General features: G+C 39.8%; 1 protein-coding gene across 2 annotated transcripts; it reads left to right on the top strand.

Moving 5' to 3' along the window:
• The first annotated feature begins 27,134 nt into the window (after positions 1–27,134).
• On the top strand, positions 27,135–118,530 carry Plod2 (procollagen-lysine,2-oxoglutarate 5-dioxygenase 2). 2 transcript variants are annotated; one of them, XM_045136433.1, is made up of 21 exons: positions 27,295–27,390; positions 32,105–32,205; positions 70,381–70,472; positions 76,208–76,344; positions 87,471–87,634; positions 90,640–90,752; positions 92,827–92,890; positions 94,206–94,303; positions 98,664–98,765; positions 102,278–102,403; positions 104,555–104,676; positions 106,586–106,690; positions 108,413–108,538; positions 110,314–110,455; positions 111,546–111,608; positions 112,538–112,651; positions 114,564–114,629; positions 115,363–115,467; positions 116,597–116,743; positions 116,832–116,957; positions 117,118–118,530. In XM_045136433.1, the coding sequence occupies exons 2-21, from the start codon at positions 32,181–32,183 to the stop codon at positions 117,271–117,273; spliced, it is 2,193 nt and encodes a 730-aa protein (XP_044992368.1). In that variant the 5' UTR covers positions 27,295–27,390; positions 32,105–32,180; the 3' UTR covers positions 117,274–118,530. The 2 variants fall into 2 exon arrangements, with proteins under 2 accessions (XP_044992369.1, XP_044992368.1); XM_045136434.1 differs by lacking the exon at positions 32,105–32,205 and having other exon boundaries at positions 27,135–27,390.
• Positions 118,531–144,179: the final 25,649 nt, after the last annotated feature.

Here is a 144,179-nt window from a genome sequence, read left to right as displayed (position 1 = left end):
TCCTATGTATCACTTCCATTGCTCTGTCCAGCTCCCTTTTCACCTCATTTTCTGATTTTCTTGATGATTCTTGGAAATCATCCTTGCATTTCTCTATGATTTCATTTAGTGTGGCCAGCTGATTTTTAAGGTCCTCTTTTTTTTCACTCTCCCTTAACTCTCTTAGCTCTCTTTGAATTCCTTCCAGTGTCTTATCATATTGCTCTCGCTTGGTGAGGGTAGCATTCACACGATTATCTGTCCTTTGTAGCTTTCCTGCAAGTTCTAGCAGTAGGTTGGTCAGGGTTGCATTGCTCATAGCTTCCACTTCATGTTCTGATCCTAAACACTCTTCTATGTTTTAGTTAGATGTAATCCTTGTTGGACTGGGTGATCTGTCTGGATTTTCTTGCATTTTATTTTTCATGTTATTTCTTTTACGCTGTAGTCTACCCATGTCAGTGTATGGGCAGGTAGGTGGGTGGTGCAGCCTGGGATCTAGCTCAATGATAATCCAAGGCAGCCTGGGGCAGTTGCAAGAAGCCTGGATTTTTGCTCTCTCTTGCCAAAGCCGCCTATCTATTGCCTGACAGGGACACCAAAGTTGCCTAAATTCTCACCCAGAAATGCACCAAAGCTGCCTGAATTTGAGTTTGAAAGGGGACTGAGGTAGCAAGCCCTGAAGCTACCCAAACTCTGGCTGTGTCCACTGGGACCTGCAAGCAGTTTGCGCTCTCCTGCCTCAGGGGAGTGGGGGATGAGTGGCAATGGACAGGAAGGGGATGACACCTGAGCTGGCACTCGTGACTCATTGTGGACTTGTGTGGCCCTTGCTGTGGACTGGGCACAATGCACATGCAATTGTAGTGCAGAGGCAGCTGATGCTGGCATGGGATCAGGACCCAGCAGAGGCTGGCCGGCTGGCAAGCAATCAGAGAATAGCAGCAGGGGGTCTGGCAGCCGCCTAATCATGGCAGAGGTGGCCCCTATGGGAGTGCGAACCAAGCACACCGTGGCTGACCAACACACATGATCAGAGAACAGAGGCAGAGCTGTCAGCGGCGGGCTGGCAGGCTCGCGATAGGCTGGTGGGCACTCGATCAGAGCACAGCTGCGGGCAGCGGCTGTATGTTTTGGGTTAGACTACCCACCCGAGGGGGGATGCATGCTTCCCTATTTTGCCCCACTCTGTGCACTCCCACTGGCAAGAAGACCCTGATAACCCTTAATTTCTTGCCTTTCTTTCCCAGGTATCTGCAGCGCACCTACGTGGTCACCATCTTGGCCACGAACCCACTCTGAGAGTCTTAAGAGCTACACCTAACACTTTAAGATCCTACCCTGAAAATATATAACATCAAATCAATTGATACATCTAAGAATACCCAGCTAGCTAGAAATCCAAGCATTAACTTATTCCAAGATGCAAAAATATATACATTATAACACAAGAAACACTAAAAAGCAAGATGATATAAATCCACCTAAAAGTATTAATGCATCAGAAATGACCTCCAGTGAGAACGAGTTAGAGGAAATGCCTCAGAAGGATTTCAAAAGAATGATTGTAAATATGTTCAAAGAAGTTAGAGAACAAATCAAAGGAGTCAAAGAGGAACTTAAATAGGGAATCAAAGAAGACGCAGGACACCAATTTCATGAAATAAACAAGGCAATACAAGACATAAATAAGGAAATAGAAATAATAAAGAAAAACCAGTCAGAATTACTAGCAATGAAGAAAGAGTTAATGAAATAAAATTAAAAAAAAAAAAAACTGTGAAGAAAATCTCACCAGTAGAATGGATGAAGGAGAGGACAGAATATCTAAGCTAGAAGACCAGGTGGCAGATCTAATACAGGCCAACAAAGAGAAAGACAAACTTATAGAAAAGTATGAGTGGGAATTTCAGGATATTCAAGACACTATGAAAAGATCAAATATAAGAATTCAGGGCATAGTAGAAGGAGAAGAATTCCCCTCCAAAGGCATAGTAGGTGTCTTCAACAAAATCATAGAAGAAAATTTCCCCCAAATTGGGAAAGAGGTGCCAATACAGATACAGGAAGCCTTTAGAACCCCAGCCAGACAAAACCCAGAAAGAACTTCTCCTAGCCATATTATAATCAAACTTCCAAACACACACACCAAAGAAAAAATATTGAAAGCAGTTAGAGAGAAAAATCAAGTTACCTACAAAAGCAAGCCCATCAGGATTACAGCAGATTATTCAACACAAACTTTTTAAACCAGAATGGCTTGGAGTGATATATTCCAAGTTCTGAAAGATAACAACTATCAACCAAGTTATTTTATCCTGCAAAGCTATGCATTCAAATAGATGGAGAAATAAGGACATTCCATGACAAAAGCAGGTTAAAGGAGTATTTGAAGACAAAACCAGCTCTACAGAAAATACTCGATAGAATCCTCCATGCTGAAGAAAAGGTAAAGCACACATATAAGGAACCTAGAAAAAACTAGCAATACTCAAATAGTAGTTAACACAAGACAGCACAGGTAGAACCGGAAGCACAAAGAAAAAATGGCAAACATAAATACAAACCTTTCAATAATATCTCTTAATATCAATGGCCTCATTGCCCCAACGAAAAGACATAGGTTTGCAGACTGGGTTAAAAAGCAGGACCTTACAATTTGTTGTCTCCAAGAAACTCACCTTTCTACAAAGGATAGACATTATCTTAGGGTGAAAGGTTGGAAGACGGTGTTTCAAGCAAATGGGCCTAGAAAACAAGCAGGTGTTGCTATACTAATAACTGACAAGGTAGACTTCAGTCCAGCATTGGTCAAGAAAGATGAGGATGGTCACTTTATATTAATTAAAGGCACACTCCAGCAGGAGGACATTACAATCCTAAACATATATGCACCTAACATAGGGCTCCCAAATTCATCAAACAAACACTTTATAACTAAGGTAGCAGATAACACCAAACACAGAGATAATGGGTGACTTCAACACTCCATTCTCATTAATTGACAGGTCATCCCAGGAAAAAATAAGCAGAGGGGCATCTGGACTAAATGAGGTCATAAGGGGACTGGACCTTACAGATATATACAGGATATTTCATCCAAATACTGCAGAATATACATTCTTTTCAGCAGAACATGGAACGTTCTCTAAACAAGATCATATATTAGGACACAAAGCAAATGTTAACAAATTCAGGAAAATTGAAATAATTCCTTGCATTCTATCTGACCACAATGGAATTAAACTACATATCAGTAGCAAGAAAGGCTAGAGAGAATATACAAAATCATGGAAACTAAACAATACACTACTAAATCATGAATGGGTCAATGAAGAAATCAAGAAGGAAGTCAAAAAATTTATAGAGTCAAACGATAATGAGAACACAACATATCAAAATCTCTGGGACACAATGAAGGCAGTTCTAAGAGGTAAATTTATAGCCTTAAGTGCCTATATTAAGAAATTAGAAAGGTCGCAAGTAAATGACCTAATGCTTCACCTTAAAGCCTTGGAAAAACAAGAAAAAGGCAAACCAAAAATCAGTAGATGGGAAGAAATAATAAAGATTAGGCAGAAATTAATGAAATAGAAACAAACAAACAAAAAAAAAGCAATCCAAAGAATTAATGAAACAAAGAGTTGGTTCTCTGAAAGGATAAACAAGATTGATAAACACTTAGCAAATCAGACCAAAAGAAAGAGAGAAGACACACAAATTAATAAAACAGAGATGAAAAAGGTAACATCACAACAGATTCCAGAGAAATTAAAAAAATCATAGGGACATACTATAAAAGCATATACTCCACAAAGTATGAAAATCTGAAAGAAATGGATGATTTCCTTGATTTATATGGCCTACTTAATTAAATCAAAATGAGATTAATCACTTAAATAGACCTATAACAAACATGGAGATCTGAACAGTTATCAATAATCTCCCAACTTAAAAAAGCCCAGGCCCAGATGGATTCACTGCTGAATTTTACCAGACCTTTAAGGAAGAGCTAACACCATTGCTTTTTAAGCTTTTCCAGGAAATAGAAAAGGAAGGAATTCTACCAAACTCCTTCTATGAGGCCAGCATCACACTGATACCAAAACCAGGCAAAGATAGAAAAAAAAAAGAAAATTACAGACCAATCTCCCCCATGAACATATGCAAAAATTCTCAACAAAATATTGGCAAACAGAATACAAGAGTATATCAAAAAGATCATTCAACCTGACCAAGTAGCCTTTATCCCAGAGATGCAGGGATGGTTCAATATACGCAAATCTATAAATGTAATACATTATATAAACAGGTTGAAGGACAAAAAACACATGATCATCTCATTAGATGCAGAGAAGCATTTGACAAAATCCAACATCCCTTCATGATAAATGTCCTACAGAGACTGGGAATAGAAGGAACATATCTCAATATAATAAAAGCTATTTATGACAAGCCTACAGCCAACATATTACTACATGGGGAAATACTGGAAGCTTTTCCACTAAAATCAGGAACAAGACAAGGGTGTCCACTGTCCCCACTTTTATTTAGTATAGTTTTGGAAGTCTTAGCCATAGCAATAAGGCAAGAGACACACATAAAAGGGATACAAACTTGAAAGGAAGAGATCAAGTTATCATTATTTACAGATGACATGATACTATCCAAAAAGGACCCTAAAAACTCTACTAGCAAACGGTTAGAGCTGATCAAAACCTACAGCCATGTAACAGGATACAAAATAAATACACAGAAATCAGTAGCCTTCATATATGCTAACAACAAACACACAGAGGATGAAATCAGAGAATCACTCCCATTCACAATTGCATCAAAAAAAATAAAGTACCTTGGAATAAACCTAACCAAGGAAGTAAAGAATCTCTACCATGAGAACTTTAAAACACTCAAGCTAGAAATTGCAGAGGACACTAGAAAGTGGAGAAACATCCCTTGTGCCTGGATTGAAAGAATCAATATTTTGAAAATGGCAATCTTACAAAAGCAATCTACACATTTAATGCAATCCCTATCAAAATTCCAAAGGCATTCTTCATGGAAATAGAAAAAACAATCCAAAAATTCATTTGGAATCACAAAAAACATTGAATATCTAAAATAATACTGAGCAACAAAAATGAGGCTGGTGGTATTACCATACCTGATTTTGACCTATACTAGAGAGCCATAGTAACAAACAGCGTGGTAATGGCACAAAAACAGATGTGTAGATCAGTGGAACAGAACAGAGGACCCAGATGTAAGTCCAGGTAGCTACAGCCACCTGATATTCGATAAAAATGCCAAAAATAGGGCTGGAGAGATGGCTTAGCGGTTAAATGCTTGCCTGTGAAGCCTAAGGACCCCGGTTCGAGGCTCGGTTCCCCAGGTCCCACGTTAGCCAGATGCACAAGGGGGCGCACGCATCTGGAGTTCATTTACAGTGGCTGGAAGCCCTGGCGTGCCCATTCTCTCTCTCTCCTTCTATCTGTCCTTCTCTCTGTGTCTGTCGCTCTCAAATAAATAAATAAATAAATAAATAAATGCCAAAAATACTCATGTGAGAAAAGACAGCCTCTTCAGCACATGGTGTTGGGAAAACTGGATATATATCTGCAGAAGGATGAAAATAGATTCTTCTCTCTCTCCATGTACAAGAATTAAGTCCAAATGGATTAAAGACCTTAACATCAGACCAGAAACTCTGAAAATGCTTGTGGAAAAAGCAGGTGAAACCCTTCAACATATTGGTCTTGGCAAAGTCTTTCTGAATACAACCCCAATTTCTCAGGCAATAAAACCACAGATTAATCACTGGGACCTCATGAAATTACAAAGATTTTGCACTGCAAAGGACACAGTGAAAAAAGCAAAGAGGCAATCTACAGAATGGGAAAAAATCTTCACCAGCTATATATCTGATAGAGGATTAATATCTAGGATATTCAAAGAACTCAAAAAGTTCAATAACAAGGAATCAAACAAGTCAATCAAAAAATGGGCTATGGAGCTAAATAGAGCATTCTCAAAGGAAGAAATACAAATGGCATATAAGCATCTAAAAAAATGATCTACGTCACTAGTCATCAGGGAAATGCAGATTAAAACTACATTGAGATTCCATCTCACGCCTGTCAGATTGGCCACCTTTATGAAAACTAATGATCATAAATGTTGGTGGGGATGTGGAAAAAGAGGAACCCTTCTACACTGCTTGTGGGAATACAATGTGGTCCAGCCATTGTGGAAATCAGTGTGGAGGTTCCTAAAATAGCTAAAGATTGATCTACCATATGACCCAGCTATAGCACTCCTAGGCATATATCCAAAGGACTCATCTCATTTCCTTAGAAGTACGTGCTCAACCATGTTTATTGCTGCTCAATTTATAATAGCTGGGCAATGGAACCAGCCTAGATGTCCCTCAACTGATGAGTGGTTAATGAAGATGTGGCACATTTATACAATGGAGTTCTACTCAGTGGTAAAGAAAAATGAAGTTATGAAATTTGCAGAAAAATGGATGGACCTGGAAAGGATTATACTAAGTGAGGTAACCCAGGCCCAGAAAGCCAAGCGCCACATGTTCTCTCTCATATGTGGATCCTAGCTACAGATAACTGGGCTTCTGTGTGAGAATGAAAATACTTAATAGCAGAGGCCAGTAAGTTAAAAAAGGAGACATAAAGGGCAGAGAAAGGAAGGGAGGAGGGTAATTAATAGGCTGATATTATATATATGTAAGTACAATGATTGTGATGGGGAGGTAATATGATGGAGAATGGAATTTCAAAGGGGAAAGTGTGGTGGGGAGGGAGGGAATTAACATGGGATTTTTTTTATAATCATGGAAAATGCTAATGAAAATTTTAAAAAATAAAAGAAGAATATACTTTAATCCTACACATCATCTATGCCGAATGGTGCGACAATAAATGTGGATAAGCAAAAGTCTTTCATTTGCTTATATCATTTCTTTTGAGCATATATCCAGAAGTGAAAAATGGGTTGCTAAAAGTTTGATCAGAATGTGGAACAGTGATTAATGAGAGAAAGGGAAAGTAGAGAGAGGTTGCCTAACTGGTAACCAATTAGTACTTGGATAGAAGTAATAAGTTATAGTACTCTGTAGCACAATTTAGGAATGGTAGTTCACAAAAATGTATGAATTTTTAATAACTAGGAGAGAGAAGTCAATGGACCAAAACTTAGTAATGTAAGAAATGGAAAGATTGATGACTCTTATTAGTAAATATATATTGTAAACATATTTATGAATATCACAGTATACCTCATAAGCAGATAAAATTTATTAATCAAAAATTTTTAAAGTAAAAAAGCAAAGTTTTTTAGGTAGGCATAGTGGTGCACACCTGTAATCCCTGCACTCAGGAGGCAGAGATAGGAGGATCACCATGAGTTTGAGGCCACCCAGAAACTATGGAAGGTATTCCAGGTCAACCTGAACTAGAGTAAGACCCTACCTCAGAGAACAAAACAAAACAAAAAAATTTAAGCATCAATGGGGATGGTAATGTTAGCCACCTCAATATATCCATCATGCTTTGTATATATATATCTAGTTAACACTCTGTACCTACCAAATTGGTACAATTAGAATAATAATGAAAAATTATTTCCACTCTTCCAAAGCCATTTTTCCTTATCATCATAAATATAATCTGTTTGTTTACAAAAGTTCTTAAAGAATAAAAATTTTACCTGTCATAGTTACATGATTTCTTCACTACCTATATAGACTGATAGGAACAAAATTAATTGTTGAATAAATGCTATTATCAATACAATAAAACTATGGTATTTATTACGATAATTTCAGTAGAGGAGCTTAACAGACATGGATGTGGATGGCATTATTAATAATTGTGTTTCTAACATGATCATGACTTTGAAGAACCACTGCCTTTTGGAAACATCATTATTTGGTTGAATATGCAACACCTTCTTCAGCTCATGCCCTCCTACAGTCTTTAAGCCATTGAGCAAGAAGCAATCCATCTATAGTTTTGTCCCTAGACACAAAACTGGAAAAAGTTCTTCTAAGCACGTTCCTCTGCAAAACTTTTCTGCATCTGAAGGCTGTGGTAGAGTTAGGTATACCAAAGGAGTTCAGAAGGAATCCAAGGAGAGACTGACTGGTCACTTTTCTCTTAGAACAATTGGTTGTTGATAGACAAACCTACTGCTTGTGAAGATAGGAATATATCCTAATGTTTTGGGTATTTGTTCCCAGTAGAAAACCAGAGGAGACCTTAGGATGCAAACTGGGGCCATTTCAATTGTTTCTGTGAAGGATTAGTAATGGTGGTCAATAGTGAGTTTTTCTTGTTTCTGCTGCTGCTGCTGCCTCTGGAATGGTGATTTGGTGGACTATAGCAGGTTCTGGTTTATAAGGTGGGGTTTTGTATGGGAGCCTTTGGCCCTTAAATTTATGGATAGAAATAATCAAGAACCTTGTTCTTTTTAACTTTGTGTGTCTTGTCCAAATGTGTAAATACTTTTTGAAAAGCAGCAATAACAAAAGTGGCAGGTTGCCTACACCAGACAGAAGAATGTAGGTAGAAGCTAACTGTAGCAGGAGTAAGCTGGCTCTTTAGTGAATGAAGCTGAATGCAGCTCTCTTCCACGTGGAAGGCCCATGGCAAGCAAACTAATTCCAGAGTTCAGAAGTAGGTCATAAAACTGGCTACATGGTATGATGACAATGATGCACATGCTCACACATGCATGTGCATACTACATGTAAGAGTCATGAATACCACTCACATGTGTGCAGACTTAACACTAAAACAAACACATCAAAATGTTAACTCTGTGTATTTAAGGGTAGTTGGATTTTGAGTACTTTATTTCCTTATTTATGCTATATTTTCTCATTTTCATTGCCAGCTTTTCTCACTCAATGTTTTCATAACTATCTTTGTGACCAAAAGAAGTTCAATTCAGCCAAGACCAGTGTCCAACTTTTACCTCTGAATCCCTAGGCTGAAGCCTCTTGTTTCTTGTCCTTTTTGTTTTATGCCCCTGGATCCAAGCTGATAGGATTACATTGTTTCTAAGCTTCCAAAGAATAGTTTCCTTATCTGAAACATGGCCACAAAACTGATGGTTCAATCAGAGGTGGGTCTTTATTTTCTCCCCTTGAAAATGATCACTCTGTGATTGTGGCTTGTTTCACACAGCTGAGTAATGGAAGAGACGAGTAGAATTGTGAGGCTCATGTCTCTAAGATATGAAAGGCAATGAAGCTTCTAGCTTGCTTTGTGGACTTGTATGCTTGGTGGGATAAGCTTCAAGCTTTTATGTTGTGACTTAGCTCAAGCCCACATGGAGATGATGTGTTGGCATGGAGCTCTGCAATGAGCATGAGTGAGCCTTCTGTTGACCTGCTCTGTTGGATTTCTCTCAGCCTTGCAGTCTTCCTGTCCTGTCTTAGAGAAGCCCAGTCAAAATGTTTGAACACCACATCTGACTTTCTAATGTCCAAATTTGTAAGCTAAATAAAATGGCTGTGGTCAGCTGGGTCAGTAACGTTGAGGGTATTTGCTACACAGCCATAGTAACTAAAAAGGGAAAACCAAATGCAACTTAAGCCAGAATTCATACAACAGGCTGGAGTTAACTATGTCACATGGCTCAGTATCCAAAGACAACCACCATTTTCCAAGGCTAATACAGTCATCCATCGCCATGGCCAACTTTGTGTGTAATATACTTCCTGTTACAGAGATGGGCAAGAAGCTGAGGGAATAGGAATTAATCTTATCTCATCCTTCCTTTAATAAGTCAAATCTTTTTATTTCCTTATTTTGACTAAAACATTTGAATTCCTGGGATTAAAAGAATCATTTACTTTTCCTCTCCAATTCTACAACCTTTCTTTCTTCCTGGATACTATAAATTAGCATATCTTCTGGTACTCTGATGGAGAATTAGTTGTAGTTGCCACCCTAACATTTCCTTCAGTTAGGAACCAAAGCCACAACTGTTCTGAATTTCAGAAGTAGAAGAGATGAGGCATATTAAGAACAGAGACATAGATAAAAATTAAAAGCACAGGAGAAAATTAAGAAAATAATATTAAGAACAATATGTATTGTTGACCATTCTGTGTGCTAGCATGGGACAGGTGTCATGTATTTAAAATGCCACAATAGCCATACTGTTGCATGTATTTTATTACATTCATGTGCTATTCAGCATACAGTCTAGCATACTACCTCTATGGGCTGTATCTGAGGTCCACCCTCCAAATCTATAAACCAAGTGGGTCTTCCCCTTACATATCTGAATCTGATAAAATAATACATTTTCTTTTCTTTTCTTTATTATTATTATTATTATTAGTAGTAGTAGTAGTAGTAGTAGTAGTAGTATTTCTAGGTAGGGTCTCACTCTAGCTCATGCTGACCTGGAATTCATTATATAGTCTCAGCGAGGCCTTAAACTCCTAGTGGTGATCCTCTACCTCTGCCTCCTGAGTGCTGGGATTAAAGGCGTGTGCCACCACAACTGGCAAGAATACATTTTCTATATTATAAAGTCTGTGGCCTTCTTCCTGTTATTGTCCATGCCTGCTGCCCTTTGCTCTGGCCACAGGGGTATACATGAGTCTGGCTTCTCCCCCCTGCCCCCAGCTAGGCTGGATGGAGGGGAGAGCATAATACTGTTTCTTGGTTTGGGGAAATTTTTCTGCTTGTCTCTGCTTTTTAGTTAGTGTTAACTTCACACTTTAACTACACATATGATTTTCCTCTGGTCTCTGAATCTAGTACATATGTATTTCTCTTACACACCAGATCTACCACATGGATGCTTTCACTAATCCTAGGCCTATTACACAAAACTTGGGGTAGCCATGGATACAACTCTCATTAGTACTCATTTCTTATCTGAATTTCTTTGTCTCTGCTTTGATATTTTCCCTCTGCTATTCTTCCTTAAGCCCCTACCATTTGCTCTCTTAACTTCCTTACATAGGGAAGCACAAGGTGAATGTTATGTGTATTTCTTATGAATCTCCCTACATCTGCACCTAAGTTCTATCTTCTGCATGCTTGTGGCTCTACTCCAGTCTTTCCCTGACAGCCTCAATTTCTCTTAAATGAGTGTTATGAACTACCCTCCACATGCTTGTGGCTCCACTCTCGTCTTTTCTCAAAAACTTCAATTTCTTTTAAATGAACCTCATGAGCTATGCATATTATGTACCTGAGTGCATGTCTCCCACTTTCCACATACTCATGGATCTATTCTAGCATTCTTCCTAGATTCTGTTTTTTCTTAACAACACAATTTATAGTTTCTCTTTAAATAAACTTAATAATTCATAATTTTTCCTTCTTAAGATAATTTTTATCAATTATTTGTTAAAAGTAGAACAGGACCCAAAATTGGATTTTGTAAACTTGGGGGAACCCCTCCTGAACACCCAAATCCTACATCAGTAGGATTTTCCACTGCATATTTGAAAGATCTGAATAATTCAGGGAGCTGATTTAATTCCAAAGTTGCACAAATCTTAAATGGGAAAAAAATTTCAAGAGCCAAAGAAATGAGTGATTTCATTGTAGCAGCATACTAATTGTACATGGACATGGTTTCATGAGCACATCACATCTATCCATCAAGAAAGACCTTAGTCTGAATTATGGTGTGTCACTAGAGAAAGTATCCATAATTTCCTGACAGAGATATTAAAATAATCCTTCTTCTGTTATGTATTTCCAAGAGTCTAGATTTTCTTCACATAGTTTTACTGAAAGGCAAAATCATGCTAATAGACTGAATGCAGAAGATGTATGTATAGCTAAATATTAAGTTCTACTAAGCCAAATATCAATGAATTTAAGGAAAATATAGTTATCATAAGATATATCATTTATGTTAAATAGTAACATCACTATTACATTTTCATGTTTCTTGTTATTGTTATTTTATACAAGGTGAAACTCTAGATCCTTCACTCCTTTTTTCCTGCATTCCCATTCTCCTTTCCCTGAGGGCCTTCCTCCAAGAGGTTATTATTATTCACTGTAGGGCCATGAAGGCCTCATTCTATGTAGAGTACTATGCTTCAGGATATTCCTAACCATTCTGTGGCTCTTATAATCTTTCTGCCTCCTCTTCAGCAATGTTTCCTAAGCCATGGTGGGCCTGTTCGCAGCCTGATTTAGTGTTGAGTTTTCTGTGGCCTTTGGGTTTACACGTTATGGACTTTGATGGTTGTCAAGCTAGTAGTGAGATCTGTATTCCTGTTGCTGTTTCTTCTGAAGTATGTCCCAAACCTTTATAACATTACTCTTTTTCAATATTTTATTTATTTATTTACTTATTTATTTACTTGAGAAAGAGAGAGAGAGGGAGAGAGAATGGGCACACCAAGTTCTCTAGCCACTGAAAACATATTCTAGATACATGTGCCACTTTGTACATCTGGCTTACATGGGTGCTGAGGAACTGAGTAAACCTGGGTCCCTAGGTTCCACAGGCAAGTGTCCTAACTATTCAGCCATCTCTCTTGCCCATATCACTTTTTTAAAACTATGCAGTTATTTTATTTTGTTAGTCTAGAGATCAAACCCAATACCTCAGTCAGTCACGCTAAGCCGTGTTCCACCTCAGAGCTGCATCTCTACCCCCCAAATACAAGTTTTTAGTGTGTGATCAGGCAAAGGAGAATTATTTGACGGGAGGAGTAGAAAAGACCCAAAGTACCAGGGCAAGTATGCTCATGATCTCAGTGAGCAGTCAAAGAAAAGAAAGATTGGGAGTGGGGGAGCAGGAGAGGGAAGTTTCACTTTTTTAGTTACAACTCAGAGAAGTGGAAGGTTCAACACTGAGAGTCTGAGAGCAAATATTAAGATCACTGTTATACACTTAAAATAAGTATATATGAATGTAGCCCACATAAGTATAGCATCTGGGGCCTTTAGTACTTTTTAAAAAGTTTTATTGGGGATTTTATTATATAAACACTGCAATTTGGTTGTATTCCCACCAGGTTATCTTCTTTTGTCCCCTCTCCCCTCCCCTATTCCACTGAGGACCCTTCTCTTTCCTCTGTTTTGTCGCCTTCTTCCTTTTGTCCTCCTCAGTCCTCTACGCCAAGTTATGGGTTTCCTAAGACAAAAGTTTAACAATTTCTGGCCTAGGTGTTATTTAGATAGATACCTAAAGATAAGGCCTAAGAAACAGGCATTTACTTTTATTATAACACCATCTATAATGTATTTCATTTCTTTTCAAAAAGTTCCAAAAGGGAGGGGTAGTGAGGCACAAGAAGAGAGCCATTGGTGGAGGAGGAGTTGGGACTGCATGTGAAGGTGGAGGCAGAGGTCGGTGAGGACTTCCTGGGGGAGTCTGTGAAGAAGGTGCAGACATCACTGTCACAGCAGCACTGGTGAAGTAGACCAGGAAGGGAGCTTAGCACTTCTGTGTTGATGACTTCCACCTCTTCTATTAAGTAGAAAACAAAGAGGAAGAGAGGGAGAGAGATTATAGATTAGATTTTGAGAATAAGACTGTTTCCCAGTAGTACATAGTCATATTTTAGCAAATGATTTTTTTAAAAATTCCTTTACCATTTTATAGAAATAGCGAAGGATTTTCAGAATCCTGGGAAGGGATTAGATGTTTATGAAGATGCAAGTAGATATGATTACAGAAGCCCTTCACAGTTTCCAGGTTTTTCATGGGTCTGGGGAGCCAAACTCAGGTACGCTGGCTTGAGCTGCAAGTGCTTATCCACTGGGCTATCTCCCCAACCCTGAATCTTACTATGAACAGCAAAGTGTCCTTGTTTAAATTCTGGGAGTACCACATTCACGTTCTTTGCATGTACAGAGTAAAAATCAGCATTGTACTTCCTAACCTAGTATGTGGCCTTAAAGTTTAGAAAGAGTTAGATAGTTGAAAGGCTGAAACTCACACTTGGTGAAAAGCTACTTCATCTGACATAGAGTGAAAGACTGTGCTGGGCCCATCTTGCTTCTCTCTCCTCAAAGATGTGCCATACGTTCAAGCAGTTCTGTGAAAATACCAAATCATAACACAGTAACATGATGCATGGTCCATCTTGATTACAAATTTTTGCCTGGGGGAATTCAGTCAGGAGCCTTTCAAACTAAAAGTCAGTGGAAGGCCTGGGTGTGGCTCTGCATGCGCCATAGTTCAAGGGCACAGGGCTTCAGAGAAACCTGTATCTGATGAGAGTTCTCTGTACCAGTTGAATATCTTAAGGCATAGAAGGTGGCTTTATACATTATTATAAAGTCATTGTACGTTGCACAAACGGTGACATCAGAGAGGCTGTTTGATCTTGGAATGCTCAGTAAATGATGGCACTGTTAGTGCTGACAGAGACTCATGATAATTCTGGGAAGGGCAAAGTCTGTGCTTGATGCTCTATGCTGACCTCTTCACACCATCATGAGCCCAAATAAGACTCTTCAATCTAGTGAGCAAAAGTCACTTTAGATTTCTTTTATAGACACATAAGTGAAAGACTCAGCAATACATCGGAGAAGGAAACCACATTGACGTGTGTGTGTGTGTGTGTGTGTGTGTGTGTGTGAGAGAGAGAGAGAGAGAGAGAGAGAGAGAGAGAGAGAGAGAGAGAGAGAGAGAAAGTTCATGTATGTGAGTACAGGCATGGCAAATTGTGGGAGTTGGTCCTTACCTTCCTCCTTGTTCTCTTGCCAGACCACCTGGTTGATTCAGATGTCCCTCATAAACTGATACGTTCTGAATGTTTGATCCCCGGATAATTACAATTTTGGAGTGAGTTGGACACTTGTTGGAGGAGGTGTGTTCTTGGGGGTGGGTTATGGGTGCTAGAGCCAGCTTCCCCTTGCCAGGTTTGGCATACTCTCCTGTTGCTATTGTCCACCTGATATTGGCCATAAGGTGGTGTCCACCCTCTGCTCATGCCATGGTTTTGTAACAGAGTGCTAGGGGGCCAGGAAACTCCTTGAACCCTAAACCCTAGATTCATAAGATTTATAACCTTATGGTGGTGGGCAGTCTTCCAACTCAGGTGAACCAGAGGGCTAGCTGGTTGGTTGGGGCTAGGGACTGTCTCAGGAAGAGGCTAGCCCTGACACCAAGTTCTGTGAGCTGAACTTGACCAACCACAATGTTTAAATCCTATGGAAGACCTCCCTTCCAGGAGGGGTCCTGATTGTAAGAAAACAGGTCTAGGAAACTAAACAGGAGATAAGAAGTCAGATCATCTTGGATTTCTAGCAAGTGTAAACTTTCTTCCATGCTTTGCCTTCAGAGGTCCAGTCACCCTAACTGTATCCCCCTCTCAATTTTCCCTGCCATCAGGGAGTTTCTTCTTCAGTCTGTAAGCCAAAATAAACCCTTTCCTCCCACAAGCTGCTCTTGGTCAGGTGCTTTATGTCCACCATGCAAAGGGAGCTATAAGACTGGTCTAAAAGCTTTTAGAATTTCTCCCCTCTCCACTTCCATCTTCCTGTAGGAGTGCTGGGATTACAGAAACCCTTCACAGTTTCCAGATTTTTCATGGAGTCTGGGAAGCCAAACTCAGCTACACTGGCTTGAACAGCAAGCACTTTATTTACTGGGTCACATCCCCAACCCTGACTTAGATCACCTTGATGGCGACTCTATGAGGCAAGTGCCTACTTCTCAGCATTGTGTTAGTCTGATATTTCAGATCATCCATAGGTTTATTTCTTAATTGGAACATGTATCTTGATTTCTTAGATAAGTTTGAAACCTAGACAATTTATAATGTTTGTATGTCAGTACAGGTCCATGCATGTCACAGCACATATGTAGAGTTCAGAGTTCAACTTTTGGGTTGGCCCTCAACTTTCCACCTCCTTTGAGTCAAAGTTTCTCCCTCTGTATTCACACAGGTCTGCTCTTCACCATGATCACTGTGAGCTTCTGGGGCATTCTCCTGATGCTGCTTCCCATCTCTCATCATATTCAAATACTGGGGTTACAGAAGTATACTATACTTTCAGGGATTTTATGTGAGGTCTGGGGATTGAACTCTGATACTCCAGCTTGAGTGGTGATCACTGTAACCACTGAACCATCTCCACAGCTCCACAACAAGTTAGTTTAAAAATACCAGGAAGAGTGTTAGATTAAAAATTCCCTTAGAATACTTCTTGTTCTGTCAAGGTTCACTCAGCATACTGTATACATTTAATTATTATTTTTTTAGTTAGTTATTTTTTTAGTTAGTTAGTTAGTTAGTTTAGTTAGTTTCTAGCAAAATCACAGTTATGATTGCCAGAGTCACAAAAGTCTACCTGTCTATGCAGGAGAAAACCCATCTATGTTTAAGTAAATTTTAGAAGTATGCTGACTCCATTTTTATTAATTTTTAAGAAAACACAACTTGTAAAAAAAAAGCCTCACAACTCGAACTTCTGAAACACAAGTCAAATATTTTGTAGTAAGAAGCTTATAAGAGGAAACCATTATGACACCAGGTTATTAATGATATACACAGACAACTGACTGGCTTTCAAAAAATGTTGGTATGTCTTTTAATAAAATCAGAAAGCAAATCATTTTATAAACTTGTTATTATTTCAAAACTGCACAATTTCATAGTCACTATAAAACAACTGTCTGAAAAACAATGCTTTTTGTTTCCTATCAACTTTTATTATCATATGAGGGAGGTGCCCCAGTAGAAAACATTTTGGTAGCACATTATCATATTTATGTTTAAATAATTATTTTATTATTGATTTGGATAAGATTCACAAGCCACAATGTTTAAGTGCAAAAGAACATATTTTTTCTCTTATACCTAAGATTTAGAATGTTTTAGAAAAACAAAGATTTGGTTCAGCTGAACATGCTTCACAGTCATGCAAATGCACAAATTCCAATTGTCTCTACAAGACAGTGCAGATGGTGAATGAGATTTTATTGTTGGCTGAACTTGAGCTTCCTAGCATTGGAACCGAAAAGAAGTGGAGATCTGGAGACTCTTATACAATGATACAAAAGAGAGAAGCTTATAACAACTTGTAGATTGGGGACTAGAATTGAGAAGTAGGCAGCCAAATCCTATTTTTAAGTCACCACATAGTAAGAAAAAGAAATACATCAATTACTGAAAGGCTGGTTAGAAAAGGTAACCAATGAATTGAGTCTTTGAATCTGTAAGGTTGGGGGTGGGGGAAGTAAATGTATTCAGTCATTCATCAGGTAGTTATAGCATGCCTGAAATTTCAAGGCAATGTGCCATGCATAGTCAGGCAGGCCCCTCATAGGAAAATATACATATGTTGTGAGGAACTTTAAAAAGTCCCATTCCTCCTGTATGTTGAGTTTTTTATTTTTATTTTTTTATTTTAAGTACCACAGGCTGTGTGTTTTGGAGGATTAAATAGTGATTTTCAGCTTGTAGAACTTATTTAAACATTTGCCTATTTTTCTCTGTGTAACTCTTGTGTGCCTCTGGCAGTCATGATTCAGTTGATGTCATAAAGGCTTGCATGTATGGAGCTAGAACCATTTACAAAGTACAGTACAGTGGATACAGATGCCAGGCTGGGCTAGGCAGAGGAAGGGCTCTTTCCTAAGTCTGCAGATCTGGAAAGACCTTTAGTTAATACAAGCAATAACTGTTCTGTCTCTCATGGGGTTATGACACCACCAAAGTCATCATTTAGTTCACATTTCATATAGGTCTTGTTTTATTTTTGTTGTTGGTTGTATTTTAGTTAAAGTAGAATTAATGAATTTATTTGGTTTGGGGTCAAAGGTAAAATGTTACATAGGAAAAACAACTTAACAGGCCAGATATGGTAGTATTATTCTCTTGTAGCCCTAGCTACTCAGAAGACTAAGGCAGGAAGCCAATTTGAGCTGACAGGGTTCTAGGCCACCTGGGCAACATGGTGAAATCTTCACTAAAAAAAAAAAAAAAAAAAAAAAAAAAAAAGAATGGGGTAGAAAAGAAGACTCTGTGGTAAAGCATATTGGACTCAAAATATGAGGGCCTGAGAGGGTCTAGAGCCACTTGAGTTTGATTTCCCAATGCCCATGTAAATAGCTAAGTATAGCCACACACATCTGTAACCCCAATTCTGCAGGAAGGGGTGGGAGTAGAAAGAGGAGTAAGAGAAGGAGGATAGAGCACAGAGAATCCCTGGAGCATGCTAAGAGAAAAAAAGAAAATGGTAGCTATGGGTCATGTGAGACATTCCATCTCAAGGAAACAGGCAGATGAAAGAAAGAGAAGGAATATATCAACATTATCTGGCCTTCACACACATCTGCACGCACGCACATGCGTACACACACACACGCCAAAATAAAAAAGAACAAACACCCACTGTAGTTCATTATGAAACAAACAAACAAACAAATAAAAATAACCATAACCTATGAATTTGTCTCTGTGTTCTACTTAAGAATGGTTAAATTAACCTGAACATATGGCTCTGTTAAATAATGTATGTGACAAAGTTTACATGAACATGAGAATTCCTCAATTACAATGGAAAGGGAATGGGGAAATAGATCAACAGAAGAATATGGGAGGAAATTATGATCAAAATGCATTATGTATACTTATAAAACTTGTAAATAAAAATAGAGCCTAGCCTAGTTACTTAAAGTTCTTGGTTCCTTGATATTCAGACCTCTCTGTTAACCAAGGTCCTCTTCTGGGCATGTGTGGTTACCTTTCTTGCCCCAACAGGACAGCATCCCATGCTTCATTCCCTATGAGCACCATGAGGCCAGAGCTTGCATCCCTCTTATACCTGGATTTTCCTGATTTGTCTCCTCTTGTAGTTGCCTATGACCAGAGGAAAAAGACAGATTTTGTCTGGGATATTTGGAGGGTGGTCACAATGATAGTGTGTGCAATCAAATACATAAGGACACAGGGGCTGGCCATCAGCAGGTGGCTGTGGATTGACAACTTAGAGTTTGCTGTGAGTATTAGTTCTGACTCTGTCAGGAAATGGCATTATCAGGGCTGAACCAGGAAGAGACTGGACCATGGGCTAGCTGAGGAGTTCCAGACAACAGACCTACAAAGGATGCTTAGAGCTGGCTCTGATACAGGTGATAATAAATGTGTTTAAGAGCTGAAGAGACTGCTTAGTGATTCAGGCACTTTGCCTGTAAAGCTAACAACCTGGGTGGCCCAGGTTTGATTCCCCACTACCCATATAAATACAGATGGTCAAAGTGGTGCATGCATTTGGAATTTGGTTTGCAGTGTCTGGAGGCCCTAATTGCTCTCTCTCTCTCTCTCTCTCTCTCTCTCTCTCTCTCTCCGTCTTTCTCTGTCTCCCTTTTCTCTGTCTCTTTGATTGCAAATAAATATAAAATTTTTTAAATAAAATAATGTGTTTAATATGTTGGTCACTCAGATGCTAGTCAGAGGATTCAGAAAAGTAAACCTTGGTTGCCTATGGATGAAAACTCCAATGTGACACAAAGAAATTCTAGCAAGGAAAGTATCCATAATTTGGGGCTATCAAATAGTTTGGAATGAAGTTGTGTGATTGAGATACAAGTAAAAAGTTTGCTTTATACTTTTCACAAGATATGAGCCTCGGGTTCCCTGTCTGCTTGTCATGGAAGGAAACTAGCACTTCATTGAATCATTCCCAGTAGCATGGAGATTTTACTCTCTTAGACTGTGTGGGAAAGCCATGGACTAGAGCACTCACATAGGACCAGTATAACATAGAACAACACATCCAAACATGACAGTTAAATAACCATCTATATACTGAATGTTAGATACCCAGGTCTTTCCTTCCCTCTTTAGGAAATAGACAATAATAGCCAGGTTTAAAAGCTATAATAGAACCCCATGCTGAAAAGCTATGCCACTCTTATATTCAAATGCTTGGAGGTCTTGCCTGAAGAAAAGTTGCATCAAAAGAAAAGAACCACCTTTACAATTGAAGCTGTCCCCAAACACAATTCCTAGTCTCCTCCTTTGATCCCATCACCTTAAAAGAGTCAACACAGTGGCAGACCCCCAACTATGCCAACACAGCATTGTGGTCTTGTCAATATCTCTCACACACACATCAGACACTTGAGGTGAGCCTCCACATAAATATAGTGCCTAAAAACAAAGAGACCTAGAGATAATAGGGTACAGGCATGAAATAGAAAAGTGCCCATGCACAAGCAGTGTATTTAAGTAATGAAAAAAAAATAAGAATTGAATATTACTCAAAGATGAACCTTCTAAAAACAGTTTCTAAAACTTGAATCATGAAACCAAGATTTTGAGAGTGAAAGATCTAATTCACCTGAGAATCTGAGTGTCTGAATGAAGTGACAGCATGGTGACTGCTCATTGCACAAATGCATGAATAAACATGGATGGAATAAAGAAAGAGATTTTCCATTTCTGTGATTGATTTTGGGTAAATGGATGATTTTGGGTACTATGGAAACTGCCAGTAAGCTCTTTGTTTTTGGGTTAGGGACAAATGTTTGTTACTGAAATGCTAAACTCAATGAAGCTATGAAAGCAATTGATTTCATAATATTTGCTTTTTACAGAATTTTTGTAATTAAGAAAAAGTATATTTCAAAACTTGTACTTTCAAAGATTACTTGCCTTTATAGCCTATACCTATATACTTTTGGTAGATTTGATTATCCTTTGAACATAGTGCTTTTACTTTGGGATAAAATTCGTGTTAATTATCTCTAAATTGTGATAGTTAACAATCATATTAATGTCTAGGGAAAAAATAAGAGGGCCCATACATAGCCAGGTAATGCTGCAGTAGTTACCTAGCAAAGCACTGTGATTAAGTGGAAGATAAATTAGAGGGCAGTTACCATGTGGCTGCCTTTTGATAGCAGAGTGCTGATAAAGTCAGAGTCTTACAAAGTGGATGCCTGCAGGGTGCTTATGATGAACCTTCATGTGCAGTGAGCAAAAAGGCTGTGTAATTATCATGGTGAAGTTCAAATCATATCAAATGGTAGGAGCTTTGTCAGTTCTGTCTATAATGTAGGAAATTATAACCAACGCAAAGCATGGCTTTGGAAACCTGTAATGGAAAGTACTGTCAAGGACCCAACGTGGTCTTCTGGGGTAGAACTTGCATACTCTGCCTGGCACTGCATAGCTCACTGGTCAGTGCCAGAATCTCCTCAATTGGCACACCCCTCAAGTCAATGTGCCTTTTTTTCACTTCTGCAAAGGATTTTCCTACAGCAGTTTATAAAGAACACATATGCCAGATTTTAGGAATCATAGACTAGGGATAATATCAGCTCTTTCCAGCCCCTATCTAAATCATGCTCATTTCCTGAAGCACACCACTTTCTGACTGTGATGGTTTGAATAGATGGCCCCCAATATATTCAGTTTTTTTTTTTATTCGTTTGTAGTTTGCATGTGCAGCCACCTGGCTAGAGGCAGTGTCACTGGCTGGATCTTAAGGTGTGGTGGTGGGTTTCAGATTTCAATCTAAAGATATGCAAAGTGTGCCTCACTGGAGTTCCTAAAGTGTGTTATGTGGCTTTTGCCTTTTTGACTTGGGCTTCTCTCTCTCTGCTTGGTCCTGTGAAGGCAGGCCAGTTTCTTCTGCCATCATGGAACTTCCCCTGGATCTGTAAGCTTCAATAAATATCCCTTTCTCCATAACTGTGTCTGGTCTGAAAGTTCATCTCAGTGAAGCTGTCTGCTACACTAACTTTCTGTTACTTTATCCTGCTTGTTCTTTTCATGACCTTTAACATAGTTATTTACCTTTGTTTTTATTAAATGGTGGCTTTCTGGGTGCTTGGTTAGCCTGTGCTTCATTCATTTCAAGTTGGCTCCTTTGGAGATTTCACCAAGCGACATCATTTTCTAACTCTAACTCAAACTGCTCTGGTTGAATCAAACACTTTAATCAAGGTATGTTAAGGTCAGGTCTGCAAGAACCAGCTTTGTCAGAGTAAAGGTTTGCAGAACCAGTGTAACATCAGCAGCAGTGGGTATGAAAGGAATGACCCCATAGGAGCAGGTACAGTAGCTGGTAATGCAATGAAGTGGGGGAAGTGGTAGGATTCCATCCTGTGGGAAGATATGAGTTGGAGGAGATTTTAGCTGAGATTATTCAGGCAGGAGTATTGACAAGTTTTTCAAGCTGAAGTGTATAAGAAAGTGCTTAGGCACAGTCAAGTAAAACAATTTCTTTATGGGAACACAATACAGGATCTAGTCTGAGCTGAGCCACACTGGACTCAGCCTCCTCGCTGGCCTCTTCAGCAGTTACTGACAGACTGGTTCTAGATTGTAGGGACCATATCACATAAGAAACCAATCAAAATTTTGTAGGGCTCTAAAATATTTTAGAAGTATTTTCAAAACAGGGTTATAAAAATTACAAACACGGTGAAGAAGTTGTGTTGGACCATTTATCACCAGGACTGAGAAGGTATCAGCAGTCAATGAATCCACTCATTAAAACAGAGCAGAAAAAACCAACCAAACAACATCAAAAACAACAAAACAACAACAACAACAACAACAAGGTTTATTTAGCATACCACCAGGGCAGTAGTAGCAAGAGTAGCCATCCACAGTATAAAGCATGAGGTTGTGGGATCTCAGTTTGAAGAAGCACCTGTTTGACTCAGGTGAACTGCTTTGTGTACAGTTTCCCAGCATGCATTTCCCACCATGTGAATGGGGAAAGCCAGGACTGCCAGGAATACCATCCTCTATCTTGGTGGTTAGCCTAAGCCACTTGGAAATCTCATGACTGTTATGTAAATAAGGAAAACCTGGAATGATCAGTGTTCAGGACCTGACAGAAGTGTGCAGTGCTCTCTAGGTAGGGGTGAGATTGAAAGTGTGGCCTTTCTATTGGGATTTCTTGTCCAAATCTGTGAAAATTTCCTAAAGAGTCTCCATGTTCCATTGTTCTGGTCTTCTCTCCACAGAAGTGAGTACTTTATCAGGATGGCAGGTGGAAACCAAACACGTCACAGGATCTGAGGAACCCATGCCCTTGTTCCTAATGTCCCTATTGCAGTTGCTAAAAAATGCTTTCTTTCTGATTCTTTCAGATTCAAAGCTCAAATCCCTCCCAACCCAGCGCACACTGCCACTCCCAACCTCTCCCTACAGTCAGTGGGATGTCACTCACACGGAGCTTCCCCAGTTTAAGGGCAGTGTGCCTCTGAGCAATACTGAAGCAAGAAAACAAGAAGAAATCATTAGCAACTACTGTTGAGCAAGAAAATGTGGCAGTTCCCTGTGTTTAATCCTAATTAGTGATGTTCGGGTGTTACCAGTGGGACATGAGTGGAGCAGACTAACTGCAGACACCACACAGCCAGCAGCTGGCCTTTTGAGGTGACTCACAGCCCAGACAGCTCTGTCCCCATCACATCAACTAGTCACAAAACATCTGCTCAAATCATCTTCAGAGCACTGGTGTTCTATCTGGCACTCTGTGATCCTGGCCTGGTTTTGATATTTGAACTTGGCTGAGTTAGTTTTATATCTGACATCATTTTCCAAGGTACAAGGATTTCACAACTTGTATCTACCTAGGGATTATTCCATATAAGCCTGCTAAGATGACTAAAACACATAGTCAAGTTTAAAAATGACATGTATTCTGGAAGTCTTGAATGAGAACTAGGACTTTATATGTAAAAAAGGTATTTTTATCTCTCCTGCAATAACAAATAAATGAATGTTAAAAACAAAGTCAGAAGTCATGTTGCTTGTGATTAAGTAATTGGTCTTGTTGCTGAGAAAACATAATTTGTTGACCATTTGTTAAACAGATCACTTAATTTCATCATAATGGCTTCTTTTGAAAGGACATTCAATCTCCAGAACTCACCTGGTATACTACTGTACTGAGATTACAGCTTAAAGACTTGTAATGTCAAATCACTTGGGTCCCTGGAGTATGTTTCAGCCTCTTTTACTTGAAGACAGGGTCACCTTGGTGGCAATTTGGTCATCCTAAAATGGGAAAAGCCCCACCAGACATGCTCCTGGGGACTTGTTGTAGACAGGGCCTGAGCAGGAAGGCTCCTCTCTCTCCACACCACTGTGTCTTCTGTCCTCACTGTTGTTTTTGCTTTCATCTAAAATTTTGGCTTTTATTTTGGTTTCCAAATGGTAAAAATCAATGGCCTCCCTTGCCTCTGAGGCCTCTCCTCTGTGGATCCTTTTCCTGTTTGTTTGACTTTTTTGTGTTCCTTACTGACTCCTCATTGCTTCTTCTCAGAAAGGGTCTGCTTTGCGTCATTTCACTTCTTGGCTGTCTGGTTCTTTTTCCTTCTCAGTTAACTTTCACTTACTATGTGTCTTCTCAGAGAATTACCTCTTATTCACTCAACAAATATTCATTAAATAAATATTCTTGACTTTTTTCTTTTACACCCATATTTAGAACCATAATATTTGTTGGCTGTACATCAAAACCTGTCTAGAAACTGGCTTTTTTTTTTTTTACTTCTTTTTTGAATATTTATTTATTTCAGAGTGAAAGAAAGAAGGAGGCAGAGAGAGGCTTCCAGTGACTGCAAATGAACTCCAGATGCATGTGCTACCTTGTGCATTTGACTTACATGGATTCTAGAGAAATTGAACCTGGGTCTTTTGGCCATCTCTTCATCCCCCACTCTCCCCCCTTTTTATGTCTAATGCAGTCGAAGCCACCTCACACACTTTGTGAAACCTTAGCCTTCAACTTGCTCTCTCACTACTGATTTTCATTTTTCATACCTTCTGTGGAGTTCTTGTTCTTGTAACCTGGTGTCTGGGCTAATTCTTTTCACAGTCTATCTCAAAGCATGCACATGGCATTTTTCATTCCTTCAGAGCAAGTGATAAAACACATACCTCTGTGATAGTTTGAATATCTGCCCCCAATATACTCAGTGTTTTACTAGCTTGTAGCTTGGATCTGCAGCGACCTGTCTGGAGGCAGTGTCCCACAAGCTGCTCTTGGTTGGGTGATTTCTACCAGTATTGTGAACTTGATTGCAGCAGGTGGGGTATTCCAAAAGGGCATCTCTGAGGAGGCAGCACTTAAGCTGGATAGTGTATTGAAGAGAGGAATCAAATGTGTTTATGCCCCTTCATATAAAGGAGTCAACGTGAACAAAGATTGAGGCTCATTGGTGCTGGCACAGATTGGCTTCTCTCATATCCATGGCTTGCTGTGCTCAGAGATATAGATAGCGGCCCTACAATTGAACTCTGGCTCACGTTTGGTCTGTAGGGCATACCAAAAGAAGGCAATGATTCCTACTAAAAGTAAGTGACAAAAGCATTTAGTCTGCTTTGGGAAATACTAAAGTCAGGTAGATTGGTTAGAAATGGGATATAGAAAGAGGTAATTTAATTTCATAGTGAAATAACTTGATTTCAAGGTTAAAGGATTGAGGGAAAGCTATCTGAAGCAATGTGAGTTAAGAGTAACAGCATCATTAAAAGAGATGAAGAAACTGAGTGGGATTCAGACTTGATGAGTTTCAGACATGCTGAAATTTTGCCCATGGAACATCCAAATAGAAATATCCAGCAGACGGCTGGGCTGGGAATCTAAGAAGTCGGGAAAGATTTGGTTTCAGAATGAGTACTCTCAGACTGTGATTGAAGTGTCTGGCTATTTTGAAAATCCCAGAGACACTCGCTTTACACTAGCCTTTGAGTACCCACTTTGAAACAACAGAGGAAAAAGAATGACATAGTAACTGACAATTAGTGGTGGAGGCTACAGTTGAAAAGTACACACTTGTGATGTGGAGGGCCATAAGTATTCATATGATAGAAAACAGGGACATGAGATGGCAGAAATTCAGGTTCTATCCAGTCAAGATTTTGTACACACTCGAAGACCAGAGAATCAAAAAGTCACCTTCAAGAAACTTGGCAGAGACAGGCATGGGTTTGTGGAAAACCTGCTCCAAAAGACCATCGGTTCCTGAAAACCACTGATCTCAGGGCTAGGCAAGGCTGCTGGCTTCTGGCTTTATGGCCATGCATGTACCACCCACCGGCTGAGGGCTGCTGCTAAGGAACCCAGCCATTAGCTTTCTGTTTTTCAGATGAAGTAAGGTTCTGTGGTTCTTTTCATAGGTCATAGTTTCCGTTTCTCTATGTCTCCCCTTCTCTGAATCTCTCCAATTTTCATTTACTTTAAAAAAAAAAAAAAGCTAAAAACCAAAACCAAAACCGAGCCAGTCCTTCCTAACACAGTAACAGCCGGCTTATTGCTGGGCTCAGTAATTCCCCTCCCCCTCAAACTTTAGGGGACATTTCTTTACAGGTTTTCCCACCTGGTACTTACGGTTGGGCTTATCTAGATGTCGTATTAACTTTACATATTGTGATCATAACGTTTTTAAATAATTTTGTTTTAATTTCCAGGCTCAAGTGGAAGATTCCAGAATGCTGCAGTATGATGTTTCCATTCTCCCTCCACAATTCTAGGTTAAACCTGGGTTGAACTGCGGGAGTCCAGGGGAGGAAGGAGCGCAGACATGAATCAAGTCAGTAGCCAGAGATGGCTCCGCTGCATCTTCCGGAGTCCTTTCCCAGTGAACAGCCCGGAGACCGTGTTAGGACCGGCCTCAGGTTACAGAGCTGGGCTCGGACTCCGCGGGTTTACAAGCCTCGTTGCTGGAAAGCATCGGCAGCTCTCCTGGCCTGAGCAGCAAGCTAGAAGTGTTTCCCGGGACAATAAAACTTGCTGCTGGCGGAGTAAAATGAAAACACGACCTTCCTCTCAAAGGGTGAAGGAAGGGGCGCTCCCAGAAACGCAGCTGGGGGCTCCGTGCCCTGGGCCCACCAGCGACTCCCCGGGGCAGCGGGCGTGCAGCACCGCGGGGGCGGGCAGCGGGTCCTCGCGCGCCCTGGGGCTTCCGGAGCGCGGGGAGCGGCGCGGCGGAGGGGAGCGCGCCCACCCGGCTCCCCCCGCCGTCCGGCGGCAGGCGGGGCGCGCGTGAGGCTGCACACGTAGCGCCGGCGGCGGGAGGGTCGGGCCAGGAGGAGCCAGCAGCCCCGGCAGGGGCCTCGGGGCGCTCGGAGGGCGGTGGCCGTGGCCTGCGGCGCCCCGCCCCGCCGGCCTGCCCCGCCCGCCGAGTGCTTAAGCGCGGCGCCCGCTGCTGCACCCCGGCTCCGTCCGCCCCGCGCCCGGTCTATCCTGGTCCAGCGCCTCCGGCCGACCCCGCGCCTCCGTCTCCGTCCCCAGCCCCCGGTGTGCGCATCTCGCGGGAAGGTTGTAGCTGGACGCCAGAGCGCACGGAGGCTCGAGGGGCCAAACATGGGGGGCTCCGGAAGGTCCCCGCTGCTGCTGCTAGCTTTCCTACTGCGCGCCTGGACGTCGTGCCTCGGCGAGCCCACGGAGAAGCCTGCAAGCCTGCCTGCAGGTGAGCCCACTGCGCTGAGCCGCGACCCCTGGCTTGGCTGTTTCCTCATTATTGCGCTGGTCATCAATTACAGGGCCCAGAGGTGAAGGAGGCCTGTCCATACATAGGACCGCTGGGTGAGCTGGATTGACCGGCCCCTTGGGAACATACTAGTTTCCAGGTGCTCTCCTAGGTCCCCAGCACTTCTCTCCCCTCTGGTCTTATCCCCACAGCTTTGCCATAGACCCCTCCCCCCCAGCATTTCCCTAGTCCCTCAGTATAACCCTAGCTCCCCAGCACTGCCCTAGACCCCCAGCACTGCCCTAGACCCCCAGCACTGCCCTAGACCCCCAGTACTGCCCTAGACCCCCAGTACTGCCCTAGACCCTCAGCACTGCCCTAGACCCTCAGCACTGCCCTAGACCCCCAACACTGCCCTAGACCCCCAGCACTGCCCTAGACCCCCCAGCACTGCCCTAGCCCCCCAGCACTGCCCTAGACCCCCCAGCACTGCCCAAGACCCCCCAGCACTGCCCAAGACCCCCCAGCACTGCCCTAGACCCCCAGCACTGCCCTAGACCCTCAGCACTGCCCTAGACCCTCAGCACTGCCCTAGACCCTCAGCACTGCCCTAGACCCTCAGCATTCCCCCAGACCCTCAGCACTGCCCTAGACCCCCAGCACTGCCCTAGACCCCCAGCACTGCCCTAGACCCCCCAGCACTGCCCTAGACCCCCAGCACTGCCCTAGACCCCCCAGCACTGCCCTAGACCCCCAGCACTGCCCTAGATCCTCAGCACTGCCCTAGCCCCTCAGCACTGCCCTAGATCCTCAGCACTGCCCTAGACCCCCAGCACTGCCCTAGACCCTCAGCACTGCCCTAGACCCTCAGCACTGCCCTAGCCCCCCAGCACTGCCCTAGACCCTCAGCACTGCCCTAGACTCCCAGCACTGCCCTAGCCCCCCAGCACTGCCCTAGACCCTCAGCACTGCCCTAGACCCCCCAGCACTGCCCTAGCCCCCCAGCACTGCCCTAGACCCCCCAGCACTGTCCAAGACCCCCCAGCACTGCCCTAGACCCTCAGCACTGCCCTAGACCCTCAGCACTGCCCTAGACCCTCAGCATTCCCCCAGACCCTCAGCACTGCCCTAGACCCCCAGCACTGCCCTAGACCCTCAGCACTGCCCTAGACCCCCAGCACTGCCCTAGCCCCTCAGCACTGCCCTAGACCCCCCAGCACTGCCCTAGACCCCCCAGCACTGCCCTAGACCCCCAGCACTGCCCTAGACCCTCAGCACTGCCCTAGACCCTCAGCACTGCCCTAGAACCTCAGCACTGCCCTAGACCCTCAGCACTGCCCTAGACCCCCCAGCACTGCCCTAGCCCCTCAGCACTGCCCTAGACCCCCAGCACTGCCCTAGACCCTCAGCACTGCCCTAGACCCTCAGCACTGCCCTAGACCCCCAGCACTGCCCTAGACCCCCCCAGCACTGCCCTAGACCCCCAGCACTGCCCTAGACCCTCAGCACTGCCCTAGACCCTCAGCACTGCCCTAGACCCCCAGCACTGCCCTAGACCCCCCAGCACTGCCCTAGACCCCCAGCACTGCCCTAGCCCCCCAGCACTGCCCTAGCCCCTCAGCACTGCCCTAGAACCTCAGCACTGCCCTAGACCCTCAGCACTGCCCTAGACCCTCAGCACTGCCCTAGAACCTCAGCACTGCCCTAGACCCCCAGCACTGCCCTAGACCCTCAGCACTGCCCTAGACCCCCCAGCACTGCCCTAGCCCCTCAGCACTGCCCTAGACCCCCAGCACTGCCCTAGACCCTCAGCACTGCCCTAGACCCCCAGCACTGCCCTAGACCCCCCAGCACTGCCCTAGACCCTCAGCACTGCCCTAGACCCTCAGCACTGCCCTAGACCCTCAGCACTGCCCTAGACCCCCAGCACTGCCCTAGACCCCCAGCACTGTCCTAGACCCCCAGCACTGCCCTAGACCCCCAGCACTGCCCTAGACCCCCCAGCACTGCCCTAGACCCCCCAGCACTGCCCTAGACCCTCAGCACTGCCCTAGACCCCCCAGCACTGCCCTAGACCCCCCAGCACTGCCCTAGATCCTCAGCACTGCCCTAGATCCTCAGCACTGCCCTAGACCCTCAGCACTGCCCTAGACCCCCAGCACTGTCCTAGACCCCCAGCACTGCCCTAGACCCCCAGCACTGCCCTAGACCCCCCAGCACTGCCCTAGACCCCCAGCACTGCCTTAGACCCCCCAGCACTGCCCTAGACCCTCAGCACTGCCCTAGACCCTCAGCACTGCCCTAGACTCAGCACTGCCCTAGACCCCCAGCACTGCCCTAGCCCCTCAGCACTGCCCTAGCCCCCCAGCACTGCCCTAGACCCTCAGCACTGCCCTAGACCCTCAGCACTGCCCTAGACCCCCAGCACTGCCCTAGACCCCCAGCACTGCCCTAGCCCCCCAGCACTGCCCTAGACCCCCAGCACTGCCCTAGACCCCCAGCACTGCCCTAGACCCCCAGCACTGCCCTAGCCCCTCAGCACTGCCCTAGCCCCTCAGCACTGCCCTAGACCCCCAGCACTGCCCTAGACCCCCCCAGCACTGTCCTAGACCCTCAGCACTGCCCTAGACCCCCAGCACTGCCCTAGCCCCCCAGCACTGCCCTAGACCCTCAGCACTGCCCTAGACCCTCAGCACTGCCCTAGCCCCCCAGCACTGCCCTAGACCCCCAGCACTGCCCTAGCCCCCCAGCACTACCCTAGACCCCCAGCACTGCCCTAGACCCCCAGCACTGCCCTAGACCCCCAGCACTGCCCTAGCCCCTCAGCACTGCCCTAGCCCCTCAGCACTGCCCTAGACCCCCAGCACTGCCCTAGACCCCCCCAGCACTGTCCTAGACCCCCAGCACTGCCCTAGACCCCCAGCACTGCCCTAGACCCCCAGCACTGCCCTAGACCCCCCAGCACTGCCCTAGACCCCCAGCACTGCCCTAGACCCTCAGCACTGCCCTAGACCCTCAGCACTGCCCTAGATCCTCAGCACTGCCCTAGACCCTCAGCACTGTCCTAGACCCCCAGCACTGCCCTAGACCCCCAGCACTGCCCTAGACCCCCCAGCACTGCCCTAGACCCTCAGCACTGCCCTAGACCACCCAGCACTGCCTTAGACCCCCCAGCACTGCCCTAGACCCTCAGCACTGCCCTAGACTCAGCACTGCCCTAGACCCCCAGCACTGCCCTAGACCCCCACAGCACTGCCCTAGACCCCCAGCACTGCCCTAGACCCCCAGCACTGCCCTAGCCCCTCAGCACTGCCCTAGCCCCTCAGCACTGCCCTAGACCCTCAGCACTGCCCTAGACCCTCAGCACTGCCCTAGACCCTCAGCACTGTCCTAGACCCCCAGCACTGCCCTAGACCCTCAGCACTGCCCTAGACCCTCAGCACTGCCCTAGACCCCCAGCACTGCCCTAGACCCCCCAGCACTGCCCTAGACCCCCAGCACTGCCCTAGACCCTCAGCACTGCCCTAGACCCCCAGCACTGCCCTAGACCCCCAGCACTGCCCTAGACCCCCAGCACTGCCCTAGACCCCCAGCACTGCCCTAGCCCCTCAGCACTGCCCTAGACCCCCAGCACTGCCCTAGACCCTCAGCACTGCCCTAGACCCCCAGCACTGCCCTAGCCCCCCAGCACTGCCCTAGACCCCCAGCACTGCCCTAGACCCCCAGCACTGCCCTAGACCCTCAGCACTGCCCTAGACCCTCAGCACTGCCCTAGACCCCCAGCACTGCCCTAGACCCCCTGCACTGCCCTAGCCCCCCAGCACTGCCCTAGACCCCCAGCACTGCCCTAGACCCTCAGCACTGCCCTAGACCCCCAGCACTGCCCTAGACCCCCAGCACTGCCCTAGACCCCCAGCACTGCCCTAGCCCCCCAGCACTGCCCTAGCCCCTCAGCACTGCCCTAGACCCCCAGCACTGCCCTAGACCCTCAGCACTGCCCTAGACCCCCAGCACTGCCCTAGCCCCCCAGCACTGCCCTAGACCCCCAGCACTGCCCTAGACCCCCAGCACTGCCCTAGACCCTCAGCACTGCCCTAGACCCTCAGCACTGCCCTAGACCCCCAGCACTGCCCTATACCCCCAGCACTGCCCTAGCCCCTCAGCACTGCCCTAGCCCCTCAGCACTGCCCTAGCCCCTCAGCACTGCCCTAGACCCCCAGCACTGCCCTACACCCCCAGCACTGCCCTACACCCCCAGCACTGCCCTAGACCCTCAGCACTGCCCTAGACCCCCCCAGCACTGCCCTAGACCCTCAGCACTGCCCTAGACCCTCAGCACTGCCCTAGCCCCCCAGCACTGCCCTAGACCCCCAGCACTGCCCTAGACCCCCAGCACTGCCCTAGACCCCCAGCACTGCCCTAGCCCCCCAGCACTGCCCTGGACCCTCAGCACTGCCCTAGCCCCCTCAGCACTGCCCTAGACAGCCCCCGAGTATTTCTCTGGTACCCCAGCACTGTGCTTCTGAGGTGCTGGGGAGTTGGGGAGACTGATTAAGGTCAGCTATTCCTAAAAAATTAGGGTTACCTTCTAGTTTTCCAGGTCACTGGTCACCAATACCTGCCTTCCAAGCCTGTGTTCCCACCATACTTGATCATGTTGGGGGGTGTGTGGCTCAGTGTATTTTCTGACTGATGTGTGACACACTCCGTCTAGCACCCCTAGAAAGCCACCAGGAACCCTACGTTTGCCAAAAACTACACTCAGGAACCTGTTCCATCCAGCGAGGCTGATGGGTTCCCCACTTGCTCCAGGTGGTGAGTTTCCCCTAGTTCACTTAGCTTTTTCCGGAGTCCTGGAGGTTACTGATGTTCCAAGGCCAGAGCTGTGGCCAGCAGTTGTAGGCAAGTGTGAGTGAAACAAAACTTACTAGCTGGGAGGGAGTCCCACCACGTGTTGCCCTCTACAGGCTTGCTACCCTTTACCTAAAGCACATGAGAAACCCTTGGCATTTTCCACTACTGTGCTCTGTGCTGAACTCTTCCAAGCTCAGTTTTGCATGTAACTAAATGGCCAAATGCACTTTTTGGCGAGGTGGTGGTGGGGATCATTTTGGCACCCTCCATAAGTAATTGAGTGCTTTTCTGCTGGAACTTAAGCTGAAAGGCAGGCGTTTCCACCATGGATGTCATTCAGAAAGTGGGATCTGGACGTAGTCACCAGGCCAGATTTTCCGTGAAGCAATAGTATTGTACCTTTAATTTTAACAAACTTGGTAGGGAAAAGGCCATTTGTTCTATTTCTGTGGAACAGTGCTTGCTTTTTTTGCTGCAGAAATTTGTACATTGATGAGTTTCTGTCAGTCAGGGGGGACTTCCCCTTCAGTAAGATACAGCTGGCTGAAAATGAATCAGAGTTTGTGATTCCTCTAAGTTTGAAAGAAAACTGTCCACCTATTAACCCAACACCAACATAAACAAGTAAATGACTCCAGCAAATGAAAATGGAGGCAAAAATCAACAAATAAAAGACTTCTCCAGAAAATTTTCTTTTTGAAATACCCAAGGAAAGTTTTATTGAGAAATGAAATAATGTCTAGGATTTGCTTTTGTCAGAGGTCAGCTTCAGTTTTGGGTATTTTGTCACTTCACTGCAGTGTTCCTTTTACGGAAGACAGTTCTGTGAGTCTGCTGCCTGTCAGTTTATAGTCAACTCCTACCCTGCTCCAGCTTTTAAACTTAATGAGGTTGGACAGTAAACTTTTAGTGGCTTGTAACATCAGAAAACAGGAATTTCAGATATGAATGTTTTCCACATAACATCCACAGTTGACTTCTGGGACTCGGTTACCGTGGTAGGTGGACACAGGGAGTTCAGTTATGGGCTAAATGTGGGAAATATTACTGTGCAGTAGGTGGAGCCAGCAAAAGCCAGTTTGGTTAGGAATTTCTGTACAGGCAGATATTTATACAGGTTATACATAAGTGAATAAATATAGAAGATACATCATTTGGCAATATGGATGTGATTAATTTTATACTTGAACTACTACAACTGAAAGTCACTGTGTAAATGCCAAGGTCTTTAAAGTCTAAGCTGTCTAGATTCATGGAGGGCACCACGAAGACTTCTGATTTTCTCTGACCCCCTTGTCCTCATGTCCCAGACAGTCATATTTAGAAATAAAGTGACCTTGAGCACTTGGTATTTTCAGAGGTCATCTCAGCTTTTGGGTCATTGCCATAGCAACAAAATGAAATAGAAAAGTTTGGTGATCCTGTCTATAATAATAGTGATTGAGTCGTGCTACTTTGCTCTTGGTGGCTGTCCTCTGTATTGTCAGCATCTAGCAGTGTCCCTGGATTTCCCCAGTAGATGCTGTTTGTATCCAGTTGTACATGTGAGAACAAAAAGTGGTCAAGTGTTACAGGTTTGAGGATCATTGGAACCTATGAACCTGTGTAACTTTGAGGCACTGTGACATTATAGTGGTACTAGAAGTATGACCTCTTTCCCTCCTTTCTCCCTCACACCTCCTACTTACTTTAAGATGGTGCTTGCTTTCTTATGTTGCCCAAATGGGTCTAGGCTTCAGTGACCCTCCCTTCTCAGCTTCCAGAGTAGCTTGCAGGTGTTGGCTCCCTTATTGGCAGAAACTCTTCTAAAAGCAAGACTTTATAGTGGATTCTCCATTTTCCCACAGCACCTGTGAATATGCTGTTGGGTTGTCAAATTCACAGGGTTTAGAGTGTTTGCCTCACTGCAGCTTGACACACCAACTGAGTTCTACTGGGCATTCTGTTGATGCTGTTTGGCTGCTCCTGTATCTTTAAAATGGAGAGAATATAAACACAGAGTTCAGTTCAAACAGTGATTTTCTCCTCAGATCATCTATAGGAATTGTGTCTGAAACTTACAAAGTCTCAGAGCTTTGTCAGCCAGGGCTCTTCCAGTCAGTGTCCCTCAGGTCTACAGTTGCCCCTTCTAGAGGAGGGGTGGGGTGGCTATTTTTTTTTAATACTCAAAGAAACTTTATTTTATATTACTTTTTTTTTCAATTTTTATTAACGTCTTCCTTGATTATAACAAATAACCCATGGTAATAACCTCCCTCCCCCTTATTTTCTTGCCAAGCCTTTGCAATCAGGTTTTCCAGCCATGGATCCAAACTTGTGCTATTTAAGACACCTTGACTATTTTATGAACAAAATTGGGCACAAGTGAAGTTTGGGTCAAAGAATGAAGGAAGTGGTTACAGATGTTTCTGCCCAGACTTGTATTTTCCAATGATATTCATTTATAAGCTCTTTAATTTGCTGTGGTGCATTCAGGGAGAAAAGGACAGGCTTGTCCCTATCCACTGATGCAAACCAACAATTTACAGGGTGGAGAACGAAGATGGAGCATTCCCTGGAGAGGCTGCAGGGAGGGGGCATTTGTTTTGTGGGCTTTCTATGTCTGTCTGTCTTAAAATTCTAAAGTCTGGCTCCTAGGGCATTTTTTTTTTTTTTTGTTTTCATCCTGTCTTTTGTTTGACTCTTTCTCTGAAACTTCTCAAGTTGGTTTGTACAAATCAAACCTGTTTTGCATGTTTGTATTTAATATATTCTTTGAAGTGAAGGATTGTGTTTTGTTTATTTTGGGGCTCTTTACAATACTGACCCTGCCACAAAGAGGTTCTCAGATTTATTTTTCTGAGTGTAAGTCTGTGCTAAGAATTATGAGACATAACACTAGCAGTCAGTCATTAAGATGACTAGTCGACCCTTCAGCCTCACCTGACTCTGCCCAACTTCCTTGCCCTCCTCAGGGACCTGCATGAGCAGGACATTGCACCTTAATTATGAAATGTCTGGCAAGGCTTTGGGTTCTAGCTGTGGTTGGCAGTTCTTCACTGCTCAGGTTGCCCCTAACTGCCATATTAGTATTCGCTGTCACTTTCAGACGTGTGTGTGCCATAATTGTAAGACCACATAGCTGGGAAGCAGCAGTAAAAGGGACTTGTTGTTCTCTTTCTTCAGGATGTTTTCCATGCCCTTCCTGGCGTTTTAATTGTACTTTTGGACTTTAGGCTTATGCAAAAGAAAGGCTGGACTTCAGTGACTTAGACACGTTGCTGGAAAGGAAAGCACATACTTTGTAGGTTAATGTACATGGTAATATAGGCACAGGCTGAAGGCCAAGGGAGGCCTAGCTCAGGGGACAAGAGACCTACAGAGCTCACAAAGACTTGGTGCATGTTAGAATGGGTGGAAATATCTCCAGAAAAATAACATGATGTGTGAGAATTGTATGAACTTACAGTGGTATTGGAGCCATGCTCTTCATTGGCTAGAGCCTTGGCTGTGGTGGCTTCACTGGGCCAGGGAGTTATGGTGGTTTCACAGATGGAATCGACTGCTGAGAAGATAGTTACTGTCTTCCCTGATAGAGGGTTCTTGCTAGTGTTTGCCATAGAGATGGCATCTCCACCAGTCTGTCGCTCATGCAGAGCTGCTCTGTTGGGAAGAGCCAAGTTCGGGAGGAGCAGTAGCAGCTGGCTCCCGGCATGCCAGAGGCCTGCTTTTCATTTCACACATTGCCAGCGAGTCTTACGTCTTTTAAACACAATGCTTGGCGCTAACTAGATATGTTCTTCTTGTAAATATTATTCATATCATCAAAAAATGAGCAAACTGCTGGCCAGATGGGAAGGAGTTGGCTTTTTCTTCAGTTTGTGTATATTGTAGTATTTGATTCTAGAAACTTGGTTATTAATGTATGACTTTGTTCCTTGGAAGAATTAGCACATTCATCAAGCCACACTTTGTTCTTCTCTTATAATTGCTATAAATCAAGATGGAGTGAGAAGTTGGCTTTTAGAGTGACATGCACATTTTGGTTTGTATATTGCTGATTTGCATTTGCTGTGAAGTGGTTGGCTCCTTGAAATAAACTTGACAGAAGTCATTTCAAAGCTGTTGAGATCATAGCCAGGTAAACATCATTATTCAGAGTGGTAGAACGTGTAGAAGGGACTGTCCTTTATTAGCCTGAGCTTGTTGAAAGCTCTGTCCTGGTGATGCTGAAGCTGGACAAGGCCATGAGCTGATGACTACTGATTAATGGTGTCACCAAGGAGGCCTTCCTCCATAGAAAAATACTTATCACTGCAAAGTATGATAGCTTCAAATGATTACTATCTGTTTAAAAATACAATAGCTGCATACGTTTTAATATTTTTCACTCAGGATTGAAGGTATGTTATTTTACTGTAAAAGTGGAAGATTTCCATCCCATATTTTTTTGTGTTAAGAGAGAAATCTAAATTTATTTATTGTTTTATAAAATGGATATCCTTATTTTAGAAATTAATTTTGTTTAAAACATTTATTTATTTTTGTTTTTTGAGGTAGGATCTCACTCTAGCCCAGGCTGATCTGGAATTCACTACATATTCTCAGAGTGGCTTTGAACTCATGGTGATCCTCTTGCCTCTGCTTCCCGGGTGCTGGGATTAAAGGCGTGTGCCACCATGCCCAGCTAGAGCATTTATATATTTATTTACTGATTAAATTTTGATTTGTTTTAAGGTATTGTCATTCTCAGTAACGTAACAGTTTTTGGAAAGTAATAATAGTTTATTATTATTATTGACATGGATGTAGCCCCCTACTTTCCTTGAGTTTATTTCTTAAAGGAGATGTGACTGAGTACCAGTGAGTCTTTGGTGAATTATGTTAGCTATGTTTACTGTTTGGTTCTTTTACCAGGAGTTTGGCTTAAAGTTTAGCTTGTAGGTTTAGAATTAAATTCTGGCCCACCAGGGAGAAGTGTGCAGAGATTGGGTGGGCAGTCTCTGCTTTCCATTTCAGAGCTTCTTGATTCTCTTCTCCTGTGTAGGGGTCTGAGAAACAAGGAAGCCTGGGCATTTCAGCAGGGCAAGAGGTCATGGCCAGGAGTAATTGCTCCTTTCAGGCTAAGGGCTTCCATTCTGAAGGACCAGTTTATTTATACTTAGAGACACCATTAGAAATAAAAAATTTACATTTTAATTTGAATGAGTTGCAAAGAATATTATTATTGGTGGAAATATTTCTTACATTTTTTTATTGCAAATGCGTTTTAGTGAACATGCACTAAAATGAAGTGACATGGGGGACCATCAGAAAGAGTGTTTCTAATAAGCTTATGTGAATTTCTTACATACCAGAGTTTAAATTGTACCTTATTTGTTATTTATTGATTTTAATATTGTTTTGGCTTAATTTTAGATGCATAACACAACAATTGCAATTACATTAACTGATTTTTGATTTATTTTCTTTAGGGTCAAAGTCTCAAATCTGTAAGTGGAATTTCCCCATTTGCTTTCTAGTTACTGCTAACCAGTTATAGGGTTCCTTCTAATAGGAGTATGAGAAGACGGTCCTTTGATTTAAATGCTGTGGTTATTCTCCTGTGCTACGAGCAGGTGAAGTGTTTCGTGTGTCTTTTAGTGGAATAAAGAACTTTTATCTTTGTTTTGTTTTTGAGAACGGAGTCTTGATATGTAGCTCAACCTGGCTTTGATAATTCTCCTGAGACTCCCAAGTGCTAGGGTTGTAGTAATTCACATCTACACCAGTCCAACATACACATTTTCTGTTGCTCCCATCACTGTCATTGGTATTAGACATTTGGCTATGCTAGAGAGTTGTTAAATACGCATTATGCTATGGATTGACCTCCCATAGGCATAGCAGCATGTAAAAGAGGTGCAAGAATTCTATGACTCATTAAGTTGCTAATGCTGGAGCAGCTAGTAGCCAGGAGAAGACAAGCCCAGCAGAAACCCTGTCATGGACTTGTAATTGGTTTGGAGCCACAGCTTATATGGGATATTAGGGTGCTAATTACTGATAGTGATTGAATAGAACACTAATAAAGGAGCCAATTACTTTTAGATACATTTTCCTTTACCTTTTTTTTTTTTTTTTAAACCCTGAGAGGTTTCATTTATGTAGCCTAGGCTGGCCTTAAACCAGTATTCCTCCTCCCTCAGCATACTGAGTGCTGGAATTATAGGCCTGTACCACCATGCAAAGTTCCATTCAGGTATTTTAGATTCATTCCCAATAGCTCATTATACATCTAAAACTTTCCTTCCTGGTTCTGTGAGTATACTAAACACCAGCAGCAAGTATAGAATTTAAATGATTTCTTTCAAAAACAAAGGGAAGTAAAGAAAGGAACAGCCAGCCACTGTGCTGAGTGGCTTTGATGGCTGTTGCACAGAGGATGGACTAATTCTTAGGGTTTTTCCAGTCCTGTCCAAGCCAGCTCTGAGGCCCCTGCCATCAGAGGTCCCTGTGCCCACTTTAGCCACATTGGTCATTCCTGGCCTCTAGCCGGCACCAAAACTGTGACCAGAATGCCACCTTCATCCAGGCCTTCGGAATTTCTGTTGACCACGTCTAGGGCAGGACAATTCACTTTTTCTTCTTAGCTTAGTTTAGAAGAGGTTGGAATGTTTTAAACAGTGACTTTACTAGGTAACCAAGGGCAAAACAAAATAAAATCTCCAACTGGAAAATCACCAAAGCAAAGAAATGAACAGACTTACAAAGTAGACAGTCAGTGCTCTCCCTGTTTTCAGACTCTGTCCTTAGATACCCACACTCCTGGCTCAGTTGTGGGTGGATAAAATATTTGCCCAACTTTTCTTTCTTTACTGTATCATCTACTCACTTTTCCGAGTATCTCCTTTTACTTATGCATGGTAGGAGCCTGTGTAACCCGTGGTTGACAAAGACTTACTGGATAGATTGGGTGTATTTGTTGGCTCTTGGAAACCTTACCCATGAAGCACTCCATTTTCTTCAGTGGGTAAAAGTTTTCACATCTTTTGCATAGGGCTCCTCTTGGACTGTTTTAATTCTTGGTTTTGAGTAGTAATTTGCAAATGGTTTTGTGAGTCTGTGTCATCTAATAAATACTGAGTTAGTTAAGCTTTAAAATTTTTCCTAGGTGATAAATATCTTCTGGTGCTACTTAACAGTATTATAACCTTTTAAATACAAATCATTCCCATGTTTAAGACTATGAAGTGTGACAGTTAATTTTTCAAAGTTTATTTGAGTTTTTAATGCCTTTTCTATATCCTGCTACCTTGTATAGAGGGAAAACAAAGTTACACAGAAAATACACGAGATTCAGTTCCTTTTGTACAATGAAACTCCATGTTTTTTAAAAAAAAAATATTTTATTTTTATTATTTATGAGAGAGAGAGAGGATGAATGGACACACCAGGACCTCTAGCCACTGCAAATGACCTCCAGATGCATGTGCCACCATGTTCATCTGGCTTATACCGGTTCTGGGCAATTAAACCTGAGTTGATAGGCTTTGCATGGAAATGCCTTAACCATTAAGCCATCTCTCCAGCCCCTTAAACTCCATGATTTTTAATAGAAAAAGAACATATATGCAAAGCAGAGGAAATCAAAGGGTAAAGGACAGGGAAGAAGAGCACAGGTGTCTGGCATTAGGAAACTGGGGTCTGATGTCTTTTCTCCAATCAGTTGACTTGAAAGAGTCATCTGGCCCCTCCAGAGTTCGCTTTCAATGTGTGATCTTCCCAGCCTTGTTATTTGATGCTTCTTGAATTTTCCATTTTTTGGGGCACATGTTATGTGTGTGATATGCATGCAGAGGCACACATGTATGCGTATGTGTGAAGGCCATAGGTTTGCATGACTGTCGTCTTCCTCTGCTCTCTACTTTATTGACTAAGTCAATCTTTCACTTGCACCTAGTCAACAACTCCACTGGCTTAGCTAGGAGGTTTACTTTGGGGATCTCATCACCACCTTCCAAGTTCTGGGATTACAGGATGCCATTCCTACCTGGCATTTACATGGGTGCTGGAATGAAGGATGAATGGCAAAGACCTTGTACTGAAGGAATTGGAAAAGAGGCCTCAAAAAGACTTAGTATTTGTTTGGCCAACGTGAACAGAGATAAATGGTGCATTTATGTTTTGAATTTGCTTTTGCTTTTAGTTACTGTATCAGGGTTTGGATTTGGGCAGGATCTTATGTGGCTTTTTTTGCTAATTAGCGATTTAGAAATAAGAAAGTAAGCCAACATTAGAAATTAGTATACACTTTAAAGCATCCTGAGTATTTTTATGAGAGAGGGAAAAAGTCTGATGTTTATATGTCTTGTCAGAGGAATCAGAAACTCTAGTACGTTTAAACTTTATAAGCTGTTAAAAACAAATGAATCTTCTCGACTGCTTAAAATGTATAACTTAACAAAAAATTCTAGTAACGTCTCAGGTTAATGATCAACATATATATGTTATATATTACTTAAAAATTAGAGTTCCTCCTTCAGTTTGTTGCTGAAATATTTATCAAATGACTTATAGTCACCTTTTAGATGTATTGAATATCTTTAAGATATGATGGTATTTAGTGACTTAGAACTATAGTAAATAAAGAAATTTACTTTATGGGAGAAAGAGTGCATGTGTATGTGCACACATGTCTTGCTAGCTACAGAGAGAGCTATTAAGCCTTAAGAATGGGATTAAAAAGTAAGAATGCTTTTCATCTGGACTGTTCTTTGATATGTTGATAAGTCATTTTGTTTTTCCTCTGCTTTTGTATCTCTGGAATGGAGTGTTTTCTAATGGCTGGTACAGAGACCTAATCTTTGGAAGGTATTGTTTTGCCCAATGCTTTTTCTCATTTTCAGACTATTTTACTACTGTTTATAAAGGGATTTTAGGTTAAATTAGAGGAAGACAGGCTGAGATCACTCAGTTGGTAAAATGCTTGCTGTACAGGCATGAGGTCTGAGTTTAGGTCTCGGTACAGCAGTATATACTTTTAATCCCAAATGTGCACATTCATACACACACATGTACATGCATACCTACATCTACATGTGCATAAAACACGTTCAGACATTCTGCATAGACATACATCACATACATCTCATACATCACACTCCTACATGCACAAAGGAAAGCAAAACATTCAAATACAGTGATTAGAAAAAAGATTCCAGCTTACATCTGAAATGATAGAAATTACAACTGTATTCAGCTTGAATGTTTTGGGGAATTAATCATGATTTACAGAGCAAGCATGTACATATTAGTTGTTTCTCTGTGTATTAGGTTTTGGTGATTTTCACTAATTATTAAATTTATTAAAATAATAAACTAACCTTGTTACCTTTTAATATCACATATTCAGTAGTATTATTTTCCTGAAACATGAGCATTTTTTTAGGGTATAGGATCCAGACAGCTGGACCCTTCAGTCACAGTTGAATGTTTCTGTTGCACGACTGAAGTAGCTACTTGTGTTATCACCATGTGACTGGGTAAGAAGTGCAAATTGAGGTGAAAGGTAAACTAAGAAGCCTACTTGAAGCCATGCGTACAGGCTAGGAAAGACCATATTGGGGAGTTGAATCTCCCTTTCTATAACTAGGTTTAAATTCTTACTAGGCCTGGGTGAGTAACTCAGTAACAGAGTGATAAGTAACACACATCAGGCCGTAGGTTCAATTCCCAACGTTGAAAATGTAGTAATTAATTCCCTGCATAGATGCAGGGATGGGTTCTTCTATAGAATCATCAGCACGAGGTAGTATTGCATTTGCTTTGTATCATCAGGAACTCAGCTGGCTGCCGTGTGATGAGCAGCGACGTGGAGATGCACGTGGATGTCTGCTACCCTGGGTATCTCTCATCACTTGAGTCTGTTGTGCTTTGAACTATCTGGAGAATGGTATTAACTCCACTTTCATTCTGTTTAAATACTGAAATGAATTTAAGGATGAAATCACTTTACCTTTGAAATATTAGGACCACAGAAGGAATACAGAGAGGTGTGTTTGCTATATGAGTATAGCCAGAGAGGGTGGGGATTTCACTGTATGAAAATGAGACAAAAGACCTTCAACTGTGAATTAAAGTCCCAGTGATCTTGCCTCTGTTATTGGGCTGCATGTTGTATTTTAAGGTAACAAACTGGTTGGTGACCATGCAAGATGAACTATATGTGAGTCAGTATAGGATAATAATGGTTAGGAGGACGAAGTTTTGGAATTCCACAGTCCTACCTTGCTTCTCACCTCCACCACATGCTGGTAGATTATCATTGGAATAAGTTTTCTAACCTCTCCAAATAATCATAATTCTGTAGTAATAACTGCTTCTGGGGCAGTTACTTCAACATTGAATGTGATAATGCCTGTGTTTATCAAAATGTATACAAACAGGGCTGGAGAAATGGCTTAGCGGTTAAGCGCTTGCCTGTGAAGCCTAAGGACCCCGGTTCGAGGCTTGGTTCCCCAGGTCCCATGTTAGCCAGATGCACAAGGGGGTGCACGCGTCTGGAGTTCGTTTGCAGAGGCTGGAAGCCCTGGCGCGCCCATTCTCTCTCTCTCCCTCTATCTGTCTCTCTCTGTGTCTGTCGCTCTCAAATAAATAAATAATTAAAAAAATGAATACAAACAAATTGCTCAATTTATGCTATTTTATCATCATTTTATAACCAATTTAACTCTAATTAGCATTTTAAGGTGTAATTTACAATAAATATAATTAGTTCTTATGTTCAGATAATGGGAAAAATAAAGGCTGTTGATACATTTTAAGAAGTTAAACCATGAAGACAACCTTTTTCTGAGATCTTTTAAATAATTATACACACACACACACACACACACACAAATACACATTATTGATAACTTCCATAGTTACAGACAACAAACCATGGTATTTCCCTCCCCTCCCCTGCTTTCCCCTGTATAACTCTGCTCTCCACCATATCCCCTCCCTCTCTCCATTAGTCTCTCTTTTAATTTGATGTCTTTATCTTTTCCTCATATCATGAGGGTCTTATGTAGGTATTGCTAGGCACTGGGAGGTCTTGGATATCGAGGCCAGTTTCTATCCGGACAGTTGTATGTAAGGAGTAGCATCCTCCCTTTGGCTCTAACGTTCTTTCAGCCACTTCCTCCGCAATGGGACCTGAGCATTAGAGTGTGTGAGAAGACAATCTTTACTGGAGAATACAAAAGAAATAAGTTTTGTGGTACAGTTTCTGTCTCTGATTACTTACATGTTTTAAAAACTAATTTTTCTTCACTACTCTAATTTAATCTTCATTTATCCCCCTAGTTTTGTAAGGCAGGGTGGCAGTCTACCCCAGATTTGTTTTTAACCTGTGACTGTGGCAGTTGTGATTCTAGGCCTTAAGATTCTCCTGTGAGTCCTGGATTCAGAAGATTGTGCTCACCCCTGGCATCTCTCATTTTTTCTTGGGACTCAGATATGTTGCTTTTCTTTTCCTTTTGTTTTCATAGTATCTTTCTCTTTTTTCATCCATATAATAAAAAGTACACATAGTTAAATATCCCATAGTAGTAAACACACAATCTTAACATTGTTAGCACACTTGCCAGAGGTTCATTCCTGTGACCTAACAACTGAATTTACTCTTGCTTCCTTTACTCAGCAGTCCCTTTTCTTGTTAATTTGTTTGATCCATGAACTTGTCCTGCTTAACTTCCCCTCCCCCTCAAACCATGTCTGCCTCACACTGAGCTGTGGGATTCTGGGCCATAGCTGCAGAATCAGAGCTAAGTCTGCTCATTAGTGAATTTTAGAAAACTCAAATTAAGTCAGTTTTTCAGAGTCAGTAATTTTACTGGAAACCTGTTTTTCTTTTTCTGGTGAAAAAATTAAAATTAGGGATAGAGACCCTAGTCTTGCCTTTCCAAAAGGTACTGAGAGAGATGTGCTGAAATGGGCTTCCTCGGGGACACTAGGGCATTCTGGGTCACTCCTGTGATGGGAACACATTACCAGAAGGAATGACCACAATGCTTCTGGAGTCTCTACACCCTGCTCTAGACTGTCAAGCCCAGTGCCCCTTGGGCAGGGATGATGTACTCCAAGGGTATTTGATAGCATTTGTAGATTATTATTATATTATTTCTTAGAAGTAGCAGCAGATAGAGGCATGATGTTACTGAAACAGCCTACAAGGTGCAGAGTGGCCCCAAAGGAAACACGACCTGTCCCAGCGTCAGTCATAGAGTTTGAAACAGTTCCATTCTTACCAGTCTTACAACACAGCCCTGCTTATAGTTCTTTCTTTCTCTGTCTTACTTGATTACAAATGTGCCCTTATTCTCTGATTTGATATTCACACTGGATTCTTCACTGTCTAGCCAAGATACCATGCTTTTGCCTTACCTGTCCCCAGTTTGGTCAGATTTCTAGGTTCCTTGGCATGTAAAATCCTACTTAGCATTTTAAAGGCCTATATTTGTACATTCAGGATACACACACACACACACACACACACACACACACACACATATACACACACATACATGCATATGTATATCCTGAATGTACTAATATATATGTGCGAATATATAACATATATTATGATACAATTAATAATGTAATGGTGTGTACCCATCTTCCTTCCTTCGAACACCCATGGCTGTGACTTACGAGAGGGTTCTTTCTTGGAGCACAGTTGTCTCTCATTACAAGTTACAGTGTTTGTGTGATTTTCAGCTATTTATTTTTTAATTTTGTAGTGTTTCCATTTTATATAGGAGCTTTTGTTAGCTTTTAGTAAGTACTTAGCTGACTAAGGTTACTTTTAGAGGTGAAACAAAGGTTTACTCAAGGCTTCTGGAATTTGAGAAGGTTGAGATAACATAAATTCTGGCTCATTGGAAGGTTTTAATTTGACTCAAGCCCTTAGTTTCATGAAACCACAAGTACAACAGCAAAAAGTGATTATAACCAAGGCTGTACTTTTTAGTTACAGTCTTGATTTTCTTTATTTTTACCTGAAATTTGGTTTTTGCATCATTGCTTTTTTACGTTTTTGGTTCTTTTTTGGACCTAGCAAAACTGTAAATTAAGCTTGTGGATAAAACTGCTGCTGAATGCATTTGCTGGGCAGTACCTTGCATCTGTGAGAATGATGCTTCATGGTATTCAGAGCTCCATTCTGAAGACTTAGTGTTTCTAGGCTTCCCCATCTGCATATTTAAAATTTCATTTTTTTTTGTTTCTTGTTTGTGACAATTTAAAGGGATAATGAGATACCTGTCAGTTTTTAGGTGGATCAACAAGACCTGAGTGGAGTAGATTTTAATACAGACTTGTGTTACATATTGGTTTATTTTTTCATTGCTGAGATAAATACTGACAAGAGCAACTAAAGGGAGGAAGGGCTCATGCAGCTCAGTTTATGGAGCACAATTCATTATGGTGGGAAAGGCATGGCAGCAGGACTGTGAGTGGCTGGTCACGTTGCGTCTGTAATCAGGAAGCAGAAATAAATGGACTCCACATCCTTCTCTCCTTTCTTCACTGCTCCTGTTCCCCACCCCCAGTTTTTTCTTCATAGGGTCTCATTCACTGTAGCCAGGCTGACTTGGAACTTACTCTGTAGTCCCAGGCTGGCCTCTTATTTTTGCCTCCTGAGTTTTGGGATTAAAGGCATGTACTATCTGCTTGCCTTTCTTTTCTTTATTATTTTTATTACTGTTATTACTATTTTTTTTTATTTTGACAGGATCCTATGTATTCCCGTCTAGTCTTTAACTTGCTATGTAGCCTTGGACTTCTGGTCCTCTTGTTATTGCCTCCCAAGTGGTAAGATTATGAATGTGCTTCCATGTTCAGTTTTCTTTCTCTCTCTTTTATTCAGTCACGGAACTCAGCCCAGGGAACAGTGACTTCCTTTCATGGTAGAACTTCCTAATTCAGTCAGACCTCCCTGGAAATACCTCAGGGACATGCCCAGAGTTTTGTTTTCTAGGTTATGCTAAGTCCCATCAAGTGACAAGCAAGTTCCAGCCCTGGGTGTATGGGGAGGGGTGGAGGTATGGAGACAGAAGGATCCTGGCTGGCTAGACTGTGAATCAGGGTGCCAGCTCTAGTGAAAGACCCTGTCCCAAAAATTAAGAAGCAAAGCAATTGAGAAAGACCATCAACATTGACCTCTGGTCAGCGTACCCACACGCCTGCCCACGCATACATCCTCATCCCACACGTACCCATATACACACAGAGTCACGTGAGCACACACACACACGCACACACACACAAAAGATTGACCGTCACAGTTTTTAAAATTACTTTTTATTTGCGAGTATCCATGTCTGTATGGCAAACTGGAGTCTTTTGCCACTACAAATGAAGCCCAGATGCTTGTGCCACTTGTAGCGTTTGACTGTGTGTAGGTGCTTGGGGTATTGAACCTAGGCAGGCAGGCTTTGCAAGCAAGCCCCTTTACCCACTGTGCTCTCCCCTCTCCCCAATGCATAGTTTTATTTTTGTTGTTGTTGTTTGTTTGTTTTTCTAGTTCAGGCTGACCTGGAATTCACTCAGGATGGCCTCGACCTCATGGTGATCCTCCTGCCTCTTCCTCCTGAGTGCTGGGATTAAAGGTGTGCGCCATCACACCCAATGTGTAGTTTTTTTTTTTATTTTTTTATTAATTAGTTTTGTTCTCAGTGAATACAGTCAAGTTGGTACCATTGTTAGGCTTATCCATGTCCTACCCTCTCCCTCTGGCCCCTCCTTGTTGAGGTATATGGGTCATGCATTGTGTAGTTAGCCCACAGTTATGGGCACGAGAAATGTCTCTGCGTATCATGACCCAACGTGTAGCTCTGACATTCTTTCAGCCCCCTCATCTGCAAAATTCTCCTGAACCATGTTGGGTTCATTTTAGGTCTGCTTCAGTGATGAAGTGTTGGGGGCCTCTGGGTCTCTGGATATCTGATTTGGTAGGAGTTGATTGTTCTCTGTGTCGATCTCCTTTACCCTTGTGCTGGTACCTGGTTCACCAAGAAAACAGCACCCTTGCTTGTTTCACCAATTGTTCTTAGTTTCAGCTGGGGCCCTTTTGAGGTATGATGGGGTGGTTCTGTCCTTAGGATCTGTGTCTATCTGAAAAAGAGAAGCAGATTCTCCAATGGAGAGTAAGGTTAGCACCAGACAAATGGGATAACCCTTATTTTTTACAGAGAATTTAATAGGTGAAGGCCCTCTTGTAGCCCACAATTGATGGTAGCTGGATAATGGAGAGAGGGCTCATGTTTGCATATGGTTCTGACTTGTTTCCCAGCTCCAGCTATGAGTCCTGTTCCATTGAGTGGATCACTGAGCCAAATGAAGAGCAGTTGTTTTCCCACCATGGCTGTGTGCCACTATTGTACTTGTGTGGGTATCACAACAGGTTATTTGCTGCTAAGTCGGTTAGACCATGAGTAGCTCGGACAGATATTGGTCATTTTCCCCCTGTCACCCAAGTAGCACCTTCTGGCACTAGATGTACTAACTGTCTGGGGACTGACTCTCTTCCAGCTTCCAGCCATGCCATTCCATTTTACGTGTCAACTGCATATGGTGTCTTCAGCAGTAGGGTCTTACCACTATCTTTGGTGGGTCATCAAGTACTTTGACAGAAATATGTCTTTATTTTAGGAAACTTTGTAGGTCTCTCTGATCAAAAGCTCATTGTGGATGATAGCTACGTGCTGGTACTTGGAGTTACAGGTCAATGCCCACTAAGAAAAAGAAGGAAAAGATAACTAATATAAAAGAGTTAGAGAGAAGAGAGAAGGGAGAAAAGAGAGAGAGAGAGAGAAACTGTAGAAGATTAAGTTCAGTCTTCACCATACCCTCTCCAGTGTCTTGTGACTTAGGTGTTCCCTCTAGGGGCCTGGTGACGGTTCAATTATTTGGTCTGTCTTTTAGGATGTAGAATTTTATGGTACCGTTGCCTTATGGGTCCAGATTTGTGTCTCCTACCCCCTTCCTTGCCCTCCCCTCCCTCCCCAACCACCCTATTGAGCTTTTTGTTTTCAATAACATCAATGCATGCACATATTGCATAATGTTTTATGTCAGCTGGACACATTTTTTTTCACAAACAATTATCACTTATTTATGCTGAAAACTTTGAAAATCTTTCCTTTTAGGTTTTGGAATATACAGGGACTAGTATTACCCATGGTCACTTTCTCAAGCAATGACACCCTGCAGCTGCTTGCGCTTACCTGTGGCTCATCACCCACTGGCCATTTTCCCTGACACTCTCCTCCTATTCTCTCCAGCATCTGTAAAACTGATTATTCAATTTCTGTGAGATCAGTTTGTTTAGATCCTCCTTTATGAGTGAAGTCATGAGGTTTCTGTCTTTCTGTGCCAGCTTGTCTCAAGAGCTTAATCATTTTCATTGTGGTCCATGTTTTTGCAAATGACAGATGTTCATTGTTTACAGTTGAGTAGTATTCTATTATTGATACATTAATAATATAATATAAAATCTTACCTTTTTCTGGTTTTTGAGGTAGGGTCCCACTCTAGCTCAGGCTAACCTGGAATTTACTATGTCATCTCTGGGTGGCCTTGAACTCATGGTGATCCTCCTACCTCTGCCTCCCAAATGCTGGGATTAAAGGCGTGTGCCACCACGCCCGGCTACATATGTTTTTTTATATCACATTTACTTTAGCCACTCAGAGTAGATTAGAGACTTTCATTAAAGGCTTGTCTAGGTTGCATCTGCTGCCATGGAAAGGTTCAGGGTTCTTGTTTTGTTTCTGTGTTTGAAATAACAACTCAAATAATTTTGCTTCTATTTTGATGAAGAAAATAATAAATTTTTGGTGAATGTAGGTTGATTTTAATGCCATGTCCCAGCACAGTGGCATGTATCCAATAATGAAGTTTTTCATGTGTAACTTGTTCTGCAAAAGCTACTAAAAAATGACAAATTTCCTTTAGGAAATATTGGAGCTCTAGTAGGATCCAGTGAGAATTGAAACGTTACGAGTAGTATAGATGATAGAGCGTCCTTGAAAATTATGTTTGTGGTTGCAATGAAATGGATTTCTCTAACTGAAAGTAGTGATAGGAATAAATCAAATTCACCCACGATTTAACTGGCAACTGGTAAGGTAAAACCTTGCAATAGCATTTTTCTATGCATATGTTTTCAAGTAGTTTTATAAAATCAGGATACATCCATGTTGACAGGCATCAAGTGACAACTGTGTAGCACTGCCTTTTAAGCAATTCTCAGAGCTTTTGACACTTTCATGTTAGGATTTTGAATATAACATTTTACTGTCTATCATTCTGTAATTTCCGTACCACTACCTTATGTTGAACACATGAATCCTTTACTATTTTGCACTAATAGAAATGGTAGGAATTTTGTTGGAAATAGATTTAGATTTCATTTTTCCTTATTTGCCTATGACTGGTTAAGGAAAAAGTATTTATGTCAAGGTGTGTGGAGCCTTGTCACTTCTGTTCTGTTGAACAAGGTGATAGTGGAAAGTCAAGCCTCACCCTCTGCAGTCAGTCAGTCACTATTTGGATTCATGGCAGCATTACAGACACACACAGATTTTAGTGTGCAAAATGCCTGTTCCTCTTTCCCTTTCTAATCATGATTTCTTTCTTTACTCTTTACTTGCCAGAACAGAAGATTTCTTTATCCTTTGCCACCGTTGGTGTTTCAGAGTTGCATAGTCATCTCAATATGCAGCTTGGTTGAGTGAGTTAGCACATTAAACAAATGCATCAGCAGAATGTGAATCCAAAGAAGAAAGTTCAATTTTATATATGTATTTATTATTTTTGTGACTAGGAATAAAAGTGGTGGGGTTGAGAATGTCATTTAGCAGTCTCTTTTTCAGGGCTTTGTTCCCTGCTGGTGTGTGTTTGAGCAGATTGAAGGAATGCATTGTTTCTGGGATGGGGAGGCTTACAAGAGCCACAGTTGGACTCCCTAGGATTGCCAGCATCTCGGGCCTGAGTTGGGCAGCCCCAGTTACTAGAGACCAGACCCACAGATCCACAGATGAGAACAAAAGAGAAACCATTAGCATTTTTAAGAAGAAATAAAATGTCTGAGACCTGGCACATGACCTTTTCTGATGGCAGTGTAAAGAAGAAATTGACAAGGGCTAGAGTGTGATTGAGAAGTCTTTCTAAATATAGTTTCTTGAGCTGGAGAGATGGCTTAGCAGTTAAGGCACTTGCCTGTGAAGCCTAAAGACCCAAATTCAGTTCCCCAGTACCCACATAAGGCAGATGCACAAAGTGGCGCTTGTGTCTGGAGTTCCTTTGCAGTGGCTAGAGACCCTGGCACTCCCAGTATGTCTCTGTCTGCCGCTTCTTCCTCTCCCTTTCTCTCTCAAATAAATAAATAAAAAATAACAAAAACAATATAGTTTCTGTAGTCTGGTGCCAAACCCAGGAGAGGTGACCAGGAGAGGTAGTGAAACAATGACTATGTAGGTAGATTGCTGTGGACATGGGAGGAACACAGGGTACGGCTGTCACTATATTTTCCAGCATGTTAAATGTTTAAAGTTACTTTAATCTTAACTGACCAGAAAGACACATGCTCAACCTGTGCTACTTGGCATCCTTACATTTGCATAGACTGGAGCTTTTAGAGCAAACTTGGTGACAATTTTACAGTTACTTTAGTGATACCTACTATTAAAATTTATAGTTTTTCTGTGACTATACTGTTATGTAGTGTTTATTTAGTAGTGTGCTGGGGTTGGAAAACACTCCAGAAAGAAGGGATATGCTAGGGATTTTGGAGTTTACACTCCAGGAAGGCAGCCAGAACAGCTGTGGTGGTTCTCAGAGCTGTGAGTTTAGGAAAACAGCATTCTGAAAAATGTTAGATACAGTGCTGAGAAATCACAGACACCCTTGCAGGTGATTTTTGTTGAGAATTAGTGTGTGTGAGGGGATGCTCTGGCTCCATCACTGCTGCAGTTGCTGAGGCATCCCCACTTGCATTTGCTGGCCAAGCTCCTCCTCACTCATGCCATTTGTGAATTAAAAAGTTTTTATTTTGAATTTAGCTTTTTATTGTTCATTATTGATTATAGATGGTTTATGTTTAAAGATGGCCACTAGATTTATGTGTCTCATTTTATTTAATGGCACGCCCTAGGAGGATTTATGTCCCTGGAAAGTGTTCCGCTTGCACCCCACAGGGATAAATAACTTTGGGAGGGTTGTGCTTGGTAGTCTGTTTCCGGAGAGTTAAAAGTGCACCTATTCTGAGGTTGTAAAAGATGTTTAACGGTAATAATTATATATGCCACCTTTACCTTTTGGAAACAGATACAGGGAGAAGATAAACTTAAGATAGACTGAAAATTAACAGGGAGAGAGGAAAAATTGGTTGTAAGAAGCATCAGGAAGGAACCCAGTTGGACAGTTGAGTTGGGTTCTCAGCATCTTTGCTGACAGTTAGACAAGAAAATTGCATTAAGGAGTTTCCCGTTTGCTGAAAATGAATACTGATTTAGGAAGTATTTTTCTTGGTGACACCAATCCATGTGAAAAACTGTTTCATTTAATAAAAGACATAAATAAAAGTAATAGTAGCTTTAGTCAGGATTTATTTAGGGATGCTTTCAAATGGATTAATATTTTCTTCATGTTTTTCAGATATTATAAATGTTACAACTTTGTAGTTGCTTTTCTAAGAGCAGCATTTAGTCATTGAAACAATAACTGACATGGTTTCAGTTCTTCAATGAGAGAAATAGAACAATCCAGAATATGTGGTGAAGCATGGTGTAACCACAGACATCATTTATTACTGTTTTGCATTCAGTGTCACTTCCTTCCACACACATCTTCACTTGGTGAATGGAACCTTTCCTTCAGGTCTTCCTAACCTTATTTACTACAGCTTTCCTTGGTAAAAATCTCTCACCTCAAGCCTGGGGAGATGGCTCAGAGATTAAAGGCACTTGTTCCACAAGCCCGCAGACCAGTTTGTTCTCTAGCATCCAGGTAAAGCCAGGCACAGAGTGGCACATGCATCTGTCATCCATGTGGCCTGCAGCAGTAGGAGGTAGTGCCAGGAGAATTCCTAAGCTACTGTCCAGCTAGATTGGCCCTCCCAGTTACAACACAAGAGGGACTCTGTCTTCAAGGAGAGGAACAATACCTTGAGCTTATCCTCTGACTTTCACAAATATACTGTGGCAGGAGAACACCCATAGACACACACAAATGAAAAAATAAATAAATTAAAAAAAATCTCTCTTTTCACTATATTGAAAAGATATTTTTAGTTCACACACCACAATTTCTACCCATCCTAACTTTTGTAGGTATTTATTACTGACTGCTATCTCTACTGTGTTCTAAGATACATGAAGGCAGGAGTTGAACCTTTCAAAAATATTTACCCCCACATTCCTTCCAGACAAAGGAAAGTGTCACTATGTGCAAGGTCAGAGCTTGGTTTGTTAGGTGACATTCTTTTTTTAATTTTTAAAATTTTTTTGGTTTTTCGAGGTAGGGTCTCACTCTAGCATAGGCTGACCTGGAATTCACTATAGCGTCTCAGGGTGGCTTTGAATTCACGGCAATCCTCCTACCTCTGCCTCCCGAGTGCTAGGATTAAAGGCGTGTGCCACCATGCCCGGCTTAGGTGACATTCTTGTAAATTCCCATGCTTACTTGGCTTACTGCTGTCTCAGTGACACTGAAGTGGCACCTGCTTCACAGTGAGCATAGGAATTATTTGTTGACAAAATTAAGATGGAATATCAATTGTTACAATTATCAGGTTCCCAGAGCCTGGGACTAACTTGTCCTTGAAAGGAACATACTGTCCCAAGGCTGGAGACTCCTCTCCTTCCCCACAGACGGAGCTTGCCCAGTGTCCCTGCTCCAGTGCTACTTTTGATAAACAGGAGTTTTCTGACTACATTAGTTTTTATTTTCCTTTTCATAAAGATAACTAAAATTGGAGCGTCTAATTATAAGTACACTTGACATTGTCAGTAGGTAGGTCCTCAGATGAACTCTAGGTGCATGTGCCATCTTGCACATCTGGACTAACTAACATAGGTACTGGGAAATTGAACCTGAATTCTTAAGCTTTGCAGGCAACTACCTGTAACCATTGAGCCAACTCTACAGCCCTTCTTTCACTTTTATTACCCTTTTTTTAAATTTTTTAAGTCATTACTGAACAAGTGTTATTAGTGTTATTTGTGTGATTAACCTTGAGAATCCGAGAAGCTCTCTGCCACCCCAAGACAGCCATAGTCACTTCTATCATAGCTTAGTAACTTCATGATGCTGGGTGTCACTCCTCCTCCTGATTCCATGCAGGGGATGCAGTGGTTTAGGGAAGCATGAATCTTACCTTGGGACTCACCAAGGTTGAAAGACTGCATCAGATTGCAATAAGTTTGTTCATTCCATAACCCAGAGGAGGAAAGCTAAGGGTTTGGTATAGTCTCATACGGCAAACACATGTATGATTCAAAGGACTGGTGATTTCACACTTGAGGCCCTTGAATCTTCTTCTGGAGAGCATGCCAGCCCTGTTCTTTACCTGTGGTGTCCTCACTTTCAGGGTTTTCTGTACAGATTCTTTAATCACTCAGTGTCTTGCCTTTCCTTTCTCCCAAAGTCTGTCATTGGAGTTTAGTTTGTTTGGTTGTCATATTCCAGTCTTCCAGCTGGTACCTAAAGCACTCACCAATTAAGAGGCCAAGTGTGCTACTGACTTTGGCATGGCTTAGAAGTCTTGAGATCTACCTAACCCCACACTACCGAGAATGCTGCTAACCATGTACTGTCCAAAGTGTTTTATTATATCTCACAGTTTTCATAGACTTCAGGGAAATGTGTTACTCATTCTAGTACTCTAGGCCTCCATGCCCACTTTAGTTGGATTCCTAATCTTTGAAATTGTCAGTCTGTTCCATTATGTAATAGCATCTCTATATCAGAACTAGTGAAGGCTTTGATTTAGCACAGATTGCTTGGCCATAACCCCAGAGTTTCTCACAGTGTGTAAGGGCAACCACTGGGCATAAATGTCTGACTGGGCTGCTGGGCATCAGCATCATGAGATCCTGCTGGAGCTGATTGTGGATTACATTATATTATGTTCTTGATATGCCAATGAGGATCCATAGTCAAGCAGCTCTGATTCTCACCAGCAGGCCAGTGAAAAGGCTAAATAAACATAGAGATGCAGATTAAGGAGACAGCAAGAGTGATTGGGATTGTTCCATAGAAGAAATACATGTTAGGTGCTTCTCAAAGAAAAAGACTTAGCTGGGCAAAATGAAGATGGTATAATCTTCAGTATTCCAAAAGACAAAAAATGGTTAAGTGCACATTACCACTTAGAACAGACACAGAGACAACAGCTAGAAGCCAAGATGAGGTCGGCCATGGAGGAGGCAGATCTCAGAGAACTCCCAGGCTCTGTGGGGAAAATATACCACGTGAGGTTTTTAAGCAAAGAAAAATATGCTGGAGGTGCCACAATTTCATCCTCTTTAATACGTATTGTTTGCCAGATGCTGTCCTTCAGGCTCAAGATTCTTCAGTGAGTAAAAGGGGAAAAAATGTCTCTGTTGTCACAGAGTCTATATTCTAACTCATGGCATGATGGGGAGCACATGTTAAAATATTCCAGATAACTTTTAGTGATAAGGAAGAGTAGAGGCATACAGAGTCATGACTGCTGTGATTCTGGGTCACATATGAGGCTCTTGGAGAGGGAGGTAGGACACTGAGCCAGGCTGTAAAAATACAGTGGGAAAGTTGTCCACTATGAGGGAACAGTACATACAGGAGTATGATGTTTCTGGACCAGGACTCATGTCTCACAGAAACAGACAGACAAAACAGAGAGCCACATGGGCAGAAGTCACCAAGCAGGAGAACATGAGATTCATACAAAACTCACAGCAAGCCAACTGTGAAGGACCTCACACACCACTGCGAAGACTTCACACTTTATTCGAGATGGATTTTGAAACAGGGACAATAGAGCAGCTCCAAGAGAGACTCTAATGCCTTATAGGTTCTGTTACGAATTCACTAAATGAAAGTACTGAGGCTCTCCTAATTTTACAGTCAATATACTGACCTGAATAAAATATACTATAGGTGGCATGGCTTGGATTTGAACCCAGACAGTCCAGTTCTAGAGACAGTTAACAGCTCTGGAGTACAGCTCTGACAGGAGGTTAATGAGACACTTTTGCTTTCACTGAAAGAAGCAAGAATCAGACAAGGTATCCTGGCTTGGGGAGCATTCATATTAGATATTTCCTTACTACATAGCCCAGGGTGAGTATATATTCTCAGAAATTCTTTCTTGAGCCTTCCAAATACTGGGATTACAGGTCTATGTTATCATGCATGGCTAAAGCCATACTTTCAAAGAAGTGCCTGGACCATTCTCACTGGTAAGTAATATTCTGGACCAAAGATAGTAGTAATATGGACCAAGGAATAGTAGTGATGGAGATAAAAAGTCATTAGTTTGGATATGTCTTTTGCTTTTTTTTGTTGGAGCAAGGTCTTACTCTATCTTAGGCTGGCCTGGAATTTACTTTGTAGCCCAAGTTGGTCTAGAACTCATGGTGATACTCTGACCTCAGCATCCACATGTTTGGGTGGGCATGAGCCACCACAGCACCTTTGGGCATATTTTCAACTAAAGTCAACAAGTTGATGACATATTAAGTGGGGCTTTTGAAAAGCAGGAGTAAGGTCTCCAAATTATTTAAGATGAATATCCTTAAATGGCTAGTGTGCTACATGGATAAAAGAAGAAAATGCATAAATGAAATATTTACAGTGACATTGTAGATTATAAGAAATGAAAATATCATGTTCTCCCTCCTGAAGGCGTAACCCTAATAACTTCTTGTATGGACGTTGTTTGCTCCTGGGAGAGTCATGTGCACAAACTCCCAGCAACCTGCCAGTGCTGCGCCTGTTGTCGTGGTGTGTGCAGGACACAGTGAGCTCCTCCTTACACACAGAGCTGTGCTGCACTGCACAGTATTTCATTCACATTGTTAGTACACTTGAGCAGAAGTAGTGTTGTAGGAGTTTTTATGGTTGCACATTCCTATGCAAATGCATCATTTTACATCATCACTAAGCCATTTGTAACAAGGATTAGAACATGCACAATGAAACATCTTGAGTAAAATATCCTGTTGGCAAAGAGATGGATGGATGACAATCTCTGTGAATCAAAATCTATTTCTCTCTCTCCATGTCCCTCCATTCTTTCTCTGTTCATTAAGCACTAATTTTCCATTAATATCCTAACCACAATGCATTAGAAATAAGTAGCTAGCTACCGAGTTGTTAAAAACTTGTAAGTGAGCCACAAATTGAAGGAAGGCATTAGGTAGGTAGTCATAAGCAAGGCACAGGTTTAAAGCAGATGTTCACAAAATAGCTGTTCTGAGTGTGACCTCAGCACTGTCGTATGAATCTACATGGGGCAGAATGTGCCGGAACAGTGGTCAGGTTTTACTATATCTAATGAGTCATCATCTCCCACAGGAAACTTGTGGAACAGGAAAGAAGGATTCCCTTGTTTAAGAACCGAGCCGAGGTCCTCTGCAGCCAGTTACTAGGAGGAAACCTCTGCAGGCCAAGCTTTTACAACATGTACTACCTCTACAGTCAGGCTTTCCACTGCTGCAGAGGCTCATGATACTGCTCAGCAGCATCAACAGTCAAAATGTTCTCAGCATTGAGGAACTCTCTTAGTATTTCTCATGTGCCATTAATTCCAGGATTTCTCAAAGTATGAGGAAACATATAATCTATTTTTAAATACATAGGTCAAGCAGTCTAAAATAAACTATGCTGTGTGTCTCTTTTTGGAGAAATATACAATCTTGCTGTAAACAAGAATAAAAATGTTTCTCAAATTCACAAATCACTGTGCATTTTTAGATTCAGCAACATTCTCACTACTTAGCAAAATTCATTCTATATTAGGCAAAACTAATCCATCAGATATCTCTTCTGGGGGTCTTGTGATTATTTCTTTCTCTTTTTTAAATCACTATATGTTTTACTTATTATTTGCAAGGAGAGAGAGAGAGAGAGAGAGAGAGAGACAGACAGACAGACAGACAGAGAGAATAGGCCCACCAGTACCTCTTGTCACTACAAATGAACTCCAGGTGCGTGTGTCACTGTGTGCATCTGGCTTTACATGGGAAATCAAACCTAAGCTGTCAGGTTTTGCAAGCAAGTGCCTTTAACCACAGAGCCATCTTTTCAACCTATTGTGATCATTTCTTATTGTATTCCCCAGTGATAGAGAACTCATCTAATTCTACATAGTTCCTCCTCATATAATAAAAAGCTCCAGATATGTATGTTTAACTTTAATATAACTTTGGGACCTCTCTTTCTCTTTTTCTCCCAGTGGTGGTTCAAAGAATTGAACTCAGAGCCCTGCACGTACTATGCAAATGCTCTACCACTGAACTACATCCCTAATCCTAGGCATAGGCCTTTAAATTTTAGGTCCCCATTTTAATGACTGTCTTTTAACTACTCAGAAGAAACAGTTACTGACCCTTAAGATTTTTACAATTTATTGCATACTGAGAAGCAAGAAGTTCATTTAATCATACTCTACATAAGTCAGCAAATGCCTTTCCTATCTCTTAACATGATATTAAAAAGAGATGAATGTTTACTTAGGGCCAGAAAATACAGTTAAAATATTAAAATGGATGTATCCCATACATTTTCACCAGTAGTAACTGATTAGTATCATAAAATTCTTCACAATTATTATTCTGTAGCTTGCTCCAACTGTGTATACCTCCTCAGATGCAGTTTGTACTACATATTTAATAGCAGAGAGGCTCTTGTTTTTACTAAAAGAAAGGACAAGATGACCTAACACACATTCAGACAAAAAAAATGAAAAATACATCATGTCCCTGGTATCTGGTGAAAAACAGTATGGCTGTGTTAACTATTGGAATGGCATGGAAAAAATCCCAAACTCCTAGAGAAACACAAGCACACACATCCTCAACCACTATAGATTCCTTTACCAAAGCAAAACAAGTAGTAGCAGAAGAAAGTTCACATGAATCCCCCACACTTGCCATCCTATAGGATGGAATTTTAAATATGTATACATGGCTCAGAAATCTAAAATAAATTCTCTCTGTCTCATAAATAAATAAGTGAAAGAAGCTACTATGGAAAATTGAGATAAGACAAAAGCAGGAAGGAAAATCATACACTGAAAAACATATAGTGCTAAGAGAGTTTCCATGAGTACAAGAGGGAAAGCTTTTTACCCCTAAAGTACTTTTATAAAGGTAATTAGAAACAAAACAACCTGTAGAGCTAGATTATCTTCTGTTGTTTTTTTTCAAATGTATATATTTGAAGGCATACCATTTGCTAATTCTATTTATTTAAAATGTAAGTCAATGCGAAATCACAGAAGAAACAAAAATTTTCATTAAGACATTAATGTACTAACTCATCATAGGTTTAGTAATACAGAATGGTACCTAAGGGTTCCCTGTGTGGCGTGTCATCTGTGCAGCATCAGCGTTAGATGTCCTTGCAAAAATGCAGCTGTAGAAGGACTAGAAAACACAAGGTTTGTAATTGCTGCGTGTGAGGAGATCTTTTTCATACGAGACATCACACAGAACAGGCATAGTTAGTAGCTGACAGAAACAAGGTCAATTCTCTCTGGTAAAAATTTTCCTTATAATTAAAATACAGTCAAAAGATAAATGATAAATGGAGAAGGATGTTCAGTTTAGAAATTTCTTATCACTGAAGCCAAAAACTTGACTGAGCACCTTAAAGGAGGAGGTGTTTATTTCAACTGTCAGTTGCAGAAGGTTTACTCTCTCAAGGCAGGGGTGGTGGCAGGAGCAGTGCCTTCCACAGCAGTGGCATTGTGAGATGGAATAGGAACCTACCATAGTAGTGGTAATAAGGTTGGGATGTAGCCTTCAAAAGCCTGCTCCCAGGACCCTGATCCAAAACCAGGCTTCACTTCTTAAAGAATCCACAGCTTCCATTGTGTTGCCACTAGCTGGGAACTAAGTGTGCAAACACGAGCCCAAGGGGATATTCCAGGTTCAAACACCAACATTCTGCTCCCGGCTTCCACAGGCTCATATCCATTTCTTAATGCAAAGCATGTCAGTCAACCTTCAAGAGTCTTCAGAATCTTAACAGTCTCAGCATTTTTAAGAAGTGCAAATTCCAAAGTCTTTATATAGACTAAAGGAAAATCTGTATGTGTGAGCCCCCATGTAAAAATTTTTAAAACTTCACACTCCCAATATACAGTGGCAAAAACAAACATTCTCATTCCAAAAGGGAGGGGTGGAAAGATTGGACTAAGTAAAGACTGGAAACCACTGGGGCAAGCAGTCTTGCAGCTTCATCCTTGGCATTTGGATGTATAATGGACATCCTCTGAGTCCCAGCACACATGGGTAGCTTTGCCTGTATGGCCCCGCAGCGCCTCTGTCTTTTTAAGTCATTGCAGCTTTGCTCAGCAGACATCCCAAGCTCTTGGCATTCCAGCATCTTGGGGTCCTCAGTGCAACTTAGACTTCACCGTCACAACATCAAATAACACTTGCTCCTGTGCGGATACCTTCTTAAAAATCATGTTATGTTGTATATTCCCATAGAAACATGGAGTAGCAGAAGCAAGTGTTCCACTAAGTGAAGATGATCAATGGTGTTAAGAACTTTTCTCCTCCTCTGTCGCATTTCAGCATCACACAAAATTTTCTAGGCCCGCTTTTAATTTTCCTCCTCAGTGGTTTACTGTTCTCACTGCCTTGATCTATACAGACTTATACAGAAAGATTTTTCTCTTTCTGTGTTGGAGAACAAAGGTGATTGTGGTTCGGGTGCCTCACCCTTTGAACATTGTCCTAGAGCATGGCCTAGTGACCACAAGAGAAGGTGAAGTGGTCTCTGCAGGGCAGTGCCCCTTGTGGGGTGTGAGCTGTGAGGGCTGAGTTTGATCTTAGCCACCGGTCTTTTGTCCTTGTTCCTAACTTTACTACTGATGCCCTTTGTGTATGAGCATAGGAAACGTTCTTTTTATTTTATTTTATTATTATTATATTATTATTTTTATTATTTTATTTATTTAGTAAGAGAGAGGAAGGGAAAAAGAGAGAAAAAGGCAGATAGACAGGATGGGTGCACCAGGGCCTCCAGCCCATGCAAACAAACTCCAGACATGTGCCACCTTGTACATCTGGCTTATGTTGTACAGGAGAATCGAACCTGGGATCTTAGGCCTCACAGGCAAACTCCTTCACTGCTAAGCCATCTCTTCAGCCCATAGGAAATATTTTTTGTGTCCACATAAATATGGAATAAACAGTAACAGATCAGATATATGTCAGCAATCTTTGTAATGTTGCAAACACATTACTGGAAGGGAAATCATAGCTTCTGATAAAACATTTGGCCAGCAGATGCGTTCCCTTCTCTGCTTGAAGGAAGTTCTCATCACTGGAACATCTTATTGACTGCTTACATGTTTGAAGTCTCTTGGAAGTTCAGCAGAGTCCACTATATATGTGAAGAGGCAGCTCTTTTATCTTGAACATTAGAATTATATCTAGTGTTACATTTTATTATATTTGGAGGGGTCAAATGTGCTAAGTCATAAGTTCTGGAAAATGGTATTCTATCTATTGTATTAATACCTGTGGGGATAACAAACATTGGCCTTCCAAGTTAGCCCATTCATTTTGGATGCTTTTATTGTTCTTGGCATTGGTACAAAATCTGCCTTAATTCCTCTCTCTCTACCACAGCCAAGTTTCTCCTTTGATATCATACAGAGGGCATATGTTTTTTTGATATGTATTTATGCAAATGTGGTCAAGTATTTTCTCATTTTTGCTCACATAGAAAAGTTCTTATTCCTTTAACTGTTATTATATGACATAATTGTCAGATCTCTAGCTATACGGTCCAACTCCATGTTGTCGGTGTTCTCTTTAATTTGTCACATCAAGTGTTTCACAGTTGTCACATGTGGGCGGAACAGCTTACATGGAGGTCATCACTTTATTAAGAGAACTATTTTCTTTGCATGCTTTGCCTGGCATACTATATATATTGACTATCATTAAGTTTATGTTCAAGTTTGCTTTCATTATACATTTTAATTCCTTTTCGAAAGCTATTTGACAATATCACACACGTGTGTAATTATTTTAATCATATTCACTCTCTATTACTTTTTGTAGTTGCTTCCCTGCCCCCACTGGACCCCTTCCTCTTCCTGACTTTTAACTTAGCGTTTACTTACCCCGACTGAAACCTTCTGTAGCATTTTTTACTTAGTGTTTGAAATTTATTTTCTGGTTATGCACTCCAGAAAGAATTTTCTGTAACTCTGTTTATAGTTTTTGGCTGCAACCCAGTCCTTGCATTTTTTAAAATTTCCATATTTCTGGGAAGGGATTGGTATGGCTATGGAGGAGTAGATCCCTTCCATTTTTCTTTTTACTGTGTATTACATGCAGACCGAACTCCCTTCCACTATCCATATCTTGGACAGTTTGTGAATCAGAAGAAGAATGGACATGTAGAGGTGGCAGGGGAGAGTAGATACTACTGAAGAAAGTTCTCAAAAAGTAGTTCTGAATAGAGTGCGTCTTTTACAGATTAAATAGGTTGTGTGGTATCATGTATAGTTTAATTATTTTCAACAATATGTAGATATTGTTGAGATTACGTGCTTTACACTCCCATCACTTGCACTGGGAAATCATTGACAAATAAAGTTGTGTAGTTGTGTAAGGGGTGTAACTTAGCACAGACCCCTTGCCCAGCATACATGTGGGAGTTCAAGTCACTGTACTCCCTGCAGTATCCCTGTGTACAGCATGCAGGATGATATTTTCATGCAGAAGCATACTGCACATAGTTATTTATGCGTTTTCTTCTGTTTTTCTGTATTATTTATTTATTTTCTATTAGTTATGGACATACTCAGTATCTAAACAGCATATGTTGGTACCATCATTTTCCTCATCCCTGCCTCCCCTCCAAAGGGACCATCCTCACTGGGCATGCAGATCATTCCCATGGGGACTATGGGTCATGCATTGTGAGGGCAGCTGTCAGTTATGGGGAAGAGGCAATGTCTCTGTGCATAATGTACCAACTTGTGGCTCAAACAATATTTCTGCCCCCTCTTCTGCAAAATTCCCTGAGCTATGGTGGGTTCATTTTAAGCCTAAGTCAGTGAAGGACTCTTAGGAGCCTCTGGATCTCTGATTTGGTAGGTGTTGAGTGTCCTCAGTGTCTATCTCCTTCATGTTTGTACTGATACCAGGTTCCTCAAGGAAACAGGATGAGCTCATTTCCCCAAGTCCTATGGTTTCATCTGGGGTCCTGATTAAGTGTGATGGGTTCCTTCTTTCCTCAGGTCCTGCTTCCATCTGAAAAAAAGAAGCAGATTTCTCCAATGGAGAGTGAAGTCAGCACAGGTTCAATGGGATAACCATTATTAGCTTAGAGAGAATATAATGGGTATTGGCCCTCTGGTAGCCCAAGTTTAATGGGGGCTTAATATTGGAAAGCAAACTCATTATTTGGATATGATTCTGACTTGTTTCCCAGTTCTAGATATGGGTTCCTTTCCACTGAGTAGATCTGTTAGCCAATCCAAGAGCAGTTGGTTACCCACCATGGCTGTGTGCCTCTATTGCACTTGTGTGAGCATGTTGTCAGGTTGTTTGCTTCTGAGTAGCTTAGACCTTGAGTTCCTCAGTCACATGTTTGCTACTTTCCCCCAGTACCTCATGTAGCATCTTCTAGCACTAGACGGGCTAACTGTCTGAGGACTGGCTCTCTTCCAGATTTCATTCAGGTCTCTTCATGTTCTGTACCAACAGCATATGGTGTTTTCAGCAGTAGGGTCTTACCATTAACCTCTGGTAGGTAACCAAGTGCTCTGACAGAAGTCTGTCTTGTTTTGGGAAACCTTGTAGGTATGTGATCAACAGCTCATTGTGGTGGTTAACTGCAACCTGGTACTGGGAGTTACAGGCCAGCACCAAGGGAAAAGAAAGAAGAGAAATAAAGAAAATAGAAGAAAGAAAGAAAGAAAAAAAAAAGTAGAAATATAAGGTTAGGCTTCATCTCATCCTTTGTAGGGTCCTTTAATTCACATGTTCCCTCTAAGGTCCTGATGAAAGTTCAAATAAGTCTGTCTTACAGGATATAGGATTTTATGATACTAGTTCCATTTGGGTTCAGTTTTGTGTCCCCCCCCCCGCCCCGACCCTTACCCTCCCCTCAAGCCCTACTCTCCCTATTGTCCAGGCCTTGAGATGCCTGTTAGATATGTCAGCATCTTGGGCTGATCCAGGTTAGGAACTGCAAATAAGTGAGGCCATGCAATGATTGTCTTTTTGTGATTGTGTGTGTTTGCTGAGTATGATATGTTCCAAGTTCGACCATTTTTCTACAAATTTCATTGTGTCACCTTTTCTAACTGCTGAGTAGAATTCTATCAGGTAGATACACCATATCTTGGTTATCCATTCATCCAATGATGGGCACCTGGGTTGATTCCAGTTCTTAGCTATTATGAATTGAGCAGCTATAAACCTGGTTGAGCAGGTATCTCTGAAATTGGATGTGGAGTCCCAATAAGAAAATAACTGGGTCTGTTGGTAACTTTGTAGTCACATTTTTAGGAGTCTCCATATTGATTTCCATAGTGGTTATAGCTTACATTCCCAACAGCGGTCAATGAGAGTTCCTATTTCTCCATATCCTTACTAACATTTGTTTTCATTTGATTTTTAAATGTTTGCTATCCTCACTGGTAAGGTGGACTCTCATAATTGTTTTAATTTGCATTTCCCTGATGTTTCAGGATGTTGAACATTTTCTTAAGTGTGTGTTTGTCATTTATATTTCTTCCTCTGAGAACTCCTGTTCAGTTCTCTGCCTCATTTTATGAGTGGGCTGTTTGATTGTTTTTTTTTATTGTTTAGATTTTTGAATTCTTTGTCGATTCTAGAAATTAGGCCTTTCAGTTGTATAGCTGGCAAAAATTTTCTCCTATTCTGAGAGTAATCTATTGGCTCTGCTTATGGTATGTTTGTAAAAAACGTTTCAGCTTCATGAGATCCCAATATTTAAATGATTGTTTAAGTTTCTGTGCTACTGGGGTTTTGTTCAGGAATTCTTTCTCCAATCCTATATTGTGAAAAGCTTGTCCAATTTTTTTTTTTCCAGTAGTAGAAGAGTTTTAGGTCTTTTATTGAGGTCTTTGCTCCATTTGTACCTTATTTTTGTGCATGGTGAGAAGTGTGGGTCTAGTTTCATTTTTGTGCATATGGTTGTCTACTTTGTCCAGCACAATTTGTTGAAGATGCTGTCTTTTCTCCAGTCTACATTATTAGAGTGTTTGTCGAAGATTAAGTAGCTGTAGTTACTTGACCTAATATCCAGATCCTCAGTTCTGTTTCATTGGTCTATATTCCTGTTTTTATGCCAGTACCATGCTGTTTTTTTTTTTTGGTTTTTTTTTTTTTTTTTTTTTTGTCACTATGGGTTTGTAATATAGCTTAGATTAGGTAAGGTGATGCCTCCAGAGATGTTTCTTTTCCTGAGAATATGCTTGGATATCGGAGGCCTGCCCCCATTCCATATAAATTTTGAGACCATTTTTTCTATCTCTGTGAAGAATAATGCTGGGATTTTTGTTGGTATTGCATTAAGTCTGTATATTTATTTTGGTAGGATTGCCATTTCCATAATGTTAATTCTGCCTATCCAGGAGCATGAGAAGTCTTTTTGTCTTTTCAAGTCCTCCTCAGTTTCTTTCTTGAGTGTTTGTATGTTGTCCTTATACACGTCTTTCATATCTTTGGTAAGTGTTATTCCAAGGTAAATTTTTTGCTGTTGTTGTTGCTATTGAAAATGTAATATTGTACCTAATTTCTTTCACTGTATCTTTATCCTTTGCATATAGAAACATAACTGATTTTTTAAAACTTTTATTTATATATTTGAGACGCCCCCCACAGCCACACACACACACAGTGTGTGTGTGTGTGTGTGTGTGTGTGTGTGTGTGTGTGTGTGTGTATGTGTGTGAATGGGTGCACCAAGGCCTCCAGCCACTACAGACAAACTCCAGATGCATGTACCACCATGTGCCTCTGGCTTGCATGGGTCCTGGGTAATTGAAACCAGGTCCTTAGACTTTTCAGGCAAGTGCTTTAACCACTAAGCCATTACTCCATCCCTAGGCTACAGATTTTTGTGTGTTGATTTTGTATCATGCAACTTTGCTCAAGGAACTAATTAGTCACCTTTAAGAGTCTTGAGATGGAGGCTCTCAGGTCACCTATGTATAGGATCAAGGCATCTGCCAGTAGTGCTAACTTGACTTCTTCCTTTCCAATTTGTGTCCCTTTTATTTCTTTCTCCTGTCTTACTGCTTAGGCTAGGAGTCTAGTGCTATGTTGAAGCGCACAGGTAAGAGTGGGAACCCCTGTCTTTTTCCTGATCTTAGTGGGAATTGCTTAAGTCTTTCTCCATTAAGTATTACTTGGGCCTTGGCTGCTTTTATATAGCCTTTATTATGTTGAGATATAAACCATCCATGCCTATTCTCTCCAATGTTTTGATTATGAAGTGATGCTGTATTTTGTCAAAGGGCTTTCTCCTGCTTCTATTGAAAAGATCATGTGTTCTTTCTGTGCTCAGGCTTATTTATATGGTATATTACATTGATAGATTTCCATATATTGAATCAACCCTGTATTCCTGGGATAAAAGCCTATGTGATGAAGGTGAATAACGCTTTTGATGTGTTGTTGAATTTGGTTTGTGAGGAGTTTGTTCAGGATCATTTTGTTTAAGTTCATCAGGGATATAGGTCTGTAGTTTTCTTACTGTATCTTTGTCTGGTTTTGGCATTAGGGTGCTACTAGCTTTATAAAAGGATTTGGGGAGCTTTCTCTGTTCTCCAATTATGTGGAATAATTTCAGAAAAATTGGTTTCAGTTCTTCCATGAAGGTTTGATAGAATTCAGATGAGAAGTTATGTGGTCCTGGACTCTTCTTTTTGGGGAGGTGTTTGATTATCTTTTCAATATCAATAGCTATGATAGGTTTGATTAGGAGATTAATCTGCTCTGCATTTAGTTTTTGTAGGTGGTATGTGTCTGGAAATTTATCTATTTCTTCTAGATTATCCAGTTTTGTGGAGTAGAGGTTTTAGAAGTAAGTCCTGATGATTCTTCCAATTGTACTTATGTCTGTTATTATCTCTCCTTTTTCATTTCTAATATTGTTAATTTGAAGCACCTCTGTTTTTTCTTGATCAAATTGGCCAGGGGTTTATAAGTCTTGTTTGTTTATTCAAAGAAACAGCTTTTAGTTTTGTCAATTTTCTTAATTGTTTTCTTAGTTTCCAATTCATTCATTTCTGCTCTGATCTTTGTTATTTCCTTCTGTCTTAAGATTTTGGGGTTGGATTCTTCTTGTTTTTCCAATGCCTTTAGATGGATGGCTAGGTTATTGATTTGGGATATCTCTGTCTTTGTTAAGAACACATTAAGTGCTATCAATTTTCTCCTAAGGATTGCCTTTATTGTGTATCATTAGTTTTGGAATGATGTGTTCTCATTATCATTCAATTCTAGAAATTTTATAGTTTCATTTTTTATTTAATCCATTTCTCATTTGTTGCTTAAAAGTGTGTTGTTCAGTCTCCCAGAGTTGATGGAGTTCTTCATCTCTTGTTATTAATTTCTAGCTTTACAGCATTGTGGTCTGATACCACGCAGGAACTTATGTTGACTTTTGTAAATATATGGAGACAGGCTTTATTGCCCAGTATATGATCTATTTTTGAGAGGGTTCCATGGGCTGCTGAAAAGAATGTGTATTTTATAGATTTGGGGTAGAATGTTCTGTAGATGTCCGATAGCTCTAGTTGCTCTGTGGTGGTGTTGAGCTTTCGTACTTCCCTGTTGATTTTCTGTTTAGATGATCTGTCTATTGCTGATAGGGGAGTATTGACGTCCCCAACTATGATGGTGTTTCTTTCTTTTTTTTTTATTTTTTCCTGTTAGATTTTATTATTATTATTATTAACAACTTCCATGTTTGTACACAATATCCCATGGTAATGCCCTCCCTCCCCCCACTTTCCCTTTTGAAACTCCACTCTCCATCTTATCCCTTCCTCCTCTCCATCAGTCTCTCTTTTATTTTGATGTCATGATCCTTTCCTCCTATTATGATGGTCTTGTGTAGGTAGTGTCAGGTACTGTGAGATCATGGATATCCAGGCCATTTTGTATCTGGGGAAGCACGTTGTAAGGAGTACTGCCCTTCCTTCGTTTGGCTCTTACATTCTATCCGCTATTTATTTTGTCAAGTGGGTTTTGTTTTATGCGTTGTGGTGCCGCTGTGTTTGGTGCTTATAGATTGATGATTGTGATATCATCTTGTTGGGTTATCCCTTGATGAGTATGTAGTGGTCTTATTTTCTTTTCTTTTTTTTTTAATTACCTTTGGTTTGAAATCTATTTTATCTGATATTAGCATAGCAACATCTGCCATTTTTCTAAGTTTTTGAGCTGTATATCACATCGAGAGCTGATCACTCCACACTTGTTTAACCTGCCTGTAATGTTAACAACAACATTCCCAGATCTGTGGTCATCACTGATTTCAGACTTACCAAAAGTAATCATGCTTCATCATCAGTTAGAAACTGGACAGGGACTTTGGAGCATGGCATAATAAGGACCTGGCATTTGCCTCTTTTTTCAGCATTGTTGATGCTCTTAAGTCATCCACCCAGGACATTCATGCACACCATGGTGGCAACATAGAAAGATGGCAGAAAGAGAGACTAGAAGTGTTAGTAGGAGTTATGGTAGCCTTTCATTCAACTCTGATACATAATTTGTCTTCCATACACCACATGTTTGCTCAGTAGACAAAAGCAATGAGAGCCAAAGGAAAACAAACAAACAAACAAAGAAACCCATAAAATCCTAAAACTTTTTTTTTTTTTTATGAGATAGGATCTCCCTCTAGCCCAGGCTGAACTGGAATAAACTATGCAGTCTCAGGGTGTCCTCAAACTCAAAGCAATCCTCCTACCTTTGCCTCCTGAGTGCCAAGATTTAAGGCATATGCCACCTCGCCTGCCCTAGAAATTTTTAAAAAATATTTTATTTATTCATGTATTTATTTAAGAGAGAGAAAGAGGCAGATAGATAGAAAGGGAGGGAGAGAAAGGGCACACCAAAGCCTGTGCAAACAAACTCCAGATACATGTGCCACCTTGTGCATCTGACTTATGTGAGTAATGGGGAATCGAACCTGGGTCCTTAGCCTAACAGGCAATTGCCTTAGCCACTAAGCCATTTCTCCAGCCCCCTAAAGCATTTTTTTTTTAATTTTAGCATGTGTTCAATTTTTACTTGAAATAATTTAATTTAATTTTTTTTTATTATTTTATTTATTTATTTATTTGAGAGCGACAGACACAGAGAGAAAGACAGATAGAGGGAGAGAGAGAGAATGGGCGCGCCAGGGCTTCCAGCCTCTGCAAACGAACTCCAGACGCGTGCGCCCCCTTGTGCATCTGGCTAACGTGGGACCTGGGGAACCGAGCCTCGAACCGGGGTCCTTAGGCTTCACAGGCAAGCGCTTAACCGCTAAGCCATCTCTCCAGCCCTTGAAATAATTTTATAGAAGTATATTGCAGTTCAAAATATGTTTGAAGTTTGTTGTTGAGATGGTCTTTATAATTTTTCAGAAATATATTACTTCTGGAAGTCTTAATCAGTTCCTGTTTCTCCTTACCTGACACCAGAAAAATTTATCATCAGCTTAATGCCTCCTGCCTTGATCCTTGGTTGTACAGCCTTTTTATAGATACCTGGCAACCATCAACCTTTCCCTTCCCAGTGTGGACACTGCTGTGGTAAAAAAATTTGTCCTGGTTTGCCCATGAATTTCCCTGGAATCGGGTTGTTGGAAACCCTTAGCTCTGTGCAGAGGGCATGGATGCTTTGCCCACTTATATCCTCATACTGCCACATCTCTCAGTTACTACTTGTCTTGCCCGGTGCAGAGTTGTCTTGGAAGATCAGGTGTCTGCATCTGTATGAACCTACCTGTATAAAGATGCCTCTGTGGAGCACTAGTGGTTAGAAGTTTTTATTGGTCTGCCTAAGCACTCCCTTTCTCCATTTTCTGCAGAAATTCTAGGCAATCTTTTTAATTTTTTTTGCGTTATTTTCTTCCTGAAATTGTGAATAATAATTGCTCTTGATAAATTTTTGTCTTGAGTTTCTTCCTATATTTTCACAAAATAAAAATGTTTCCTTGTCACTCACACTATGATGTTTTCAGCTTGTCAGACTATTTGGGTGTTAGTTTTTAATAAGGCAAGTAAATGGTATAATACGAGCCAGGAAACCTTATTTTTTTAAAAAATTAATTTGTATCTGAAGTTCAGTCCTAATTTGGTTTTAGCTTATCTCTCTTGTTTTCTCTATAGATCATTATTTTGGCTACCATAAAAGAAGTGGCTTTGATATTTTGCTCCTGAGGTAGTAATTTACATTTAGATGAAATGAGTTTCTATCAGTGGAGGACCAGGGTGTAGGTTGCCCTGTGCATGCAATATTCCCTTTCTAGAGTCTACATGCATCCTGCCCTGTATCCATACTAGTTAAGGTTCTCTAGATAAACAGAATCAATATGTGTTATAAAGGGGATTTATTGGAGTGGTTTAACGCTGACAAGATAAAAATATGCATTTTGGAGAAATTTTACCCTTATTGTTGAAATACTGGTTTCAGGAATGCTTTCTCTTAACTTTCTTTTACCATTAAAATAAGTTCTCTTTTGAGGGATTCATCACTGGATAATCTATTTCTCAATAGTTCTTTGTTTAGCATTACCTAACAATGAACAAAAGCATCTCATGAGGTTATCATGGTCCTTAATCATCATAGTGAGTTGTGCATTAATATGATCTATTCTTTTAATAAACCTTCCTATTTTTTTCTGTATTTTCAGATAAATTATTAGTCATAACTGTTGCAACAAAAGGAAATGATGGATTTCATCGATTTATGAATTCAGCCAAGTATTTCAATTATACAGTGAAGGTATAGTATATTTTTTAATCTGTAGACATGTTTGAATATATGCCTAAAATATCTTTTTTGATGATTTTTCTTGTGAACTTTAATATAAACATACTGCAGATTGGTCATATTCCCATCACCTTCTCTTTTTTCACCTTAAGGAGGCTCAACACTCATTTCAATATATTTTTTCATAAAACAACACAGTCTATCATCACAGAAAGATGAAGTTTAGTTACATAGTTGCTATCAGTTTGTATAGTTTTAAAGATATATTTCAGCATTATTAATGTTCTTCTATCCAGACAGAAATTTCTTGATATTAGCTAATTGTTTTTTATAAACTTTCTATGAAGCAATTAAAAATATGCAAATTTACATAAATTATACTAATTTATTTTGGAGAGTCATGGACAAATACAGTGCAATTAAAGAGTTGAAAGAAGTGCTGGAGAGATGACTTAGCAGTGAAGGCCCTTGGCTACAAAGTTCTAAGGACTCAGGTTCCATTTCCCAGTACGCACATAAGCCAGATGCACAAGGTAGCACATGTGTCTGGAGTTATTTTCAGTGGCTAGAGGCCCTGATGTGCCCATTCTCTTTCTACCTGCCTGTTTGTCTCTCAAATAAATAAATAAATGTTAAAAAAAGATTGACAGTGAATTTTTGTCATTGACTGGTGGGTGGTTGTTTATTTTTGTATGCTTCTTTACAGAGAAGTGGAAATAAACCAGAAATGGGTACATTTTCTGCTTATTATTAAGGGTTGCTTTTCCTGTGTTGTTTGGTTTGTTTTTGAGAATATTGTCGAAGTTTAAAGGGGTATCAGAAGGCTCATCTTTAGGGCACATTTCAGTGAGAACCCATTAGAGGACACATAGAGAGGCGATAGGTTATTAGACTGTCCTATGTGAGATCTATTTTGGTGTTTACTTATTTGTCTTATAGTAGATTGGAGGACATGCCATGCAGGTCTTTTCTACAAAGTGGAGAATAAGGAGGTTTGTAGGAAATTACAAACATGGAAAAGAAGGAAAAAATTAGATTATTTTAGTGTGTAATGTAGACAAGATTGTATTATTAGTTAGCCCTTTGAAGACAAGATACAAATACAGATATGTAATATTCAAGAGGCTAAACTTTGCTCAAAAAGAGGTCTGATAACATACCAGCAAGCTTCTTAATACAAGCTAAATTGAAAGTATTTTACAATAGATAGAAATATGGTAGCCTGTACTGAAGGAAGATACTATATTGTTGCAGTCAGGTTCGTTTTGCTGACAGAAATCACCCAAACAAGATTAGCTTGTGGGATTAAAAGAGGTTTATTTTTGCTTGCAGGCTCGAGGGATGGGAGGAGGCTCCATGATGGCAGGGAAAATGATGGCATGAGCAGAGGGTGGATATCAACCCCTGGCCAACATCAGGTGGATAATAACAACAGGACAGTGTGCTAAACACTGGCAAGGGGAATCTGGCATTACCACCCCTAAGCCCATCCCCACCAATACACTCCCTCCAGGAGGTGTTAATTCCTAAAATCTCCATCTGCTGTAAACTAGCATTCAGAACACCTAAGTTTATGGGGGACATGTGAATCAAACCACCACATTCTGCCTTTGGCCCCCTTAAACTGATAACCATATATGATGTAAAATGCAATGCATTTATCCAACCTTAAAAGTCCCTATAGTTTTTATCAATTCCAATGATATTATACATTCCCATAATCCAAGATCTTTTAACTGAGCCATAATACCAAAAAATCCCCCACAAACCCATAATGGCACAGTATAAACACTCACATTGCAGAAGGTGGCATTGGGTATAGTAAAGAAATACTCAACCAATACAAGATTTAAAACAATCAGGGTAAACATCAGACTCTATAGCTCCAAGTCCAACAACTCTAGACAGTAACAAGTCTCCAAGTCCAGTAATTCTAACCAGCAACAAGTCTCTGGAGTGCCAATTCCGCCTCTCCAGCTAGTCTATTCGCAGTCCTGGAATACTTCATCTGGTGCTGGCAGCTCTCCTTGGCAGCCATCTTGTGGTCCTGGCATCACCCCTGCATCTCCACTGCAACTCACAGTCCATCCTCATGGCCCCATGGAGTCTTCATGCAAGCACCCAGAAAACCTGTTTCACACTGTCCATGGCCATTTCCAAAACACAAGACCATGTTGCAAACTCAATGACCCTCTCTTTCCTGAATTTCTTATACTCCATAATGCCAGATATGGTGCCAGTTTGTTAATCCAGGGGGGAATAAAGCAGACTTTGAAGAAGAGGACACTCCTTGAGTACTCAGGCCCCTTCAAAGGAGTCTACATTCTTCCTATTGGCCCAGTGCAGGTCAGTTCCCCAATTTCAAAGGTTGTAGTCTCTCAATTTCAGCTAAACAAGCAGCAGTTCACCCAGAGATTCATATTTTTCTGTGCCATATCCCTCTGCTTACACCAGTCTGTTTCTATGCAGTGCAAACCTGCAGAACTTCTCGGGGCACAGCCATAATATCAGACCCCTCAAACTGTTTCTAGCCAAGTCAAAGAAAAGTTTTTCTCATCCTTATAAGCCAACCTTCACAGTTCATAGTTCTGACTGCATTCATGTCTTCAACTCTGACCAAAATAGTCCATCAAGTTGTACTTACAGCACTGCAAGGCAGCTCTTGGGTCAAGGTTACAAATTCTTCCACAGTCTTCTGGAAAATCAGCTTGAAAAGGCCAAAGCCACACAGTCATGTGTCTAGCAGCAACTCCACTCTTGGTACCATGTTACTGTTGCAGTCAGGTTCACATTGCTGACAGAAATCACCTGACTAAGAGCAGTTTGTGGGGGGGGGGGGAAGGCTTATTTTGGTTTATAGGCTTGATGGGAAGCTCCATGATGGCAGAGAAAATGATGACATGAGAAGAGGGTGGACATCACCCCTGGCCAACATCAGGTGGGCAATAGCAACAGGGCATTGTGCCAAACACTGGCAAGGGAACCCTGGCTATAATACCCATAAGCCCACCCCCAACAATACACTCCCTCCAGGAAGTGTTAATTCCCAAATCTCCATCAGCTGGAAACCTAGTGTTCAGAACAGCTAAGTTTATGGGGGACACCTGAATCAAACCACAACATATATAAACCATAAAATATTAATATAAAGTGTATTTGAAACTTTCTGAGTGAATCATAAGGGTTCAAGTTTGGGAAGGAATAGCATGTTTCTTATGTGTAAGGTTAGGCACTTCTCATGTGGTGTGCTGTTGATTCTTTCTACAGCATTCATTCATTTATGAGAAAACGTGTGTGTGTGTGTGTGTGTGTGTGTGTGTGTGTGTGTGTGAAACTCACCTCAGCATGCATAGCTATAACCTCCCCTATCTTAAACTCCACCCTCATTTGATTGACTGGAGTTTCCGATCCTCTTCTTATACTGCTAGGCGAACCAGTGGTTCTCACAGTGTGGGCTTCATTTCACTGGGTGGCATCTCAGTCATCAAACCATTTAGAAAGGAGAATGCTTAGTCTTCAGCTCTGGCCAAGTGAGTTGCAAGTTGTGCGAGTGGCCCCAGAAGCCTTTTGTTTTCCTGTGTCCATAGGACTAGTGCCCAGTGAATCCTTGAACCACTGTGGTGGCTGACAGTGCATGGCAGGATAGGCCTGGGCATGGTTGGGCACCATATTACTAAGGGAATAAAGATGCCAGAGGGTTGTAGAGTAAATGTCAGTGCCAACACTAATAGTTCTAGGAGGTTTACCCAGGTAGAATCCAGATGTGTTACAGCGTTCTTGGGTTTCATTGCACCCCTCCTTTCAGTTTAGATAATGAAGAAGTGGTAGTAAGAATGTGGAGTCTGAGGCAATGTAAAGCTTTGCCAGTCAGATTTATGTTTGGTTCAGCAATGACTATTTCTTATTTATTTATTTGAGAGAGAAAAAGAGAATGGGCATGCCAGGGTCTTCGGCCACTGTAAGTGAACTCCACATCCATGCACCACCTTGTAAATCTGGCGTATGTGGATCTTGGGAAGTTGAACCTGGATCCTTTGACTTTGCAGACAAATGCCTTAACTGCTAAGCCACCTCTCCCGCCCATCGATTGCTTTTTTTTTTTTTAGTAATTATTTTTATTATTATGAACTTTACAGTGTGAATATATTACATGTTGGTCATATACCCATCAGCTTATACTCATATTTCCCCTCCCCTACCCCATTCCACTGAGGGCCCTCCTCAGTGGTCTTGTTGGTATTCATTCTGAGGTTATGAATGCTAAAGTCAGACTCAGTGAGGGGACACAGTGCCCCAGGATACTCTTTCTCAGCCTATAGATCTTAGAATCGTTCTGCCCCTTCTTCTGCAATGTTCTCTAAGTCTTGTTGGGTGTTTAATAATTCTCTTAGTATTGAGCTCTGAATTTCTTTTTTGATGAGTTTTTTTTTTTGTTGTTGTTTTGTTTATTTTTGAGGTAGGGTGTCGCTCTAGCCCAGGTTACCTCAAATTCACTATGTAGTCTCAGGGTGCCTTGAACTCAGTGCTGTGATTAAAGGCATGTACCACCGTGCCTGGCTGTTTTGATGAGTATTGAGTCTCCTCAGTGACAACACAATCTCCCTGGAGGAGGTTGTCAGGTTACCAGTGAGAATAGCACTCATGTTTAAAGTACCACTTCCTCTGTAATGTTTCCTGGGCCCTGGCAGATGTGATAGATATGACTCTTCTTATGTTGGGCATCAGCTATCTTTTCTTGTCATACTGATGGGTTTTGTTTTCCCCCTGTGTTTGCTGCCATCTGTAGGAAGCAGATACTTCAACCTAGAATGAGAGTAGTATGGATCAAAAAGGGTAACATTGTCCTTTCAAAGATTTTTAGATGGGCATACCCTCTCTTTGTAGCAAAAGAACAATGGGAGCGTCTCTCTAGGGTCTTATCATCTTTCTATCCAAAGGATTCTGACTTGGTTCTCAGTGCCAGGTATGAATTCCCTCTCACAGATATTTACTATTTTCTTTGCATATGTTTAAAAGTTCATTACCCTTAGTTTTCTAGATCTCTTAGTATATAATGACTATAATAACTTCAGGTTTTGTGTTGCTGAGACTAAGACACAGATGTATGCAAGTGTATGGGGCATATTATATACCACTGATGCCTCAAGGCCAAGTGCTACAGGAATCATTTTCAGTTCAGGACTGAGGTCAAGGTGAAATGGAACAGTGAGGAGTAGTTCACTGCTGAGCTCAACTAGTGCCTGGGCAGTCCTTGCGTTGATCAACTCTTAGTTGTCTTTGAGGGTGGTATAGGCTTCAGAGGTAAGGCGACACCTTGCTTAATGCCTTTGCATTTCCTTGAACAATCTCTTTTGGATCTGTAGGAAAGTTGCTAAAGAACCATTCCCCAAGCTTCAAGGGATTTCCTTGTTGCTCTTACAGATTTCCTGCTAGTTGGAAACAAGTGAAGAAGTTTCTTCATTTCCTTTTTCACTTTAGTTTGCAAAAGTAATATGAGCAATGCTTTCTGAGCCCACTTGCATAGAATAGATTCAACTTTTGAAATGTTAATTTTGGTATTTTCACAATGAATGATACTGAATAATTAGGACCTGACCATGCATAGAACTTCCCTTTCTAGCATCACAGGTTAATATCACATAAATAGTGGGTTACTGAGCAGTTCTGCACAAGTTCCTGGTGACAGCTTTATGCTACTATCATAATTTGAGTTTTCCTCAGAAATGACATCTTGACTTCATTTGCAGGTCCTTGGTCAAGGGGAAGAGTGGAGAGGTGGTGATGGGATTAATAGTATTGGAGGGGGCCAGAAAGTGAGGTTAATGAAAGAAGTCATGAAACATTATGCCAACCAAGAAGATCTGATTATCTTATTTACTGAATGGTAAGTGAAGTACTCTGGAATTTTTAGTCTTTATTAAATTACTTTTAAAAGGCTAAAATTTGGATCTGTTGATTATATATTACATTATTCTCCAAAGAATTATTGTAAAATGTAAATTATCTTATAGCTATAAACCATGAGCTGGTACATACCTGTAATATTATTTAGGTTTTGATGAATTACTATAAAAGATAGTTAGAAAACATGACATTATCTTATTTTTGTGGAATTCATGTTTAAATCTCGAATTGGAGATGAAGTAAAGATTATATATACCTATCCAGCTGTTAAGGACAACTAAATGTGCTTTCTGTAACTAGGACAAAAAAGATCATGTAGGGGGCTGGAGAGATGGCTTAACTGTTAAGCGCTTGCCTGTGAAGCCTAAGGACCCTGGTTCGAGGCTCGATTCCCCAGAACCCACGTTAGCCAGATGCACAAGGGGGCGCACGCGTCTGGAGTTCGTTTGCAGTGGCTGGAAGCCCTGGCGCGCCCATTCTCTCTCTCTCTATCTGCCTCTTTCTCTCTGTTGCTCTCAAATAAATAAATAAAAATGAAAAAAAAATTTAAAAAAAGATCATGTAAAGTTACAAATACAAGGGAGAGGTGAGAATCCTTGTGTTGTTAAGAAGAGTCTTCATGGGCTGGAGAGATGGCTTAGCAGTTAAGCGCTTGCCCGTGAAGCCTAAGGACCCCGGTTCAAGGCTTGATTCCCCAGGACCCACATTAGCCAGATGCACGGGGACGCACGCGTCTGGAGTTTGCAGCAGCTGGAGGCCCTGGCGCGCCTATTCTATCTGTCTCTTTCTCTTTTTGTCTGTCACTCTCAAATAAATAAAATAAACAACAACAAAAAAGAAGAGTCTTCCAAATGCAGACATTTCTTTCTACTTGCCTATTTGGAACTGTGGACCAAACCAAAAGGGGTACAAAGGCAGTGCATGAACAACAATCATATTGCCTACTGGTTCAGTCTCCAAATTAATTTGAAATGTCTGATAACTATGCTATGGCAGGTGTTAGTGTGTAATAAGATTTTTGTACAGTGTCTATTTCATATATCAAATCTATATATAATATATGCTACATATATGTTACAAGCAATTTGTACTTCCCAGTGAGAAAAATAAGTTCATTATAATAACTGTCTAGATTAAGAATAGGGTATGTTTCATTTGAAATCACCATGGATTTTGCATACTATATCACTAAGCTTGAACTTCCCTCATTGGATATTGGCTATGAGACAATACTTACAAAACCAAATAGGAGTTAATAATGATTATTTTAGTTTCCTGAGCTGCTAAGTTTTGTGGAAATCTTTTTTTCTCTACTCTTCTCATTCCCAGACTCCTTTCAACCTTCTGGTGTAAGATTCATTTTAGGAAGCTGGTAAGGGGCCTAGTTGCTTCTATTGAAAAAGAAAGGAGATTCCATAAGATACCTGTGTGAGGTTGAGCTTTTCCATTTGGATTGTTTTTAATACTCAGCTCGGCAGCAAAAAAAGCAGTAAAGTTTTAATGTCAGGCTCAGTGTCTTTTAGGTACTTCTAGGTATGTCCGTGGACCAAGTAGATGGTGTTTCTGATTGTACCTTCTCAGAGTCAGCCAGCCAAAAACACAGAAGCCTATCTGCTCAGGGTTCTTTTCTTCTAGAGCAGCTAGCAATATCTTCTCCTTTGTGCTCCCTGTCATTGGCACCACCTAAGAGTTGTGATAAAATAATCCAGAAGGTAGAGAGAAAAGTGCAAGTCATGCCACATGGGGCTCAGTTATTTTAGTTTGATTTTGGGACACGTACATGTTCGGCACCAGCAGGACATGCAGGTCAATTTGCCAGAGTGCAGACGTGCTCCACCTCAAAGGCTCTTGGGGATGGTAAGTGACCTTTCACAAAGAAGTAGTTTTTCCTTTATGAAAATGTTTTAACAATTTGTGTATATGTAAAAGCTACCTAGTTAATTGATGACTTTGAGCTGAGCTAAGGAATTGGATATTGCAAGCAAAAGATAGCATCAAAGAAACATAAATTTGACAAGAATCCTGGATAGCAGAAGGTACTGCACTTATAGAAGCTGACAAGCACATAGACATATGCCTAATTTCAATAATGCAAAGTAAACTCATTATTTCACCAGGGTTTTGGTGTTTGTTTGCTTGTTTCTGTGAGATACTGGAAGTGGCACCAGGCCATCATGCATCCTAGACAATTGCTGTGTCACTGAGCTACATGCCCCGCCTGTTTCATCACTGCTGTAGGTGGCTTATTACCTGGAAGGTTGGTCCATGATTAATAAACCCACGCTCAAAAGGCAGGGTAATCCAGCCACACAGCCCCCTGTCCTCTGCTAGTGTGTCTGAGTGCTTTGATTGCATGTAGCTATTTCAGTTACATCTGTGCTTCCTCAGTTCTGTGTTTGCAGGGCATGGCCGCAGGAGATCACTTAGTATTTGGTAATGGTAAATCAAATCACATCACAGGTGAAACAGACTTCACAAGAGGAAGAAACATGATGAATACTTTTGAGTATTTTAAAGATTACTTTTGCTTGTTCATTTGGAGAAATGAAGTTAATGGTGAAGATTGAAAAACACAGATTTTTGAATCTCAAGGATTAAAGTTAATAAAAAGTTGAATTTTATTAGACCATTACTGTTGCTGTCATTTTTTTTTTTTTGCCTTCTCACTGAGCATTTCTGAGGTGAAAGTGAGATCAGTGGGATTTTCAGTTTGCATACAGCATGTTTGTATTGATTACACAATGTGGTCCAGCCATTGAACTCAACACTACAGAGAAAGAGATGCAAACAGAGCTCACTTTCAAGCAGTTCTCATTGCTGTCATAGTGATTCTGCAAACAAAACCAGATAAAGCTAGCGTGAAAGAATGTCTTACACACACACACACACCCCAGAAAACCAACATATTAGATGTGGGTATAATCTTTAAAACTATAATTTGAGAAACATTGTGAAAATGTATGTTTTATTCCATCACTTTCCTAATTATTTTTAGAGATATTTTTCTACTCTTGTTGCTATTGCTATATAAGTATCATTTTGTATGCATTATTCTAAAGATGACCAGCTCTTATCTTAGGTGTACTTTATGAACTTCCCTCGATTTAGGTTACATGGCCAGCATGCCTGCCTTTTAAATTGTCTTACAGAGTTTATATGGAAGACAGAAAATTTTCTGAAAGCAAAGGTTTTTTCAAGTAAAACATCTATAATTTTAACTGGTCAGACAGATTTATTTAGTGGATGCCTGTTCCCTGGCAGTGGTGACACTTTTAAGTATGCAGACACAAAGAACCTAGTCATTAGTAATGGACAACATTTTAATATATTAGTAGGAGATAAGCCAAAACACATCATGTTTCCTTGTTTCTGTACTGTTTCATACCTTCCTTTTTTAAGGAAAGATAAAAATTGTTAGCTGTCACTTAATCAAATGTAGTGCACTATCTTCCAGTACATGTAGAGCAGTGAAAATGTGTTTATAAATTAAGTAGCAAAGGAGAGGCTTCTCATTGTTCATATTGTTAGTATATGCTGGTTTGAGAAAGTGTAGTACTGGGCATTCTAGAGTGAGGAAGAAGCAGACAGTCTCTGAAGAAGGGTGTGCGATGTCCCTAGGTATTCTTATGTGTCATCACTCCAGCTGCTGTGGGTGTATATTCCCAAACTATGTGTCTACTAGGAATTTTCTCTTCTTAATGAACATGGATTTAGCATCTATTATGTGCAAAATAAAGTGTTAGCTATCCTGGCTGGGACAGACCTCCTCCCCTTGGGAGACATTTTGCTTTAACTAGCCTTATGAATGTTGTAATTGACATGATGGACAGAAATGTAAGGAACTTAAAATAAGATTTCACATGTGTTTGAATCAGTGTATACTTGGACAAAATATTGATCAGATTTTCACATTTTGGTGTTTCAGAGGTAAACTTAACTGTCACTTTAAAACTGGAAGAAAAATTTCATTGATGTTATTCTGTCATTTACAAATTAAAAGAGTGACAGACAAACGAGTACAGGTGATGGTTCGAAGGTGCCTGTCTTGGGAGCACGCAGCTTTGGGCTGTCATTTCCCTGGCTGGCTGCACTCCGTGCGGGATGTATACCTGCACTTGGACCCCTCTGAGGATGGTAAGAGGCAGTGGCCTTCCAGTGAAGTAGTTTATTGTTGCCACTGCCTGTCTAGCCTTATTGTATTTCACACTCTGCAAATGAAATAGCGCACCATTCACAGGAATAGTCACTAAGTACTATTTTTGGTTTTTAAAATAGTAACCACTTTACCTGGCTCACTTCCTTTCCCTTCCTGCAAAGTTTCTAAAACTTATATAATCATCTTCCATTATGGATTTTACAATGTAACCTACAAATTCATCTGAGTGGATATTTTAAAATTTTATTCTCATTTATTTATTTGTATGCATGTTAATGTGCATGTGTACATGTATTTGTCAGTGTGAATGAGGCCTTGCACATGCCATAGCACACATGTGAAGATCAGCGGACAGTTTTCAGGTCCGTCCTCACTTTTCCACCTAAGTTGAGGCAGGGTTTCTCCGGCTATCACTCTGAGGTTGTTCTTTTTCTGTGTTAACTGAGCACTTCCAGGAAATTCTCATGCCTCCATCTCCCATCTCACCATCAGAGTGCTGGGATTACAGAAGCCCACCACACATTTGGTTTTTACATAGGGTCTGAAGTTCAGATTCAGATACTCAGACTTGAAAGGATAATCCTTTATCCACTGAGCCATTTCCTCAGCCTACCTAAGTGATGTTATCTCTAAAGATAGGGACATTTATGTGAGGGAAATGTGAGAGCAAACAAACTCAAGGTTGTGCTGCTTTTCAGTCTTAGTTGTATCGGATGTTCTCTGTCTATCATCTATCTATGTACTACCTAGCTGTCTCTCCCTCTCTCTCTCTCTCTCTCTCTCTATCTACTATCCTCTATATGAGCACTAGCTGCTAACAGGTCAGGTGATTATAGCCTTTTGTTTATGTTCATGCCTATGATAATGAGAGATGGATTATAGAGGAATAACAGGGTTAGTCAAGACTTATGTTGCTTTCATTCTCTGGTTACCTCATAACTTCTGCCTCTTATTGAGACATAGGATTGGATTCATTCATTCTTTATTCCTTCATTTGTTTAACACTACTGAGGACTTTAACTCCACATCCTAAGGAGCTGTGCAGGTGATAAAGAAAGGAAGGTAGCTTGTTGAGGGAGAACAAGCAGTGTAAGCCAGGTTTTTAAGCAAGAAGAGTAGAAAATAATAAGATGTTTAGTGAGTGGGAAAGGAAGAGAACTATGATTTAAGAGGTGGGAAAAAGTGCTGAAGAGATGTCTCAGTGGTTACATACACTTCCCTCACAAGCATGAGGGCCTGTGGGGACCTGGGGTTACCCTTGTTTGAATCTCCAGAACCCATGTTAAGTAGGTGGACATGGCTACCTGTACCTTTAACCTAGCCTCACAGGGGAGAAGACATATGAGTTACCAGAACTCTGGAGAAAAGCATAAGGTCTGGCATCAGTAAAAGATTCTGACTCCGACAGGAATGGACTGAAGAGCAATAGAGCAGGACCTCTGATGTTCCACTCCCGCTCCCTCCACTGCGGTCACTGCGGCTGAGAGCAGCTCACTGCAGACAGGTGCCTGGGGAAGTGCCACAAGGACACAGCCGCATGCTTACAACACACACTGCAAAGGCACATACATATATATGCAGCACACACACCACATTATCCATACATGTACACACAAGCAAAAAAAGCATGTTTTAAAAGAGGAACAAAATGAGTTTTTATATATAAATTGGCAAGGGAAAGGTTTGTAGAGGAGGTGACATTGGAAATGGGCCTTGAACAGTTGTGGATCCAGCTCGAAAATATGTGCTAAGCAGACTGCATACGAGAGAATTCAGTTTGGCTTCAGAATAGAGAGCCTGATTCATTCACATTTGATTCTGTAGTCTAGGTATCCAAAAATGGGTCCATCTATTGCCTAGTTTAGCCCAAGGATTTTTTTTTTTTTCTTTTACTGAACTTTTTTTTTTTTTTAAATTTAATTTATTAGTTTTCTTTTCAGTAAATACAGGCAGTTTGGTACCATTATTTAGGCTCATCTGTGATCTACCCCCTCCCATTAGACCCTCCTTATTATTGAAAATGGGTCGTGCATTGTGGAGTTAGCCCCCAGTTATTAGTATGATAAATGTCTCTGAAAATCATGACCCAACATGTGACTCTGACATTCTTTCCGCCCCCTCTTCCGCAAGATTTCCCTGAGCCATGTTCGGTTCATTTTTGGTCTGCTTCAGTGATGAGGTGTTGGGGGCCTCTGAGGCTCTGGCTCTCTGATTTGGTAGGAGTTGATTTTTCTCTGAATTGATCTCCTTCCCCTTTGTGCTGGTATCCAGTTCACAGGAAAACATCACCCTTGCTTATTTCGCCAGTTGTCCTTAGTTTCAGTTGGGCCCCTTCTGAGGTATGTTGGGGCAGCTCTCTTCTTAGGATCTGCATCTATCTGGAAAAGAGAAGCAGATTCTCCAACGGAGAGTGAGTTAGCACCCAGAAAATTGAGATAACACTTTTTTGATAGACAGTTTGATAGGTGTAGGCCCTCTTATACCCCGTGATTGATGGTAGCTTGATATTGTAGAGTGGGCTTGTGTTTGGGTATGGTTCTGACTTGTTTCCCAGCTCCAGCTAAGGGTCGCTATGATCATTTTCTTACCTGCTGTCTGTTACTGTTACTTATACTAGACTGACAGGACTGTGTCATTTGACAGGGACTGCGTGGCCTTCAAAGTCTAAACTGTCTTCTGGAAAGGCAAGTGTAAATATTTATACTCCTGTGTTAGGCCAGCTGGTGACCACTGATGGAGTCTAGGGACGGCTCTTTGAGGGAGTTCTTGTTAGGTAGTCCAAGTAGTGTGTCCTAGTGGAGGTATGCTGTGGATGGTTTTCAAATAAGAGAGAGGACTTGAATGTATTTAAGGAGAGTAAGTAGATGGACTCAAGAGGGTGTAGCAAAAGCTTATAAGGAGTTGTCACAAGAGAGCTGGAGAGAAGGCTTAGCAGTTAAGGTGTTTGCCTGCAAAGCCAAAGGATCCTGGTTCGACACTCCAGGACCCATGTAAGCCAGATGCACAAGGGGACACGTCTGGAGTTAGTTTGCTGTGGCTGGAGGCCCTAGCACGCCCGTTCTCTCTGTCTTTCTCTCAAGTAAATAAATAAAATATATTTTTTTAAAAAAGAATTCTTGTAAGAGGGAGGAGTTAGGCGGAATGAGAGATTTCCAGTCTGGGTGACTGATTGATGGACACAGAAATGGAACACAAAAGAACAAACACTTGTAAAATTTTCGATGACCTGTTTGAGATAGAACTGTGACATATCTGGGCATACTCTCATAGGCTTCGCAGGACTTAAGAATATTTACCATAGTTAAATGTGGAAAATTGTATTTTATTCTTCATATTTAAATGGACTGAAGTCCTATGAGAATTACTTTTATGACCTTTGTGTATTTCTTTAAATTTTTTTGTGTGGCTCAAATAATTTTAAGTATAAAAACTTTCTTTCCTTTTGAGAAGTTTTAAGTAGGTCCAAAGGACTTAGAAATCTAACACAAAAAACACCTCAATTGGTGAAAAGGGAAAAGTTTCACCAGCCTTTATACAGTTTTAGGTAGGTGGGTATGGGCTGGGTCTTTATTTATTTAAATTTTTTATTTACTTATTTATATGAGAGAGATCGAGAGTGAAAGAGGCAGAGAGAGAGGGAGAGAATGGGCATGCCAGGGCCTCCAGCCACTGCAAACGAACTCCAGATGCGTGCACCCCCTTGTGCATCTGGCTAACGTGGGTCCTGAGGAATCGAGCCTCGACCTGGGGTCCTTAGGCTTCACAGGCAAGTGCTTAACCGCTAAGCCATCTCTCCAGCCCGCCTAGGTCTTTAATCTCAGCATTCTGGAGCTGGAGACAGGAGGATCACAAGTATAGAGTCATCCTTAGCTACATGGAATGTTCTGGGCCAACCTGGGCTACATGAGACCCTGTTGGGTGGAAAAAGCTTCCAAACAAAATAAACCAAAATATTATATATTTTTATTCAAAATCAGATTCTTAACTTGAGTTGTGTGAAAATATTCTCTTCTCTTTTGCATTGCAGTAATTGAATTTAATACTAATCCTTGCTTATATATTCTAAAAATATCAATATAATAATCACCATAACTCACTCCTTCTTTACAGTTGATTTTCTTACTAGTTGGAGATGGACCATGTATGTGTCTGTACCCTGTATTAGGGTTTAAAAGGTAGAGTACATTCACCAAAATTCATCCAAAATTACATTTGAAACTTTTTTTTTTCTGAGTTAAGGATTAACCCTAGGGGTTCCTGTGTTTACCAAAGTGCTGCCACTGAGTTCACCTGCTCACATTTATAAATTTGAGGATGTGATGCTACCTGTAAAGTTTCTTAATACTTATAAGCTGTCAATCACATGAGCCTCTGAAATTACTCTCCTCTTCCCAGAAAGTATGTTGGGTTTGTCCACTGCTCACAGCAATATCTGTTTTAAAGGATTTGAATTATTTGCCTCATCTTTCATGACCCAGTTACCCTAAAAATGGTTTTTATTTTTTAATCTATATATTAAGGCAATATTCTTAACAACTAGTAGTTTGGAGGAAAAAACTCAGGTTAAAAATAGGATTGAGAATCTGGGGAGTTGGCTTAGTAAGGTGCTTACTATTCAAGCATGAGGACCTGAGTTTAGGTCAACATTAATAGAAAATGCTAAGAGTGTGGTGCACATCTGTAATCCTAGCACTGGGGAGGTGGGGACAGGGGGCTTCATGAGGCTTACTTTGAAGTCAAATTAGTGAGCTGTAGATTTAGTGAAAGACCTGTTTCTAAAAATAACCTGTCTCATGCTTTTTCCTCTGCATTCACGTGCACACACACACAACACACATATAAATGCAACAAAAAACTGATTTGAGGAAGTCAGTTGTATTCAAAAGGAAAATAGAAATTTATCATGCTTTGTGAAGCTAATTAAGTTTTCTCTATTGGTATGTAGTGTGTGTACGTGTTTGTGTACATATGTGAGTTCTTGTGCAGGTGCAAACATCAGGTATTTCCCCTCCCCCCCAGTTGCTCTTGTCTTTATTTACTGAGAATGGGGTATTCTCCTCAGTACTGACGCTTACTGATTAAACTAGTCTCACCAGCCAGCTTACACCTGGGGTCTTCTGTTATTGCCTCTGGAGCGCTGGGATTACACGTGGGCTGTCATGCTTGTCTGGCATTTATGTAGGTGCTCAGGATCCAAATTCTGTCCCTACACTTGCACAATAAAGCGCTTTGTTTACTGAGCCATCTCTCTAAGCTCCAGTTGTTCTTGTTGTATCAAAAATCTTAGTTTGTGGGGCTAGAGGGATGGCTTAGCGGTTAAGCGCTTGCCTGTGAAGCCTAAGGACCCCAGCTCGAGGCTCGATTCCCCAGGACCCATGTTAGCTAGAAGCACAAGGGGGCACACGCATCTGGAGTTCGTTTGCAGTGGCTGGAAGCCCTGGCACGTCCATTCTCTCTCTCACTCCCTCTGCCTCTTTCTCTCTCTCTCTGTCATTCTCAAATAAATAAATTTAAAAAAAGATTTAAAAAATCTCAGTTTGAGGTTTCAGTCAGAATACTTTTTCAGGTTTAAAATTTATTTCAAAAGCAAATACATCAGAAGATACCCCAGTCAGTAAAAAGTGCTTGCCAACAACTGAGATTAAACAGTAGAACCTACATTAAAAACTCTGTTTGTAGTCTTCTGCTTATGCCGCAGAACTGGAGAGGTGGAGGCAGAAAGATCCCCGGGGCTCGCTATATCATCAGTCTAGCCTACTTAGTGAGCTCCAGGCCAATGACTGACCCTATCTGAAAATAAAAGAATGATGGACAGTGTTCCTGAGAAATGACACCTGAGGGTGTCCACTGTCCTGCACCCACATGCAAATATGCAAACGTACAAACACGTGAATGTGCACAAGTAATACTATGTATATTCTTAAATTCTTTTAAGGTTTTTAGTAGCACATATCTGTTATTTGTAATGAGTTCCATTACAGAGTTCCATACCTTTATCTCAGTTACTTTGATCATGTTTACCCACGACACACTGTCACCGTCCCACCTGGTGGTTGCTTTCTTCTCCCTAGTTATAACCCCTTCTGCGCTCATCTCTGTTTTCTCTGTTTGGTGATCTGGTTACTTTAGGTTGAGTTTCATGGGTGAGGGGATACTGCTCACAGGAACTTGGGCATCTGTATATTTTCCAAGTAATCCGTGTAGTGTAGATCTTCTAGAACAGTTTCAAATTTTGTTTGTGTTTTGCCAAAAAAGAGATGGCTGGCTCTGTGAGTCCCTGTGGCTGGATTCCGGAGTCAGTTCTTGTTTGACACCTAGGTCAAGGCAGAGAATATGTACTGCACATACACTGAGGTAAAAAGTTTCAGGAGAATCTGAGGTTGTAATGAGCACAGAACTTTTTGCAGAGAAACCTTTCAAACAGTAGTTTTTATGTTTCCCTTTCTTCTAAGTTACCTTGATTCTTTCAGTTAACTCTGAGGAGTAAGTTCAGAAAAAAATCAGTAGAACTATAGAAATTAAATAACACTGTATATTTTCACTTTTGTTTCAATTTTTCTGAGTTTTAAAAAGATTTCATATTATATGACTCAGTTATTAAATATCTTGATCATAATATGAAATATATTTTCAAAGGTATCAACTTATGACTGATTTGAAATGATTTGATTTGGAATATTAGAAAGTTAAAATGACAACCTTTGTAAGTGATTCTGTCTGTTATGAATTTATGTGACAGTTAACTGAATTGTAACATTTCCACATTTATTTAGAGTTTGATTTCATTACATGATTGAAAAAATATCAAGATTATCACCCTGAACAAGAGCTTATAAAACTAAAATTGAAAATAATTCATATAGTTTGAATTGGGAAGCAGTTATTTGCTGTGCACTGTATTAGATGGTCTTCAGTTATTTTGATACTTGTTTTTCTCTTGCATTAAACAGCTTTGATGTAATATTTGCTGGTGGTCCAGAAGAAGTTCTTAAAAAGTTCCAAAAGACAAGCCACAAAGTCGTCTTTGCAGCAGATGGAATTCTGTGGCCAGATAAGCGACTGTCAGACAAGTACCCTGTTGTGCACATTGGAAAACGCTACCTGAATTCTGGAGGTAGGTACCATCCTGGAGGACAAGGCGTACTGTGTTTTAAATCCTGAGGAGATCAGTGGTAGACATGAAGAGTTAAGTACCATCTTACTATTCCTATAAAAAACATTCTTATAGTCCAGAGCTGACAAAGTATTTCCCATGTCATCCGGCATGTGATGCTGATGCCAGTGTTATACTTTCCATGTTATGAGCGTACAGTTTATCTGATATTATATCTTAGCAGTATAGGATATTAAGTTTAGTAAGTTCACTTACTTGGAAAAAGTTTGTTTTAAAGCTATACTCACATACTTAAAATGAATTCAATTTATTTTTGAAACAAATTCCTTTGGTGCTAATAGAATTTTCATATCGTTAGTGACTGGTTGTACTAAAGTGTCACATGGTACATGACAGCTGTCATAGAATAAAGAGCATTTGCATGTACTATCTTTCTAAAATAAACTAAATTTGACCTTGGAAATACTGTGTCTTCAAAACATGTTTCCTTTAATTTATTAGAATGTAAATGTATATGGAAGACACAGCCAAGTAGAAGAAAGGACATGTCAGAAAAATAAGTTGGATTCAACTTGCACATCACACTGGGAAGACAGATTGTAGTGTGATCTTCATATAGATACATGATAGATATTATTTAGACGGTGAAAGAAATTCTGTGTGAGGTTCTGCACTGTGATTAGCCATTTACAGTGCTGAAACCTTTAGCAAGCAACTGAATTTCTCCATGATGCCTCAAGTTGAGAAGTTTCATTTTAACAGCCCGACACATGCGCTCTGCCTGGGTCTTTGTCTGTATGGTACTGAGTTTCTGGGAGCTCACATTTAACTTGCTTGGCTTTAGTCCTCCTCTCCTATCTCAGCACAACTACTGTCTAGACCATTTGACCTTCTGACCATTTAATTTCTTCTGAGTCTCTCTGCTGCCTCTGGGTTTTCTCTCTGTATTCAGGTCAGAATCTAGGACTTACCATGTAGTGTCACTGTCCTCACTGCCTTGCTGGTCTTCTCCTCTTGCGTTTCCACCTGGTGGCCTGTCAATACCTCCACTGAGGTGAGTGTACAGTACACTGCTGCCATTCTGCTTGGGCCCTGACCTGGTGCTAATTTCCTGTCTCTACCTTTGAACTATCTAGCCCTCAGTCACAGCACATGGCTAATCTCATAATTTATCCCACATCCCATATAGTTTAATACCCATTTTTTTTTAAAGGAAAGGGGTAGGTATGGAATTCTGGATTGTTTTATTTTTTAACTATTGTTTTTTTTTTTTTGAAAATGGGGTGCATATCACATCTGATTATAGAAGTTCTTCTAGACAGTGATGAATCCACTTGGGTAGTTGCATATCAGGGCAACTCACAGTGCTACGAACATGGCAGGTAGTAGGAAGTACATGCCATTGTACATGGGAAAATGTTCAAACAAGATTTTCAGTGCATTAAACTTATGCATAACTTCATAACATTATGAACATAAATGTGTCAATGAAAGTATGTATTATATATGGATTAAATTTTTAGGATTTAGGGATATGGGTTCTGATTTTTAAAAAACATTTTGCTTTAAATATTTTAACAGAAAAGGAGAAAGTGGGGGGAGGGAGGGAGTTACCATGGGATAGATATTGTTTACAATTATAGAAGTTGTCAATTAAAAAATAAACAAATAAAAAGTAAAAAATATTTTAATAGAAATATATAAACTACATAGTATGGAAGTCCAAGTAATTTTATTTCATTTATTTAAGGATAGTTGAATTTATAAAAAGAGTCAAGCAACAATTAATGCAAAACACTAGTATAAACTACTGGAAAATGCTGTTTTACTGTTTTTTCATCATAGAAGTTTACTCATAGGAATTAAAATATATTATCTTTCTGGCTCTAGGATAGTTTTTAATTTGCCAAGAAGAAAAACTGAGCAACAAGTGATTGTTTTGTCATGTTTTCTTTCCATTATGCTTTCTCTAGAGAGCCATAATACTCCGGAACCTTTTTTTTTTTTCATTCTTGTATTCCTACAAGGATTTTTCATGGTAAGGGTAAACCATGAAGTTTCCTTTCAGTTCACAGAAGTAACATCAGTGCTGGTGAATAATGAGTGTTGTGTGTCACAGAGCAACTCAAAGGGGAACATGATCCCATAGCCTGTCTTTTATAGGCTCAAGCTATTGGCAGAATGCACACTTATGCTCGAAGGCCAAGACGCTCCAATTTTAGACTTCCCCTTTTCAGACAATGTCATATAAAACCTAGCCAGGAAATGTTTTAACATTCATAGTAATGACTGGTTCAAGTAATGGAAAAAATCCCCAAATGTCTTTGGGATTCTTGTAGTAAGTAAGAAACCCTGCATTTCTGTGATTATGTTAGCTCCTCTGGAATAGGTGTGAAGACCCTGGCAGAAGAAGCATTTTTTTTTTTTTTTTCTTGCAGAAATAGTGGCTCAATTGCAGAAGGTCCCCCAGGAGTAGATTCAGAGGGACAGAGGGAAAGTTCATACTCTACTCCTTTTCTACAGAGCCTTCTCTTGGAAACCTTAGAAAAATTGCTGTTAGTTGACTGAGGAAGTTTTTATTTAGAAGGTCTTTTCTATTTGTCACATAGTTACGTAACTCTCTGCTATAGTGCTATTGTATTGGTAGCACTGCAGCAGCTTCTGCGCTCTGTCTGCAGCTCTGCTGGAAGTTGTGTTACTAAAGCTCTGCTGTGGCTCCGGTCATACAGTTCAGTGTCGGTAGAGCTCCTGTTGCACAGTTGTGTCAGTAAAGTTCTACTGTAGCTCTTGTTGAATAATTTTGTGAGTAAAACTCCATTGTAGCTCCTATCCATGCAGGGAACTTAATGATAATGAACATTGCTTTCACCATGAGCAGGGCAGGAACATCTAACCCGATGGTGAGACCTCATGCTTTGCTGCCGTACAGCTCTCCGTTGGCGCTGATGTCCACACAGTCGGGTTGTCACTCTTGAATTCTTTCTTGCCTGTCTGCTGTGTTGCAGGATTTATTGGCTATGCTCCATATATCAACCACATTGTCCAGGAGTGGAATCTCCAGGACAATGATGATGACCAGCTATTTTACACTAAGGTTTACATTGATCCCGTGAAAAGGGTAAGAGCCAGCATTATTTTCTTTTGTTTTACTGTTTTGGTTGCTTTGATTTTTTTACTTGTTAAAGTGGAGTGGTTAGAAACAAGCAATTTTGATAGTGTTCCAGTTGAAAACTGAATTATACATTGTTCTCATTAATATCACACTTCAAATAGTGCGAGTCAGAGAAACATGACAAGTAGGTGAGTCTCTCTCATTGTCGCATGAGAACACTGTCTGAACATGTCCCTGTGCTTTTTGGTGGCTGTGTCAGAAGCCTTGCCAAACTGAGGTGAGTGAGGGAGGGGAAAAATAAGTCTGGCACTGTTATTTTCTATACTTAAGAAACATCAGTATACCTCAGAACCAGTAATGGAAAACAAAACAACTGCTGTCCCTACACACACTTACACCCAACACACACACACTTTTCAGTCCGCCTTATATGCCAGAATGAGGTCCCTGAGCCTGGAGACCCAGAGACAACAGTGACATCCCAAGAACTTCAGAGAAAAACTGCTGTCATATTGTGAAACAGATATCTGTCAATAATTCTGCTGGAAGTAACACCTTTATTTGTTTATTATTTTTCATTTGAGACAGGTTTTCTCATAGTTTATGCAGGCCTTGGACTCCTTATCCTCTGGTCTCTACCTCGGTAGTCATCGAATTACAGTCATGTGCCACTATATCTAAGACAGTGCTGGTTTTGAGAGTTCGAAATGGCATGTGTATAAGACACACAAAAGACACTTTTCAATTTTATAGTTCCCTGCAACACACTGGAAACAGGGACATCCTGGCCTTGGAGTTTGAGGGTGCTGGGAAACATCTAGGATAAATGCCTCCTTTATGTCCAAGTGGTCGGTGATGCAAATACTGTGGTCTAGACATGATTCAGCGATGGGTCTCGGATTTTATAGCCAACTGGAGGGCTAGGAATTTTTGAGACTCTAGAGCATGAAGCAGAATGACAATGAAATTCCATTGAGCTTGGGGACCTTAGCTCCAGTGCCACAGATGAAGCTTAATATCATGATAATGCATACATAAGAAAGCTACCTTTGTTACATAGTAGCTTGAAATGGTAGTATCCTAAGTAGATGTTTTATAAGTGAATATATTTTTCATATTGACATGTTTAAAAAATTTTTGTTTATTTTTATTTATTTATTTGAGAGTGACAGAGAGAGAAAGAGGCAGAGCGAGAGAGAAAGACATAATGGGTACACCAGGGCTTTCATACACTGCAAACAAACTACAGAAGTGTGCGCCCCTTTGTGCATCTGGCTAACATAGGTCCTGGGGAATCAAGCCTCGAACTGGGGTCCTTAGGCTTCACAGGCAAGCGCTTAACCTCTCAGCCATCTCTCCATCCCAATACTGACATATTTTTGAAAAGAGGTGAGGAACACAAGCTTTGACAGGGGTATTCTGCTGTCAGGAAAGACAGCTCTTCTTACTTCTCCGTTAGAATAGAGTTCCTGCTTCCAGTATATCCTATTTCACCAACTTGACTGCCGGTATGCCAGCCATCATCCCACGTGTATTTTGAGCATCTGAAAGGCATACTAGTAAAACAGTGCGCTCTCTAAGTTTCAACGCTCTTTGGAGAGCCTTGCTGCAGGCTCACAAAATACTGTCCCTTTTCTATGGCAAGAATATATCATGTGGCTACACAAAATGAATTAAGGCATCCAGTTATAATCGGTGAGAGAGTGGAGGCAGTAATCAGGGAGCCATAGACTGTAGAGAAAACAGGTCTTGAAATTGCTTTAAGTGTGAGTTTGGAGAAAGATAAACTTTAATTTGTGAATATTTTTATATTTAAATGAAGTAAATTAATGTTTTGTACATAGTAGATACAGTTCTACCATTTCTGAATTCTGTGTTTGTGTGTATGGTCACCAGGGAAACATAAAATCTATATTAGTATCTTTCCAAGTGATTTGTATATATCAGACATCTCAACATTTACATGCATAGCAAGCATTTTAAGTAGTAGCTTCCCCTTGAACACAGAGTGTGATAATATGATGGGGATGTTTGCTGCTTTTGTTGTCACTTTCAATGTTATTTTTTCCTTATTTTTTAGGAAGCTTTTAACATCACTTTGGATCACAAATGCAAAATATTCCAGGCCCTAAATGGAGCTATAGGTACAAGTTCTAAATGCTGAGCTTCTTGTTTGTAGAATGAATGCTTGTGTTTGCAACAACTACAGTGTCACATCCATTTGGGGCTGTGACTGAGGTTATATCCTTTAAACACTGGGCTTGAATTCACCTTAATATGTACCTTATATACATAGGATGATCTTACCTAAGAGAAAAAGATAAGTTAAAGCCTTAAGTAACAACTTTCAGTCTCCAACTGGGATTGAAGGTAGTTTGAATTGGTTACATCTTACTAGGAAACATTGGATTAAATTCTTTATGTTTTGGATTTCCCAGGAGTTTGAGTGCTTCCTTTATCAAAAATAATATTTATTTATTTGCAAGTTGAGAGACACAGGGAGAGAATGAGAACACTGCAGACAAACTCCAGACACAGGCATCACTTTATGTATCTGACTGTACATGGGTACTGGGATTCGAAGCCAAGCATTCAGGCTTTGCAAGCAAATGCCTTTAAGCACTGAACATCTCTCTGGCACAGAGTATTTCCTTTTGATTCAGCTGAAAGTTGATGGTGACACCTGTGGGGTGGATCAAGGAAGAATGAGAATGTAATTATGAGTGTATGCACTGAATGTGCTTGTCTAGTGATACATTTTTATAGTACTATTAATAATCAATACACTAAAATCAAAATGCCTTAATCCATTAATATGTTAAAGATTATGATATGTTAATAATATGTAACTAAACACAGTTCATCAGTTCAGTTCACACAGTGAATAGATTTTCCTGGTGGTAGGCATTGCATTCAGAGTGTTTAGGAAGAGAGAAGAAAGTAGTCTGAAAATAGAACTGCTTCTACTCTTCTCTCAGTGTCCCCCAGGTGGTCACATGGGGCTGGTGTTTGAGAATGGGACATACCATCAGCTGGCCACTTGTAAAATACAAACACACACAGTGTGCTGTACAACATAACCGTGCAAGGCTGGCCTCGGTCCATCTATGAATGGATAAATTGAATTAGTAAGTCCACCAGGATGACATTGTAATCAAGGGAACTGAGACAGGAATGCAAAGCTGACATTCACACTATACAGCCCCCACCCTTCTCCCATGGCATTGTGCTGGTCCCAGATTAGAGCAGTTGGGATTGGTGTTCTTGGAGTTCACTACTATATCCATTGTTGCCATCCATTTTTCAGTTTTCTTAACAGTGACTTGGAGTAAACAAAATTTTGGAGTGTTGTAAGAAATGGGTATTCAGTCTGAGAAATTGTGTAGCAGCACCCCACGTGAGCACATACAGGCCCACATACCTTCTAAGCTACTAAAATTCGTTTTCTCTTGAACTCAGATGAAGTCGCTTTAAAATTTGAAAATGGTAAGACCAGAGTCAAGAATACATTTTATGAAACATTACCAGTGGCGATTAATGGAAACGGACCCACCAAAGTGAGTAGCCTTTGCCTTTATTTCTGGAGGTAGGCTATGGAATGGTATGGGAAGGTCATTATTTCCTCCTGTTTTAAATATTTTTTAAAAAAACATTAGTGTGAAAAATTTATTGACATCCTCTTTTATGACTCATCTTTAGGTCAATATATCATTGTAGTGGCCACACGCCTGTAGAGCAAGCCACACTTCTGTAATGCTCACCATTTACTCTAACTAGAAATTGTTAAGAGACATTAAACAAGATGAGCAAATGACCTGTTTTGCACATGGAAACAACTAATCACTGTAACTAAATTCATTGGTAATAAAAAAAGTAGTGTCCTTTATTTTATGCCTAAAAGTCATGGTGCTTAGACTCTAACTTTGAATAATAGGTATCTAGAGTAGAGATTGAGGGGAGGAGATGGAGGGATGAAAAGAGAGACAGACATGGCTTGAAAATTTTCTCTGCCAATGCAAGTGAAATCATATTTGGAACTCTGTTGGTATTGAGCAAGAGGACTTGGGAAAATACTACCACCTGGTAGTAGGAGAACCCAGGGCAGCCGTGTTACATTCTACACCTTCAGAGCTGCCAGCAGAAGTTTATGCAGGAAGAAAACAGATGTCATGGGCTGAGGAATAACTTCTGCCATGCGATGAGAGAAGCTCCTTCCAAAGGAGGGAAGCTTCCCATTACAGAGAATGTTTCTCAAACTATTAATTACTCCTGAACCAAAGGTCAGCGAGTGGAAAGTTACAAAATGAGATTTTTATCCTGAAATTTCTTGTGCCTTTTTAGGCCCCAACCTTATTCAAAATTTTCATATTCACATAAAAATTCTGGTGAAATGATTAATAAATAATACGTGAAACAAATACCAAATTTTACTGACATTTCTAAGGTGGGGAAGAGTGTCAGTCTTTACATGTGATGAGGATTTAAAATATGGTCAGGTATTTGGGGGACTTGTACTTCCTTTACAAATCCTTTCCTAGAATATTTTAAATAAAACTGTGCCTTTCATTCTTACAGTGTGCATGCCTTTTAAAACAATGATTAATAAATGAACTTTTTTTTTTTCCCCACACAGACCTGTTTTCACTTCCTTCTAAATGGTACCATTCTGTAGAAAGGGAGTGATCAGTGTTTGCATTTGGCAATGAAAAGTCCACTTTTTCTTTCTGTTTTGGTGATAAAGGCACATTATAATACCACTGACTCTTGAACTGCCTTTAGTGAGTGCCATTGCTATATATTGGCTATTTCTTAAATTATCCTATAATGTAATCCACAAGAAACTGGTGAGTTACTTGTCCATGACTGGCTTTTGCTGAAGAGATTAGATGTAGTCAAGAATGTAACATCTGGAGGACACAGGTTAACTCACAATGTACTTTCTCAGAGATTAGTTGAGGTCACATCCACGATGTCTGGAGGACACAGGTTAATTCACAGCAAACTTTCTCCGAGATTAGTTGAGGTCACGTCCACGATGTCTGGAGGACACAGGTTATATCACAATTTACTTCTCAGAGATTAGTTGAGGTCACGTCCACGATGTCTGGAGGACACAGGTTATATCACAATTTACTTCTCAGAGATTAGTTGAGGTCACGTCCTCGATGTGTGGAGAACACAGGTTATCTCACAATTTACTTCTCAGAGATTAGTTGAGGTCACGTCCTCGATGTGTGGAGAACACAGGTTATCTCACAGTGTACTTTCTCAGATTAGTTGAGGTCACATCCATGATGTCTGGAGGACACAGGTTAACTCACAGTGCACTTTCTCAGATATTAGATGCAGTCATGTCCACGATGTCTGGAGTAAACAGGTTAATTCACAGTGTACTTTCTCACATATTAGATGTAGTCACTTCCACGATGTCTGGAGGACACAGGTTATCTCACAGTGTACTTTTTCAGAGATGAGATGTAGTTGGGTCCATGATATCTGGAGCACACAGGCTAACTCACTGTGTACTTTATCAGCAAAATAGAATATTTGTTCTGCACAACAGAAATATTTGAACAGGGCCTGGAGATGGCTTAGCGGTTAATGTGTTTCCCTGCAAAACCTAAGGAGTCCAGTTCGATTCTCCAGGACCCATGTAAGCCAGATGCAGAAGGGGGTGAATTCACATGGAGTTTGTGTGCATTAGCTGGAGGTTGTTAAGTGCCCATTCTCTCTCCCTCTTTCTTTTTCTTCCTCTCTCTCTCAAGTAAATAAGTAAGTTAAAAAATAAAAAATTCTTAGTAACTGGGGGCTAACTCCACAATGCACGACCCATTTTCAATAACAAGGAGGGTCTAATGGGAGGGGGTAGATCACAGATGAGCCTAAATAATGGTACCAAACTGCCTGTATTTACTGAAAAGAAAACTAATAAATTAAATTTAAAAAAATAAAATAAAATAAAAAATTCTTAATAATGAATAAGAAAAATAAATATTTGAACAGAATCCCAAGTATTTGGAAGGAATCTAATAAAAACATAGTGGATTAATACTTTATCTTTGATCTCTTTTAGTGCTTGAGAAACAAGAAAAATTTATTTAGTATTTTGTTATATTTTTAACCTCTGATTTAATAAATTTGATTTTTTAAATTTTATCCCACTTTGAAATGGCAAAAGGTAGGTTGGAGAGATGGCTTAGTGATTAAGGCACTTGCCTGCAAAGCCTAAGGACCCACATTTGACTCACCAGTACCCAACATAAGCCACATGCACAAGGTGTCACATGTGTCTGGAGTTCATTTGCAATGGCTAAAGGCTCTGGCACACCCATTTTCTCCCTCTTTTTCTGTCTCTCTCTGCTTCCTTGCCCCTCCTCTCTCTCAAATAAATAAATAAGAGCTGGAAGTAGTGGCACATGCCATTAATCCCAGCATTTGGGAGGCAAAGGTAGGAGGATTGCTGTGAGTTTGACACCAACCTGGAAGTATCGAGCTGAGTACCTGGTCAGCCTGGGCTATAGTGAGACTCTACCTCCAAAACATATACATACACACATATATATGTGTGTCTGTTTATATAAGTGTAATATACTGTATTGTTGAATTATAGCCAACACTGTTCAGCCTTCACTATTTTGAGGTAAAAATCCATGAGGAGGTAGATTACAATGGCTCATATCACTCTGAGGTATTAAGGTATTAAAGGTTGTGGTGACTTATTTATATGTCAATAGAATTTCTTGTGCACTATTTCAAATATTATAGGTTTTCAAGAATTTATTGATTACTTGAAGAACATCCTCCTTCTCTTAACAGTCCCCCAACAATACATTCCCAGTCATAGTTTTCATAGAGATGAAAGGAATAGTTACAGATACAGAGAGAGCTCACAAATCAAAAAGGATGTCCTGGCCCTGTGCTCATGCATGCTGAGGCCAGAGTAAGACTTTGCATGTCTTCCTTGAGCCTCTTCTGCTTTATATCACTGTGACAGCCTCTCATTGAGCACAGAGCTCCCTGTTTTTACTGAGAATGGCTGACTAGTCACCCCAGAAATCCTGCTCTCAGCCCCTTTCAGTGCTGGGGTTTCATCCATGCGTGGCCATGCCCAGAATCTTGCATAGGGGCTCTGTGTTGCGCTCAGGTCCTCATGCTTGTGCAGAAAGCACTCAGCCACCCAGCCACTCCCCATCCCAGCATCCTGCACTGTCGGAGAATTGTGGAGGTATTGAATCAGGAGCTGCCAAGGATCTATTTTAATCTCTCCCTACATCAGCTACCAATCAATATGAGATAGTGCAGGATAGATTTAGGTCTTTTGTTTATGGTATTTACTAATTGTTTTGTGTGATGTGTTGGTAAGGGACTGCATTACCACTGTCCCATTTACTGAAAATGCCTGGGTTGGACATTTGAACTAAGTTACTATTAATGTGACTTATTGTGGTTTTGAGGAAGTGTCTCATTTGCTCATTTAAAAGTACACTTGTTTGAGCCGGGCATGGTGGCGGATGCCTTTAATCCCAGCACTTGGGAGGCAGAGGTAGGAGGATCGCCATGAGTTCGAGGCCATGCTGAGACTACATAGTGAATTCCAGGTCAACCTGAGCTAGGGTGAAACCCTACCTCAAAAAAAAAAAAAAAAAGTAGTTTCATATATCTTTAGGTTTATGTTTTCTAATTTTTGTCCTTATATCACATAATATAACATCTATGCTTTATACCACATCTTTGCATTTCTAGACATAGCGTTCAGTGTTTAATGCCTCATCATCTGAAAAAAGTTTGGCTCAGTGTACATGTATAGGGGATACCAGTGGGATTTCAGAAAACTCACTATGACACTAGATGGTTATAAAGTGAGCACATTGGGGATGAGGATTATTTTTATTCCCATCATTTTCCTTTATTTTCTAGATTCTCCTAAATTATTTTGGAAACTATGTACCTAATTCATGGACACAGGAAAATGGATGTACTGTTTGTGATATTGATACAGTTGACCTGTCTACAGTAGAGGTAGGTGGGCTTGATTTGTGTGAACTAGAACTAAAATCTGTACATTGTCATGAAGTTCAGGAATAAAGGCAGGTTATCTTATTAGGTAACAGATTATGTTTAAATTAAGTAGAAGCATTGATTTAGAAATTGATAAATTTTTGTCTGGAACTGTTTTTGAAGCAGAAATAGCTACAGGGTTCCTGAGAAGGTACAGATGCCATCTCAGTTAGAGCCACAGATGAGCAAGAGCTTGGCACCTTTCCTTATTGCGGAATCCCTGATAGTGCAGTGTTTGCAGGACACAGTCCTGAGTTCCTGAATTCAGTAGCTTCTAATCACTGTTGGAAGGGAGGATGCAGAGGAAATTACGTACCTTAGGAGCTTCTAAATAGAGCCTGATTTTACTTGAAAGAAAGACATTCTGGCCACTCTTTCAAAGAACAAACGAAATGTTTCCTGTCTGGACAGAGTGCCAGGGTATTTCTCAATGAGGCTGTTCTGTGAAGACTTTTAAATATTCATCTTGATCTTTTTTGCAGAAAGGAGTAAATTCCTCTGGAGGGTGAATTAATACCTTCTATTTTTTCTCATTAAATAAATTTTCTGTTTCAAGAATAGAAAAATGTTTGCATTAAAATATTTTACTCTACTTGTTTTGAATATAGGATTAAACAGCTTGATTTTTTTACTCATTTTGTCTTATAGGCTACTAAAATGTACTAGAATGGAATAATACTCATTCACAAAAGTAAAATAAAATTTAGTATTTTTAAAAATTTATTTTTGGGGCTGGAGAGATGGCTTAGCAGTTAAGCGCTTGCCTGTGAAGCCTAAGAACCCTGGTTCAAGGCTCGGTTCCCCAGGTCCCACGTTAGCCAGATGCACAAGGAGGCGCACGCGTCTGGAGTTCATTTGCAGTGGCTGGAAGCCCTGGCGCGCCCATTCTATCTGTCGCCCTCTATCTGTCTTTCTCCCTGTGTCTGTCGCTCTCAAATAAATAAATAAAAAATGAACAAAAAAAAATTTTTTTAAAATTTATTTTTGTTTATTTAATAGAGAGAGGAAGAGAAAGTGAGAATGGGCACACCAGGCCTCTTGCCACTGTTAATGAATTCCAGATGCAAGCGCCTTCATGTGCATCTGGCTTATGTGGGACTTTGAGAGATTCACCTGGGTTCTTAGGCTTCACAGGCAAGCGCTTTAACCACTAAGATATCTATCCAGCCCTGCCTTTTATTTTTTCATTTGTTTGTTTTAAGCATATTCTCACTCTAGGTCAGGCTGACCTAGAACTCAGTTTGTGGACCAGACTGCCCTCATATTCATGGCAGTCCTCCTATTTCAACCTCCTGAGTGCTGAAATTAGAGATGTGAGCCACCAGGATTGGTTAATTGCATATTTTCCATGTAATTGTGCATTAGGAATAAAGAGATTAAAATTGAATAGGAAGTTAAAATCACATAAATTTAGATATAGGCCAGAGGCTACTATGTGAAGGTAGCAGTGGCCATGTCAGAGATAGCAGGGGTTGAAATGAAATTTTACACACATGTATATGACAACTATAAAAATACATAAGATGATACAATAGGCTTGTTGCAGTCATGTTCGCATTGCTGATAGAAATCACCCAACCAAGAGCAGCTTGTGGGGAAAAAAGAGGTTTATTTTGGCTTACAGGCTTGAGGGGGAAGCTCCTCGATGGGTGGGCATCACCTCCTAGTCAACATAAGGTGGACCATAGCAACAGGACAGTGTGCAAAACACTGGCAAGGAATTGCTGGTTATAACACCCATAAGCCCACCCCCAACAATACTCTGCCTTCTGGAGGTGTTGGTTCCCAAATCTCTATCAGCTGGGAACCTAGCATTCAGAACACCTAAGTTTATGGGGGACCACTGAATCAAACTGCCACATTCTACCCCGGCTCCCATAAACTGATAATCATACATGATTTAAAATGCAATGCATTCATCCAGCTTTAAAAATCCCATAGTGTTCATGAATTCCGTTGTTTGTGTGAGTGAATGAATGATAAGTACAGCCTTGGACACATAGACTTCTTTAGTGGGCAGATGGACTTCTTTGCAAACAGACACTAACTATAATTCAGTTAATAAAGGGATGGGGGTAAAGAGATCTGAAAAAAAGCAGCTAATTCAACACTTCTTAACACAAGATTTAAAAGCATCTATGTTCCTTGGTCTGGGAATATGACTTAGTATTAAGAGTGCTTACATACTATATATGTGTGGGACCTGAAAAAAAGGAAAGAAAAGAAAAACTAACTTTAATCCTTCTATTTAATCTTTAAGATAGTTTCTAAGTGGACCATGAGGAAATGTTCACATAGGCCTGACTTAGCAAGTTGCACTGGTAATATCCTTGTGTTCTGTTTTCCCTTCCCAAACCAGGAACTTTCATTCTTTTTGCTAAAATTTGTAAATCACAAGGACTGCGCTAGCTCTCTCTCTATATCTATATCCTATCTGTCTGTCTGTCTGTCTGTCTGTCTATCTATCTATCTATCTATCTAGTATTTCAGAGTTTTTTTTAATAATGAAAGATAAACCACACCTAAACATACCTAAAGAGCTTTAATAAAACACACACACACACACACACACACACACATATACAGATTCACATAAATATATTAGTGAAAGTAGTATTCCTTATATAAAAAATGATAATAAAGGAAAGCCAAATAAATGTCAGTAAAATGAGTATAAAATGGACAGTTAGGCTGGAGAGATAGCTTAGCTGTTAAGGCACTTGCATAGAAAGGGCAGTCCTTCCTCACTTTTTTTTCCTCTTTCCTCAGGGCTTCTTGTATACCAGACCAGCCCTCTTTTTTTTTTTTTTTTAATTTATTTATTTTTATTTGAGAGCGACAGACACAGAGAGAGGGAGAGAGAGAGAATGGGCGCGCCAGGGCTTCCAGCCTCTGCAAACGAACTCCAGACGCGTGCGCCCCCTTGTGCATCTGGCTAACATGGGACCTGGGGAACCGAGCCTCGAACCGGGGTCCTTAGGCTTCACAGGCAAGCGCTTAACCGCTAAGCCATCTTTCCAGCCCCAGACCAGCCCTCTTATCAGTGAGCAATATCCCCTGCCCCAAATTCTGGTGTTTTAGATGGAATTTTAAAAACAACTTTCAGATGTGAAGAGGTGTGTGTGTGTGTGTGTGTGTGTGTGTGTGTGTGTGTGTGTGTGTGTTGGGGAGGGCCAGGCTATAGTGAAGAAATTATTGACTACTAGAGCAGATGGTATCCTTACTCAAATCCATATGGTCGATATGACATATCTAAAATTTAACTGAACAAGACACAATATAGTGAAATCACTTTGTTTGGTTCCACAAGCATTTACTCATTGTGTTAGAGAACTGTCATAGGGAAATTTGAGGCCAGCGACTGCTGAAGGGAGATTTTGGCATTTTCCCCTTTGATCCTGTGATACAAATTAAGAGCTGAAGAGAATTTAAAGTAAAACCACACTGATCATAATTTGTTTTATATTTGCCAGGTGCATCCAAATGTAACCATGGGTATTTTTATTGAACAACCAACCCCTTTCCTACCTCGGTTTCTGGACAAGTTGTTGACATTGGATTATCCCAAAGAAGCACTTAAACTTTTTATTCATAATAAAGTAAGTAATTGAAACCTGAATATTGTATGTGAAAGATATGTTGGAGACACTGCTGTTTGTGTAAAACAAAAAGACAAAAACAAGAAAATTCCATGAATAATAATCTATAAAAATAACATAAATCAGGCTAGAGAGATGGCTTAGTGGTTAAGCGCTTCCCTGTGAAGCCTAAGGACCCTGGTTCGAGGCTCGATTCCCCAGGACCCATGTTACACAGATGCACGGGGCGGGGGGGCATGTATATGGAGTTCGTTTGCAGTGGCTGGAGGCCCTGGCACACCCATTCTTCCCCTCCCCCGCGCCTCTGCCTGTCTCTCTCAAATAAAAATGAACAATTTTTTTTTAAAAAACATAATATTAATTCATTGAAATACTGTGCACTTTGGGGGTAATTACTGCCCTGCTGTGTTAACACCTCAGATCCTAGAACCTTGAAGGTAGCGTTATAGTGTTAAGCTGAACCACAGGGAACTGCCAGATTTGCAGATCAAAAATGTCTGTTTTCCATTTTAATGAAGGTCATGGGTGCATTTGAGTTACCTAGTATACTTTCTTTTAAAGATTGCCCATTGATGTAATTTATGATAATACCATTACATCCGGACTTGCTCCTGCTTCCAGAAAGAGCATCATTCGGGTTAATCTCACAGTGGTATGGTCTTCCCCAAAGGAATTTGATCCTGACATCTCTTTCAGAAATATTCAGAGCCTCCCAGACATCTCCTGTATAAAAACCTCTTTTTTTCTTTGTAGAAAAACTGTGAAGTATGTCATTTTCTCTCTTTTTGTTATCATAAATTTTGATTCACCATTCTTTTTTTGTATTCTTTGTTGGCTAATCATTTACTTTTAGCAGAGAGTATCTTAAATTTTAAGAAAACTATCTGATTTTAAGAGGAAATATTTGACATTTGCTTTGCAAAATGAATATGTATATATCTATACACATATATACATATCTTGATGCCAACATAAAAGTTTTTGCTTTTTATATCTTTCTTTTATATCTTACCTGCTTTGTGTGGCCTTACACTCCTTGATGTTTAGTTTTATCATTTTATTTAAGATTGTCTCTGTGTAATTTTGATGTGCTAGGTGATTTTAACTGTGAAAAAGAGCAGAAAACTCAGTGAAATTTATTCACAAACAGCTTCAAAATTTTGCAGTGATGGAGAATGATAATCTTGTCTAAATTTAAACTGATTTCAATCATACTAAATTGGAAATTTTAACCTGATGATTTTTCTCATTGTTTTTCTGTCAATAAGATTATTTTAGCATTTCTCCTTTTTTTTTTTTTTTTTTTTTTTTGAGGTAGGGTCTCACTCTGGCTCAGGCTGACCTGGAATTCACTATGTAGTCTCAGGATGGCCTTGAACTCTTGGCGATCCTCCTACCTCTGCCTCCCGAGTGCTGGGATTAAAGGCGTGCGCCACCACACCCGGCTATTTGTCCTTTATTTTTAAAGATGAATTATTTTATGTATGTGATTATTAACTGTACCCTCTGGATTTAATAAATATTTTAATATTTTCTCTTGTAACTTGTTATACAGGTTAGTGTTTATTATACTTAATATACATTTTCTGGATTTTTAAATATATTTTATTATTTATGGACATAGTATGTAAACAGCATATATTGGTGCCATTCTTTCCCTCATCCGTACCCCTTTCCCAAAGGGACCCTCCTCATTGGGATTTCAGGTCAACCCATGGGTATTGTGGGTCAAGGATTGTGGGGGCAGCCATCAGTTATGGTGAAGAGGCAGTTATGGGGAAGAGGCAATGTCTCTGTGCAGTGTCCTAACTTGTGGCTCTAACAATATTTCCACCCCCTCTTCCGCAAAATTCCATGAGCAAGATTCTCAGACTATAAGCTGATTTTTTTCCTTGAGATATGAAAATTTTTTAGTATGCTGACATTGAGTATTTATTACAGGAGCAATATGTAAATAATTTTGAAATAGCCTTTTTAAAGAATATTAATATAGATATACTTTAGATTCTTTGTATGCTTCCAAATAATTGGTTAAGTCTAACATTTTTGTAATTGAAGGGATTATGCAGTTAATAAATCTGAGAAGCACAGCCTGTGTGAATACTTCAGTCATCTTGATTGTCTCTCTGTGATTTCTAAAATATATTACAGGAAGTGTACCATGAAAAGGACATCAAGGAGTTTTTTGATAAAGCTAAACATGAAATCAGTACTATAAAAATAGTAGGACCAGAAGAACATCTAAGTCAAGCAGAGGCCAGAAACATGGGAATGTATGTCATTGAATTTTGTTATTTTATTAGAGAAAATTTTAAGAAAAACATTTCCCCCAAAATTGTTATGTTAAGCTTGAGAGGTAGCTGTTTGCATATAAGTATGTCATGGGCGCCCAACATGCTGCCTTTGTTTTTAACATGGATAGGAAGTTATTTCTGTGGGGACAGGAAGTTGCTTATATTTTCTTTAAACGTCAATGAGTCAACATAGTTGTTATTCAAGTTATGAAGTGAATTCCAGATGAAGATTCAAGCAAAGATCAGATAAATGAAGATTATGTTTGCAAGTTCCTACATTTACATCCTTCACCTATAGGCAGTGTGTGGTAAAACTGGGTGCATTCATCTGGGTGTGGTAGGGATAAGACCATAGTATGTCATCTTCAGAACAACTGTCTTAGGTCCTTTGATAGGTCCTTTAGTACTTTTGGTAGAGTACCTATATAAGACCATCGTTTCTTCAACTGTCCATTTAACATTCTAGACAGTGCACTGAGACTTGCTGATAACAAGGTGGAGACATAGTGGTAGTTACTTTTCTCATTGCTGTGACAAAAGATCTGACAGAAGCAACTTGGAACCGAAAAGGCTTGTCATGGCAGCAGGAGTGGGAGGTCCTGCTCGCATTGTGCGCACAGGCACAAGACCCGAGATGAGTGCCGGTGTCCCCTGCGTTAACTTGTTCATTCAGTCCTGGATTCCACCCCGCAGAGTGTTGCAGCCTACAGATAAGGTGGAACTTGCCACTTTAATTAATCCAATGTATAAATCTCCTCACAGCCATGCCCAGAGGTTGGTCTCCTTGGAGATGTTAAAATAGTCAAGTTGACACTCAAATTAACCTCACAGATGCCTTCTCATTCTTGTCTTCTGCTTACCCTAATGCATAGTGCTATGCAAGTCCTGGGGCAGACTCGTGTATCCTGCCTAGGGTAGTGTTGTTGGGATAGTCAGAGAAATATTTGTATCCGTATTTTATTTATTAAAGAATCCTTTGGATGTACATTCAGAACTTTTTTTTTTTCTCATTATTTGTAAAACTGTTGCATGTATTCCTGGATGGTGTCCTTTTCATCAGTTGGTTAGAAAGAAATGCAGTGTAATATATGTAAGAAGGAAAGAGAAATGGGGATGGGAGTCCCAGTGCAGAAGACCTAATGTGGAAGATTTCACAAGTCATCATACATCACTTCTTGCTCATTCCTGGAATTCCTACTGGGAACACTGCAAAATTCATGAGGAGAAAGCAAAAGTCAGTTAGTAACCCTGATAGGAGGCAGGGGTATGACAATTTTACAGAAATGTCCATGCAAATCTAGCTTAAAATTCATTAACACTTAGAGACTCTTTCACTTTGTATCTCTACAGTTCACTTAGTTATTGGGTTCTGGACCTGGAGCCCAATGGTACAATGCTTGCCTCCCATGGTTAAGACAATAGAATTGTCTCCAAAGTGACATACGTGTGAATGTGCACATGTACACACACACACACACATGAGGACACATATATACATACACACACATATACCCCAAAAAACCCTGAAAACTTAACTGTTAGACATGCCAGATGAGTGAAATTATTTCCCACTTTTAGAAAGCATTAGATACTAAGACACTGATTGGTCTTCTTATTAGATGGTTTACATCTTAAAATATTTATAATTGTTTCTTACTTGGTTTACCCAGTGTAGCTATGAATATTTGTGTTGATAATTGACCATTTTGAAATTTAGGATAATTACTAACTATATTATTTTGGTATTTTGAATGGAAAGTGTTAGACCACCCTTACTTTATATATACTTAAGGGTAATATTTTTAATGTTATTAGATATTATTTAATTGTATTTCCATGATATAGTTATTTTGTGTGATTCTTCTTTCATTTTCTTTCTTCATATCAGGGATTTCTGCCGTCAGGATGAAAAGTGTGACTATTACTTCAGTGTGGATGCAGATGTTGTTTTCACAAATCCAAAAACTTTAAAAATTTTGATTGAACAAAATAGGTACTAAAATTTATTATTAATTTATTAGTAAACTGATGATAATTTCTCATATCTGTGTGTGCATAATCTAGTGAACTATGCTTAATATATTGAAGGAAATTATATGAAATTATTTTCTATGCTCCAGTTCTAACTAATTATATCTTTGTGACAGCAGTCATAAAGATAACAATCTTAGAGGTAAATGTCTTTACTAGTGCCAGCTACAAATGTGGCTTGTTGTTTTTGTATTTTACACTAAATAAAATTATGTCTGTAACTAATAGTTTAGCCTCTGCTATTATTTTTAATGTAGATTTTATAAAAATTCTGTCCTAAACAGTCATTTCTTAGAGAGTTGTAATTCTAGAAATCTGAAATTTCAGAGTGATAGGTTATCCCACAGCCAGATGTAGCTGTGCTTACTGTTACACTGATTACCAGTGGGCCCTTGTTCTCTTATGAATTGCAATGAACACTCCATGGATACCCAGTTAAGAGGTTCTCAATCTTCATTTGTTAACAGTACTGCTACTGTGGACAGTATTTGGGCTATTCTTACTAATTTATTACCTTTACTGTCTATTTGTTGAGTACCAAGTATTGTTTAAAATATGCTTGTATACATTAGTATAATTTTTTCCCATAAGTATGATGTCTAGAAGATGAACTGTTAAAATGACTTTTCATATTTCTAAGTAAAATATACAGGAATCTGTTGTGCTATATTAAGCCATCTATTTATAATTGAAGTATTACTAGAGGCTCAAATAGAAAATTTATTCTTTTACTTCAAAGTATAAAGTCTATCTGTAACAGTCTGTGTATATATATGAGAGAAAGGTTAGTCAACTTTCACATGATTGAAGTAATTTAAAATAGGCTTTGGGGGGAGTTGTGGAGGGGATGTTTGGCATATAAACTTCTTCAACTAATTGTGGGAGCTTTTCTTATTGTATGGCACCACTTCATTTAAAAGTACCTGTAGTGGGGCATAATATTTTGTTTATTCATTTGGAAAAATGTTGATATTATAACTTAAATTTCCCCATGGAAATAAATATGACATGTTTCAAATTTATAACATGTGGTTGTCTCACATTGACTGCTTTGTACATAGATACTAAGGTAAACAGTCACAGCATCTTGTCTATTTGCTCTGTAAGAAAATGCCACAGGCTGGGAAAATCATAAACAGTAGTTTATTTGACTCACAAACTTGGAAGCAGGGAGGTCCTACATACATGGGCTGTCTCAGGGCTAACAGGCTACACTGTGCATTCTGAGAAACATTGTAAGGTAAGAGAATGTGGGAGAATGAAAGGATGAGAACAAGAGAGATGGATGTAAGCCGATCTGCATTTATTTCATTCATGAAACCAGTATTATCTAGATACCTTAATGTATTGGGGAACATACTATTTGCAAATGAAATACTTGAATTAAATTTAAGCATAACAAAGTAAGAATTTCACTGTCATTGATATAATTAAAGTACTTTTCTAAAAACTCATTTTAATGTTTAGTTAGCATTTTCAATAACTTTGTTGCTCTTTAAGAAATATGAAATTATCAGTATTTCTACTTAGGAAGTGATGATGGAATGAATTTCTCTACTTTTTTGATTTATTGATGTATATGTTATGTCAGTGTTAGTGTGTTACATGTCCTGCAAAACCACCAACATACAACTCCTTGGTAATTACATGTGGTAAGTAATGATGTTGGTTTCCCTCTTGTTAGGAAGATCATCGCCCCTCTTGTTACACGTCATGGGAAGCTGTGGTCCAACTTCTGGGGAGCATTGAGTCCTGATGGGTATTATGCTCGATCTGAAGATTATGTGGATATTGTTCAAGGGAAAAGAGTGTGAGTTACTTGGCTTGATATTTTCATCTAAAATCTAGTAATTTAAATATGTGATCTTGTCAGTATTAAAAATTTTTACTTATCTTTCTCTTATCCATAGTGGAAATGTGGGAATCTGAAGACCACTTAAGATACTGAAATAGTTATATGAAACTAGTATTCTTTTAAAAGTTAGAAAAATTCACAGTTATTAAAACAAACTCAATTGTGGAAAATACTACGAGATACATGTATTTACCATGGGTCTCCATCTATGGTTAGTAGAGAGTATGTCACTAAAAGTTGAAAAAGTCAACAGTGAAGTTAGTTTATATAATTGATGTTATAAAATTTTACCTCAATTGGTTTTAAAATTGATAACTAAGTACTATTATAGAAAACCAATTTTTAATAGTCCAAATAGCATGATTTGTGTATGTAGTCACTGATCAACTGTAAAAAGAGATGAATATGCACTGTCATTTGATCTGCATTTCTAGGTATTTCAGAGATACTAAAGTTGCACAGTACACGTGACAGTCATTTCAGAAACAGTGGCTGATAATTTTCTAAATTCTTGGTCTAAAGAGTTTTGCTGAGAAGAGTTGCACCCTCTTTCACACAGATATTTTGCCAACATGCCCGAGTTCTTAAGGACTTTGCCTTAGTTCTCAAACCTGTCATTCCAGTTAATCTGTAACAGCTGAAAAGAGGTGCCTTTAAATTTTGGAAAGCACCACTTATTGTGTATAGACAAGAATCTGATGCAAATGTTTACAAACACACTAAAATGCTCATGGTGGAGCATAAGTTTTGCTTTGGGTGCTGGTTGCTTTCTGCCCAGTTTCCTGTCATTGCTGTCCATGGCATAATGGAAAAAGTGTGGTGGAAACCTTGATCTAGTCAGTATGAGCCTCCTTCCTGTCCATGAGCTGCAGGAAGGAGAGGCTGCTCATGACATGTGCATGTATATGCACATTGTTCCTTCAAAATGGAACAATACTAGCTCAGTGACTAACTTCTGGATGCAGCAGACACATTGGCCTAAGACAAAAGGATACATTTCTGTTATTATGGCATAGTGCTTCAGTCCCTTCCTGTCAGGAGTCATGGCAGAGAGAGGTGGCAGGAATGGGGAAGAGTGAAAATTGCTACCCTGACACTTGCATCCTTCTGTGTCTTCTCATAATTCCTTTATCTCTACAAGGATTTGAGGTGGCTTAATGAATTTCAGGAGAGTATTACCTAGTGAATTCCTAATGTCAGCTGATCCTGGGTGTGTTGGAATGTCTCAGCTATAGTGTTTGCCAATTTCATGGTATAAACATTTTTGTCAAGGCTGGTTTCAGATTTCTAAGGAAACATCATTGAGGGCGACACTAACAGGCCACTCTAGAAAGCCAGTGCTGGCCTGCAGCAGCAGCAGGACCGGCAGAGCACTGGTTCCATGCCATCATTTTCACTACCTAGTGTCTAATAGTAAATGGTAACATCCTCTATGGAATCAGACACTATGCTCTAACTGCAGCCCTGTGGCATGGCATTCTAAACAATAAACAGAAATAACTCTAATTTGAAGTTGACCTAGAGGACAGTGATCTGTTTCCTACATTTCATAAAAATATTGATATACCAAGAATTATTATGTGTATGTCAAGTAGCATTAAATGTTCTTGTGTGTTGATTTAATAATTTATATATACAGATTTTGAACATGAACAACATATTTATTTAAATGTACAGATGATACAATTTTTCGTATGCATGGTATCTTGGAATGTATCTTTCATTTTCAGAGGAATTTGGAATGTCCCATATATGGCTAATGTGTACTTAATTCAAGGAAAAACACTCCGATCAGAGATGAATGAGAGGAACTATTTTGTTCGTGATAAACTGGATCCTGACATGGCTCTCTGCCGAAATGCCAGAGAAATGGTGAGTAGGTCATGGGGAGGCATGCCTGACTGTTGATGGGACAGCTTGCTTTTCCACTTGGTATGTCATTGTGTTTTGATGCCCTTGAACCTTGTAAGTACTAGCCAATTTTTTTGCCTTTTCTTTTTCAGAGAGCAATTTACGAACATTTTTTAAAAAACTTTTTCAGTGTTAGGTTAGGCTAACTAATAACCTGTAATTATGATTTCAGTGATAGAGATAAATTGGTTAAGAGTTAGCTTTGTTCTCTTAAGAATGCATCTCTACTCATCTTAATTCTTTAATGAAAACATGGCCTAGTTAAATTGGATAAATCTGAATGGAATCATTATTAAAAATGATTCACATAATTTTTGTTTGAAATCAACATCTACATTTGCTCTAACTAGGGGTACTGTACAGTATTATTAGCCATGCATTCTTAACCTGCAAGTTCTTAATGCTAAATTAGGGAACAGATGAAGGTAAGGGTATTTTAATCTTTCTAAATAGCAAATGACACATTAGTCCTACAAATATGCTTATAATGAAACATCCTGTAGAAGACATTTTAATGTATGTTTTATGTCTTAAAACATACTAATATGATTTTCAGTTTTGGATAATGAATTATTTTATTTTGGATTGTATCTGAGCAGTTGTAGCTTTAGGAATTATCAGAAAAGTTGGCAAGTACTTTTCTCCTCCTTAACCAGGCATGTGCTATTCCAGTGTTCCTACACATCTGTGTGCACCTGTGTTACTGAATGTCCTAAGTTACTTTGACTGTATTTGCGCTCATGTTTGGCTGATTTCACTCAACAGCGCATCCAGAATGGCCTCACATACTTGTTTTATTTCTTCTTTTGTCTTAATTATGTGTCTATTGAAGTTTTGCTTAGGAATGAGCTTGAATATATGTTTCACCAAAAAGAAATAACAACAGGACAAAGGAAAGGCTGTGTGTGCTGTAAGCTTTGCTTTTGCATGTTGTCTATGGAAGATGTTTCGAATGTCAGCTTTCCATCAAGAGCTACTGTTTTTATTTACCAGAGAAGGCCTGAGAAATGGGTGTGCAGGTCAACTTACCCAATGCTTCTCTTCATTTTAGACTTTACAAAGGGAAAAAGACTCCCCTACTCCGGAAACATTCCAAATGCTCAGCCCCCCAAAGGTGTTATTTTTCTTTATTTTCTTGATTTTTGTTATGCAATTATGTTAGATATGACATGTTTACTAGTAGTATGCAATAATTAATAGCCTCCTCTGCATTGAGCTTGATCAAATATAGATGTTTATGGGATCATGATCTGTATTGTATGTGTTGTGTGATTTTGGAGGGCCATTGGTTGATGGTCAACTTTGGATCTTAGAGGTGACATGTTTATGACTGAAGGATGAGAAAAATAACCCAAGTCCTTTGTTCTAAGGTTGAGTGACTATAGAAATAAGAGGTAGAAGTGAGTATAAAGTACATTTGTGAGGGTGAGGTATGGGCACACTCTTAGCTCCATTTGATTGGTAACTAACCCTTTTCCCAACAAAACAGGAAAAATGGAGACTCTGCGATCTGTTTTTATCTGCCATAATTATTTGGTTCAGGGCAAGGTTAAGAAACTTTGTTTAAGCTGCCTAATTTCTGTGTAGGATCTGAATATGATAAAAGAACAAAATGTACTAATGAAGTAACAATGTGCATTTTCATGTAAAAAAAACTGTTTTCTTTGAAAGGAAAAGCAGCCAAAAGAAGATACAGTTCAATGAATTTTGGTATCTAAAACAATTTCTGCCTTCAAACAGGATTTTAACCCCAGTGTACATCTAGAATCAAAGAGAAAGGGACACTAACTATCCATTCTTCCTCCTCTTTTCAGTTGACTATCAGTGCTATCATTAGTTTTGTTTTCTGTCTGAATTCATAATCAAAATTTCATTTATTTTAAGCCTTGAATGTTTTCTATGAAAAGTTAAGCATGTTTATAAATGAAATGTAAAAGTTGGAATTAATGTATTTTATATCTATATGTGTGTGTGTATATTACTACTAGAGTGAAACTTATTTTTTTGTATGTTAAGATTAATATGACTTTTTTTGGTATATAGGGTGTGTTTATGTACATTTCTAACAGACATGAATTTGGACGCCTTCTATCAACTGCTAATTACAATACTTCCCACTATAACAATGACCTCTGGCAGATTTTTGAAAACCCTGTGGTAGGTGTTTCATGTTCAGCTTATTACTTATCTTACTGTTGTTTAGATGAATATAATTTAGATAATAAACAGAAATGTGATAAGGTATCTAAAATTGGTATGATTAATTATATTTCATGATGTATAGAGTAGACTTCAACTTCACCAATCACTTTAAAAATAAGACATGTATAAGATGTGAGGAAGGGAAATTAATAGTTTCCTTGGTTTCTCCCAAAATTTCTGCTTTCTATATTCAAAATAATATAAAATAGCATCCAACTTCAATCATAATTTCAGAAAACAATGTTTATGAAAAACTTATATACAATGACATTTTGATGTTTAAAAGGAAACTTCATGGACTGAGGATGCAGTGCTAGGTTAGAAGTTTTCCCTATCATTCAAAACACCTTGGATTTAATCTCCAGTACCCCTCCTCCTACATGATAAAAGGTCAATGGCTGGAGAGATGGCTTAGTGGTTAAGTGCTTGCCTGTGAAGCCTAAGGACCCCGGTTTGAGGCTTAATTCCCCTTGATCCACATTAGCCAGATTCACAAGGGAGTGGAAGCATCTGGAGTTCATTTGCAGTGGCTGGAAGCCCTGGCACTCCCATTCTCTCTCTCTATCTGCCTCATTCTCTCACTCTGTCTGCTTCTCTTTCTCTCTGTGTCACTCTCAAATAAATAAATAAAATAAACAAAAAAAATTTTTTAAGGTCAAGAAGTGACCTTAGTAAAAATAGCTCTTTTACCATTTGTTAGTTTTTGCAAGCTTGTGAATATATTAGACAGTAAAATAAAATAGCAGAGAAAGCTTGTGGGAGGTTAGGGAGATGACTGACTGGGAGAGAGCACTGGCCATACAAGTAGAAAGGCCTGATTTGCCCGAGTTCCCAGTACCCATGTCAGTATCTGGGCGTGATCACACACACCTGTAATGCCAGTCCTGTGGGGAGTGGAGGTTGGAGAATTTTGGGGATTTGTAGGTCATCAAGTCTGAGGGACAAAAGGGCAGCTGTGAGTTCAGTGAGTCTGTCTCAAATAAGCATGAAGATAAGTGATAACTGACTTGTTCCTCTGGCCTGTCACTAGCTGGTCACATATATCTGCATACACATATGAATGCACCACATACCTGCCACATACTACAAAGACACAGCAAAACCACAAAAAAAGTATGCATAGAAATATCACTTAATTTTATTAATTTGTATAATAAATGTGTTAATAATAAATGATAAGCTAAAAATAGTTTTAAAGAGTGAAATTACCAATCCTCTTTGGGTAGTAATTCAAAGGGACAAGAGAAAATTTAAATTAGCAAAAAAAAAAATCAGTTTAGTTCATTGTAAAAGTATAAATGAGGTATAGTTAATGTACTGATTTTTATTAACTAATACTTGTTGATAGGATTTGTACATTTTCAGTTTTTCTCTCCTACCCTCTCCCCCTTCTCTACTCTTCTTCCCCTTCTCTCCTCCCTGCCTCTTTCCCTCCCTCCCTCTCCCTTTATCTCATGGTGGGATTGACTGAGGGTGTCAGGCCTTCTGAAAACATGAAGTGCACTGAACTACATGGCCAGTGTTGATTTGCACTTGAAATTCCTCATGTTTAATTGCTCCTGTGATATGGGCGAGGTATAGCATGCAAATGTAGCTATTATAAGATTATTTAATTTTAATGTCTGATGTGAAACTTCATAAAAGAAAATTTTGATTAATTTCATAAATAAAAATTATGTTTCATGGAATAATTTTAGCAGTCCGGCATGCAATAAAATATATTTCCTGAAAATTCCTATTTTGTCTAGTATACATAATCATTTAAAAGTGTCTTGAATAATTTTTCCAATGTATATATAGTTTATGCTTTCCAGTAAAATATCTTTGAAAGTTTTGTTTTAATATGTACAACTCTCTTGTTTTTGAGGACTGGAAAGAAAAGTATATAAACCGTGATTATTCAAAAATCTTCACTGAAAACATAGTTGAGCAGGTGTGTATTAATACTGATTATGATACATGGAGCATTTTTGTTACAACTTCTAGAGACTAATCTTATTTAAGTCATACCACTATTGAAAAATGTTCTGAATGGTGGGGGAAAAAAACATGAATCTTTTAAGTAAACTTTAGATGTATTATGTATATCCTTCTTGTAAAAATGGAGTTGAACATTAGTTTTATAATTTTATCATTTTAAAAATACATGTTAGTGTGCTTGTAGGTGATATAGCTTTTTGGAGCTACTAGAGTTGGAGGAACACTGACAGCTTGAGCACAGGACCTTTTCAGATGGAAGGTTATCTTAGAACATTTTGTTTTTATTAGTTATGTATAGTGTGTATATAGCCATATTTGCACCATCATTAGCCTCCTCCCTGTCCTCCCCCCTCTGTAGGGACCCTCCCCCCTATCGTGGGGTTAGCCTTCAGAACACTCATCTCTTAGAACATTTTTAATGAATCTTTTCTCATGGAGACCCATTAAGGAAGAACCTACTCTACTTCAGTGTCCACACGTAATTCTTATTTTCATTGATGTAGGGTCTCATCAGTTCTAAGATAAACCATTATTTTATGTCCAATGAGAACCAGAAATGTATTGCCAATTACACTTTGAGATATTTTCTAGCCCTAAGGATTTTTTAACATACACATATCCAAAGAGCTGTTACAGACATATTATGATACATGTTGTTGTCTTCTAATGGTGGCATTGTCTTATAGCCTTGTCCAGATGTCTTTTGGTTCCCCATATTTTCTGAAAAAGCCTGTGATGAATTGGTGGAGGAAATGGAGCACTACGGCAAGTGGTCTGGGGGAAAACATCACGTGAGTTGTAATTTCACACAAAAATTTTAAATGTATGTCTTTGGAGGGTAGAAGATAGAGAATTCTGAGGGCCTGTACCTTTTTTTCATATTCCACTTACTCCTTGATCTGAATGAACTGGCTGTCAAGAAAAGTCTTTTCATTCTAATTTTACTTCCAATTAATTGTTTTAAAGTTACTCTGTACCTGGGTCATTTGCTCATCTATACATGTAATTACACAAGCAGACCAGTAGAAGTCAGGGTATTGAGGCTGGAGTTGGTTAACAGATGTGGCTTTCCTGATCATGCTCTTCTCCAAGGCCTGTTTAGATTTTCATTCTCTGCGTTTTCCCAGTGAACTGTAGTGAAGATGCTAAGGTAAAGTGATTGATTGACTGTGACTGCCACCATGTGTGTGGGGGGTGGGTGTACAATAGGAAGGGAAAATATGTTCTGAATGCCTTTCATGTAGTTCTGCTTTTCAGTTGCTAAATGTGAGAAACACTCGGCATCATGCAATATTGGGGTTGGTTCCTGAGCCTGACTTCATCTGAAAACCTACAGATAGTAGCTGCTCAGTAGTTCAAAGACATTGCACTGGAAGATTTTGGAATATTTTTGCATTTGCTCAGTTGTGGACACAGCTGATCAGCAAACGGGCATTCAGAACTGGAGCAAAAAAGTCCGTAGATTTTGAGTCCAAGGAAAACACTTACTGGAATATTTTGGGTGTTACAAAATGAAAGTGAGGTCTATAGCAGAGAGAGCTTAATTTCAAAGTACATGTAAGTGGATTCTGTACCCATTATAAAGCTAGGACCCTGAGAGTCATAGTAAAATGTTATTTTTTAGGAGAAATGGGTGAAGGCTCAGGGAGTCCATTTTATTTAGCTTCTAGTAAAATCTCATATATACATTTGCTAAGTAGGAAAGTAGTCTTCTGACCCTGCATTGTGCTCCACCATACATTTGCAAAGTTGCATTGTGTAAGTAATTTTGATTATCTTATAATTAAAGCAGATGGTATACCATAATTGAACAACTGTTACCTTTATTACTTTATTATGTTCTGTGGTTGGAAAACCACCAAGATGTCAGTGTGAATTACACATGGATTTCCCTTCTTGATGTGATGATACTATTTCCAGGACAGCCGTATAACTGGTGGTTATGAAAATGTCCCCACGGATGATATTCACATGAAGCAAATTGACCTGGAGAATGTTTGGCTCCATTTTATCAGGGAGTTCATTGCACCAGTTACACTGAAGGTGTTTGCAGGCTATTACACAAAGGTATCCCTCCCTACCAATTTCTGTGTGAATATGTTTTCTTTATGTCTGCATTGTTAGGCAAATCAACTGATTTACTTTACTCTTTTAGGGGTTTGCACTGTTGAATTTTGTAGTAAAATACTCTCCTGAAAGACAGCGCTCTCTTCGTCCTCATCATGATGCCTCAACATTTACCATCAACATTGCTCTCAATAATGTAGGACAAGATTTTCAGGTAATTTAGATACACATTTATAAATTTCCAAAGTATAGGACTATGGAAAGCAGGGATCTTACTTTTTCTTGACTGTTTAGATGGCATGATTAGAATTTTTCTACCAATTTTAAACTTGAAATAATAAGCTCACACAATTATTTGTGTTTAACTTTTTTAGGGAGGTGGGTGCAAATTTCTAAGATACAATTGCTCCATTGAATCCCCCCGGAAAGGCTGGAGTTTCATGCATCCTGGGAGACTCACACATTTGCATGAAGGACTTCCAGTTAAAAATGGAACAAGATACATTGCAGTGTCATTTATTGATCCCTGACTTATTTACTTTCCATTGAACTGAATTTCTTTTTGGGATGGACAACTGGCATGAACGTATCTCTGAAGTTGTGCTTAAGAAGATGAGAGGAATGTTTAAGTAGTATCAACAAAACAACTTCACTTGGGGCCAAGCATTTTAAAAACTATAAAAATTACTTGTGTTTCTTGATGCCTGCTCTGAGCCTTAAAACACAGATTGAAGAAAAGAAAGCAAACAAGGAAAACCCAGTATTTATTTCTGTGCTTTAAGATTGTCTCTGAAAATAACAGCAGTTTTCCTGAATTTGTGTTTCATATTTATAAAATATTCAGGTACAAATGATGTGTCATTAGCAAGCCTAATAATATTTTCTTATTTAAGGGAAACCTAAGAAGAATTATATTTATCAACATGTAGGGGAAATTTAGAAAATGGATATAAGTGAAAATCAATAAGTTTTGAAGCCAGAAATCTATTTACTGAATTTATATACAACTACTAAGTAATGACTTCTACATGTCTCTTGCACAGTAGTTACACAAAGATAATGTTAACACAAAAATGTTACCCCAGGAAACTAAACGAAAGCACAAAAGGACCATGTCCATCGGAAACACTTTGAGTGTTATACCTTGTCTGGCATTCATATGAGATATCAGACCTCTGACGTTGGTATGAGATACCAGACCCCTGCCTATGTTCCTCAGAAGAACCACCAGTAGTGTATGACAGGCAGTCCTGTAGTCTAGCCAGTGCCTGGACTAGAAAGTGCCTTTGCTTCATTCTGGGCATCAAGTGTCAAGTCCAAGTGTCCTTAAGTCAAACAGAGTTTTTCTTTGTTTCATTGTTTTGGTTTTTTTTTTTTTTTTGAATTATGGAATATAGTGCAGAAAATGCTTCATTAAGATGAGAAGTGCATGTTTTGATTTTCAAAGAACTTTTTAAGTACTTGAATTTTATACAGGAAACCAGGTTGTCAGGCCTTGTGCTCACTATCTGCCCTTTGTTGATCCCCTTATGCTTTCCATTTTTACTTTTTGCTCTTTGTTCTTTCCTGCATAATCTCCATTTTATCATTACAAATTTCTTTATTTCTTTTATCTATATCCTGCTTTGACAAAAAAGCTCCCATCTTTTCATTATTTTAGTATTTCTCTGTGTGACTTTTAAATATCTTTATTGTAGCTACTGTTTTAATTTAAAGATTAAACTTGAAAATATGTTCTTATTCATGGTGCCAAAATTTACTTTCTAACACCATGTGTTAGAAAATGATGAAAAATAAAGTAACAATAATAAAACTTTGTGGTTTCTTTATTATTAGTTATTTCTCTTTAGAGGGAATATACTGTGATATAGTCTGAAGGAATGAGTTTAAAAGAATTAATTTTAAATTTTTGTTTGATAACTTTATTAATGTTTCAAAATTAACTGAATTTTAAACTTAATTATATAGCTTTAGTCTTATCAAACTCATTTTACATGGTTGGAAATAAGACACCACACCTTTGTTCAATATTTATTTAGTGGGGTTTTTGTGTTTCTCCCACACTCCAGGTCCTGTCCCTGGCAATGAAGAAGTGGTATTGGACTTGTCACTAGAAGCTGGATTTAGTTGTAAAGATGTTGGGGTTACTCCTTGTTCTCTATCTTATTGGTATTAATGTCCCAAAGCAGATTCCTGTCCATCAAGTACCTTGATGAAACCTGTTAGTGTGGTTTGTGAATGAAGTTATATTTTAGAGATTGAGTTCACAGGACATTGGATCCTTTCTGGTTTGGATGTCAGCAAGCAGAGTTCTTCCACAAGGCAGCTCAGTGCCCCATCCATATGGCCAGAGGAGGGACAGAGCCAGACACCGGGTCCTCTTTGCTGGTATACACGTGCAGTCACCTTTATAACTACTATCATACCATGTTTTTAGAAATTAAGTTGAGACATTTGTCTTCCATCTCATCTCATATTTCATGAAATATATAAAATGCAGCTTAGAATCACAATTAAGGAAAATGAGCATACCCTAAGCAAATCATAAATTCTGAAGGATGGGAGATAAATAGAAATGGCTGAAAATTGACAAGTGAGACCTTCATCAGAAGACTATTGTGTGGTATGATTCATGCATTCACTGTGGCATATGGAAATACCAGAAGGGAAGCACCTGAGAAAAGAATGTCATATTACTAAAATAAGAAAACATTCATGTTAAAAAATAAGTTAGAATGCACGTCTTTAATCCCAGCACTTGGAAGGCAGAGCTAGGAAGATCATTGTGAGTTTGAGGCCACCTTGAGACTGCAGAGTGAATTCCAGGTCAGCCTGGGATAAAGCAGTACCCTACCTTGAAAAACAAACTGTGAGTGTAGGTGCATTTGTGTGTGCACCTCTGTGTGTGTGTGTGTGTGTGTGTGTGTGTGTGTGTGTGTGTGTGTGTGTGGATGTATAGAAAAACTTACAAGAAGGATGGTGGAGAGAGATATTGGAAAAGCAAATGGGATTTTTACTTTTTTTGTTGTTGTTTTCCTTTTTTTTTTTGCTTCTGTGTTACTGAAACTTACACAAAACATTTGTGTATTGTTTAATACAAAATAAAAAAGTAAAAAGTATGTGGTTTAGGTGAATAAATGGAAACATATTGATGTCAATACTGTGTTGTGTGTGTATGACTAGAGGGATTTTAAATATTCTTGCTGATGTCTTTCTTTTTTGAGTTTCATAGTTTCTCTCCCCTTCCCAATCCTCTTTTCCTGTAGGGCCGAGGTTTGGAATGATCTTTGACCATGCTAACGAAGCCCTTATTCGACCACAGCCCTAACATCTGTTCCTGTATCCTGTAATACTTTTTTGGGGGGTGGGGGGTCTCACTCTAGCCTAGCCCAGTAGTAGGGTAGTCTTAAATTTATGGCAATCCTCCTACCTCTGCCTCCAGAGTGCTGGGATTAAAACCATGTGTCACTATGCCTGCCTTGATTTTCTAATTCTTTATGCACACAGGAATTAATGTTAGCATTGTGTCCTAGAATAAATTTTTAGTTCTTTTCTAGGATCTTAATCTCCATTCTGCTTAACCCTTAAATGTCACTACTTTGTCTTTATTGATAAGTTGATGGAGTAAAAATATGGGAAACAACGCATGAACATACCCAGTGAGAGAGAGTCTCCAAGCACAGAGTCCCTCCTCCTGCTACCCTGCCTGCATTTGCTACCCAGCCTGCCTGCTCAGCCCTCATGCTTACCTTATGCAGCAGCGTTTTGGACACATTATTCATTTGGCATATGGAGCAGTTTCTACAAAGGATCTCTTCAAGGTGCATGAAGAATTTAAAGATTCTATTCACAGTTGAGAGTCAGTCTTGCAAATAACTTTTTCACTTGATGCTGACTGTATTTGGAAAATTAAATTATTAAAGACTTCATGAAAGCCGGCTTTGTCAACATTGTTTTTCTGTGGTGCTTTAGAAAACAGCAAGTGTGGACTTATTTTGAGACAGGTATTAAGGAAAAACCATTGAAGAGAAAGACATGAGGCAAATGAAAAAATGTTTTTTTCTTTTTTTAAAAATGTAATTTATTAGTTTTCTTTTCAGCAAATACAGGCAGTTTGGTACCATTGTTTAGGCTCATCCATGATCTTCCCCCTCCCACTGGACCCTCCTTGTTGATGTAAATGGGTCGTGCATTGTGGAGTTAGCCCACAGTTATTGGTACAATAAATGTCTCTGCATATCATGACCCAACATGTGACTCTGACATTGTTTCCACCCCCTCTTCTGCAAAATTTCCCTGAGCCATGTTGGGTTCATTTTTGCTCTGCTTCAGTGCTGAGGTGTTGGGGGCCCTCTGAGGCTCTGGCTCTCTGATTTGGTAGGAGTTGATTTTTCTCTGTGTTGGTCTCCTTCCCCTTTGTGCTGGTATCCGGTTCATCAGGAAAACATCACCCTTGCTTGTTTCACCAATGCTGGGAAACAAGTCAGAACCATACCCAAACATAAGCCCACTCTCCAATATCAAGCTACCATCAATCATGGGCTACAAGAGGGCCTATCCCTATCAAACTATCTATAAAAAAAGTAATTGTTATCTCAATTTTCCGGGTGCTAACTTACTCTCCGTTGGAGAATCTGCTTCTCTTTTCCAGATAGATGCAGATCCTAAGGAGAGAGCCACCCCATCATACCTCAAAAAGGGCCCGACTGAAACTAAAAATGTTTTTTTGTGACAGCAATCAATTTTTCATTAAACTTAAGAAGTAATGAGTAAAAACCTCTATGTGGTTATGTTTAAAACTGCGAAGCATGGCTGTAGGCTGGGCATGGAGCTCGTGTAAGAGCCTTTGCCCAGCGCAGCTGCCCAAAGCCCTGCACTCACTTGCCAGAGAAGTTTTATGGCTAGTAGACTTTTTATAAAGGCAGGAATTGTGGCTCATGCCTTTATTATTTATTTATTTGTTTGTTTGTTTGCGAGAAAGAGCGAGAGTGGAGGGGGAAGAGGCAGAGAGAAAGAGATGTTGGGTGCACCAGGTCCTCCAGCCATTGCAAACTAACTCCAGACATGCGCACTACCTTGTGCATATGGCTTATGTGGGTCCTGGGGAATCAAACCGGGATCCTTAGGCTTCACAGACAAACACTTTAACCAATAAGCCATTTTCCCAGCCTGATAACAGATTTTTTATGTGGTCCTAGTAATCATTTAGTAAATCAAAGAGCTAATTAGTTTAACTGTGATCACTGGAGAAAAAAAGTTTTACTAAATATCTGAATATTGGTAATCTTTGAATTTTAAAGAGATTTTTGCCTATATAACGGTACAAAATACACAAGTCACCAACTTCAAGTGAGTTTTAACATATGAAATGAAAATAGTCACACTTTACATTGTAAAGTAGAACTCAGGTATGGAGAAAAGAAGAAAGCTTCATGAAGATATGTGCTGGGTTGTAAACTACTCTACACCATGATTCTTTAAAAGTAAAATTTTAAAGGTTATTGCTTAAAATTTAGTTAATTCTTTCCCCTAATGTAATGTGAACTTTCAGAATGAATACCAAAGGAGTTCCCATGATCATATGCAATCTTGCAGCTGCTTCACCTTGATTTCACAAAGCACAGTGTTCTAAGGGAATCCTGGAAAAATGCATTGTTTTTGTCTGAAAATGGATAATTGATAATTAATTGAAAATAGTGTCTGCTTGCAAACTAAAGTTATGATCTTAAATTTTGTTTCATTAACTTATTTTAATCTGGGTTTACATGTTTTATAAATATTTCCACACTTAGACATCACAGCCCCATCTTGTGGTCAAAATAGTTGGCAGAGTAAATTTTTAGCAAAATGCAAGAGCTTTAATTTTCTATTAATGCTTTAAATGTGTTTGTTCAAGGCTAATACAAATAAAAAGTATAGAGATGGAATGCTTTTAATATTTCCTTTTAGTATTTTGTTGTAATTTGCAATATTTTAAAATAAGGAATTGCAACAATTTACTCTGAAAAAAAACAATATATTTCTGGTTATCTACTTTTAGACTTCCTATTTGTGTATATTGGGGAATATGAGTGTTTATCTGTCATAAAGACATCATTAGACTCAGGTACAATTGATAAGATGTACACAAGATAATGTACAAACCAGTCCATAGGTTTCTATTGTAAATGCAAACATTACTTGACTATAGTGTGTTCAGAAATAAGTAAATGATACCAACTTTTGTTAATGATGACCACAGGGAAGACAGGATTCTTGTGGTTAATGTAACTGTATGATTCTGACACTGAAAATTATAATCTCTGCTTTGCCTTTTGGAAATAAATTTGTTTTTCCTGATGGGAATGAAGGGAGATTCGCAAAGGTGGTTCTCCTTCATACCAGCTCTTTAGCCTTCACATCATGTGAATACATCCTTGCTCACCCTTTCTTTTATTGGGGTATCTTGTGTCCTGGCTACTTCATTCAACGTTATTGCTCATTCAAGGGGGCACTGATGTGCTTTAAGATAGCTCCCCACTCATCTGTGACCCTAGAGGAGAAGGAATAAAATGTATGTATTGTGGAGATGATGTGCTGTGGTGACAAGACTTAGTGATGGTTCCATATGGACCATGACTCAGAATTCCTATGGTTATTTTTAGTATGGTACAGTACAGTACTATAGTTCTCACACAGTGGGTCCAGGTGGCCTTCTTTAAACAGTAATACAGTAGAAGTGACTGGATAGCCTCCAAGTCAAATTATAAAAGAACTTGTGGCTTTAGTCTCTTGGACAGTAAGGCACTCTTAAGGCAATCTCTGTAGGCTCCAGGTATCAGGCTCTTAAAAAGCCCTGTCATACCAGCTCCACACAAGCGTGTCAGCCAACAGTGTGATTCTGAGGTCCCACAGCAAGATACCAGATCATCAGAGAGTGAAGACTCCAGGCAGTCAATGTCAGCCAAGCATGAGAGGGAATGATACTGTTGTGAGTTACTGTGTTCTGTGGATACAGAAGAGTGAAACAGAAACAATCACATACCAGATATCTTCAGAAAGACCTTCCAAGTGTTGGCAATCCAATAAGGCAGTGAGCTCCCTGAAGGCAAGGGCTGATCCTTTCTCAGCCTTTTGAGTACCTTACTTTACAGTGTACTCATACAGTCTGGCACATACTAGGTAATTGTCTGTGAGTAATTAGGAGATGATTTCATGTCCAAGGTTACTGTGTTTGAATAAAAATATTTTCTAAGGGGGAAACAAAATTTGAGGTTAATAGGAAAAATAAATATATGGAGACTTCAACCATAATGTCTGAAATGGTTTGAGAAAGAGCAGACAATGTTCCTGAATGAAGAGATTGGCAGACAACACAGTTGGAGGGAGGCAGGGATACATTAAGACTATTATAAAAACCCACTGTCACTGGTATCCTCACCTTTAGTCAGTTGGTGTGTAACCTGCTTTCAGCTGGTATGTGTGGTAAACTGAATATGTATTTTTCATTGAAGGAACTGGTTTTATGTATCTTGAAACAGTATGATTTCTTTTTTAAAAAATGGTAGTTTAGCCAGGAAACTACCAGGTGGTCCACATCTTTAATTTTAGCACTTCGGAGGCTGAGAGAGGAGGATTGCCTTGAGTTTGAAGCCAGCCTGGGTTCCACAGTGAGTTCCGGAACAGCCTGAGCTAAAGTGAGACTCTGCCCACTAAAAGCAAAATAAAATAATTGTTATGTCTATAAACTAACTAGAAGTTTCCTATTTTCTTCCTAACTTTGAAGTAAAAACATCTTCCTAAAAGAGCCACACAAGAAGAGAGTAAATTTTCAGATGCCATGGAGAGCATGGCCCTGTGGACTTATAGGAACCATTGGGGGACCCTGGTTACCCGTGGCTCCCTGGCTTTGCATGCTGGATACCCATGGCTCCCTGGCTTTGCCTGCTGGATACCCATGGCTCCCTGGCTTTGCTTGCTGACTGAGCAAATAGCATTTTAACATCTATCACTATGGCCTCAGAAACAAGATAAATAATGCCACTGAAATTTCATAATTTCAGAAGTTTGGTCATCTATAGGTCTGCTCAGGAAGATGAGTTATTTAGGGGAGTTAACTAGGGTGATACCAAGATGCAAAACAAATTGAAAATTCAGCTGTAGCTAAAAATAATGTCTGTTGCAGCACAAACTTGGAAAGTAGTATTGTGGTATAAGAATAAGCTGCTTATTTTGAACTTTAAAACTGCTAAGAGAACTGGCCAATCAGGCATTAAAAGGTAACATGCACCAAACTTAAGTGAATAAAGTAATAGAGAAGAAGGGACGGGAGGTGTAATCAATATAATTATATTTTCAGGCCAGTATAGGAAGAAAGCCTGTGAATTCCCATGCAACTTGTTGTTGATTAGAAGGGTTTCCTCTAACTTAATTTGGGACGTTTATTTTGGCACTGATTTCAGATTATTATTTTTGCACTACACAGTGTCTGTACTGTGTCAGACAGTTCCATTCTCCAACAGACCTTTTTTTTTTTTCAAATACTTAACCTGGTGCTCAACTATTTAAGGTCTAAAATGTGGACAAGAAAACGCTTCAACATACTGGTCTTGGAAAGGGCTTTCTGAATACAACCCCAATTGCTAAGGCAATAAAACCACAGGTTGACCACTGGGGCCTCATGAAATTACAAAGCTTTTGTATGGCAAAAGACACTGTGAATAGAGCAAAGAGGCACTCTTCAAAATGGGAGAAAATCTTTGCCAGCTGTACATCTGATAAAGGATTAACATGTAAGATATACAAAGAACTCAAAAAAATAATAAGAAATCAAACAAGCCACTTAAAAATGGGATATGGAACTAAATAGAGTTCTCAAAAGAGGAAACAGATGGCATATAAAAGATGGCATATAAACATCTAAAAAAATGTTCTACATCCCTAGTCATCAGGGAAATTTAGATTAAAACTACGTTGAGATTCCATCCCCTGTCAGATTGGCTACCATCATGAAAACAAATGACCACAAATACTGACGAGGATGCAGAAAAGAGGAACCTTCTACACTGTTGGTGGGAATGCAGTCTGGTCCAGCCATCATGGAAATCAGTGTGGAGGTTGCTAAAACAGCTAAAAATAAATCTTCCATATGACCCAGCTCTACCACTCCTAGCCATATGTCCTAAGGACTTGTCTCAATACCTTAGAGATACTTGCTCATCCATGTTTATTGCCACTCTATTCACAGTAGCCAAGAAATGGAAACAGCCTAGCTGTCCCTCACCAGATGAGTGGATAATGAAGATATGGCACATTTACATAATGGAGTTCTACTCAGCAGTTAAGAAAAATGAAGTTAACAGTCTGGAGAGATTGCTTAGTGGTTAAAGCTTTTGCCTACAAAGTCACAGGATCCCAGTTCAATTCTCCAGGACCCACATAAGCCAGATGCACAAGGGGGCACATGTGTCTGGAGTTTGTCTGCAGTGGCTGGAGGCCCTGGTGTGCCCATTCTCTCTCTTTCTCTCCTTCCCTCCCTCCTTCCCTCCCTCTCCCTCTGCCTCTTTCTCTGAAATAAATAAATAATAATAAATTTTAAAAAGAAAAATGAAGTTATGAAATTTGTAGGAAAATGGATGAATCTGGAAAGGATTTATACCCAGGCCCATGAAGCCAAATGTCACATGTTCTTTCTCATATGTGGATCCTAGCTACAAATAACTGGACTTTTGTGTCTGGGGAGAAAACTCAGCAGCATTGGCCAGTAAGCTAGAAAGGAGATATAAATGGCGGGGGAGGGGGTCACTTAATAGGATAGTACTGTATATATGTAAGTAGAGGAACAGATTAATGGGGGTGAAAAGGCTTAAGTGAGGTCAGGAGAAGAGATTGAGTAAAGGGAAGGTGGAGGGAGGACTAATAAAGATCTGAGAAGATATAAATAAGTCATATTGAAATCTACATTTTTAGACAATGGAACACATAGGAGCCATAGATTGTTACTAGAAATTTTTCAGTACTAGGGATGGGATACCTTCCAGTGAGTTTTTGGCCAGGGAGGTCCCTAATGCCCCCAAAACAATACAGGCCACTGCTGAGGCCCTTACTTTCCCACCAGGAATACATGGTAAGACCCAATTGTTGAAGACTCCACATACTTGAGCTGCAAGTTCACTGAGAAAACCTGCTGGAACTGAGCTGAAAACCTCCATGTAGACCAGCTGACAGAAAGCTGGAAAAAGCCACACTGCATGCAGTTTAATGGGAGAGAGAGAAATCACCATTGAAAATACTCAACAGTGGACACTGCCAGCCTTAGATTTGGCCAGCCAGGCCAAATGAGCCAACAGATGCAAGAGTGGCATGTCTTTTGTGGGGGAAACCAATTGCCCTCTAATTTGACAGGAGGCCCGCTCTATAGGAGGGAATACATGCCTGATAATGAAAACCTACAACAGGGGTAGTCGTGAGCCCTAAGGGTACATCTGCTGCTGTCTTGCTAAAAGTATATATTATGCTCACCAAACTGCCCAGTAAGCACTTCTATTAATGTTTATACCCATATATTAATGCAACTTTCACTTTTGGCTAGAGAACCTTCTCTTCATGGCAGTGAACTTGGGATGACTCAGAAGGCACCATGGTACTGAGAAAAAGTGACAGGAGTGCTCAGCACTGCAATTCTATCACAACTTCCATGGCTCAGGACCCATTGTGGAAGAGGTGACAGAAAGAATGTAAGAGCCAAAGGAAAGGTAGGACTCCTTACAGCGTGCTCCTCCAGACACAAAATGGCCTGGATATCCATGACCTCACAGTGCCTGACACTACCTACACAAGAGCATCATAATAGGAAGAAAAGATCATGACATCAAAATAAAAGACTGATTGAGAGGGGGAGGAGATGTAATGGAGAGTGGAGTTTCAAAGGGAGAGGTGGGAGAGGCAGAGCATTACCATGGGATATTGTTTATAATTATGGAAGTTGTCAATAAAAAATAAAAGAATTACACCTACAAATCTGTCTGTGGCACAGGTATGGATTCCCCTTTCTAGATGCTTGTAGGCCTGAAATGCAACCTTCAGCGATGGCTTACCTGAGTAACCTGCCAGATTTCCTGCCCATGCGCAGTGTGTAATATGACTGCCTTTGAGAGTGATCTAGGGAAGTGCTGTGAATCACTCCACAGACAAGCATTTAAAAACCCATTTCAGAGACCTTGAGGCATTAGTATTTAGAAGCATGACAATCTGAGCCACTATTTGGAAGAAAAACCTTCCAGGCCCACAACATATTTGTGTGAGACACTGAAGCTTCACCTACTTGAAGTTTTCCTGTAGTGAATGTTTACTGACTGTCATGTGCCCATCAATGAACTTGAAATTGTTAATGTGAATTAGAAGCAGTCTTGCCTAGTGAGAGACAAACACCAAATGTGTTGGCAACTGTTAAAAACTGCATTTATAACTTCTAGTAAGCATGCATTTGCAAATTTGGGAATGATGGGAAAATATCTCTCACTGATTGCTCAGTAATAAGTCATAACCATTTCTTTTTCTTTGCTCTCCCCCTGCCTCATCCCATCAGCTTTTCACTTAACAACATCAGACTTCACTAGTCCCTGTGTGACTGTGCGTAGAGGCTCTTCTCCACTGAGTATGGCTTCTGGATTTCTCAGTGTTTGTATTGGATCAGGTATGCTCCCTCACCCTCTGAAGGCCTTGTTTGCATATGTGGAAGTGTGGTCAGGTCTGGTTTCAGCACACTAGATAAATCTAGATGTACCTCACTTATAAGTGCTACAGAAAAAGGTTATTCACTTTATATTTTATTGTTGCAAGTTGGTGTCAAATTATTGTTTACATGTGTAGTATGTGTGGTAGGGTGTGTGTGTGTCTGCACAGTGTATGCATGTGTGTATGCAGAAGCACTCGTAGGCACTCAGAAGCCAGAAGAGTGCACTGGGTGTCCTTCAATCACTCACTCATGTATTTCCTTTAGATAGCATCTCTATCTGAATATGGAGCTATGGTTTTCACAGGCCCCAGTTATTCTCTAGTCTCTTATTTCTCACAGGATTGGGTATACAGGCATGCATGGCCACTCCGGCTTTTTACATGCCTCCTTTGGAATTAAACTCAGATGATCTTGTGTCCTAATATTATGGCAAGAAATCTCACCAACTGAGCCCTCTCCACCCAGCCCACAAATTAATTTAAGTGGAACATGAGTAACCATGTGGTCATGCTGACAGTTTTCAGTCCAGTGAAATCTTTTTCTCATGTTACAAGCTGTTAAACCACAACTTCATTTTGCAGTTGCCTGTTTTCTTGTTTTCCTTGAATCCAGCATAGGAAGTTATTAAATTCAATTGTACTTTGTGGGTTTAAATTTTAGTTTTAGGCTATTGCATTCTCCATGAAACTGATACTTTCAATCAGCAGAATTTTGTCAGGCACCCCCTGGCTCACATAGCCCAAATGAGAACAAGAATTTAGTCACTGTAAATTACAGAACTGCTCAGAAAGATCCACCCAAAAGGAATGGCTTGTTCCATTGTGTAAAGTGTTGACTCAAAATGCTTATTATGGCTACCATGTTTAAAATACTATTTCAAATAAATTATAATTTTTTGAGGGTCCAAAATTATATGTGAGATCTTGAAGTTTTAGAGAAATCCATTAGAGCTTAGGTTCATTAGGGCTTTTCAGCTTTGGCTTCCTATTTGAATACACTGCACTCATTTTTTAGAGTCTCATGTAGCCCAGGTTGGCATCAAATTCAGTGTGTAGCTGAGAATGACATTGAACTTTTGATCTTCCTGACTCCTCCTCCTGCTGAGGTTACAGAGGCACTTCTCCAGGTTCAAATTTTATGTGATCCTGGGATCAAACCCAAGACCTCATGCACACTAGCAACTGTGCTACATCCCCCTGCTGACCTAAGGGTTTGTAAAGGCAAATAATGCTGTGACCACACCTTATACTTTCTACATTTTATTTTCATGAGGCCAGGCCATTGTCTACTTTAAAAACTCAACGGTATCTAATATGCAGCGGCAGTTGGGAGGATGTCATGTGACTCAGCCCATGAGGTCAGTGATTATGGTGGTCCCCACAGCTTTGCCTTCCCCAGAACCAGTCACTCACAGTCAGCCGTGGTCCCCAAAGTAGTCAATGCAGAATTCTAGAAATAAACAATGAATATATTTTCAAGGATGTACTATGCTTTGCAGCCTGAGTAGCTCAGTGTCGCTCACTCCCACGTAACAGGTAAGTCACCCTCTGTTCAGCAAATCCACCCTGCACCAGCACCCCCATTTAGCTACTCAGCAAGGTCTTGGTAATCATATCCACTGTTGTGGCACTGTAGTTCTGGGGCTCAAGACACCCTTACTATATGTAACAATAGTCTCAAATTGCAAAAGTGGTGACATTACACAGATATGCTTCCTTTAAAAAGGGTTACAAATGAAACTTCTCAAATTAGTGGGAAACTAAAAGATATATGCTAACATTGTTACAATAGAGGATAGGAATGAATTTACCTATGAAGCCATGAGGAAGGTAAAAGAATTTCATCCTGATCTGCTGCCATACTTCCACCTGCAGAAGCCCCAGCCTCAGGGTGGACAAGAGTTTGGGTGTGCACGTACCAGCTACTGTCTCACTTCACAGCATCATGAGAAGATGAAGGGGAACAGTACTGTGAGATATGTTGAGACCTATGTAACAGGGGCTGGATATATGTAACTTCTATTACAGTGTATCTTTATACTTGTTCTATTTTAGTAGTCTCTTACTATTCTTAATTTCTAAATTAAAGTTTAGTATAAATATAAAGGAAAAAATAGCATCTAGAGTATTTAGTACTATCTCCTGTTTTAGGCACACTGGGGGTCTCCTAAGGGGAAACAATTAACATTTAGTCTGAAATCAGTGTAAAATAGCCTTTAGTAACTAACAGAACAATATTAAATGCAAAATGCCTGATCACATGTTAAATAATAACCTAACAAAAATCTCTAATTAAAGTGTCCTTTTTTTTTTTTTCCTTTTTCGAGGTAGAGTCTCACTCTAGCCCAGGCTGACCTGGAATTCACTATGGTGTCTCAGGGTGGCCTCGAACTCACGGCGATCCTCCTACCTCTGCCTCCCAAGTGCTGGGATTAAAGGCGTGGGCCACCACACCTGGCCAAAGTGTCCATTTTAAAGGACAAAAATGGAAAAGAATTTTTCCCAGAGGGTGTGCTACATCAGAGGTAAAGCAGTCAGATGGATCTTGTGAGATCACATGAGGGCTCCTTCAGGCAGGTGCTCCTTGGCTTAGCTCCATGAGCACCTGGGCACCACAGGAAAACTCTCATGATGCTTGAAGAAGGTCTCGTAGCTTAGTTGCACACCAAGAAAGAAAAATGTTTTTCTCACTTCTCTCTGGGGATGTGGTCTCTACTAGAGCGCTTTGCAGTTGTTCATCTGGGGCTGAAAGTTCTTGTCTTCCTTCTACCAAGCTAGTGTCAGTGACCCTCTGAACTTCCTTCCATTGACTACAACTTTGCCTTCTAAAGGAGCACTATATTTATGGATCTTTCTAAATAAATGTTGCAGGTTTTCCCAATCATATTACATCCTGTCCTAATCCCTCCCTACTTTGCTTTCTGTCACCACCACACATTTCAAGTGTATCCCTTGAAAGATGAAAGAGAACTTGGTATTCTGTGGTGTGTTTGGTCACTACTCCTGTTGAAATAAGGCCTGAAACTTGAGCATCTTTCTTTGGTAAATGCCATACATCACAGGTTTTCAATTAAGCATGCCCATTAAAATCCCTTGGAGGACCTCATATACAATATTGACAAACAAGTTACAGTTTTGACCAACAAATCTGGACTATGGGTCAGGGAAAACTTACATTTTTTTTTATTAATTAGCTTTGTACTCAGCAAATACAGTCAATTTGGTACCATTATTAGGCTTATCCATTACCTACCCCTCCCCTTGGCCTCTCCTTGTTGACTTATATGGGTCACACATTCTGGAGTCAGCCCACAGTTATGGGTAGGATAAATGTCTGCATATTATGACCCCAACATGTGGCTCTTACATTCTTCCCAGCCCCTCTTCCACACAATTCCCCTGAGCCATGTTGGGTTCATTTTTGGTCTGCTTCAGTGATGAGGTGTTGGGGGCCTCTGGGTCTCTGAATCTCTGATTTGGTAAGAGTTGATTCTTCTTTGTGTTGACCTCCTTCATCCTTGTGCTGGTAACCGGTTCACCAAGAAAACAGCACCCTTGCTTGTTTCACCATTTGTTCTTAGTTTCAGCCAGGGCCCTTTTGAGGTATGATGGGGTAGCTCTCTCCTTAGAATCTACATATTTTAAAGTGTTTCTGTGATTTTGATATGAAACCAAATGAACTTTCCTCTTAAATGGGATCTATCTCCAGCTATGCATAAATATAATATTTTTTATTGTTCCAGGTTGAATATGATTAGTGAATGTAGTTCTAGGATTTCCAAATATAATTATCTATCATCTATAAATTCATCTACCTATCACCTATCTATCATCTGTTTATCAATAATCTACCTATGTGAGTGTGTGTATATGTGTGATTATGAGACACACCAAAGTCTCTTGCTGTGCAAATGAATGCCAAATGCGTGTATCTTTGCATCTGTCTTTATGTGGGAGCTAGGTTGTTCAACGTGGGCCAGTAAGGCTTTATAAGCAAGCATTTTTAACAGCTGAGCCATCTCCCCAGGCCCCTTCAAATATAATTTTGAAGGCCAAATTTTAGCAATGTTAGAATGCTTAAGATACTTTTTATATCTCTGAAATGTTTAGAAAAGAGTTAAAAATGCACAAAGCTAATTTAATAATTCTTATATTCTTTATTTTATGCAAAATATAACTTGGTTAATAAATACCAAATTTGATATCACACTAAGGATAAACTTGAATTTGTTCATTAGTGCATGGCATAGCTCGTGCATGTGGGATATAAAAATAGTCTTTTGAAGGTCAATGTCTTTCCAAATAAAACAAGTTATAATTCTGTGCTAGTTGGTGCTCTATTATTGAAACATGGGGTTTTGTAGCAAAACTAAAATATGTTTTCCCTCCAACTTCTGATATCTTTTGGCTGTTGAAAGGAGAATTTCAAACGGATTAGCAAAAAACTTGCAATCTGTCACATCCAAAGTTAATCACAGTGTTGCATAAAAGTTAACAGGACCAGTCACAGTGATTTATGTTTGTAGCCCATGGTATTTTCGTTAAGGAGGGCTGTTAAGATTGAATATTACAACATAAATGTAAATTCTAAAAAATCAATGTTATTCTTCTTTTATTCAAATGCAAGCAGCAACCAGCAAGTGCAACATTATTGGGATCTTGAGCTGCTGATGAATATGATATGCAGGTCTAAAGGCTACAAAGACACACGCTAATATTCAGAGCAGCTGTCATACTCAATCTAGATGAATTACATCCTCCAAAATAATAGTATTACTATGAGAAAAACAGAGAGAAGTCAGAAGAAATTTAGAGAAAATGGTAAAACAGGCTTATAATTTTACACAAACCGCTATTAAGCTCTCTTCATGGCCAGCTGGAAAGAACACATAGATTATTTATCTGTGATCTTTGTATCATCATAAAACTATCCCCTTCTCTCCAGCTAACCATATATCTTTTCCTCAGTAATTTTTTACAAGTTATTCTAGAGAATTGGCCTTGTTTTTAACTCCAAGTCTAATCCTCTGTGCCTTCCAGTTGCCAAGAATGTCAAGTGACATGTTAGCTGAGTTCTTTCTTGCCTTTGACTATTTCCTTTTCAGTTTGCTCACCAAGATGTCTTTTATGAAGAAGATATACATCTAACTGTTGGGACTGGATTTGGCTTGCTCCTTTTGTCTCACCAGTACACAGGATATCTTGATTTTAGTAGCTGGTATCCTGAGCTGGGGGTTAAGGGTGAGAAGTCTGTTCATACTTTACAGAAATACTACTTAACCTTTACTGCAAGAAAAACTGGAAAACCTCTAAAAACAGAGCTCTAAAATGCCAATAATTGAATCTCATGAATCTGTGCATCAGGTGGGCTTGTTGTAGCAGGAAGTGCTTCCAAAATTGGTACCTGAATTCCAGTGATACTTTCTGTGTGGCTTTGCTAAAGTGTAAGAACACAGGTGGAAACCCACAAGGCCTCTGACACAGACTTAGAATTGACGTATGATCACCCCCACCTAACTATTTTATGAAAGCATTTGGATAGACCCAAATTTAGGAAAACCGATGTATATATTTGGACTATATAGTAAAAGAAGTTGTAAAGTCCTATGGCATGGAATGTATAGCAGTTATAAGTATTACTTAAATACATTAACAATAATGAATTATCTGGGAGAGAGAGGCAAGTGGATCCCTCAGCCCAAGAGCTTTTGGCTAGCTGAAATGGCCAGATGATCATTAGCTTTAAAAAATATTATTGAAGGCTATAGAGATTGCTTGGTGGTTAAGGTGCTTGCCTGAGAAGCCTAAGGACCCATGTTCAACCCTCCAGGTCCCATGAAGCCAGATGCACAATGTGATGCAAATGTGCAAGTTTGCACATGCATACAAGATGACGCACATATCTTGAGTTTGATTACAGTGGTTGGAGGGCCTTGTATGTCAATTATCTCTCTTGCTCTCTTCTCACTCTCTCTACCTCTCTGATAAATTAATTTTTAAAAAATATTTAAAAAACAATCATGAATGATTATTTTTATTAGATAAGATCTTTATGTTAACAGTTCTTTTTCTTTAATCATAATAAGGTTTTTGCTTCACTACCTTCTTACTGATAATAAATCTGCCCTCATTGGAAGATATTCACCTGTCTGTAGTATGAGATTTTCTGACTGCTTCCACAGATATTTTTATTTCCTTTTTATCATCTTGACTATGGTGTCTATGAGTATATGTTTTTCTGAGTTCAGCCCACTGGGGATTTACTGAACATTTGAATTTAAAATTAGTGTCTTTCCTCAAATCTGGACAGTGTCCAAGACATTTCTACAAAAATATGGTTTGGTGGTAAAACTCAGTGGTAAAAGTACTTGCCTTGGGCTGGAGAGATGGCTTAGTGGTTAAGTTGCTTGCCTACGAAGTCTAAGGTCCTACATTCAACTCCCCAGAACCCATATACACTAGATGCATATGGTGGTGCATGGGTCTGGAGTTCATTTGCAGTGGCTAGGAACTCTGGAGTACCTATTCTCTCTCATTCATAAATAAATAAATAAACAAATAAATAAATATTCAAGCAAGTAATTGCCTAACATGTGTGTGGTCTGAGTTCAATGTCAAATACCAGTATATATGTTTCTCTTCTCTTTTTAGAACTTTAGTTACACAAATATTAAGCATTTTGTTATTGTCCTTAGATCCCTGAAACTTTGCCTATTTAAAAAAAGAAAGCAAAAATTTTTTCCTGTTATTCAGATTGGATAGTTTCTGTCAACTTAGTACCAACTTCATTCTTTCCTCTCATATCTTCAATTTTGCTATTGATCCAATCAATACAGAAAAAAAATAGATTAAAAAATAGTAGTTTTGGGCTGGAGAGATGGCTTAGCGGTTAAGCGCTTGCCTGTGAAGCCTAAGGACCCCGGTTCGAGGCTCGGTTCCCCAGGTCCCACGTTAGCCAGATGCACAAGGGGGCGCATGCGTCTGGAGTTCGTTTGCAGAGGCTGGAAGCCCTGGCGCGCCCATTCTCTCTCTCTCCCTCTATCTGTCTTTCTCTCTGTGTCTGTTGCTCTCAAATAAATAAATAAAAAATTAAAAAAAAAATAGTAGTTTTATTTTTCAGTGCCACATTTCCATTAGGTTCACCCCAAGAATACTTACGTGTCTGGTGAGCCCTCCTAGGTTCTCATTTGTTTTAAGAATATTTGGGAGGGGATATGATGGAGAATGGAATTTCAAAGGGGAAAGTGGGGTGGGTGAGGGAGGGTATTCCATGGTATATTTTTTATAATCATGGAAAATATTAATAAAAATTTGAGAAAAATATAAATAAAAAGTAAAGCCAGCAAAAAAAAATAATAAATATTTGCAATGGAAAGATGAGTCAGTGTTTAAAGGTGCTTGCTTCAAAGCCTCATGGGTCTGCTTTGATTCCCCATTTCCCATGTAAACATTTGGTCACTCTTCTTTGAGAATTATGTAATAGCTTATTCAAAGACCCTGATAATTCAACCATGGTAAATATTGAATTGATATCTGTTGGTTTTCTTTTCTCTTTGTATTTTACCAGAATATTCTGGTCCTTTAATTGGTTGAATGAGTTTGGTTAAATTGAATGGGGAAACTTTAAGTATTACATTATACTGAGGGTTGGGGCCTGAGTTAAGTCCTATGAAGAAAGTTGCATTCTTGTTTTGATTTACAAGAGAATGACCCAGGTGGTTTCTGGCTCCAATTTTTGATATACCTTATATGTATTTGAATACAGTTCTTGCCTTAAAGGGAATAAGGCAGTTTATTCTGGAGCCCATAAAGAATGACCAATACCCAGGAACACAAATTTAGATTACCCTAAGTATTCCCCACATGGTGGCAAGGATCATTTTTAGGATCTGCTCTATATATAGCTGGGTAGACAAGAGAGCAGTCTTTGGGATAGATAAATAATTAGAAAAACCGTTATGGAAGAAATTCCTAGACTGTGTCAGATTTTATCATCTGTCATGATCCATGCCTGATTATCCTTTTTTCTTTCTAGTTTTTTGGCCCTGTGTATCTGATACAGGTATGTTACACATACATACAACAACAGTATTATACCTAAAGCTAGATAATGAAGAACACAGCATGACCAAAAATATAGGAGGAAAACAGGCATTTTAATAAACTAAAATCATTTTTAAACTACATGGACTATATGTTCCCCATGTTGGTATAAATATTTTATTTTATATTTATACAATTTTAAATAATTTATTTTATAATAATTATTTTTTGATGCAGGGTCTTACTCTAGCACAGTCTGATCTCATACTCACACTCTAGCCCAGGCTGACCTTGAACTCACTAAAATTCTCTTACCTCAGCATCTTGAGTAACTGGATTGTAGGCATGAACCACAACACATGGCTGAAATAATGGATTTTCTTTTAACTTTTAGTTTGATTTCATAGTCATAACCTCACAAAGCATGAGTAGAAAATATTATTCTTCAATATCTGAATTTGCTGTATGTATTTACTTGGGACATTACAGCCCTGGTTTGATAGCTGAACAATACAGTGCTAGCCAAGCCTCTGGCAATGGTAATGGAGCTACTTGATAGAGAAGATGATGGTCACAGGATCCTCACCTGGAATTCCAGCTCTCCCCCCTGCTCCATCCATCACAGCTTCCAGTGACCTTAGGAAATGCTGGAGTGAATAAGCAGTGCCAGGTTACAAAGAGGGAGACTCCATAATGCACTTCGCATGAGTTTTCATCCATGATGGATGAGTCATTGCAGTGATGCAGATATTTTGGTGACATTTATGTTTCTGTAAGAAATACCACACCTGTGTTCTTCAAGTAATCCCAATAAATACATTGGTTCACAAAGTTAGATATTTAGTGAAATTGTTCTTTTGTTGGGTTTTGTTGTTTTATCTGGGTGAGAAGATGTCTGTTTATGTCTCCCAGTGAAAGTTAATATAATAGTTGATGCCCAATAATGGAAAACAACAGAACCAAAGATGACTTTGGGAGGTCCTTGGTTTGAGTACCAGGGCATGAAACTGAGAGTGAACCATCTGAAGGAGAACATCCTCGGGAAGAAGCCCAGCCTGACCATCTCTCCATGTAGTATGTCATGTGCCTTCTTCCAATGTGCCAGTTGCATGGCTCTTCCTATGGGTAGTAAGACATACTGGAAGAGGAACAGGAGATAAATAGTTTTCTACGGGCAATTGAACAGGGACAAAGGCCCAAGGAGAATGTGGGCCCCACTTTGCCTGCCCTGGCAAGAACATTTGATCTAGTATCATTCCAGATGGCTGCAAATAATTCCTCAGCAATAGCTTCCTACTTCATTCCCACCTTGACACACCTGGATGAGCTGGCCCCTCCTGAGTCAGTCTCTGAGTCCATCAAATATTCAGGTTTCTTATACACCCAAGTCCGATGATGAGGCTTATTCTAATTGAATGTTTAACCCATCACTGGGACTGACGTGTGTGTAAGTCTCTCTCTTGACCTGCTCTCATTCTAATGGTGCCAGCATCTACTGGTTCTTACTTTGGCAATCTCACCCTCTCCCCAGAATGGCTTATTTGCCTGAGAATTTTCCTGCTTGCTTTCTACATGTATTTGTCTTTGGGTGCCTTTCTGTTTTATTTTATCTGTGCTTTTTCTTTCAGCCCTGAGTCCTTCGGTATCCTATTTCTTAGTCTTTTCTTACTTCCTATAGAGAGGGAGTACAGTTAGGGTAACTAGACCCCTGACATTAAAAAAATGCAGGAAAGTCTGCACTAGCTAGAAATCAAAGATGATCTGACTACTTATCACTTGCCTAGTTCCCTAAACCTGTTTTTCCACAGACAATAAGGACCCTTCCTGTGAGGGAGGTCTTTCATAGGATTTAAACACTGTGGTTGGTCAAGTTCAACCCCTCGATCTTGGTGTCAGTATTTGCTGACATTTGATTTATTTCAAGGTTTCTTTCCTTCTTCTTCTTCTTCTTCTCCTTCTCCTTCTCCTTCACCTTCTCCTTCTCCTTCTCCTTCTCCTTCTCCTTCTCCTTCTCCTTCTCCTTCTCCTTCCTCCTCCTCCTTCTCTTCCTCCTCCTCCTCCTCTTCCTCTTCTCCTTCTCCTTCTCCTTCTTCTCCTTCTCCTCCTCCTTCTTCTTCTTCTTCGTCTTTAAAAGTCAGATTTAACTAAAGCCTACAGTGAGCTAAAATTTTATAGAAACAGGCCATAATTTGTTACATAATATCATAAATAAAATTACTGAGTTTATGTTCTAGGTCAACTTCAACCTACATAGAGGGTTATTGAAAACAACAAAATTTTCCAAAGGTGGTGGCTCATAATTTCCCAGGTATTTTAAGAGATTAAAATGATCCTGTCATTTAAAAGGAATAAGCAACTGGCCTGAATCAAAGTCAACCTGCTTTAACACAATAAAAATCTGCTTTAGCTATTCAATAAAATCTTTTACAGGTGTATTATAGGTATTGATAATAATTATCCCCAAAACAATTGTTATGTTTTGCCTGTCAAAGGCTTATAACTTTTAAAATGTATTTCATGGACTTTATTAACAGGGGATGTCTCAAATCAATGAGTTATATAAAATTTATAGATATATAAACTTGTATTATATGATAAGTATGGCTGCCATTTTTGTAAATTTCATTTAAAATGTAGAAATTTTGCTAATGTAACAATAAGGAAATTCTAAGTTTCTTCTAAGGACATTTCTCTACAAATTTCCAGTAAAAAGATGGTTAATTACTTCTTTGAAGCTAGCCTACTTACTTCTGTGTCAATGGCTAATAAGAGTAATCACTTTGGTGATTACTTTAATAGTCTTATAAAAAGATGGTTTATTACAGGTAGAGATGAGATGACTAAAAGAACTGGGAAGAAAATTTTCAATGTTGGACTTAGAGTGCTTGCTAAAAATGCTTTTATTTTTTATTTTTTTCATTCATTGAAGTAGTTGTCTCACTCTAGCCCAGGCTGACCTTGAGTTCACTGTGTAGTCTCAGGGTGGCCTCGAACTCATGGAGATCCACCTACCTCTGCCTCTCAAGTACTGGCATTAAAGGAGTGTGTCACCACACCTGGCAAAAATGCTTTTTTTTTTTTTTAAGTAGGACTAAGATCAGAATGTTAAAATATGTAGATGAAAGTATACATATGTAGAAAGGATATAAGAGAGCTAAAAAAGAAAAACAGATTTGGCCTGAAACTTATTTCCTTTTATAAGGAACAAACAGCTAACTTTCAGCTAAACTTAAATAAACACCATACCTAAAAGGATTTTTTACCTGTTTACAGACTCTTATAGATGCTTTAAAGGCTTTATATAGGGACACAGACTTAATCTAATTTCAGCTTATGTTAGACACTGGTGATGTCCTGTTCTGGGTGAGTCACAAAGTCATAAGCACAGATGTAATTCACATTCTTTGGAGATTTAGCCAGGGTAGACACAGACAAGACCCTATCACCTTGTGTATTACAAATGAGTAAAATAAATTTCCTACATAAAAACAAGTAAACAATTTCAATATAAGACAAGAAATGCCAGGATGCTCTACTTTGTCATTTCCTTTTTCTCTTGCTTATTGTTATATGCTATTTAAAGTCATGGCAAGCTGGACTCTGGAAAGAGGGATGGTGCCCCATTTATCTCATACCCTATGCGAGTTTAAGCCATGTGATCCCCAGACCCTGTTCAGAGACACAATGGCCAATTGTCTCTAGCAAGGAAATGGAGTGACAAATAGCATATAATTTTGGTTCTCTTAATAGTACTACTCTTTTGAACACCTAAAGTCACCTCTGTCAGATGAAATTGCTCACTAGACAAAAAATGTCAAATGGAAAAACTGGGTCAAGGTATTTGATCAGGTTACAAACTCCTTATATAAGATCAGATAACATCAGATTTACCTAAACTTTATATCAGGATAGAAACAAATATGGCAAAAAGGCATCAAGTAAGTGATCTCTCTCATCTATCTCTCTCACATATCAGCAAAGGGAAAGATCCCTATATTTCAGGTAAAAACCCCAGAGATTACTTTACAATGACACCCTTTAGTCCCTCGGTCATTCTAAAACATTCACAAATGGGGGGACCCATTTACTCTTTCAGATGGGACAATTGGCTTCCAAGATACCACAAAAGTGCCTGAAAACCTGTCTCCTTAAAAACTGGGATCATTTACATAATTCAGGAAGAATATGAGTTGCCCATTACTTTATCCAGAGACTTAAAGAGACAACTTAAGAATTAACCCAGGTGTCTATCATTGGGTGAATGGATGACCAAGATGTGGTATATTTACATGATGGAATATTACTCAGCAATAAGAAAAAAATGAGCATTACATCAGGTTGATTGATTCTGAGTCACTTACACTTTGAGATGCTCAGGCAAATGTTTTCCACTTTCTAGCTCAAGTAGAGCCTTCCAGCACTAGATGGGCTAATTGTCTGCGGACTGGCTCTCCCTTCTAGATTCCAACCAGGTCTCCCCATGGTCTGTGATGATAGCGTATGATATCTTCAGCAGTAGGGGAAATGAGTAAGAGTGATGCTTTTTTAGTGAACCTGATATCAGCACAAGGGTGATGGAGACAGATGCTGAGGACACTCAATACTTACCAAACCAGAGATACAGAGGCTCCTAAAAGGCCATAAATGAAGTAGATTTAAAACACCCCCAACATGGCTCAGGAAAATTTGCAGAAGAGTGGGCGGAAAGTTATTACAGCCAAAAGTTGGGATGTTTTGCACCAAGACATTGCTCCTCTCCCATAACTGACTGTTGCCCCCATAATGCATGACCCACAATCTTCATGGGGTTGACCTGCAGTCCCCAGTGAGGAAGACCACTTAAGAAAAGGAGCAGAGAGAAGAGAAAGGATGGTACCTACATGTGTTGTTTACATACTAAATCTGTCCATATTTAATAAAAAGAAATTCTTCTTAATATGTGTTGTTTACATACTAAATATGCCCATATTTAATAAAAAGAAATTCCTCTTAAAGATAAATTTTTAATTAGGTGAACACATGATACTCATAAAAAAATTACAAAAATTGGTAGCCAAACCAGATAAGAGCTTAAAACAGTTGCTCCAGGCAGCAACTTCTGTTTATTATAATTGGGAAGTCAAGAAAAAAAATGTCCAGAAGGGAAATAAAGAAAAAAAATAAGGTGAGATGTCACCAGGAGATCATAATGATAATGAAGGCTGTTCAGGAAAGGTCCCCTCACTGAAATATTTAACTGTATAAAATCTAAAATATGAACCTTCATCAGGCCTTTATAGGAAACACCTAAACCACAAGACACTGGAGAGTGTAGGATCAAGTCTAACCTAAATCCTCTACATCTTCCCTCCCTCCCTCTCCCTCTCCCTCTCTCTCTCTTTCCTCTCTAACTCCTATATATTAGTTACCATTTTTCCTCATTTTCTTAGAGGACACTGACCTGTAACTCCCAGTACCAGCATGGGGCTATCACCCACAATGAGCTTTTGATCAGAGAAACCTACGAGGTTTTCTAAAAGAATGACAGATTTCTGTCAGAGTAATTGATGACCCACAAAAGGTTAGTGGTAAGACCCTATTGCTTAAGACACCATATGCAGCTGACACGTAAAATGGAATGGCATGGCTAAAAGTCAGGAGAGAGTTAGTCCCCAGACAGTCAGCATATCTAGTGCTAGAAGGTGCTACCTGGGCGACTGGGGGAAATGACCAATATCTGTCTAACTCATGGTCCAACCTACTTAGCAGCAAATAACCTGGTGAGATGCCCACACAAGCTCAATAGTGGCACACAGCCATGTTGGGGAACCAACTGCTCTTGATTTGGCTAACCTATCCCCTCAGTGGTAAGAGCTGGAGACTTGGGAAACCAAGTCAGAACCATATCCAAACATAAGACCACTCTCCAATACCAAGCTACCATCAATCATGGGCTACAAGAGGGCCTACACCTATTAAACTCTCTATAAAAAAAGTAAGGGCTATCTCATTTGTCCTGGTGCTAACTTACTCTCCATTGGAGAATCTGCTTCTCTTTTTCAGATAAATGCAGATCCTAAGGAGAGAGCCACTCCATCATACCTCAAAAGGGCCCTGGCTGAAACTAAGGAAAATTGGCGAAGCAAGCAAGGGTACTGTTTTTCTGATGAACTGGATACCAGCACAAGGGGGAAGGAGACGCACACAGAGAAAAACAACTACCAAATCAGAGAGCCAGAGCCTCAGAGGCCCCCAACAGCACATCACTGAAGCAGACCAAAAATGAACCCAACATGGCTCAGAGAAATTTTGTGGAAGAGGGGGCAGAAAGAATGTCAGAGCCACATGTTGGGTCAAGATATGCAGAGTCATTTATCGTACCAATAACTGTGGGCTAATTCCACAATGCATGACCCATATACCTCAACAAGGAGGGGCCATTGGGGAGGGGGTAGGTCATGGATGAGCCTAATAATGGTACCAAACTGCTTATATTTGCTAAATAGAAAACTAATAAAAATAAATAAATAATAAATAAATAAATAAATAAAATATGCTTACTGAATAAAATCTAAAATACATTTACTTGATGCCAAGGTTTTAACCAGTAGAGAAACTGAATCTTATGTTTAAGGGTTCACTCATTAACAGCTTGCTGAGGCTAATTTCTTATGGTTTAGGGCTTATAAAAACTGGTTTTAGGGCTGGAGAGATGCCTTAGCTGTTAAGCACTTGCCTGTTAGGCCTAAGGACCCCAGTTCGAGGCTCATTTCCCCAGGAACCATGTTAGCCAGATGCACAAGGGGCACAAGAGTCTGGAGTTACTTTGCAGTGGCTGGAGGCCCTGGTGTGCCCATTCTCTATCTATTTATCTGCCTCTTTCTCTCTCTGTCTGTCACTCTCAAATAAATTAATAAAAAACAAAAGAAAAAAGAAAAAAAAACCCTGGTTTTAAGACTTTCAGCAAAATAATTAGTTTCCTCTGTCAAGGTTTTAACTATTGGCAAAACTGAGTCTTAAGATAAAGGTTCACATGTAAGTGTTTAATTTCCAAAGATGAAGTACTCATACAGAAAGACATTGTGACTGTAAAGATAGCTCCTGATTTATTTATGATGATTCTATCAAATGGTCATCACTAGGTTTAATCACTTATGTTTAAGTGATTTAATTTCAGTCACTATAACTTTTATTCTCCTGTTAGGTAAATATGTTGGGATAGCTTGCCTATGCTTTATCAATTTTAAGTCATGGGTAAGATATAAAATTGTTTTATGTTACTAAAAATTCCTGTTGTACATAAGATGAATTGCTATCCAAGATTAAGCTTGGTTGTCAAAGAGTATTTTCTCTTCAAAACAAATTTCTCAAGTGTTGCATTAGAGCTTAGCTGCTTTGGTTCAACAATGACCAGATTCTGCTCTATTATATATAAAGTAACTGTCTCATTTCTGGTATCTGAAGTTCATTGTTTACAAATAAATTAGTTCAAGACTTATTCCTTACTTCAGAGTACAGCCTCATGCTCAAACAATGATCTTCATTTGAGAAAAACTACTTCAAACTGTTGTTCTGTTTCCAACATTCCTTAGGCAAATGGTACCCACACTAATCAAAGATGTCTTCAAACACAAACTCCAAAACTTGATATTGTCTTACTTCTATTTTTGTTGACAACTTCTAGGCTATATTAATTGGT

Source organism: Jaculus jaculus, chromosome 17 (assembly GCF_020740685.1).
Source record: "Jaculus jaculus isolate mJacJac1 chromosome 17, mJacJac1.mat.Y.cur, whole genome shotgun sequence".
Classification (NCBI taxonomy): Eukaryota; Metazoa; Chordata; class Mammalia; order Rodentia; family Dipodidae; genus Jaculus; species Jaculus jaculus.
The sequence above is the reverse complement of the archived record's forward strand: the minus strand, read 5'-3'. Positions and strand labels throughout refer to the sequence as shown.

Excerpts from the sequence above, each read along its gene's own strand:
- Plod2 (XM_045136434.1), top strand. The coding sequence starts at position 27,285 with ATGGGGGGCTCCGGAAGGTCCCCGCTGCTGCTGCTAGCTTTCCTACTG. Across the intron at positions 76,345-87,470 it reads ATTATCTTATTTACTGAATG|CTTTGATGTAATATTTGCTG; the intron begins GTAAGTGAAGTA and ends TGCATTAAACAG. Across the intron at positions 110,456-111,545 it reads GCCGAAATGCCAGAGAAATG|ACTTTACAAAGGGAAAAAGA; the intron begins GTGAGTAGGTCA and ends TCTTCATTTTAG.